This window comes from Salvelinus sp. IW2-2015, linkage group LG4p (genome assembly GCF_002910315.2).
Source record: "Salvelinus sp. IW2-2015 linkage group LG4p, ASM291031v2, whole genome shotgun sequence".
Taxonomy (NCBI): Eukaryota; Metazoa; Chordata; class Actinopteri; order Salmoniformes; family Salmonidae; genus Salvelinus; species Salvelinus sp. IW2-2015.
This window is the reverse complement of record NC_036841.1, coordinates 3,593,712-3,737,890: the sequence shown is the minus strand read 5'-3', so window position 1 is coordinate 3,737,890 and position 144,179 is coordinate 3,593,712. Positions and strand designations below refer to the sequence as shown.

The 144,179-nt window shown below is 42.5% G+C and overlaps 9 protein-coding genes, 1 long non-coding RNA gene and 3 other non-coding genes across 17 annotated transcripts in view; 7 read left to right on the top strand and 6 right to left on the bottom strand.

The window, feature by feature from the left end:
• Positions 1-5,869, bottom strand: part of LOC139023748 (uncharacterized) — a 10,964-nt gene extending 5,095 nt beyond the window's left edge. Inside the window, exon 1 of the long non-coding RNA XR_011474904.1 lies at positions 5,663-5,869. This is a non-coding gene — a long non-coding RNA (uncharacterized lncRNA). The remainder of the gene's footprint in view (positions 1-5,662) is intronic.
• Positions 5,870-37,256: 31,387 nt separating this feature from the next.
• Positions 37,257-45,488, top strand: LOC111959074 (protein NipSnap homolog 2). 2 transcript variants are annotated; one of them, XM_023980506.2, is made up of 10 exons: positions 37,257-37,393; positions 39,216-39,355; positions 39,578-39,623; positions 40,657-40,751; positions 42,115-42,185; positions 42,470-42,610; positions 42,916-42,947; positions 43,949-44,043; positions 44,225-44,308; positions 44,418-45,488. In XM_023980506.2, exons 1-10 carry the CDS (start codon positions 37,272-37,274, stop codon positions 44,480-44,482), a joined length of 891 nt encoding a protein of 296 aa, XP_023836274.1. In that variant the 5' UTR covers positions 37,257-37,271; the 3' UTR covers positions 44,483-45,488. The 2 variants fall into 2 exon arrangements, with proteins under 2 accessions (XP_023836274.1, XP_070293623.1); XM_070437522.1 differs by having other exon boundaries at positions 40,615-40,751.
• Positions 45,489-46,455: 967 nt separating this feature from the next.
• On the bottom strand, positions 46,456-58,417 carry LOC111959061 (phosphoserine phosphatase). Of its 2 annotated transcripts, none has more exons than XM_023980495.2 (6): positions 58,215-58,417; positions 51,723-51,866; positions 51,405-51,539; positions 51,034-51,179; positions 47,236-47,384; positions 46,456-46,736 (listed from the first exon to the last, which is right to left on the bottom strand). In XM_023980495.2, the coding sequence occupies exons 2-6, from the start codon at positions 51,860-51,862 to the stop codon at positions 46,626-46,628; spliced, it is 681 nt and encodes a 226-aa protein (XP_023836263.1). In that variant the 5' UTR covers positions 51,863-51,866; positions 58,215-58,417; the 3' UTR covers positions 46,456-46,625. The 2 variants fall into 2 exon arrangements, with proteins under 2 accessions (XP_023836263.1, XP_023836253.1); XM_023980485.2 differs by lacking the exon at positions 58,215-58,417 and adding an exon at positions 55,782-55,914.
• A 493-nt stretch (positions 58,418-58,910) lies between these two features.
• LOC111959057 (T-complex protein 1 subunit zeta) lies at positions 58,911-74,749 on the top strand. The gene is made up of 14 exons (XM_023980474.2): positions 58,911-59,155; positions 63,899-63,962; positions 64,209-64,343; positions 64,598-64,771; positions 70,142-70,245; positions 70,344-70,454; positions 70,868-71,027; positions 71,347-71,429; positions 71,719-71,815; positions 72,122-72,269; positions 73,045-73,178; positions 73,605-73,707; positions 74,170-74,242; positions 74,354-74,749. The coding sequence occupies exons 1-14, from the start codon at positions 59,019-59,021 to the stop codon at positions 74,424-74,426; spliced, it is 1,596 nt and encodes a 531-aa protein (XP_023836242.1). The 5' UTR covers positions 58,911-59,018; the 3' UTR covers positions 74,427-74,749.
• LOC111960805 (small nucleolar RNA SNORA22) lies at positions 63,989-64,127 on the top strand. The gene has a single exon (XR_002876911.1). It is a non-coding gene; the product is annotated as a small nucleolar RNA SNORA22 (small nucleolar RNA).
• LOC111960804 (small nucleolar RNA SNORA15) lies at positions 70,513-70,641 on the top strand. Its single transcript, XR_002876910.1, has one exon. It is a non-coding gene; the product is annotated as a small nucleolar RNA SNORA15 (small nucleolar RNA).
• LOC111960803 (small nucleolar RNA SNORA15) lies at positions 72,454-72,587 on the top strand. Its single transcript, XR_002876909.1, has one exon. It is a non-coding gene; the product is annotated as a small nucleolar RNA SNORA15 (small nucleolar RNA).
• Positions 74,750-74,796: 47 nt separating the features above from the next.
• Positions 74,797-83,333, bottom strand: LOC111956767 (phosphorylase b kinase gamma catalytic chain, skeletal muscle/heart isoform-like). 2 transcript variants are annotated; one of them, XR_011474900.1, is made up of 9 exons: positions 82,964-83,333; positions 80,684-80,738; positions 80,394-80,459; positions 79,965-80,128; positions 79,107-79,197; positions 78,110-78,263; positions 77,497-77,622; positions 76,146-77,254; positions 74,797-76,101 (listed from the first exon to the last, which is right to left on the bottom strand). XR_011474900.1 is itself a non-coding variant. In XM_023977354.2 (8 exons), the coding sequence occupies exons 1-8, from the start codon at positions 82,974-82,976 to the stop codon at positions 76,988-76,990; spliced, it is 936 nt and encodes a 311-aa protein (XP_023833122.2). In that variant the 5' UTR covers positions 82,977-83,333; the 3' UTR covers positions 74,797-76,987. The 2 variants fall into 2 exon arrangements, 1 of the variants encoding a protein (XP_023833122.2); XM_023977354.2 differs by having other exon boundaries at positions 74,797-77,254.
• A 9,125-nt stretch (positions 83,334-92,458) lies between these two features.
• On the bottom strand, positions 92,459-98,596 carry LOC111959047 (coiled-coil-helix-coiled-coil-helix domain-containing protein 2-like). Its single transcript, XM_023980463.1, is given in 4 exon segments — positions 92,459-93,246; positions 97,163-97,388; positions 97,597-97,861; positions 98,395-98,596. Coding segments are annotated over 4 exon segments (612 nt in total). The 5' UTR covers positions 98,445-98,596; the 3' UTR covers positions 92,459-93,175.
• A 39-nt stretch (positions 98,597-98,635) lies between these two features.
• LOC111959031 (BICD family-like cargo adapter 1) lies at positions 98,636-119,461 on the top strand. 2 transcript variants are annotated; one of them, XM_023980445.2, is made up of 9 exons: positions 98,636-98,710; positions 100,976-101,232; positions 104,521-104,736; positions 109,335-109,454; positions 109,724-109,870; positions 110,687-110,869; positions 115,961-116,064; positions 116,345-116,465; positions 117,661-119,461. In XM_023980445.2, exons 2-9 carry the CDS (start codon positions 100,981-100,983, stop codon positions 117,901-117,903), a joined length of 1,386 nt encoding a protein of 461 aa, XP_023836213.1. In that variant the 5' UTR covers positions 98,636-98,710; positions 100,976-100,980; the 3' UTR covers positions 117,904-119,461. The 2 variants fall into 2 exon arrangements, with proteins under 2 accessions (XP_023836213.1, XP_023836222.1); XM_023980454.2 differs by lacking the exons at positions 98,636-98,710; positions 100,976-101,232; positions 104,521-104,736 and adding an exon at positions 106,410-106,834.
• A 9,976-nt stretch (positions 119,462-129,437) lies between these two features.
• LOC111959026 (claudin-4-like) lies at positions 129,438-134,722 on the bottom strand. The gene is made up of 2 exons (XM_023980435.2): positions 133,723-134,722; positions 129,438-131,328 (listed from the first exon to the last, which is right to left on the bottom strand). The coding sequence occupies exons 1-2, from the start codon at positions 134,201-134,203 to the stop codon at positions 130,706-130,708; spliced, it is 1,104 nt and encodes a 367-aa protein (XP_023836203.2). The 5' UTR covers positions 134,204-134,722; the 3' UTR covers positions 129,438-130,705.
• Positions 134,723-135,989: 1,267 nt separating this feature from the next.
• Positions 135,990-137,120, bottom strand: LOC111957535 (claudin-4-like). The gene has a single exon (XM_023978391.2). It carries the CDS (start codon positions 136,924-136,926, stop codon positions 136,252-136,254), a length of 675 nt encoding a protein of 224 aa, XP_023834159.1. The 5' UTR covers positions 136,927-137,120; the 3' UTR covers positions 135,990-136,251.
• A 5,605-nt stretch (positions 137,121-142,725) lies between these two features.
• LOC111957527 (claudin-4-like) overlaps positions 142,726-144,179 on the top strand; it is a 34,708-nt gene continuing 33,254 nt past the window's right edge. Inside the window, exon 1 of the mRNA XM_023978381.2 lies at positions 142,726-142,865. The gene's annotated coding sequence lies outside the window, so the exon portion shown is untranslated. The remainder of the gene's footprint in view (positions 142,866-144,179) is intronic.

Below are 144,179 nucleotides of genomic sequence, written 5' to 3'. Positions count from 1 at the left end.
AGTCGGGTGTGGGGGTTGTGTTTGAAAACTAATTTTAGCTCACAACAAGCTTGTACCATGGATAATACTAGACAGAAAAATGCTGCGAAGCTCAATGCGGAAGCGGAATACGTATCAAGCACTACACTCCATGAACTACTGGATCAATCAAAATTGTTCATAAAGATCTAATAGATCTGCAGGAAATAACTTAAGTCCTTCCTGCAACTCTTTACGGATTCTACCAACAGAATGGTTGATGATCTGTTTATTTAATTTTATTTTAATTTCACCTTTATTTAAACCAGCCATTTACAACTGCGACCTGGCCAAGATAAGCCCAGCAGTTCGATGCAATACAACAACACAGAGTTACACATGGAATAAACAAACATACAGTCAATAATACAGTAGAAAAAAAGAAAAATCTATTTACAGTGAGTGCAAATGAGGTAAGATAAGGGAGGTAAGGCAATAAATAGGCCATGGTGGCGAAGTAATTACAATATAGCAATTAGACACTGGAATGGTAGATGTGCAGAAGATTAATGTGCAAGTAGAGATACTGGGTGCAAAAGAGCAAGATAAAAAATAAATACAGTATGGGGATGAGGTAGTTGGATGGGCTGTTTACAGATGGGCTAGTACAGGTGCAGTGATATGTGAGCTGCTCTGACAGCTGGTGCTTAAAGCTAGTGAGGGAGATGTGGGTCTCCAGCTCATTGATTTTTGCAGTTTCGTTCCAGTCATTGGCAGCAGAGAACTGGAAGGAAAGGCGGCCAAAGGAGGAATTGACTTTGGGGGTGACCAGTGAGATATACCTGCTGGAGCGCGTGCTACGGGTGGGTGCTGCTATGGTGACCAGTGAGCTGAGATAGTAGGGGGGCTTTACCTAGCAGAGACTTGTAGATGACCTGGAGCCAGTGGTTTGGCGACGAGTATGAAGCGATGGCCAGCCAACGAGAGCGTACAGGTCGCAGTGGTGGGTAAAATATGGGGCTTTGGTGACAAAACGGATGGCACTGTGATAAACTGCATCCAATTTGTTGAGTAGAGTTTTGGAGGCTATTTTTATAGATGACATGGTCGAAGTCGAGGACGGTAGGATGGTCAGTTTTACGAGGGTATGTTTGGCAGGATGAGTGAAGGATGCTTTGTTGCGAAATAGGAAGCCGATTTTAGATTTAATTTTGGATTGGAGATGCTTAATGTGAGTCTGGAAGGAGAGTTTACAGTCTAGCCAGACACCTAGGTATTTGTAGTTGTCCACATATTCTAAGTCAGAACCGCCAGAGTAGTGATGCTGGACGGGTGGGCAGGTGCGGGCAGTGATCGGTTGAAGAGCATGCACTTAGTTTTACTTGCATTTAAGAGCAGTTGGAGGCCACGGAAGGAGAGTTGTTTGGCATTGAAGCTTGTCTGGAGGTTAGTCAACACAGTGTCCAAAGAAGGGCCAGAAGTATAACAGAATGGTGTCGTCTGCGTAGAGGTGGATCAGAGAATCACCAGCAGTGAGAGCGACATCATTGATGTATACAGAGAAGATAGTCGGCCCGAGAATTGAACCTGTGGCACCCCATAGAGACTGCAAGAGGTCCGGACAATAGGCCTCCAATTTGACACACTGACTCTATCAGAGAAGTAGTTGGTTAACCAGGAGCAGTATTTGATAAACAGGCTGTTGATCTCCGATAAGAATGTGGTGATTGACGAGTCGAAAGCCTGGCCAGTCGAGAATACGGCTGCACAGTAATGTGCTTATCGATGGCGGTTATGATATCGTTAGATCTTAGCATGGCTGAGGTGACCCATGACAAGCTCTGAAGCAGATTGCATAGCGGAGAGACTTGGATCGACGATGGTGACGTTCATTAACAAGAGTATCTGAGTTGCAGGGTGGGGTCTGTTTGGTAAGACCGATGAGTTGAGAAATGTAATGTCTCTTCGATGGCGGTTATGATATCGTTAGATCTAGCATGCTAGTGCACCCATGACAACTTGAACAGATTGCATAGCGGAGAAGTACTGGGATCAAAGTGGTATCTGTTGTTGACTGCTTTCGAAGACTTAGAAGCAGTAGAATAGATAGGTCTGTAGCAATTTGGGTCAGAGTGTCTCCTCCTTTGAAGAGGGGATGACTGTGTCAGCTTTCCAATCTTTGGGAATCTCAGACGTTATGAAAGAGAGGTTGAACAGGCTAGTAATAGGGGGCAACAATTTCGGCAGATCATTTATAAAAGAGAGGGTCCAGATTGTTTAGCCCGGCTGATTTGTAGGGGTCCAGGTTTTTCAGTTCTTTAAGAACATCAGCTATCTGGATTTGGGTGAAGGAGAAATGGGGGAGGCTTGGGCGAGTGTGCTGTGGAGTGCACGGCTGTTGACTGGGTAGGGGTAGCCTGGTGGAAAGCATGGCAGCCGTAGAAAAATGCTTATTGAAAATCTCAATTATAGTGGATTTATCGGTGGTAACAGTGTTTCCTAGCCTCAGTGCAGTGGGCAGCTGGGAGGAGGTGCTCTATTCTCCATGGACTTTACAGTGTCCCAGAACCTTTTTGAGTTTGGCTGAAAAGTTGCATATCACAGGGGCTATTCGATGCTAATGCAGAATGCCACAGGATGTTTTTGTGCTGGTCAAGGGCAGTCAGGTCTGGAGAGAACCAAGGGCTATATCTGTTCCTGGTTCACTTTTTTTGAAAGGGGCATGCTTATTTAAGATGGTGAGAAAGGCACTTTAAAGAATGACCAGGCATCCTCTACTGACGGGATGAGGTCAATATCCTTCCAGGATACCGGGCCAGGTCGATTAGGAAGGCCTGCTCGCTGAAGTGTTTTAGGGAGCGTTTGATAGTGATGAGGGGTGTTCGTTTGACCGCAGACCCGTTACCGATGCAGGCAATGATGCAGTGATCGCTGAGATCTTTGTTGAAAACAGCAGAGGTGTATTTGGAGGGCAAGTTGGTTAGGATGATAGTCTATGAGGGTGCCCTGGTTTACGGATTTGGGTTGTACCTGGTGGGTTCGTTGAAATTTGTGAGAGATTGAGGGCATCAAGCTTAGATTGTAGGATGGCCTGGGTGTTAAGCATGTCCTCGTTTAGGTCACCTAGCAGCACTAGCTCTGAAGATAGATGGGGGGCAATCAGTTCACATATGGTGTCCAGGCACAGCTGGGGGCAGAGGGTGGTCTATAGCAGGCGGCAACGGTGAGAGACTTGTTTCTGAAAAGTGGATTTTTAAAAGTAGAAGCTCTAATTGTTTTTTTCAATAAGCATTTTTCTACGGCTGGCCATGCTTTCCACCAGGCTACCCCTACCCCAGTCAACAGCCGTGCACTCCCCACAGCAACTCGCCCAAGCCTCCCCCATTTCTCCTTCACCCAAATCCAGATAGCTGATGTTCTTAAAGAACTGCAAAACCTGGACCCCTACAAATCAGCCGGGCTAAACAATCTGGACCCTCTCTTTTATAAATGATCTGCCGAAATTGTTGCTACCCCTATTACTAGCCTGTTCAACCTCTCTTTCATAACGTCTGAGATTCCCAAAGATTGGAAAGCTGACACAGTCATCCCCCTCTTCAAAGGAGGAGACACTCTTGACCCAAATTGCTACAGACCTATATCTATTCTACCCTGCCTTTCTAAAGTCTTCGAAAGCCAAGTCAACAAACAGATTACCGACCATTTCGAATCCCACCGTACCTTCTCCGCTATGCAATCTGCTTTCAGAGCTTGTCATGGGTGCACCTCAGCCATGCTCAAGATCCTAAACGATATCATAACCGCCATCGATAAGAGACATTACTGTGCAGCCGTATTCATCGACCTGGCCAAGGCTTTCGACTCTGTCAATCACCACATTCTTATCGGCAGACTCAACAGCCTTGGTTTATCAAATGACTGCCTCACCTGGTTAACCAACTACTTCTCTGATAGAGTTCAGTGTGTCAAATTGGAGGGCCTATTGTCCGGACCTCTTGCAGTCTCTATGGGGGTGCCACAGGGTTCAATTCTCGGGCCGACTATCTTCTCTGTATACATCAATGATGTCGCTCTCACTGCTGGTGATTCTCTGATCCACCTCTACGCAGACGACACCATTCTGTATACTTCTGGCCCTTCTTTGGACACTGTGTTGACTAACCTCCAGACAAGCTTCAATGCCAAACAACTCTCCTTCCGTGGCCTCCAACTGCTCTTAAATGCAAGTAAAACTAAGTGCATGCTCTTCAACCGATCACTGCCCGCACCTGCCCACCCGTCCAGCATCACTACTCTGGACGGTTCTGACTTAGAATATGTGGACAACTACAAATACCTAGGTGTCTGGCTAGACTGTAAACTCTCCTTCCAGACTCACATTAAGCATCTCCAATCCAAAATTAAATCTAAAAATCGGCTTCCTATTTCACAACAAAGCATCCTTCACTCATCCTGCCAAACATACCCTCGTAAAACTGACCATCCTACCGATCCTCGACTTCGGCCATGTCATCTATAAAATAGCCTCCAACACTCTACTCAACAAATTGGATGCAGTTTATCACAGTGCCATCCGTTTTGTCACCAAAGCCCCATATTTTACCCACCACTGCGACCTGTACGCTCTCGGTGGCTGGCCATCGCTTCATACTCGTCGCCAAACCCACTGGCTCCAGGTCATCTACAAGTCCTGCTAGGTCGCCCACCTTATCTCAGCTCATTGGTCACCATAGCAGCACCCACCCGTAGCACGCGCTCCAGCAGGTATATCTCACTGGTCACCCCCAAAGTCAATTCCTCCTTTGGCCGCCCTTTCCTTCCAGTTCTCTGCTGCCAATGACTGGAACAAACTGCAAAAATCAATGAAGCTGGAGACCCATATCTCCCTCACTAGCTTTAAGCACCAGCTGTCAGAGCAGCTCACATATCACTGCACCTGTACATAGCCCATCTGTAAACAGCCCATCCAACTACTCATCCCCATACTGTATTTATTTATTTATCTTGCTCCTTTGCACCCCAGTATCTCTACTTGCACATTATCTTCTGCACATCTACCATTCCAGTGTCAATTGCTATATTGTAATTACTTCGCCACCATGGCCTATTTATTGCCTTACCTCCCTTATCTTACCTCATTTGCACCACTGTAAATAGATTTTTTATTTTTTCTACTGTATTATTGACTGTATGTTTGTTTATTCCATGTGTAACTCTGTGTTGTTGTATGCATCGAACTGCTGGGCTTTATCTTGGCCAGGTCGCAGTTGTAAATGAGAACTTGTTCTCAATTAGCCTAGCTGGTTAAATAAAGGTGAAATTAAAATAAAATAAAAATAAAATAAACAGATCATCAACCATTCTGTTGGTAGAATCCGTAAAGAGTTGCAGGAAGGACTTAAAGTTATTTTCCTGCAGATCTATTAGATCTTTATAGAACAATTTTGATTGATCCAGTAGTTCATGGAGTGTAGTGCTTGATACGTATTCCGCTTCCGCATTGAGCTTCGCAGCATTTTTCTGTCTAGTATTATCCATGGTACAAGCTTGTTGTGAGCTAAAAATTAGTTTTCAAACACAACCCACACACCCCGACTCACCGAATACAAGCTCCGCCAGTGAAATGGCAAACACACGCAAGCAACACAGACTTGATCACACATGCACCAGTACAATAAACAGAGAGAAGGCAGGCAATACTCACTGTATTGATCCTGGCTGCACTTTAATAAACGAGCGGGAGATCACCAACTTGCAAGATAGCGCTGTGGATACTGTCGTGGAAATATTGAATCAAATATTTCTCAGATACCGGAGCTTGCAATTCCATGGAAGAAMTGATCTCTCCATTTTCAGTACTCTGCTTTTATACAGTTTTACTCTTACTCATTGTCACTCCACTTTTATGTAAATGATTAATACCTTCTAGCCTTGGCCACCCTAATCTTGCTGCCTTTCTTATTGGCTCAGACATTAGGGCATAGATTATATTGGTGACGTGACACACAGACATGCACACTCCTACTGCAAGTCTAATGGTGCCTATAACTGATTAGCTAATGTTCCTCTCCAAAGGTCTTCACAAGTTCAGGCCGATGTTGTCTATGTATGATTAACCCATGTGCATGTCCAGTAGCCTTCACAAGATCAGATATAACCCAGACCAGTCACGTCTGTGTTGATCTACCTTGCCTCATCCACACGGATTCTGCTTACGTTCTGTTATTTACACGTCTAATGTTTAAGTCGATGTTGATCCAGCTTTGTACATTCACATGGGCTCCGCCTTCATTCTGCTTACACATKTCTAATATTTAACCTTATATCGATTCTACTTTCTACTTCAAAGAAAACAGTACGCGTACTGAAAATCACCAGATGACTGGAAATTCTCTAACAATACAAGCAACAYGTGGGGCAGTAATCCAAAACACTGGTCGAMGATGCTTGGGAGAGACAGTGGTAGGAGCATTCGCTTATCCACAGAATGAGCAGCGTGAACGATTTATCACTCTTATATGTGACCTGCTCAATTGTGATTGCATAATGATGGCATTTGTTATCAGAAATAATAAGGATCGTCTTATTATGGTTGTGTAGGTATGGTTGTGCTTTCACTCCYACAAGTGTACACGCAAAAGTAATGCAACAGTCATGCAAACCAGGCCCAAATTGTGTGTTGTAATGACATGGTTARTAATTTAGGTGGGGACTGGTGATGCTGATGTCAGCCTGTGGTATTAGTGCATGAACTCTGCAGTTAAAGTTCCTTTCACATAATCAGGGGACCACATTAGATTATTGGAGTACATGTTTATGTAGTTTAAATAGTTTACATGCCGAAGCTTAATGTTAAGGAGTGGTAGAGCTTTGGACCTGAAGTTAGTATRCTCCCAAGTGAGTGGATGTTATTTGACCTTGAATGTGGTAATCAAGAATTAGGGCTTATACATTTCTCAACAAACCATTTGTGTATGGACCTCATTTTCTGCACTGGGGGTTTTGTCATGCTGATACAGGAAAGGGCCTTCCACGAACTGTTGCCACTAGGTTAGAAGCACAGAATAGTCTAGAACTAAGGGGAACTAAGGGGCCTAGCTCGAAAACATGAAAAACAGCCCCAGACCATTAGTCCCCCTCCACCAAACTTTACAGTTGGCACAATGCATCAACAATGCAGGTTTGTGTGTGGCAGGTAGTGTTCTCCTGGCATCCGCCAAACCCAGATTTGTCCGTCGGACTGCCAGACGGTGAAAGATGATTCATCACTCCAGAGAATGCGTTTCCACTGCTCCAGAGTCCAATGGCGGCGAGCTTTACACCACTCCAGCCAACATTTGGCATTGCGGATGGCGATCTYAGGTTTGTGTGTGGCTGCTCGGCCATGGAAACCCATTTCATGAAGCTCCAGACGAATAGTTATTGAGCTGACGTTGCTTCCAGAGGCAGTTTGGAACTCGGTAGTGAGTGTTGCAACTGAGGATAGATTATTTTTTTCAGCACTCGGTTGTCCCGTTCTGTGAGCTTCTGTGGCCATAACACTTCGCAGCTGAGCTGTTGTTGCTCCTAGACGTTTCCACTTCCCAATAACAGCACTTAGAGTTGACTGGGGCAGCTCTAGCAGGGCAGAAATTTGACAAACTGACTTGTTGGAAAGGTAGCATCCTATGCCACATTGAAAGTCACTGAGCTCTTCAGCAAGGCCATTCTACTGCCAATGTGTGTCTATGGAGATTGCATGGCTGTGTGCTTGATTTTATACACCTGTCAGCAACGGGTTTGGCTGAAATAGCCGAATCCACTAATTTCAATGGGCGTCAACATACTTTTGTATATGTAGTGTATTAAAGTTACATATTTTGATCCGCCTGCTCGAGACAAATTCAGTAATTGCTTTGCAATGTCAGTGCCGTGAAGCAGTCAAGCTCAGTAAATGTTTTTTCTAATGACCGCCCCTTTGACGCAATGTTGCAGTGAAGTGATATAAATGCATGTAATGATGCAGCTGATCACCAGAGGGAGGCAAATGCATGTATATTTGACAGAGGACGTTGACAYGGTCCTCGGAAAGTCTGGATGTTTGTCTTCTGACTTAAATAAATATGGGGAATCAACAAAATAAGTCACGTAAACATATATTTTTTWAAGTAATTCTACTGTCAGTTTAATTGTACACTCCCCTGTTTGATGCTACAGAGCCCTGTAAGGCTTATATAAATATCTTCTGTGAATCCATAAATGCAGACACATTTTGAAAATGTATCTAAAATATCCATATTTATTTTTGGGTCCTTTATGCAGCATAGGTACACTGGCAATGGTGGGCTGTGGAAGCAGAGTGCTTGTGGCGAATGGTCTTGTCCCGTTTGTGGTTTATGGCCAGCTCTGGTGTAGGGCTCGTAGACCTTAACCACCAACTGTTTGGACCTCTTGCAGAAGATTTACTGGTACTACACGTCTCCTGGAAAGACAAAGTTGTTGTGTTACCATTTTAAAAATGTTTGTGGAAGGGACGTAGCGCAACAGGCCTTTGTTGGTAAAGGTGTCAACCGATTGGGACTTGTGTGTTAAGAGACAGACTAATGTATTGTTTAGGGACAATGAGGGACATTGGGAGCTGCTTTTGAAGGAAAGATCATTCAACATCTGGGGGGCGGCAGAAGGTGTGAAAAGTCTTAGGAGGGCAGTTCTTACACAGTATGTATTGCTGTGTATGGGAGATTGAGGGAAAATTGGCACCTTTCAATCGTTCTCATACACAATACATTTACTGTCTCTAAGCACAACCCCCTTCCTCATCTCAAATATCTATCTGTAAACCTCCCGCAGCCCAATGACTTTGACAGATCATTCTTGTCAATAGTAGCAGGGGATTTTTGKAGATGTGTCTTTGTCTTGTGTTTTGGGAATCTGCAGAGAGAAGAATGAGGTGATCATGTCATTACTGTTGTCTTGATTTTATACCTTTCATACCTTATTCCACAACATTTTATACCTTGTCCCACAATCTTGTTGTGCTCCATAATCGAGAGATATGTCCCCTTCCTCGTGCCACCGCTTTGGGATATTTTTTAGCAGGGCCTGTGGAATGACTCCAGATACCTTTCTYTTTGTAAAACTCAGGTTAAGAAGGGGCATACTAAATTGATAACATGGTCTGGAAGGTACTCTGTCATCCTCACGCTACATCTAACCACCTGTAACCCCATAACACAAACACTACCCAATTGATGTTTATGCCATGCATACTGTAAATTGAACTATTTTAGCTTGTAAATATGTTTGCCAACTTACCTTCACCTTGTGCAGAGCTTGGGGATGGAAACACATGCTGGTGGAATCAGATTGTGTATCACCTACAACAAAAGTTGAAAAACATACGCACATCCAGGTATTATTATTATTATTATTTTTTTTTACAAGTGCTGGAGTTGTAGGTAAATTCATGAAAAATGTAAATTAAAATGCTGCACACTGCTGCTCATTCTCCCAGGTGATTGTATTACAACAACATTTCGACCCTTCAGTCATCAGGCATCCATATCCCAGATGGAAGGTCCTATATATATGGAGTACTCAGTGACATCACTCCCTGAAACAGGAGGTAAAAATAACATARSTTCACAATATCAACATTCAATGTATCAAAATATATGACTATACAGAAGGAATGTGATCAATATTTACAGTTATATAYAGTACCAGTCAAAAGTTTGGACACACCTACTCATTCAAGGGTTTTTCAATATTTTTTTATATTTTCTACATTGTAGAATAATAGTGAATACATCAAAACTATGAAATAACACATGTGGAATCATGTAGTAACCCAAAAAGTGTTAAACAAATCAAAATATATTTGAAATCTGAGATTCTTCAAAGTAGCCACCCTTTGCCTTGATGACAGCTTTGCACACACTTGGTGTTCTAAAACTTTTGACCGGTAGTGTACTGTACAGGTGAAGTCGGAAGTTTACATATACTTAGGTTGGAGTCATTAAAACTCGTTTTTCAACCAGTCCACAAATGTCTTGTTAACAAACTATAGTTTTGGCAAGTCGGTTAGGACATCTACTTTCTGCMTGAMACAAGTMATTTTTCCAACAATTGTTAACAGACAGATTATTTCACTTATAATTCACTGTATCACAATTCCAGTGGGTCAGAAGGTTACATACACCAAGTCGACTGTGCCTTTAAAACAGCTTGGAAAATTCCAGAAAATTATGTGACGGCTTAAGAAGCTTCTGATAGGCTAATTGAGTCAATTGGAGGTGTACCTGTGGATGTATTTCAAGTCCTACCTTCAAACTCAGTGCCTCTTTTCTTGACATCATGGGAAAATCAAAAGAAATCAGCCAAGACCTCAGAAAACAATTGTAGACCTCCACAAGTATGGTTCATCCTTGGGAGCAATTTCCAAACGCCTGAAGGTACCACGTTCATCTGTACAAACAATAGTATGCAAGTATAAACACCATGGGACCACGCAGCCATCATACCGCTCAGGAAGGAGACGCGTTCTGTCTCCTAGAGATGAATGTACTGTGGTGCGAAAAGTGCAAAGCAATCACAGAACAACAGCAGGACCCTTGTGAAGATGCTGGATGCTGGTCACAAAGTATCTATATCCACAGAAAAACGAGTCCTATATCGACATAACCTGAAAGGCCGCTCAGCAAGGAAGCAGCCACTGCTCCAAAACCGCCATAAAGCCAGACAACGGTTTGTAACTGCACATGAAAGATCGTACTTTTTGGAGAAATGTCCTCTGGTCTGTTGAAACAGAAATAGAACTGTTTGGCCATAATGACCATCGTTATGTTTGGAGGAAAAGGGGGAGTCTTGCAGCCGAAGAACACCATCCAATCCGTGAAGCACGGGGGTGGCAGCATTATGCTGTGGGGTGCTTTGTTGCAGGAGGGACTGGTGCACTTCACAAAATAGATGGCATCATGAGGCAGGAAAATTACGTGGATATATTGAAGCAACATCTCAAGACATCAGTCAGGAAGTTAAAGCTTGGTCGCAAATGGATCTTCCAAACGACAATGACCCAAAGCATACTTCCAAAGTTGTGGCAAATGGCTTAGGACAATAAAGTCAAGGTATTTGGAGTGGCCATCAAAAGCCCTGACCTCATGCCCATAGAAAATGTGTGGGCAGAACGTGAAAGCGTGTGCGAGCAAGGAGGCCTACAAACCTGACTCAGTTACACCAGCTCTGTCAGAAGGAATGGGCCAAAATTCACCCAACGTATTGTGGGTAGCTTGTGGAAGGCTACCTGAAACATTTGACCCAAGTTAAACAATTTAAAGGAAATGCTACCAAATACTAATTGAGTGTATGTAAACTTCTGACCCACTGGGAATGTGATGAAGGAAATAAAAGCTGAAATAAATAATTCTCTGTACTATTATTCTGACATTTCACATTCTTAAAATATAGTGGTGATCCTAACTGACCAAAACAGAGAATTTTTACTTGGATTAAATGTCAGAAATTGTGAAAAACTGAGTTTAAATGTATTTGGCTAAGGTGTATGTAAACTTCCAACTTCAACTGTATTATGTGACACATATCAATGCTAAAATAACATGGGGCTAATAAGGTGGGGCTCTGCTGGGCTAAAGCAGGGAATTAGACATGAGACAAGATCAAGAAGATGTACTACACTAAGATCTATCAAACTAACACAACAAGCATGATAAAGCTTCAGTTTGTTATACTGAGGCCTTGTAAATACAAAGGAGGGAGGTATATTCTGAGATAAGAGAAGGAAGCTGAAAACATCTGATGAAATGTAAGATCGTATCAGCGAGTGACAATATCATGTGCATTTCTCAGTGATTTTTGTAAGAAAATACCAATTTACAATTTGTTTTGCGTTATAAAAGTATAATTTACTACAGTAGAAGTGCAGATTGTCACACCACAGTCTTTCCAGTGCTGGAACAATGATTTATAACCCTGATATGTTGGTTTTCAATAATAAAACTATGGCAGCGAACGTAAAAATTCTCCACATCTTTTTCCCATGAAACCGTGTTGGAATTTATGGGTCTTGGTGTTTTAAAGGTGTCCAAGCAAAATCCTTGTGGGCACAGGTCCCAGCTCTTACTGCAACTTGTCTTTAAGCGAAACTTGACTTTTCAACCCTGTTAACCTTGCTGCTATTAACTCTCAAGACAGCAGCTATACCACCATGCATCTTTCTGTTAACTTTATTCTGAAGCAAAGCTGGTTTTGACCTGATCAATCCCTGGATGGATTGCCTAGGCTAGCCTAAAAAGTTAGTTAATAATTAGTTAGTTCTCATCAGCCTCTTTTCCACAGAATACAGTAAGATCTTCTTATGCTCATCCTATGTCTTCTACTTCCAGGCTTTGTAGAGTTAACCCAAGCAGCTCTTCATGTGATAGTAATCCACTCTCTACTGGAAACCCCCAGTCCGTATCAAAGACCTCCTGGATACATCTTACTTCCCATGATGAATGAGTCGTTGATAATGCAAGATTCAATACAAAATATGGGATTTGTGTTTCTGCTCAATGGGAGCCACGCCACATAAGGTGAGGGATGGGGCCAGGCTGGAGATAATGAATCCCTCTTAAAATTCATAGACATAGCTATAGATGCAGGGACTGAGAAGCAGCCAAGACCTAGGTATTCTCACAACTCAACATTAGATTCTTCAGAAGAGCCTTGACACAAAGTTGGTGCCAGACTGACACAAGTGTCAACGTTTGACATGCTCCTCAGAGAGACAGTTGTGGACATTGTCCTGTGTTACAAAGATCTGTAAGATTATATAGGTATTGATCTGCCTCCGGAAACTGAGCTCCAGAGTGACCATTTCCCACAATTCAGAGTCCCAAGGTTACTGAAAGAGGAAATCCCACTCCAGCTGCTGTTTCCAAGTGTCAGTTGATTCATTTTGCAGACCCAACATGGTACTGCTATCACTGCATGCACTTTCTGCAGGTCACTACAGTCTCCTCAGATCAGTTCGTACTGAGCTGTTTGCCTTTCACTGAGCTGATTATTCAATGAACCAGATCAATCAGTTTGGTTTAAAATTATTATTTGGGTTCCTGAATGTTATTTCATTAATTGCAGATTAAATATAAGGGTTAAATGGTTTACAATATGATATCACCCTTTACTATTGTTCCAGTTAAGATTATATTATATTTGTTGGGAGCGAATGTAGGAAACATCTGCTGCCGACATAGCTTTAAGTTATTTAATCGCTGTAATTCTTATGAAATAGCATCCTCATGGAAGTACTGTACTCTGTTAGACAAGTTTGTCTTTAGAAAATTCACAATTAAATGTCAATACAATTTACAAAAGGAAATATATTAAGTGGAATTTTATTTAGGTGGGGTTTGAGCTACATTCTAAAATTGTATTTGTTATATATCACAAAAATAACAGTTTGTGAATGAAATGAATGACAATTAATTATGTAATGATTACCTAGACTCCTGTTGATTTTGTCAATGTGTAATAAAAAAAAGTATCCTATGAGTATTCCCAGCTGTCACGCCCTGACCTTAGAGAGCTTTTTATGTCTCTATTTTGGGTTTGGTCAGGGTGTGATTTGGGTGGGCATTCAATGTTCTATTTTCTATGTTTTTGTATTTCTTTGTTTTGGCCGGGTATGGTTCTCAATCAGGGACAGCTGTCTATCGTTGTCTCTGATTGCGAACCATACTTAGGTAGCCCTTTTCCCTCCTTTCTGTGTGGGAAGTTGTCTTTGTTTGTGGCACTATAGCCCTTAAGCTTCACGGTCGTTTTTTGTATTTATTGTTTTATTGGCGTCATTCTGCGCTTTGGTCTACTTCCTCCAGCATCGGSCGTGACAACAGCAAGGATCATACTGGTGTGTTCTAATCCATTTCCCTTGATTGTAAAACAAATGATGCCGAGCAATTTAAAWAATCTGGAACTGAAAAAAATACCTAACATTTTTGGGCCATATTTCTACTACAGGCTACGATTACCGTAACCTTGGGCCTTTGCTGATGCACATCTAATTTCTTCCCAGACTATATATAGAATAAACAATTCTACAAATCAGACAGACTGTTGGACATGTCAACATATCACACTTTGTTGATTAGTCAGTGGTTAATAAAATAAGCATGACAAAGTATGCAATAAAATAAAACATCAGATTCCTCAAGATTTKATGAGYTATTCCCAAGAGTCTGATCCACTGCTCCGGTTTCGACACTTCAATCAATGTATTTATCTAAAATCATTAATGTCTGTCATMATTATTTGCAGTGGTGTTTAACAATAAAGTGCTTTCTAATGACCTTCAATAAATGGCTTGGAGCACTGTCTTAGAATCACATTTTAACATCACTGTTAGTTATTCCACTAATTAACTAATTAACTAACTTTCCCGGTGTTGTGCGAAAAACACTTAAATGGAGACATAATTGGATATTTCTCTGTCAGTGTTGACTATACAAAACAAATCAAATAATTTGATTCAATAATTATTTGAGGGTAAAACATATGTGACTGTTTTATATGTGACTGTTGACTTKGCACATGAGCAGCAAATTACTTTCATATGGACGCAATGTTTTGCCACATGCCGTCAGAGCGGAATTCCATGACAACGTCATAGTCATTCATCTGGGAAAGACTTCCCATAAACTCCACGGAAGACACTATCAGCCTGGAATGACCTGCATCTGCAAACAAACACTAACAACCATAAGAATGTTATCAAACATTTCAATCAAGTATAGAATTAGATAAGAGATTCTTAGAAGAAAGAGGATACTCTTTCAATCTCAAACCAACTATAAAATGTTCCTTTCTCCTTTTAATGAATGGATTCTCTAATAATCTCTGAAGTTGTAATGTTTCATTAACATTGGCTTTGCTCTCTTCCTCATTCAGGCTAATTCCCAATCACATCTAAATATGCTTCCCATGATAATGTGAGTCAGAAACCCTCTGTATATTTTAAAAACAGTCCGTGACATCCACAAACAAATAAATATAACGCAACATTGAAAAGATTTTTGGACAAGTGCAGGTAACATGATATCTCATAGTGTCTGCCCATATATCACATAAAGCGGACTTCAGGGAAGCAGGTCCACCTGAGTTCTTCAGTGATGCATGAATCACTAAGTGCCTGTTTAAATACCAGACAAGGGTTCAATAACTTACAATGATGAAGCTAGTAAAGTTAAAGTCATAGCTCATGAAGAGGACAGAGGGCAAGTCTCGGGAGGACTGAGCTACTGTTCCTATCCCCTTAAGTGTTGTGACCCATAGGCTTAAATCCTGTCAGCATATGAATAAGGTGGCTGTAGCCAAGGAGGGTGAAGTAAGGGGAAGTTACTAAAGTTGCCTCCCGTTCTTGTTTATTAGGCTCAAGTTCAGGAAAATGTGTTTCCAAGTGCACCAGGTCGGCCATTACACAAGACTAACAAATAGGAGTGCCGATATACGTTTCCCGTTAGAACTATGAGCTTGCAGAGGAAGGCTGTTCAGGGCTCAGGGAGCCAGGCCTAGGGGATCTCAGTCAGACACAATGTACTTCCAAACAATAACTTACAATAAAACTCAAAACAACAACTGTCTCAATACTAAATCAGAGTGTTGCTCTGGGGACCAATAATACTAAAGCATTGTGCTAGCATGGCTGGAGTCTGAGGCAGACAAGCGTGTGAGAAATGATTCCCGACAAAGGATGATTGGCTAAGTCCAGGTCAAAGACACACTTCAGTCTTTTCAACAGCAGGATACAGTGTACTATGGTCCTGTAGATAAATGCATTTTTTTAAATGAATGCTGTCTTTTCACTGCAATACATCATTTTGAAATCAACAACACTATCTCCCTCCAGTCACATACAACCACATTTGATATATAAGCACCAGGTGTAAAAGGTGTAGAACACTCTGGATTCTTCTGCATAATAGGCTGCCACTGTGATGCTCTCTAGACAGATATTCATTTATTTKTATCAACCTAATTCAGGGCAGATTGCTGAAAATGGTTTGCAGATAGAACATGACTCAAAMATTGACTTCATCATTTTTGAAGCTTTTTGTCTCTTCTGAAACACCAAATCAATAAAAGCCAGGAAGAGATGCTGGCACAACTGCTACCTAACTTTGTAACTGTTTGATGACACAGTATCAGGCAGCTAATATGTTTCTGTGATTATCTACAACATTTATTAAGTGATTAAAAGCAGAAAACTCTGAAAAATGTTATACCCAGATGAATCGCTGAAATGCCATGCTCTCATCCTTTTGAACTCAAATACACTTACACAAAAAGCTGAATATGTAGTCATCTGAGCCCTCAGCTAAAGTATAAATTCTTCATATTCCCACTCACAGYACACAGATTCAAAGTGTAAGCTTTGTCCATGTCAACTGTTATTCAGGACAAAAAGGCTATTCAAATGAAAATAATTCAATTTGTGRCTCAACCCCTTTGCTTGTTAGATCCAAGTTGCTTTGTTGATCAATTGCTTGTCCAGAAAACATGCACTTATTGAAATCTTGTTATTAACAAAACGGAATAACAATGTCTCCAACCACATAAGATATTATTCTCCGTAGACATTGAGACATTCTGCATTCACAAGCAAAATAACATTTTCGCAAGATGTTTCCCTCATGGCTAAGAGAACTGGGATGGCCTGATTTGGTTCATAACCTGCAACAACAAGTGACATCAGTGTCTGTCTTTTTGCTTAGAGAATGTTGGAGCTAGGGACACGTATGCAGTCATGGCTGAAACCAGACAGGGACAAATCGGAGAGGAAGGCAGAGGGGAACGGGGAGGAGGACAATTCCCCCCCATAGAGGCCTTTTAATGTACCAACACATTACCTCGTCCAAACCACATTAAGTCTCTGGGTGGTGCACATTCCTGGGACATGCTTTTCTGGTGACAACACCRGCATCATGACAGCACATCCTGGGACACCCAAGTAGATCAGTAGACCAAGGTTCGCCAGTCTTGTGTCAACTGGCTTGATTCAATTAGGCAGTCTATATAACTTTTTGKGCCAGAAAATTATACTAACCTAACCTGATTCAATTGCTCTAGTCTGCAACCCTTACAACCCTCATATTATAACCCAGGCAGTGACACGACATGCAGATGAGGCAATGTGTTTGACCAATGTGTCACAGAGGAACCGTAAAAACTTATCTGGAGAGGAAAACAGCCTTTTATACGCATCGTTGCAGCCTTCCCCTGGCAAGAATGACTGAARCGATTCCCTAGAATTCCAGAACTCTGACCTCCTTTCTGGAGGCAGATTTATGAGACTTGAGAGGGCATGTTAGGGGATACTGTACCCCAACAGAACATGGAAAAATGAGGTCAAACAAGAATTTTCTCCACCCAAAAGTCAACACTAAGTACAACCTCAGAGTTCTAGGCTGACCGCCAACTGAATGAAAAGTATCAAACCAGAACCTTTATTAAATGCAAAAACAGATCTAAAAAGAATGAGTACCATATAAGAAGTGCAGGCCCTCTAATGCACACCCTTTATTGATCAATGTCATGTCCCACACTGTTGTCCTGGAAATGTCATGCACAAGACAGGTGAAATAGATCAGGGCTTGTCTCCACCCCCTACCAGGTGTCTCCCATTTGTCTCCTATCCCCTGTGTATTTATACCAGTGTTTTCTATTTGTCTGTTGCCAGTTCATCTTGTCCCGTCAAGTCTTACCAGTGCGATTTCCGTTTTTGAGTCTGTCTAGTTGTCACGGCTGTTGAAGGAAGTGGACCAAGGTGCAGCGTCGTGWGCGTACATTTTMTTTTATTAGTAGATGATGACGCCGACAAAACAATAAACAATACAAACCGTGAAGCTTAAGGCTATGTGCCACAAACAAAGTCAACTTCCCACACTGAAAGAGGGAAAAAGGGCTACCTAAGTATGGTTCCCAATCAGAGACAACGATAGACAGCTGTCCCTGATTGAGAATCATACCCGGCCAAAACATAGAAATACAAAATCATAGAAAACAAAAACATAGAATGCMCACCCCAAATCACACCCTGACCAAACCAAATAGAGACATAAAAAGGCTCTCTAAGGTCAGGGCGTGACACTAGTTGCTGTTTTCTAGTCTTCTGACCATTCTGCCTTCCCTGAGCCTTCCTTCCGTTCTGTACCTCATTGATTCTGCCCTGGATTACTGACCTCTGCCTGCCCTCCCCTTGTATAATAAATATTATGAGAACTGTACTATCTGCCTCCTGTGTCTGCATCTGGGTCATATCCTGAGTCGTGATAGGAAATGCAATCTGCTGATAATCAGAGCTTGTTTAAGACAAATTGAGCACTCAATACAAAGAGTCTGTATCCAATCCACTACTGAGATGTGCATCCATGGGAAAACATCTGCCCTGAAATGACAGCAAAGAAGTGAGACTAAGAAAAATGAAAGAGATAAACTATGCACCATTCATCTGTCAAACCTCAGCATGTTCCCTGTCAAACCCACCAAGTGGAAGACAAGAGCCAGGTCGGGCTACACAACGTGTCTGCCATTTCCTTGAGGAGTCAAAACACCATAGCCATTTCCTCATCAGCCAGGCCGCCTGTGATGCTTTGCTCACAGGCATTTCACTACACCCACAATAACATCTGCTAAATATGTGTATGTAACCAATAAAATTAGATTTGATTTTGATTTAAAAGAAAAACACTCCCCTGTCGATCTGTTGGATACCTGTCGGTATGCCACGAGACATGATCTACAGGAGAGATTGCTCCCAGGCAAAACAGACCCTGAGCAGGAGCTGGGCGTGAGGCCCTTTTTCATTCCTCCACATAATCTTATTTTTGGCCTTGGGACATCGACCGGTTAATTCTTCATTCACACATCTGACCTGTTGTCTGAGCGTTATGGAAAATGTGTGGAGCGTTTAATAAGCTCAGACAGAGACGGTAGACAGATTTGGACGCCATGAAAATCCTCAGCAGTTACAAAAGACCTTTAAATCTTTGTATGACTGTCACGCCCTGGCCTTAGTTATCTTTGTTTTCTTTATTATTTTAGTTRGGTCAGGGTGTGACATGGGGAATGTATGTGTTTTYGGTTTGTCTAGGGGTTTTGTACGTTTAATGGGTCAGTGTCTTGTCTAGGTGTTTGTATGTCTATGGCTGCCTAGATTGGTTCTCAATTAGAGGCAGCTGTGGTTCATTGTCTCTGATTAAGAGCCATATTTAAGGCAGCCATAGGCATTTGGGTTTTGTGGGTAATTGTCTATGTAGAACGTTTGTAGTTTGTATTGCACTTACGTTTGTAGCTTCACGGTCGTTTGTTGTTTTGTTTTGTTTCGTTTTGTTATAGTGTTCGTTTCGTGTTTCTCTTGTCTCTAATAAAAAGAGCATGTACTTTTCACACGCTGCGCCTTGGTCCACTCAATATCCTCAAGACGATCGTGACAATGACTTGTGTCATTCTGCATTCTCTCAAAGGAGAGAGAGATAATGTTCATGAAAAGAAATCAACACTGTTTAATAAACTAGTTTTATGGAAGCTTTTCATTGAACCTCTTGGTACAATTGCAAACTATGCTGCCTTTGTTTGAGGMTAGGCCCGGATTGATTTATAACTGGTATTATGGCTGATATATTTACTTTTAGGGAGTGGTGCTGAAGATGTAGCCTATTCATTACATTAATAGATCACTACAGACTGTTGCTGATCCCCCATGACCAGACGTCATCTATGGTGATTACCAAGTTATTTATGCTCCTGTGCTTCTGGAAGGCTTGCCAAGTTGCAATGATGATGATGTCATTAGCTATAGCGCTAAAGAGTTGCAGACGTATCCCTGGGTAAATTTTCCTGCGAACGGACATAAAAGAACCCAGGAAAATGYTATAAATCTCTCCCTTTAGAAAAAAGTTAAAAGCAACTTGTATACACAATGTTTGGAAATGTGTGAAACAAATAAGAGCTATAGTTACAACTGAAATGACATTATTTGGTACGTTATCAAAACTGTCCATGACTAAATTAAATAGGAGCATGGAATCATTACGGCACAATGTAACACAGAGTGATATATCACGGATATACAGTACAGTATATCAAAGAGACATATTTATGGAGTCTAATTAATTTTGGGGGTTGTGTAATAACACTAATAGGTCACAGGCCTATGTTCTGAGATTGATGTGATCAAATACTTGAACGTGTAGGCTAGGTCTCACAAAATCTGTTTCTTTGCCAGTTTCACTGACAAAGATAAAGCCTACTCCTGGACTCKGGTTGCTCCTGGACACTATGCTACTTTAAGTATCAGAAAGGGTCCTATGATGGATGTGTATGACCATGTAAACACCACAGGACTGCTTATGTGTTCATAAGTGAAAACATAGTGTGTAATAAAAAGTTTTGTTATAACTATGCAAATAATATTTTTTATAATATATGATTATTATCATGTAGATCTGATATGTATTGTTAAACTACAGTGAGCAGGCCAGATCAAGCCACCAGAGATACCTTTGAACTCCCTCTGCTAGTTCCACAGCCTTCAATGAGCGGATAGATTTGCCATTAGGTAATGATGTCTGCTTCCAGAGCTCTTTGTTAAAAAGTCATTAAAACTAAAACAGGAAATTCTGAATGTTACTTACTGCCACCAGAGGAAAGAGAAAGAGAAAGAGAGAGAGAGAGAGAGAGAGAGAGAGAGCTTCCCACCTCCAATCCCAATAGCTTGAGCACTTCCAAAGCAAATCTCCTTCTGAAAACTTGAGGGTTTTGGAAATACTGAGACTTACACAAACACTCTTTGTGGTAAAAAAAATAAAAAAAATAAATACAAATATAAAACTGAACAGGCCAGAAGAGGAGGCGACTCTAGGAGGTTAGAGCATTGTTCTGACCTCACATTCAAAGAAATGCATCAGAAAAGTCAAAGCAGTCGTTTTGGAACAAAGCTCATCGTCATCTATCTCACTTTGTGGTTACTTTCATAATCGTAGTTATTATTTCTTCCACACACTTGTGCTGTGCATTCTGGAGTTGAAGAAATCTGAATTTGAYTGTGCCTATATGAGTATCTGATCTAAAAGGGGGAAGACACTAAAGCATAATGTAATTCAAAGTAAATTCTCACTATAAATATATTACTACATAACATGAACCAATTTTTACACTTCAAAACTTGTCCCATGAGGTAAAGCATAGGACTTGTCTTATGCATCTCACTTGACTGGACCCAAACAGCTCAATGTTTMTTTTTCATAACAGGTAATATCAATTTTCCAGGTGACATTCATTGGACAAACGTGAAGTCCAGTCAGTAATGAGGCGTAGAATACTTATTTTTCTGGAAAATTGGGAATTACATGGGGTTTAGCCAATACATACACGAGGGCAGCTGCACGGCACTCCAGCTGCAATGCATCASCAGACGACCACAGGCTATTGAGCAATTACCTCTCAATAGATGATCCTCACCTGTAGTTATGCTCTTAAAACTCCACAGCAGAGATGGGCATTGCCAAGCAGGTTGTGGAGGGATACATGGTCTGTTGGGCGTTCCTTGTAACTGGGAAATCCATGTGWGAATAAGTTGCTGCTGAAGGAACTGATTCATTGTTGGAACATGGGAGGTGAGAGGACTTTCATAGAAAATAATAATTTAAAGCATGTAAGGACTGAACTAAAATAAAAACCAGCAGACCAGGTAGCTAAGGAAGAGCAAGTTTGAAGCTGGTTAGGTTATTAGTAACAGAACTGTATCAATAAATATCAACACATTTTCTTAGCCTTATAATACATTTTGGAACTGGGAAAAAAACTTGTTTTGAGATCTTGATGCCAATCTCAACTCCTTTCAGTCATGTAATAAAATCTCCAAAAGCACTGTGTGGCMATGTCTGCAGTTAGTCGCCCTATCTGATGAAGACAAAAATACAGTCGTGAAATATTTTGTCACCAGCACTCTCGCAACTCTGACAGCCATTTCTTGGGGAGGCGATAACAGTCATCTTGCGAACCATGGCGCAAAGAAAACAGAAAGAAAGGATTGGGAAAGTGCAAAGACAGCCAAGAGACATTTGGACTCAGGACATGTGTGGGGGGGMAAGGGACTTCAGCAATGACCATTTTTTCACACCTCTTGATAGATAGTAGTCCAGATTTTCCTGTGCTCTTGTTGAGTACTTATTGTATCAGCAGTTTTCACAGCTGTCACTGTTTGTAGGCAAGATCTGGAGACATCCGTTGAGTGCAGAAACTTAAGATTGGAATGAAACTAATTATATCATTTCATGTAAATCCTGGTGCAGTATATATTTCTTWTTTGAATTAATTCACTCTATTTATACCTCGTCCCCTCAATATATTGCTGCCAAATCCATAGAAATCGGTTTAGAAAATAAGCCAGAGAAAGGCTATTCAGAGGAATGATAGCATCTCTGCAAACGTCTATAAAATCAAGACAACATCCCTCAGGGAGTAGTCATTAGGCTTCATAATTTTTTTTTTTTTTACAAATAAATACTTGCAATGACTCACCCAATGTTACACTAATATATTTTTTCAACAATGGATTGTTTTCTCCATAGCGGCCTGGCCCATAAGCTTACCTCTGCTCCTTGCCTGCTTMGTCATTTCAACCACAAACCACAATCCCCACAAAAGGGAGAGAATGATGCATCTCTTCAGCTGCTTAGCAAACAACAAGAGTGATGGAGAAAACCAAGTTCAGCAAAGGACAGATCCGACTAGCCACCTGAAGTTTGGACACATGTTATCAGTAGACTACTTAGATTAAACTTAGAAATACACTCAGTGGTTTGTTTATTAGGTAGACCCATCTAGTACCCCCTTTGTTTCCAGAACAGCCAGAATTATTTCGGGGKATGGATTCTATAAGGTGTTGGAAATGTTCATTGCTCAATTGGTATCAAGGGACCTAACGTGCACTGGGAAAATATTCACCACACCGGTACACCACCGCCACCAGCATGTAGCGTTAACACCAGGCAGGATGGGTCCATGGACTCAAACCACTTAAGCCAAATCCTGACTGSCATCAGCATGACGCAACAGGAACAGGGATTTGTTGGACCAGGCAATGTTTTTCCACTCCCCAATTGTCCAGTGTTGGTGATCGCGTGTCCGCTTCCTCTTGTTTTTAGCTGATAGAAGTGGAACCCGGTGTGGTCCGAGATGTCGTTCTGCACACCACTGTTGTACTGCACAATTACATGTCTGTTTGTGGCCCGCCTGTTAGCTTGCAAGATTCTTGCCGTTCTCCTTCGACCTCTCTCGTTAACRAGCTGTTTTCACCCGCAGGACTGCCGCTGTTTTGTTTTTCACATCATTCTCGGTAAACACTGTCATGTGTGAAAAGCCCAGGAGGGTGGACGTTTCTGAGATACTGGATCCAGCGCCCCTCTTACCAATGATCATACCATGCTGAAAGTCACTTAGGTCACTAGTATTTGTTGAATGGCGCCGACAGAGAGGGTTGCCGTGCATCTAGCTCTTAGGAAACTTTGCAGTATTTCATTTTTTAAGTGTTATTTCCTACATTATTAGCCCAGAAAATGTTTTKTGTTATTACATACAGCCGGGAAGAACTATTGGATATCAGAGCGGAGGTAACTCACCAGCATTACCAGCATTACGACCAGGAATATGACTTCCCCGAATCGGATCCTTAGTTCGTACCACCCAGGGCAATTGAACTGATTTCAGAGGCCRACCCAAAACACCACCGGCAGAGTAGAGGTACTCGGAGTGGTCTTTTAGTCCGACTCAGGAGGCGCGCACACCACCCACCCCTTCCAAATATTACTCACTAATGTTCAGTCTCTGGATAATAAAGTTGACGAGCTCAGGTCAAGGATTTCCTTCCAGGAGAGACATCAGGGATTGTAACATACTCTGTTTCATGAAAACATGGCTCTCTCGGGATTTATTGTCTGAGTCCGACAGCCAGTTGGGTTCTCATGTCATCCGCAGACAGGAATAAATATCTCTCTGGGAAGAAGAAGGGCGGGGGTGTATGTTTCATGGTAACTACTCATGGTGTGATTGTGATAACATACAGAAACTCAAGTCCTTTTGTTCAACCTGACTAAATTACATCACAATAAAATGCCAACCGTATTACCTCCTAAGAGAATTCTCTTCGGTCATAGTCACAGCCGTGTATATTCCCCCTCAAGCCGATACCACGACGGCTCTCAAAGAATTTCATTGGACTTTATGCAAACTGAAAACACATATCCTGAGACCGCATTTATTGTTCTGGGGATTTTAACAAAGCAAATTTGAGGAAAATGCTGCCGAAGTTCTATCAACACATTGACTGTAGTCCTCAYGCTGCTAAAACACTCGACCACTGTTACTCCAACTTCCGGGATGCCTACAAGGCCATCCCCCGCCCTCCCTTTGGCAAATCTGATCATGAATCCGTTTTGCTCCTCCCTTCCTATAGGCAGAAACTCTAAYAGGAAGTACCCGTGCCAAGGACTATTCTATGCTGGTCTGACCGATCCAAATCCACGCTTGAAGATTGTTTTGATCACGCGGACTGGGATATGTTCCGCGTAGCYTWCGAGAATAATATCGACGAATACACTGATACGGTGACTGAGTTCATCAGGAAGTGTATAGGAGATGTTGTACCCACAGTGACTATTAAAACCTACCCAAACCAGAAACCGTGGATAGATGGCAGCATTTGTGCAAAACTGAAAGCGTGAAATATCGCATTTAACCATGCCAAGGTGACTGGGAATATGGCCGAACACAAACAGTGTAGTTATTCCCTCCGTAAGGCAATCAAACAGGCAAAACGTCAGTATAGAGACAAAGTGGAGTCACAATTCAACGGCTCAGACACGAGACATATGTGGCAGGGTCTACAGACAATCACATGGCAGGGTCTACAGACAAAGGGAAAACCAGCCACGTCGCGGACATGTCATGTCATGTCATGTCATGTCCACAGCCCCCGCTGGTCATCAGGTGCTGCCTGCTATAGAGATTGAGACCACACTAGGGCTTTGGCGGTCACAAAATGTTGTCAGATGGTGATTGTCTAGCAAATAACTGTCGGTCTCACGGTAATTGACCGTTAATTAACATAAACAAATGTAGCATCTCCTGGCAACCACACATAGACTACAAGCCACTGATGCAGACCTTTGGAACATCTTCATTTTAAAAAGTCTAATAAATCCATGTAATATAGCCTACACCTTCACAATAAATCCAATATTTATTTTAGACAGGTCTAAAGAAGCATGATATGAAGAAAATGTAGTCTATTTCAGAAGAACAGAATAACATACTCTTTATGTTAGGTTTGGCTATGCCAAATGGCTATGCCAAATGGCTGTGGGCTACACTAGTTAATTTAGCAGACAAGATTTGTTTAGAATTCCGTGCCATTATTTTATATTATTTCATAGTTTGAAGAATACAGTTGAACAAAGCTGAATAAAATAGAAAGGATATTTTCTCCAAACGATTTGAGGGAGTGCGCACATGCGGYTATTCTGTGTTGAGCGGTTCACAAAGAAATAGGTCCTCCTATATGCTTAATTTAGAGTTATTAATGTAACTCTAGTTGTTCTATAAACGTTGGGCTATATGTTTAGATTTTTAATACATTGTAAGGCTGCATGATCAAAAATCTAATCAAATCAAACTTATTTGCCACATACGCCAAATACAACAAGTGTAGACTTTACAGTGAAATGCTTACTTACAAGCCCTTAACCAACAGTGCAGTTCAAGAAGAAGAAAATATTTGYCAAGTAGGCTAAAATAAAAGTAATAATAAAAAGTAACACAATAAGAATGACAAAAACCACGCTATATACAGGGGGCACCGGTACCAAGTCAGTGTGCAGAGGTACAGGCGAGGTGAGGTAATCTGCACGTAGGTGTGGGTGAAGTGACTATGCATAGGTAACAAACAAACAGTGAGTAGCAGCAGTGTAGAAGGGGGGGTCAATGTAAATTGTCCGGTGGCGATTTTTATGAATTGTTCAGCAGTCTTATGGCTTGGGGGTAGAAGCTGTTGAGGAGCCTTTTGGTCCTAGACTTGCTGCTCCGGTACCGCTTGCCGTGCAGTAGCAGAGAAAACAGTCTATAACTTGGGTGACTGGAGTCTCTGACAATTTTATGGCCTTTCCTCTGACACCGCCTATTATATAGGTCCTGGATGGCAGGAAGCTTGGCCCCAGTGATGTACAGGGTCGTTCACACTACCCTCTGCAGTTTCCATACCAGGCGGTGATGCATCCGGTCAGGATGCTCTCGATGGTGCTCTGTAGATCCTTTTGAGGATCTGGTGACCCATGCCAAATCTTTTCAGTCTCCTGAGGGGGAAAAGGTTTTGCTGTGCCCTCTTCACGACTGTCTTGGTATGTTTGGACCATAATAGTTTGTTGTGGACACCRAGGAACTTGAAACTCTCAACCCGCTCCACTACAGCCCTGTCGATGTTAATGGGGGCATGTTCGGCCCTCCTTTTCCTGTAGTCCACGATCAGCTCCTTTGTCTTGTTCACATTGAGGGAGAGGTTGTTGTCCTGGCACCACACTGCTTGTTCTCTGACCTCCTCCCTATAGGCCGTCACATCGTTGTAGGTGATCAGGCCTACCACTGTTGTGTCATCAGCAAACTTAATGATGGTGTTGGAGTCGTGTTTGGCCACGCAGTCGTGGGTGAACAGGGAATACAGGAGGGGGCTAAGTACACACCCTTGTGGGGCAGTGTTAAGGACCAGCATGTTGTTGGCAGATGTGTTGTTGCCTACTCTTACCACTTGGGGTCGGCCCGTCAGGAAGTGCAGGATCCAGTTGCAGAGGGAGGTGTTTAGTCCCAGGATCCTTAGCTTAGTGATGAGCTTCGTGGGCATTATGGTGTTGAACACTGAGCTGTAGTCAATGAACAGCATTCTCACAAAGGTGTTCCTTTTGTCCAGGTAAGATAGGTCAGTGTGGAGTGYGATTGAGATTGYGTCATCTGTGGATCTGTTGGGGCGGTATKCAAATTGGAGTGGGTCTAGGGTGTCCGGGAGGATGCTGTTGATGTGAGCCATGACCAGCCTTTCAAAACACTTCATGGCTACCGACGTGAGTGCCACGGGGCGRAAATCATTCAGGCAGGTTACCTTYGCTTCCTTGGGCACAGGGACAATGGTGGTCTGCTTGAAACATGTAGGTATTACAGACKTAGTCAGGGAGAGGTTGAAAATATCAGTGAAGACACTTGACAGTTGGTCCACGCATGCTTTGACTACACGTCCTGGTGATCCGTCTGGCCCAGCGGCTTTGTGAATGTTGACCTGTTTAAAGGTTTTGTTCACATYGGCTACCTAGAGCGTTATCACACAGTCATCCAGAACAGCTGGTGCTCTCGTGCATACTTCAGTGTTGCTTGCCTCGAAGTGAGCATAAAAGGCATTTAGCTCAAATGGTAGGCTCGAGTCACTGGGCAGCTCGTGTCTGGGTTTCCCTTTGTAGTCCGTAATAGTTTTCAAGCCCTGCCACAYCYGACTAGCGTCAGAGCCGGTGTCRTTTTTCAGCCTTGGGTGAATTTTGACTTGTTCTATTGTCCAGCCTATAGATAGCAGAGCGAATTTACGAAAGCAYCCGAATGTCCATTGAGAAAGCACAACGACTATACCATTTAGCTAAGCTTAGAATGACGAGAATAATCAAGTCAATAAACGTTGGGTAGTTAGATAGACTTTAGTTAAAATACTGGCAAGTTTGATGTATAACTACTAACGTTAGGTAGCTAGCTAACATACCAGTACATACTGCTGTAATGATATGCTATGTGGTTCGTAAGGACAGCGTAGCTAACAAATTGTCAGCCAACATAACGTGTAAGGTAACTTATTTGAAAAGTCATTACTTTGAGTAGCAAGCTACTCCTTGGTCRTTAGGGAAAATCTGGTCTGTGATAGGAGTTTTTTTTTTTAACACCTAGCTCGGCTATTAGACAATTCTTCAGTAAAGGTTGAATAGTCTATTGTTCAGCTATTAGCCCTCCCCCCCAACTTGCAACAAATTGCTGTTCCAATCTCATTCCTTTCCCTCTTCCACACGTCATCATTCTGCTCCTGAGTGGTTCGCTTGTGGGCGTGCTGGCAGGATATGGCAGCATCTTCGGTTGTGCGTCAAGAATTCTGCGGACACCTACGAAGATGGCATCTCAAGTAAGCAGCACTGGGCTGTATTGACATGTCCTAAAAATGACATCTGCTGCTTTAGTTTGAACGGTCATATCTCAGTTATTGTTTTCATATCTATAAAAAATAAGCTGTTTTCTTWACTTTCAGAGAGTGAGCTGACCAAGGGGTCGAAAATGTAGATATTGCCAGATGTTCACTGTCCGAGGAACAGGCAGTGGAAGATTTATTGCTGGCAAAAGTGTCCATAACCAGAGGTAATTAAACTGTTCTGTGTTCTTTTTCTCCATCTCTGCCTGTCTTGTTGTACATGCAACCTGTCTCACATGCATTCATTAAAAAACCCTTAAGATGTCAGCTGCTAGTTTTCAGATTTACACCACATAAACACAGCCATTTTCACTGGACTATCTGTTGCTGCCAAGTCATGATTTCCCTGGGGGTTATCTTGCAATAACCAAGTGGTGAGACACATAGCCCTCTATATTTAAATGTTTCAGGTACACTCCGATAGGTGTCTGCGTCACATACAGTATCTTCTATTGACAGTATCTTCTATTGTTTGTCCTCGTGTGTCTGTTTTTCAGCATAAAGTACTCTGTAGATGTCACGCCCTGACCTTAGAGAGCTTTTTAWGTCTCTATTTTGGTTTGGTCAGGGTGTGATTTGGGTGGGCATTMTATGTTCATTTTTCTATGTGCTGTATTTCTTTGCTTTGGCCGGGTATGGTTCTCAATCAGGGACAGCTGTCTATCGTTGTCTCTGATTGGGAACCATACTTAGGTAGCATTTTCCCACCTGTGTTTTGTAGGTAGTTATTTTCTGTTTAGTGTTTTCTGCACCTGACAGGACTGTTTCGGTTTCGTTTTGCACTTTGTTATTTTGTTCTAGTGTTCAGTTTAAATAAAAGTCATGAACACTTAGCACGCTGCGCTTTGGTCCGATCCTTCTTCATGCAACGATGACCGTGACAGAACTACCCACCACCAAAGGACCAAGCAGCGTGGTAAGAAGGAGGACTGGACATGGGAGGACATTTTAAATGGCAAGGGATCCTGGACGTGGGAGGAGATCCTGGCCGGGAAGGATCGCCTGCCCTGGGAGCTGGTAGAAGCAGAGAGGAAAGCGAAGGCAGCAGCTAAAGCGGAGCGGCAATGTTATGAGGGAACACRGCTGGCAAGGAAGCCCGAGAGGCAGCCCCCCCAAAAAAATGGGGGGGGCACACGGGGAGTGTGGCTGAGTCAGGTTGGAGACCTGAGCCAACTCCCCGTGTTTACCGTGGCGAGCATGTGACTGGTCAGGCCCCGTGCTATGGGGGGATGCACACTGTGTCTCGGCCGAGCATTCACAGGCCGGTGTGCTCGGTGCCAGCGTCCCGCATTTGCCAGGTGGAAGTGGGCATCCAGCCAGAACGGGTGGTGCCAGCTCTGCGCTCGAGACCGCCAGTGCGCCTCCACGGCCCAGTGTATCCGGTGCCACGGCCAAGGATGAGGCCTCCTGTATGTCTCCCCAGCCTAGTGAGTCCTGTGCCTGCTCCCAGAGCCAGGTCTCCTGTGTGTCTCCCCAGCCTGGTGAGTCCTGTACCTGCGCCCAGCCTCCAGAAACGGCCTCCAGCCCGGCGCCTCCAGAGACGACCTCCAGCCCGGCGCCTCCAGAGTTGCCCTTCAGCTCGGAGCCTCCAGAGTCGCCCTCCAGTCCGGAGCCTCCAGAGTCGCCCTCCAGTCCGGAGCCTCCAGAGTCGCCCTCCATTCCGGAGCCTCCAGCGACGCCCTCCAGTCCGGAGACTCCAGCGACGCCCTCCAGTCCGGAGCCTCCAGCGACGCCCTCCAGTCCGGAGCCTCCAACGAGGGTGCCCAGTCCGGGGCCCGCAACGAGGATGCCCAGTACGGGGCCCGCAACGAGGGTCCCCAGTCCGGGGCCCGCTACGAAGGTCCCCGCACTAGAGGCGCCACCGAAGTGGGCCAGGCCAGAGGTGGAGTGGGGTCTACGTCCCGCACCGGAGCCTCCACCGAGAGTAGATGCCCACCCGGCCCCCCCCCAATAGGTTCAGGTTTTCGGCCGGAGTCCGCACCTTTGGGGGGGGGGTACTGTCACGCCCTGACTTTAGAGATCCTTATTATTCTCTATGTTTGGTTAGGTCGGGGTGTGACTCGGGGGGGAAATTCTATGTTTTCTGTTTCTTTGTTTTTGGCCGAGTGTGGTTCCCAATCAGAGGCAGCTGTCTATCGTTGTCTCTGATTGGGGATCATACTTAGGCAGCCCTTTTTCCCACCATTAGGTTGTGGGATCTTGTTTTCTGTTTATTTACTGTTGCCTGACAGAACTGTGCGTTTTCGTTTTYTATTTTTTTATTTTGTTTGAGTGTTTTTTGGAATTAAAATCATGAACACTTTCCACACTGCGCCTTGGTCTACTCTTTATACCACCAACGAGAGCCGTTACAGTACCTGGCTAAAGGTTGAGCCACTTTCGTGTCACCGGTTATCCTGAGTTGAACTCTGAGTAGACCTATATATAGATTTGTAGTACACCACTCTGGTGCCCTTGTAACACGAAAGCTGCTGCAAGGTTACATATTTCTGTCTGGGTAGTGTCTTCAAATACACAACCAGATAACTGCAGTGACATTGTAAATGATTGATCCAACAGACATTTACTGTTTGCGAATGTTTGACAACAAAATGAACAACCACAAGGGATTAAAAGAACGCCTAAATTTAGGTCCCAGGCAAATGTTAGCAATATGTTAGCCAAGCGGCCAAATCTTCTGTTTATGTCCAGACATTTACATATTTTGCCTCAACTGAGRCAGCTCTGGACAAAAAGTCTACCTTTGATGCATTCACTTATAATGCATATCTCTGGATTAAAAACAAATCCCTCTAAAGAGTCATGCTGAATTCCARGAATGGTAAGCATTCTTCTAATTCAGAGAACACAAAATCTTCTCCTTCTCCTCCTGGCCCTCCTTTTTCTGTCTTTCTTCATATGATGAATTAATCTGGGTCATCCGTCCATACTTTTCCACCACCCATGCCATACCCACTCCAATCTTTCTCCCWTAATTTACTCTTATCTACACAAATTGGAACAAGGCTTTTCAACCATCACCTCCAGAAAAGGATGTACTGTAGAAGCAGCTGATACCAAACAAACAAAAATATGGTTTCCCAGAATGCAGCATGTCTGACTGAATATACATCATCTCAGTGTAAGGTTCTCTCTGCATCTCCTCACAGAGGAAAGGAAACTCAACTGGATTGTGTATCTACTGCCAGGCCTGGGCTTTTCGTTCTGTTATAATCCAATAATGCAGTGGAATGGCCAGCTTTGGACTTAGTTTTGTGTGCTGCTGAATGCTGATGCCTAACCAAGATATAAGTCTATGTAATTTGTGAAAGCAATTTTGAAAAAAGGAGAAAGTGGGTTGACTTTCATTAACGCTTTTATAAAGATCATCTTCCAAACCAGTATTATTGGCTATGTTGCTGTCAGGGGCACTGTCAGATGAATTTTCCATAATGTTCTGTCACAGTTTTTCAAATGCAGACTCGATTTGGAGATAAGGGCTGCTTTGAGCAATTACAGTAGTTATTTACTCTGTTTACATTAAGATGAAGCAGTGTTTGGCTGTTCAGAGAGCATAATGCTTTCAGCGTTTCAGCTTAAGCCCATAAGCTTGAGATGCTAACATTGGGATTCTCTATAGGGATAGGCCTAATGTACATATAGCAATAGGTTCTGGGAACATTTTAATTCACCTCCCTAGTCTAAATTTTGCAATGGACTCCTGTGGTGATATCCATATGACGTATTACTACAAGACCCCATCAACAAGAGAACATGGATTTAGGTCAGTTTATTTCAAGGCACATCCAGAAAGACGATGGCAGCAGTTTACAGAAACCAGTATTTTTTTTATGTACAGTACTGATTATTGTAATTCACCACATACACTATGTCTATACATCATGAGATTAATACAAAAAAACTGCCCTAAAACAAAACAATGGCATAATGATAAAATTGCTGCAGAAATTAGTTTTTTTAAACTAGCATAGGCCTACATGTAAAATAAAACTAAAGGAGTGAACTACTTTCACTCACACATTTTGAAAAATAACCAATGCCCTATAAATGCATCATGCATCATCATCAAATCAATTTGGCCAGTGTCTCAGCACCTTCCCCTTTTGATTTGTGCAGTGTACAGTTATTACTCCATTCTTTACAAGTCAACATTTGAACACAAGACATGCGACAAAGGGGAAAAACTGTTTCCCAACCAGGAAGTGAAGGCCAATATCCCTGATCTTACTCACAAGACACTCCAAAAACCATCAAAGAACAGAATAACAGACATGCATTCTAGAATCCAGATCAAATCTCTGAGAGAGAAAGAAAACCATAAGCTGAAATGCTTCTAACACCCTCTACAGCTCCATTTTAAAGCTGTTTAGTGTTTTGGGAAGGTAAAATACTCTGAAACATTTTTTTAAATGTGTGCTGAATGTTTACATGACCATGACACCATCTCACTTTTCCGTTTTCTGTAAACAGTCTTAACAATTCATTACTAATTTCCTCTTGGCATTGTAAAGCTGAATCATACTGATAGAGTTCTCCATCATTTGCGGCGTACAGTCATGAGATTTGAAAACACAACCATCAGCTAAGATTTACTGCCAGTACCAAGGCTAGAGCGAACTTGAAAGTCCGTCACTGCAGTTCTTCAAAGTAACCACAACGTAGGAGAAGAAGTCATCTTCTGATCCAGTTTCCTAATAGAGTTCACAGTCAGACTACAGGGTCTGTTCTGCATTTCTCCCACAGCTGCCCAAAACAATAGATATTTAAAAAGGTGATATTAGATCATTACTATCCACCATAAAATGAATGGAAGAAGAAATACAAACTGGAATAATTTTTATTCAAATTAAATATTTTGTATTTTTGTGTTATTTTTTGTGTTACTTTTACTGCATTGAGAGCATGTCACTCTGGATACTGAAAACATATTCCACTCGGAGAAAGAGGTAGCCTAGGCCTAGCTGTTCCCAGGCTTGTTGAGAAACCATGATTGGTACTATGTGCCAAGAATTACAACCGCCAGAAAGCCTGGACTTGAACACCTCCCATTCCTTCAGTTAATTCCACACACCAACTGACCATAAAAARGTGGAGACTCGTTCGAAAGAACCAAAATAAAGAATTATTACATATATTTTTTTAATGCTCAGGAGTCAAAACTGTTCACTACACAGTTGAAGAAGTGAAGGCATATTTCCTAAAAACTCAAATGGGACAAACTTAGTATCCCTAGGCAGACAGGTTGCCTCCCACATTAACAGTGTTCCAGCACACACGTCTGCACAGGTAAAAGTGTTGGTTGGGCTAGGCGGAAATGGACGCACAGAAAATACAACCAAAGCCTTATCCAGTGGCGGATTTAGCTATAGGCGACATCAATCAACAATCTACACACAATACCCCGCAATAACAAAACATATTTGCAAATGTATTACAAATAAAAAACTGAAATATCACATTTACATAAGTATTCAGACCCTTTACTCAGTGTTTAGTTGAAGCACYTTTGGCAGCGATTACAGCCTCAAGTCTTCTTGGGTATGACGCTACAAGCCTGGCACACCTGTATTTGCGGAGTTTTTCCCATTCTTCTCTGGATGGGGAGCGTTGCTGCACAGCTATTTTCAGGTCTCTCCAGAGATGTTAGATCGGGTTAAATTCCGGCTCTGGCTGGGCCACTCAAGGACATTCAGAGACTTGTCCCGAGGCTACTCCTGCATTATCTTGGCTGTGTGCTTAAGGTCGTTGTCCTGTTGGAAGGTGAACCTTCGCCCCAGACTGAGGTCCTGAGCACTCTGGAGCAGGTTTTCATCAAGGATCTCTCTGTACTTCGCTCCGTTCATCTTTCCCTCAATCCTGACTAGTTTCTAAGTCCCTGCCTCTGAAACACATTCTCACAGCATGATGCTGTGACCACCATGCTTCACCGTAGGGATGGTGCCAAGTTTCCTCCAGACGTGACGCTTGGCATTTTTTGGGGGGGGGGTAGGGTAGCCTAGTGGTTAGAGCGTTGGACTAGTAACCAAAAGGTTGCAAGTTCAAATCCCCGAGCTGACAAGGTAGAAATCTGTCGTTCTGCCCCTGAATAGRCAGTTAACCCACTATTCCTAGGCCGTCATTGAAAATAAGAATTTGTTCTTAACTGACTTGCCTAGTTAAATAAAGGTAAAATAAAAAAAAATTCAGGCCAAAGAGTTCAATCTTGGTTTCATCAGACCAGAGAATCTTATTTATCATGGTCTGAGAGTCTTTAGGTGCCATTTGTCAAAGTCCAAGTGGCCTGTCATGAGCCTTTTACTGAGGAGTGTCACGCCCTGACCTTAGAGAGCCTTTTATTCCCAAATTGGGTTAGGTCGGGGTGTGACTAGGGTGGGTACTCTAGTTTTGTTATTTCTATGTTGGCCTGGTATGGTTCCCAATCAGAGGCAGCTGTCTATCGTTGTCTCTGATTGGGGATCATATTTAGGCAGCATTTTTCCACTGGGTTTTTGTGGGATCTTGTTTTTGTGTTGTTGCCTGTRWKMRCTGCATTAGCTTCACGTATCGTTTGTTTGTTTATTGTTTTGCTGTGAGTTTCACATAGTAATAAAAAGATGTGGAACCCAGATCACGCTGCGCTTTGGTCCAGTTATTATGACAATTGTGACACCAACAGTGCAAAAAAGGTATTAGGTGAACAATAGGTAAGTAAAGAAATAAAAACAACAGTAAAAAGACAGTGAAAAATGATAGTAGCGAGGCTATATACAGTTGCGAGGCTATATACCGGTTAGTCGGGCTGATTGAGGTAGTATGTTCATGTAGATATGATTAAAGTGACTATGCATATATGATGAACAGAGAGTAGCAGTAGTGTAAAAGAGGTGTAAAAAATAGTCCGGGTAGCCATTTGATTACCTGCTCAGGAGTCTTATCGCTTGGGGGTAAAAACTGTTGAGAAACCTTTTTGTCCTAGACTTGGCACTCCGGTACCGCTTACCATGCGGTAGCAGAGAGAACAGTCTATKACTGGTGTGGCTGGGGTCTTTGAGAATTTTTAGGGCCTTCCTCTGACAYCGCCTGGTGTAGAGGTCCTGGATGGCAGGCAGCTTAGACCCAGTGATATACTGGGCAATACGCACTACCCTCTGTAGTGCCTTGCGGTCAGAGGCCGAGCAATTCCCGTTCCAGTCAGGATGCTTTCGATGTTGCAGCTGTAGAACCTTTTGAGGATCTGAGGACCCATGCCAAATCGTTTCCTGGGGGGGAATAGGCTTTGTCGTGCCATCTTCACGACTGTCTTGGTGTGTTTGGACCATTCTAGTTTGTTGGTGATGTGGACACCAAGGAACTTGAAGCTCTCAACCTGCTCCACTATTGATGAGGAAAAGGCTGTAACATAACAACATGTGGAAAAATTAAGGGGTCTGAATACTTTCCGAAGGCACTGTACACACTACATGTCCAGAAGTRTGTGGACACCACTAAAAATGAGTGGATTTGGCTATTTCAGCCACACCCGTTGCTGACAGGTGTATAAAATAGAGCACACAGCCATGCAATCTCCATAGACAAACATTGGCAGTAGAATTACCCTTACTGAAGAGCTCAGTGATCCTATGACGTGGCACTGTCATAGAATGCCACCTTTCCAACAAGTCAGTTCGTCAAATTTCTGCCCTGCTATAGCTGCACCGATCAACTGTAAGTGCTCTCATTGTTAAGTGGAAACGTCTAGGAGCAACAACGGCTCAGCCGCCAAGTGGTAGGCCACACAATCTCACAGAACGGGACAGTGCGTAGTGCGTAAARATCGTCTGTCCTCGGTTGCAGCACTCACTACCGAGTTTCAAACTACCTCTGCAGCACAAGAACTGGAGGTTCATGAAATGGGTTTCCATGGTCGAGCAGCCGCACACAAGCCTGAGATCCCTATGCGCAATGCCAAGCGTCGGCTGGAATGGTGTGAAGCTTGCCGCCATTGGACTCTGGATATTAATGCCCATGATTTTGGAATTAGATGTTTGATGAGCAGGTAATTTGGTCATGTAGTGTGTATATACAGTACCAGTCAAAAGTTTGGACACACCTACTCATTCAAGGGTTTTTCTTTATTTTTGCTATTTTCTACATTGTAGAATAATAGTGAAGACATCAAAACTATGAAATTACACATATGGAATCGTGTAGTAACCAAAAAAGTATTTGAGATTCTTCAAAGTAGCCACCCTTTGCCTTGATGACAGTTTTGCACACTCTTGGCATTCTCTCAACCAGCTTCATGAGGTAGTCACTTGGAATGAATTTCAATTAACAGGTGGGCCTTGTTAAAAGTACATTTGTGGAATTTCTTTCCTTCTTAATGCGTTTGAGTCGATCAGTTGTGTTGTGACAAGGTAGGGGTGGTATACAGAAGACAGCCCTATTTGGTAAAGACCAAGTCCATATTATGGCAAGAACAGCTCAAATAAAAGAGAAACGGCAGTCCATCATTACTTTAAGACACGAAGGTCTGTCAAGCGTCGGTTGGAAGAGTACATAAAAAAAGAGTATATCATTCCAGTCACCTGATGTAGACTGTCCTGGAGGCAGGGGAATTTCGAACAGGCACGTCATCAAAGATTTTTAGAATGCATTAATAAAGTCTTCCATTTATCCCCAATCATAGAAAATACAGTAGATATATTCAGTCAAGCAAAAAAAAAAGAAGTGAAGTCTACAAAGAAGAGGAACACACACCAGTCTCCTTTTTAAGTTTGTATGTAAAAACTGTAACATAGTACCGAGGACAGGTGGTTCTCCCCTGGTCACACCATTCATTTGTTGGTGTTTTACTACCATCTGGTGGCTTCATTGTAGACAAAGTAATAATAGTGTTTTTGCATAAGACGGAGGTGTATTCATTACGGAAACCGTTTATCGTTTAAGAACCAAACGGAAGCAAACAGAACAAAACGAGAGCTTCTATTGGACAAGTCCCGCCCCGTTTGTTCCGTTTGCTTCCGTTTAAGAAACGTTTTGCAACCGATTGGGCGTAATGAACACGCTCCAGCGTGATCAATGGAAGATGGCGACGCGAGTCCTTCAGAGATTTGGCAATGGCCTGAATCAGGCAAAAAACACGGCCCAGTCAACAGGACAGACCGTCGTTTTATCCAGGTGTGACTATTATTACTTTGCACGTTTAGGATTTAAAGCGTTTGGGTTCTGACTTTTGTTCCATTGACGAGTTTGGAGAATAGAGGCTCCCACTGACTCGTCTATGCTATGCTGCAAGTGTTCAGGAGTGAACCTGAACAAATGACTGCTAGCAAGCTAGCATAAATAGCTAGCCAGTGAACTATTGGCCTGTAGTCTATTTGATAAGCTACAAATTAGTGCACCTTCTAATTTGAGCTATTCTAAAATGGTTACATTCTTGAAGTTAATGCACGGCATACCCAGTTACTAGTGTACGTGTCTGTCTAACAGTGAATTATTATTACACTTACTCAAGGTCATTATTATAAAGGTAGGGCTACTGTTGTGGATATACATTACATGCCCAAAAGTATGTGGACACCTGCTCATCGAAGATCTCATTCCAAAATCATAGGCATTAATATGGAGTTGGTCCCCCCTTTGCAGCTATAACAGCCTCCACTCGTCTGGGAAGGCTTTCCACTAGATGTTGGAACTTTGCTGCTGGKACTTGCTTTCATTCAGCCACAAGAGCATTAGTGAGGTCGAGCACTGATGTTTTAGTGAGGTCGAGCACTGATGTTTTAGGCCTGGCTCGCAGTCGGCGTTCCAATTCATCCCATAGGGGTTCGATGGGGTTGATATCAGGGCTCTGTGCAGGCCAGTCAAGTTCTTCCACACCGATCTTGACAAACAGTTTCTGTATGGACCTCGCTTTCTGCACAGGGGCATTGTCATGCTGAAACAGGAAAGGACCTTCCTCAAACTGTTGCCACAAAGTTGGAAGCACAGAATTGTCTAGAATGTCAGTGTATGCTGTAGCATTAAGATTTCCCTTCACTGGAACTAAGGGGCCTAGCCGGAATCATGAAAAACAGCCCCAGACCATTATTCCTCCTCCACCAAACTTTACAGTTGGCACTATGCATTGGGGCAGATAGCGTTCTCCTGGCATCTGCCAAACCCAGATTTGTCCGTTGGACTACCAGATGGTGAAGCGTGATTCATCACTCCATAGAACGCGTTTCCACTGCTCCAGAGTCCAGTGGCGGCGAAAACTTTACACGCTTGGCATTGTGCATGGTGATCTTAGGCTTGTGTGTGGCTGCTCGGCCATGGAAGCCCATTTCATGAATCTCCCGACGAACAGTTCTTGTACTGAAGTTGCTTCCAGAGGCAATTTGCAACTGAGCGCAGATGATTTTTACATGCTACACGCTTCAGCACTCAGCAGTCCCGTTCTGTGAGCTTATGTGGCGGCGTTGCTCATAGAAGTTTCCACTTCACAATAACAGCACTTAAAGTTGACCGGRGCAGGACATACATTTGACAAACTGACTTGTTGGAAAGGTGGCATCCTATGATGGTGCCAGGTTGAAAGTCACTGAGCTCTTCAGTAAGGCCATTCTACTGCCAATGTTTGTGTATGGAGATTGCATGGCTGTGTGCTAGATTTTATACACCTGTCAGCAACTGGTGTGGCTGAAATAGCCGAATCCACTAATTTGAAGGGTTATCCACATTTGTGTATGTATATATATATATAGTGTAGCTTACTGTATTTTGCATGACATTAATTTACTATGTTACTACATCAGCATTTCTTTACCTTATGTCAACTAGTCAATGATGCATCGTTTTTATTTGAATCATTTTTAGTTCATAAGCACCATGATTGCGCGTGTGTACTGTATGTGCAGCAGTGGTAGTCTGTGGCAAGCTGTAACTATCAATGCTTGTTGTTTACTTATGTCTCCGTTCACATGTGTATTAACACTACCATCTGTGTTTTTTTCTCCAGGGGGTTGTCAGCGTCAAACCATAGGAGTCGTGAAGACAGTTGGTTCAAGTCGCTATTTGTGCGTAAAGTTGATCCCAGAAAGGATGCCCACTCCCACTTGCTTACCAAGAATGAGGAAAGCAACCTCTACAAAATCCAGTGTAAGTTGTGCTTTACTGTAACTTGTTCACTTTAATCCAAATTACTTTTTATATTTCTGAGTTTTGAGTGCAGTGTAATAACCATAAGCATAGTGTAGAAATATGTMATTACAATACTTGTTTCACTGTACTTACGGACCTTGACTGTAATGTAAAGTGTGACCAATTTAACCCCTTCCAACACAGAGGGCACTATGTCTAATAGAGCTTGTTCTGTTACAGTCCATAATGTGAAACCAGAGTGCCTGGATGCCTACAACCAGCTTTGGTAAGTAAAATGGACCTTGTTCAGTCTAGACCTTTATACCTGAAGCCGCTCAAGTAGTAGCCATACTGAGGGTAGTACTGTCCCAAATGGTTGTTTAATTTGGTTGTTGAGTATGTGTGATATGTAAGGTAAACAGTAGTAGTAGCTGGGATATTATGACTGCACATCTGGTGTCACCAGTGGGTTGTGCACCCTTACAGAAAAAACACATGCTTTCATGTGTGGAAAATCACATGATGTGAAAACATGTGTTCCAAAGACACGTTATCACATGTTGCCACATGTTATCAAATTAACGTCACATAAGGAGCACGTGAAATTCATGTGGTTTTTCCGTAAGGGCAGAGTTTAGCCAAAATGTCTTCAGTTTTATTCCTGTGATGCAATTGACACACTGGCATGGCAACAGTGTGTCGAATAATTTATCTATGCTTATACTTAAGATGACTCAATCATAATAACCTTTTACTTATCGTAAAATCTGCACAACTGGTTTAGACACAGAAGACACAGCCAAAATGCATATTTTAAACATTTGGGATGGGGATTGTTATAGAGCATTCTATTTAGCTGGGAAGTGTATGTTGAAGTCCTAAGAGAAACCTGACAAGAAAGCTGCAGTRGTGTCTGTGCTAACATCAAATTATTGCATCCAGGCATCAATAATAACAGTTCATCTGTTATAGTCATAAGTCACATTTTTATATTATATATCAAACAATTATTATAAGGGGAATGGGGGTACCTAGTCAGTTGCACAACTGAAGGCATTCAACCAAAATCTGTCTTCGGCATTTTACCCAACCCCTCTGAATCAGAGGTGCGGGGGGCTGCCTTAATCGACWTACACGTCATCAGCACCCGGGGGGCAGTGGTTGTTGGGGGTTAACTGCCTTGGTCAAAGGCTGAACGRCAGATTTTTCCAGCTTGCTGACTCAGGGAWTMGAACCACCGACCTTTCGGTTACTGGCCCAACGCTCTTAACCGCTAGGCTCCCTGGTAGAATGTGTTTGTTATTGTTTTCCCTTGACAGTGAGGAGACCCTGCCATCTATCCATAATGATAAGTACTATCCCTGTGAGCTGGTGGGTACCTGGAACACCTGGTATGGAGAGCAAGACCAGGCTGGTAAGAATGCTGGCAGCAGAGTACACACTCCTCCACTTTCTAGTCTAGTTGAACTGCACATTCTCTGGAATTGGCACACCTGTAGGGATATGCAACCTTAGTTCAGGAGAAATGGCCTTCATTGAACCAGTCTCGCACATTTTCGTAGTGATATGATGATTCAATTAAGTCGGCGTTACACCCACCTGGCAATAATAACAAAGCCTGCAAACAGTGCTGCGCGATTAACCAAAATGTTGGTTATTTTTTTACTTTTTAAAAACTAATCACAGGAGGTTGGTGGCACCTTAATTGGGGAGAACGGGCTCGTGTTAATGWCTGGAGCGGAGTATGTGGAATGGTATCAAACACATGATGTACAGGTGTTTAATKCCATTCCATTTGCTCCTTTCCAGCCATTATTATGAGCAATTCTCCCCTCAGCAGCCTCCTGTGCAACTAATTGACGAATGTTGGTTCAATTATTTGAATACCATTTCATTAGCTTTTTTCTGTGAGCTCAATGCGCACATTGCACAGGTTCTCTAGAGTTAAATCAAATCCAGCCTGATCGGTGCAAWGTAGTAGGGAGTTGTAGTTTCCAACAGGCCAATATTCTACATAGTTTAGCACATAAAACGTGGTAATTAGCTACAATGACCATAATCCATTGTGCATATACTTGGCCGGTCTGTGTTTCTTTTACGCCTGCTACAGAAGAGAGAAGAATGAGCAATCGTGAGGTGATATAKAGAGCAGCTGTTACCTCAAAATACATGATATAAGTGATTAATAGTTGGTATTCAGCAGTCATAAAAGTATGCCTTATTTACTTTGAAGAACTACAAAATAATGATTTTGTCAGAAAGCATAGGCAGCAGCTCTATAGAGATGAGATGTTGACTTGGAATTAAATAATAAAGTAATCAAATTAAACAAATGTAATATACACAACAACTGAAATAATGTATTCAAGGAAAATAATKGGCAGTCACTACCTGCTTATCACTTAATGGTTATTAAGTAATAAGAAGTCTTTGGGCAGTCACAACCATCATGGGACTTGTATTAATTGTTTTATTCTGTGTTACAGCAATCAACCTAAATAATCTAAAACTGTGATTTATAGTCGAACCGAAACCAAAGCGACCTYWAAAAGCACTAATTGCTYAGCACCTGCAGACATCTACCTTTCCAGGACCAGTGTTGCCTAACCCCAGCCTACCCATGTCATGTCTACACATGTTGTCCATAGTTACCTGGCTGTTGGTTTTGCATTGCTGAAATAATGCCCTTACACTTATCAGAAAGATTATGGATATGTCTCTGAATATGCTTATTATTTATTGCTTTGCAAAATAATTGCTGTTGTGTGTTTTTCCAGTACATATGTGGCGGTATAGAGGAGGATACCCAGCTCTGACTGAGGTTATGAGCAAACTTCGGCAGAACAAGGTAACAAACTGTTCCATGGCTGTCAATTCCTCCCCGGCACCATCTAGAAGCCTTCACTTTGAATATAGTATTCTAGAATATAGCTTCATATGCTAGTATTGTCTGAGGTTGCCTGTCACATTAACTCATATACTGAGCTACTGGGTGTGCTGGYTTTTGCTCCAGCCCTACTATAACCCCTGGCTTATAATCTACAGCTAAAGAACCCTTCTCTAGATAGACAGTGCGGTATCATATGTGCTTATTGATGTGAGGTTGACACCCAGATTGACGTTCATCCACAGGAGTTCATGAAGTACCGGGAGGAGAGAGGAAAGATGCTGTTGTCTCGTAGGAACCAACTGCTCCTGGAGTTCAGCTTCTGGAAYGAGCCCATCCCCAGGAAGGGACCCAACATCTACGAGCTCAGGTCCTACCAGCTCAGAGTGAGTACTGAGTGACTAAACCTCATTAACCATAGTACTACTAGGGGTTTAGTTTAGGATGGTGCTATATTGCTGAACAAATATGAATCACCATGAGATAATGCAAAAGGTGGGCAATTGTTGACATAAACATTGGAGAGTTTGTGTATGCTCTATGGAAACATTATGTTCATAAATGTAGGCTTATATTGCAATCCATGTGAAAGGGACATTATGATTAATTTTGAATCTTGGAGGAAATTGTGTCACACTTTGATATTCCTGTAAAATACAAAACATTTTTTTCTCATGTTTCCTTTTTCCAGCCTGGCACCATGATTGAGTGGGGTAATTACTGGTAAGGCAATCTGATGACATTTGAATTACTCATCTTTACTTTCAGCATATAGTTTATTTTTCGGTTAACACTTTMTTCCCCACTTTCTCCTTAATAAAAGCTATTCCAGAGAGACGCTATTTTGATACTCTGTTAGATCCCAGAGTGCACAGGACTTAAAGGGAGATTATACTATTGTCCTTGCTATTTTCAGATTGAATTTAGTTGTTTACTTTCAACAGGAGCCTATGAGCCTGGATGACTCCATTCTCTCAGGTTTATGTTGAAAACATTTGTTTGTTTATGACAAATATTCTATATTTCAATGTTAATTAATTGTTCTGAATTCTTCAAACTTGTCTGCCAAAATATGTTTAATTTGTGACTGTGCGTACTCTCTCTGATTTKATTTAATTCAGTAATTGTTCAGAATTATCAATTCTAATTGGGGAAAATGTCATTTAAAAGAAAAAAGTCATGCCACATTGTTAAAACAACATGAGCAACATGAATTAAGTCAGTATGATTTGGCTAATCAAAATTACTGTACATGATTGGAATTGATATGATTGTATATACGATGACTAATGGGACTGGTTCAGAGCCAATMATGAAATATCTCCAACCCCACACCATACAATTAGCAGTCTCAATGCATGAGTACATCCAATCCAACTGTCTGTATRGCCAACCGGTTCTGCCAAACTGGAATGATAGTTTTCAAGCAAGTTCAATCAAACCGTATGAGTAGTCAAATGAGTGTCCAAACAGTCAACATTGGTTGAGACACCATGTGCACAGTAGCCCATTATAATTGTATATGGCTGCTGTGCTCGCCTCTTTGACAGGTCATCATGACAAATAAGAATATGTTCTTAATTGAATACCTGTATAAAGTAAGGTTAAATAGATAKAAAAATTATAATCTGCATGGGGTGGCATTGAGAAAATGTGAAGATGAAGCATTGGTTGTGGGGAATTGTTGTGACTGATGCTGTGATTGGCCTTGTTGTTTTCCCAAGGGCCAGAGCTATTGGCTACCGCCAGCACAATAGTGAGGCTGTCGGAGGGTTCTTCTCCCAGATCGGAAACCTCTACATGGTGCACCACCTCTGGGGTGAGGCCAGGCAGACCAGCTGTATCGCTCCTCTCCTTTCCTCTCGTTCATTCACACAGATCTAAAATTCTTGTAGCCTCTCGTACTAGGCTTTTAGGCTATCTTATATACAAAGCTGTTATTCTTTTTCTAAAAGAAGACTAACATTAATTTTATAATAGTGTTTGATTGTTAATTTCAGCTTACAAAGACCTTGAGGCCAGAGAAGCCACAAGGAACGCAGCTTGGCAACATGAGGGTTGGGATGAGGTTGTGTATTATACAGGTCAGCAAAATCAGTTATGCAGTGTACTTTCACATAGTTTTTTCATTTAAAAAGTGTGCACACTATGAATTACTTTGGACTCTCATCTGATCATGTATCTCTGTTTCAGTTCCTCTCATTCAGCATATGGACTCCAGAATCATGATCCCAATGAAGGCTTCCCCACTGCAGTAACCTAAGAGAGAACACAGAAGGYCGAATGCCAAACCTCACCTGTTTTAAATGTAACAAAAAGTAAAGAATCTCATTGCCGTGGTCTCAACCTCTAGTTAATGTTGCCAACCAACCCCCCYCTSWKWTKKKKTTTGTCTTTTACTTTACCCATTTCTGACTTTGCACCAGCAAGCAATATTTGGTACTCAAAAAACATCACTGAGACACAGGAGGTTAAAATATCGTATCCCATCTTGAAACTGTTGGCTAAAATACTCTTTCCATAATTGGAAGAACTGTAAGGCGCTGGCACGAGAGCKTAACACTGCTTTTTTGTCCTTGGGAGACAGGATGGGCAAAATCAGCATATTGAAACCTCCTGATAGTGGTTGGGTGGAGAACTGATGTCCAACATACTGGGTCATATTAACACTGGTCACTTGGCCACAGCTGATCTAGTATATATTTTTTTAGAACCAACCAAAGTGCTGCTTTGGAAAGAAGGCTAGCCTAGCAGTGTGTTCTGTTTGCAGTGAATAAGAATTGGGCAACTGGGGCACGACTTGACAAAAAAAAAATCACTATAGATGCACAATGTGTGATTTAGCGGTTATTTTGTTTATTTAATGTAAATATATGAATCACATTGTTGCATTGCAAAATTACACTTTTGGATGAAATCTGATCTAAGAAATGCTGTTACTGATTAAAACAGAGTGCTAGAAAGACAGTCCGAATGGCAAAAAGTGCATTGTTACTGTATTTTGTCAACAGAGAATATCTACTTAATGGTCAATTATGTAACTTTTAAGTGAAGGCACTGAGCGGGATTATTTCTTCTTGGGATAATTTGTGTATTAGTATTGTACTGTTAGACATTTACTGCACTGCTGGAGCTAGAAACAAGCATTTCGCTGCACCTACATTAACATCTGCTGTTCTGTACGCGAAAAAATAAACTTGGGATTTATTTGAGAACTGGTATGATGAATACAGAGCTAAAGCCCATGCCTATTTTAACCCTAAATGTCTTCTGTGAATTTTTTSAAGTACATGTATTGATTGCAATCGTGGGCATCCTCCCTATTTCTTTCTCATCTGCAATTATCTTGACGTGTTATTGTACTGGTTTAGTGAACATGGCTTGTTTTAACCTTGTGGAGAAGATATTGCCTGGATTGTCCAGTTTTATCAGATCTAACATGTTTTCGGTTAGSCATAATGAATAATCTGTTCTGTAAAGTGGTAAACCACAAGTCTAATATTATCATGKAATATTTCTGTGCCCAGGTACAACTACCAATGTACTGAAATGAAAGTCTAATTGTGGAGTCATGCTGCTACTCATTATGATTTTAAAAGATGTTTAAGGGTTGATAGTAGCATGCCTCATACTAGTTTTTATTCCCTGATTTACAGGGTATTTATGAAAGGTGGCAAGAATTGTCAGCACAAAGTTATTCAAAGAGAAACTCTGGTAACTGGAAACTGCTGCCCTTTGTTGCCGGACTATGTGCTAGCCAGTACAATATGGATGTGTTTGTCATTGTTTAGTGGATGGTACCATGAGTCTGACACAAGAAAACAAACAATTAAATGACCACGCACACTCAGAACTGCATATTACACTTTTACTATTATTAGTGTCAATAGCAAAATTAAAACATCTATACATGCACATTTGATGGCACATATTGTACAATGCAGTAGTTGTATTATCCTGACCACTAAAGTGTTGAAATGAGGACAAAACCACAAAAGTGCAGTTTAAAACATCCAGGATTGGGGTCAATTCAATTATTCCGGAATTWAATTTATACTGAATTGAAATGGAATTGACTCCAACCCTGCTCAAATCCCTCCAAAAAGAATAACATTTGGTTAACCTGAATTTTTTAAAATTATATTCTCTAGTAGAAAAATCAACAAGGGTCATACCCAAGAAGACACTATTGTTGTGGAAACATTTTAATTAAAACATTTTTTTTAATAAAAAATTTAAAAATCTATTGACTGGAGGAAGAAAAAGTGTGCACTGGATAAAACCAAAAAAGGCACACCATTAGGTGAAAATAAAACACTGATGTTAGCAAAAATAAAACACTGATGTTAGCATTAGTAACAATAGTTGTAAGAGGTTTCAGGTTTGTGTGTTATGTCTTTGTTAAATCTTCTCCAGTTCTTTTAGCAGCTCTCCAAAACTTGTGACGTACCACAAACTTTTCTGCTTCACTTGCTGCCTGACCACATTTCCACCAAATCCAATGAATGCATTCTGAAAAACAAAACAATGTGCTGAGGAAAATTGCTTAAAAGGCAACCAGTGTCCATTATTCCAGTGTTACTTTACATTATAGCTGCCTTTAACACCTGACAATCTGGTACTGGGGTGTATTCAGTATTCATTAGTCGCAGACCGTAGCAAAAYGTTTTGCAATGCAAACTTGAGTTGGACAAATTCAGGTAGGTTCCTCCCCGGTTCGTTCCATTTGCTTCTGTTTGGTTCCTAATGAAAAACCCCTGTAATTGTGTCTTTGAAAAAGGCACTTAATAATTAACTCCTCCACAGGCACTGCTCTGCTGTTAACACTGCTCTACCTAAAATGTGTTGTGTGTGTTTCTGTGGTGTCTGAGTGTTGGGAGCAGAGAAAAAATACAAATTTCCTTCACAAGATCGATAAAGTATTCTATGACAGAAAGCTGGAGATTACATAAATAACAGCTTTAAATACTAGCTTGTCACCTGTCTTAAAATGTATTGACAAAACACTTACTGCAGGGGGACAGGCCTCCAGATCTGTGGCTCCATCGCCAATCATCACCACGTTCTTGAAGCCGTGCTTCTCCTTGAGCATGCTGATCACCTTCCCCTTCCCATTACTCTCAGATGTGGGCTGGGTCTCGTCAAAGCCAGCATACTCACCTAGGAGGAAAATATTACGGTTTGAAATAGTAAAGAATTCCTCCCTGTAGAGGCCAATCTACTGCTTGCTTGGCTGAAACCAGCCCTCTGAAGTTAAGTTCAAGTTTTATTAAGTACAGTAAAATGCTTCACTTGCAAGCGCTACCCAACAGTGCAGTAATCAATATAAAAATAGTACACTGCTCAAAAAAATAAATGGAATACTAAAATAACACATCCTAGATCTGAATGAATGAAATATTCTTATTAAATACTTTTTTCTTTACATAGTTGAATGTGCTGACAACAAAATCACACAAAAATTATCAATGGAAATCAAATTTATCAACCCATGGAGGTCTGGATTTGGAGTCACACTCAAAATTAAAGTGGAAAACCACACTACAGGCTGATCCAACTTTGATGTAATGTCCTTAAAACAAGTCAAAATGAGGCTCAGTAGTGTGTGTGGCCTCCACGTGCCTGTATGACCTGCCTACAACGCCTGGGCATGCTCCTGATGGGGTAGCGGATGGTCTCCTGAGGGATCTCCTCCCAGACCTGGACTAAAGCATCCGCCAACTCCTGGACAGTCTGTGGTGCAACGTGGCGTTGGTGGATGGAGCGAGACATGATGTCCCAGATGTGCTCAATTGGATTCAGGTCTGGGGAACGGGCGGGCCAGTCCATAGCATCAATGCCTTCCTCTTGCAGGAACTGCTGACACACTCCAGCCACATGAGGTCTAGCATTGTCTTGCATTAGGAGGAACCCAGGGCCAACCGCACCAGCATATGGTCTCACAAGGGGTCTGAGGATCTCATCTCGGTACCTAATGGCAGTCAGGCTACCTCTGGCGAGCACATGGAGGGCTGTGCGGCCCAATAAGAAATGCCACCCCACACCATGACTGACCCACCGCCAAACCGGTCATGCTGGAGGATGTTGCAGGCAGCAGAACGTTCTCCACGGCGTCTCCAGACTCTGTCACGTCTGTCACGTGCTCAGTGTGAACCTGCTTTCATCTGTGAAGAGCACAGGGCGCCAGTGGCGAATTTGCCAATCTTGGTGTTCTCTGGCAAATGCCAAATGCCCTGCACGGTGTTGGGCTGTAAGCACAACCCCCACCTGTGGACGTCGGGCCCTCATACCACCCTCATGGAGTCTGTTTCTGACCGTTTGAGCACACACATGCACATTTGTGGCCTGCTGGAGGTCATTTTGCAGGGCTCTGGCAGTGCTCCTCCTTGCACAAAGGCGGAGGTAGCGGTCCTGCTGCTGGGTTGTTGCCCTCCTACGGCCTCCTCCACGTCTCCTGATGTACTGGCCTGTCTCCTGGTAGCGCCTCCATGCTCTGGACACTACGCTGACAGACACAGCAAACCTTCTTGCCACAGCTCGCATTGATGTGCCATCCTGGATGAGCTGCACTACCTGAGCCACTTGTGTGGGTTGTAGACTCCGTCTCATGCTACCACTAGAGTGAAAGCACCGCCAGCATTCAAAAGTGACCAAAACATCAGCCAGGAAGCATAGGAACTGAGAAGTGGTCTGTGGTCACCACCTGCAGAACCACTCCTTTATTGGGGGTGTCTTGCTAATTGCCTATAATTTCCACCTGTTGTCCTGTCTCTTATACACATCTAGATGTGTATAAGAGACAGCTGCAGAACCACTCCTTTATTGGGGGTGTCTTGCTAATTGCCTATAATTTCCACCTGTTGTCTATTCCATTTGCACAACAGCATGTGACATTTATTGTCAATCCGTGTTGCTTCCTAAGTGGACAGTTTGATTTCACAGAAGTGTGATTAACTTGGAGTTACATTGTGTTGTTTAAGTGTTCCCTTTATTTTTTGAGCAGTGTATAACTAATGCAAATAAAAAATATACAGTACCAGTTAAAATTTTGGACACATACTTATTCAAGGGTTTTTCTATATTTCTCCTATTTTCTACATTGTAGAATAATATTGAAGACATCAACACTGAAATAACACAACACATAACCCAAAAGGTGTTAAACATGAAAATATATTTTATAATTTTAGATTATTCAAAGTAGCTACCCTTTGCCTTGATGACAGTTTTGCACACTCTTGGCATTCTCTCAAACAGTTTCATGATGTAGTCACTTGGAATGAATTTCAATTAACAGGTGTGCCTTGCTAAAAGTTAATTTGTGGGATTTATTTCCTTCTTAATGCGTTTGAGCCAATCAGTTGTGTTGTGACAAGGTAGGGGTGGTATACAGAAGATAGCTCTATTTGGTAAAAGACAATTTTATGGCAAGAACAAATAAGCAAAGAGAAACAACAGTCCATAATTACTTTAAGACATGAAGGTCAGTCAATATGGAAAATGTCAAGAACTTTGAAAGTTTCTACAAGTGCAGTCACAAAAACCATCAAGCAACTGGCTCTCACGAGGACCGCCACAGGAAAGGAAGACCCAGAGTTACATCTGCTGCAGAGAATAAGTTCATTAGAGTTACCTGCCTCAGAAATTGCAGCCCAAATAAATGCTTCACAGAGTTCAAGTAAYAGACATCTCAACATCAACTGTTCAGAGGAGACTGTGTGAATCAGGCCTTCATGGTCAAATTGTAAAGAAACCACTACTAAAGGACACCAAAAAAAKAAGAGACTTGCTTGGGCCAAAAACCACAAGCAATGGACATTAGACCGGTGGAAATCTGTCCTTTGGTCTGATGAGTCCAAATTTGAGATTTTTGGTTCCAACYGCGTGTCTTTGTGAGACGYAGAGTAGGTGAACGGATGATTTCTGCATGTGTGGTTCYCWCCGTAAAGCATGGAGGAGGAGGTGTGACGGTGCGACGGTGTGGGGGTGCTTTGCTGGTGACACTGACTGTGATTTATTTCGAATTCAAGGCACACTTAACCAGCATGGCTACCACAGCATTCTGCAGCGATACACCATCCCATCTGGTTTGCGCTTAGAGGAACTATCATTTGTTTTTCAACAGGACAATGACACAACACACCTCCAGGCTGTGTAAGGGCTATTTGACCAAGAAGGAGAGTGATGGAGTGCTGTATCAGATGACCTGGCCTCCACAATCACCCAACCTCAACCCAATTGAGATGGTTTGGGATTAGTTGGACTGCAGAGTGAAGGAAAAGCAGCCAACAAGTGCTCAGCATATGTGGGAACTCCTTTAAGACTGTTGGAAAAACATTCCAGGTGAAGCTGGTTGAGAGAACGCCAAGATTGTGCAAAGCTGTCATCAAGGCAAAGGGTRKCTACTTTGWAKAATCTCAAATATATTTTGATTTGTTTAACACTTTTTTGGTTACTACATAATTCCATATGTGTTATTTCATAGTTTTGATGTCTTCACTATTATTCTACAATGTAGAAAATATAAAAATAAAGAAAAACCCTTGAATGAGTAGGTGTGTCCAAACCTTTGACTGGTACTGTATATAATAAAGAAAACACAAKAATTATATATGCARGGTCAGTGCCAATACCAAATGTACAATGTGCAGCGATACTGGAGTGAGAAGATAGCCAYCCGTTTTTGCTTCCAGTCGTCAAACCAAAATAACCCATAATATTCAAACATTAATGATCATACAGTAATCAACTACAGTTCATCCCTGCAACAGTGTGAGGTGATTCTGATGCTGCTCTGATCTGCTCTTACCATTGAAGTAGAACTTGAGGCGGTTGGCATACACGTGATGGAGGGGAATGCTGAGTTGAGTGGCAACATGCTCCACGATACAGCGGAAACCGCCAGAGACCAAGAACACCTTCACGTTGCGCTGGTGCAGAGAATCAACAAGYTCCCTGGACAATGGATGGAATTGTGTCCATTTATTCTACAACATGCAGAAATTAGTACAGGTTTCATAAGCAATTGTGCAACTTGAGGTTAGACACCCAGCTTGAAGAGACTACTGGAAGTTCAACAATTTTTATGTGCGAATGATGATAAAATTACAATAGCCTCTGCTAATAATGAAAGTGTTGAGTAGGAAAAAAATAGACCAATTGAAATCAGCAACCACTTACTTAATACCTGTCGTCAACTGGGGAGGGTGGTCAGTTATCAGTTTGTTCACTTGTTCCCTCGAGCATCGGATGATTGACAGGCGCTCTGTCAGAGCGGTTTTAAAAGTCACTGASCCCCCCATGGCCTTGCGAGTCCTGAAATGAGAGAAACTTCAATGTACTCAACAAATATGTTGAGAATGAAACATTTAGAACATAACATGTAGAAAATTATGGCACAGAGAAATTTACAGGGGAATGTAGATGGRCCTAGATAAACGAGAGAAGAAAGCACATGCTTTTCATCTTAAAATCATTATGAATTGCTACACAACATACATTTCTGTGACAGCATCTCCAACCCCGCAAAATTTGGCTAGCTCATCAATGCCTTCTTCTCTGATAATAGTGCTGTCAACATCAAAGCACACAGCGTCTGCTCTCCGGAAGATTTCCTTTGTCTGTGATAAAGTTGTCATTATGCTGAAACAAAAGCATGCAGGAGAGACAAAAACATAATTGATTGTTTAACTGACAGTGGTAAGTTCTATTTGAACAGGACAGTACATTGAAAGTGCATCAGATAACAAGTAATTCAATTTGTCACTAGTATACAGTTACAGAGGTCATGAGAAGGGAAAAGCAAAGCCTTAACTACTTGAGCATGCATGAAGCATGCATGAGAGCATCAGCTGTTCCGGGACGACTGTGTAATCACACTCTCCATAGCCGATGTGAGTAAGACCTTTAAACAGGTCAACATTCACAAGGCCACAGGGCCAGACGGATTACCAGGACGTGTACTCAGAGCATGCACTGACCAACCTGTCCCTGACCGAGTCTGTAATACCAACATGTTTCAAGCAGACCACCATAGTCCCTGTGCCCAAGAACACCAAGGTAACCTGCCTAAATGACTACCGACCCGTAGCACTCACGTCTGTAGCCATGAAGTGCTTTGAAAGGCYGGTCATGGCTCACATCAACACCATTATCCCAGAAACCCTAGACCCACTCCAATTTGCATACCACCCCAACAGAACCACAGATTATGCAATCTCTACTGCACTCCACACTGCCCTTTCCCACCTGGACAAAAGGAACACCTACGTGAGAATGCTATTCATTGACTACAGCTCAGCATTCAACACCATAGTGCCCTCAAAGCTCATCACTAAGCTAAGGACCCTGAGACTAAACACCTCCCTCTGCAACTGGATCCTSGACTTCCTGACAGGCCGCCCCCCAGGTGGTAAGGGTAGGTAACAACACATCTGCCACGCTGATCCTCAACACGGAGGCCCCTCAGGGGTGCGTGCTCAGTCCCTTCCTGTAYTCCCTGTTGACCCATGACTGCATGGCAAAGCACGACTCCAACACCATCATTAAGTTTGCAGACGACACAACACCGTCAACGATGAGACAGCCTGTAGGGAGGAGGTCAGAGACCTGGCAGTGTGGTGCCAGGATAACAACCTCTCCCTCAACGTGATCAAGACAAAGGAGATGATTGTGGACTACAGGAAAAGGAGGACCAGGTTTAGTGGAGCAGGTTTAGAGCTTCAAGTTCCTTGGTGTCCATATCACCAACGAACTATCATGGTCCAAACATACCAAGACCGCTGTGAAGAGGGCACGACAATGCCTAGTCCCCTTCAAGAGACTGAAAAGATTTGKCATGGGTCCTCAGATCCTCAAAAAGTTATACAGTTGCACCATCGAGAGCATCCTGAATGGTTGCATCACCGCCTGGTATGGCAATTGCTCGGCCTCCGACCGCAGGGCACTCCAGAGAGTAGTGCRTACGGCCCAGTGCATCACTGGGGCCAAGCTTCCTGCCATCCAAGACCTCTATACCAGGYGGTGTCAGAGGAAGGCTCTAAAAATTGTCAAAGACTCCAGCCCACCTAGCCATAGACTGTTCTCTCTGTTACCACACGGCAAGCAGTACCAGAGCACYAAGTCTAGGTCCAAAAGGCTTCTTAACAGCTTCTACCCCCAAGCCATAAGATTCCTGAACAGCTAATCAAATGGCTACCCGGACTGTTTGCAYTGTCCCCCCCAGCCCCTTTTTTTACACTGCTGCTACTCTCTATTTATTCTCTACCTACATGTACATATTACCTCAATTACCCCGACTAACCTCTGCCCCCGCACATTCACTCTGTACCRGTACCCCCTGTATATAGCCTCTCTGTTATTTTATTGTTGCTCTTTGTTAATTAGTTATTTTTCTATTTTCTTAATTTTCGCTTTTTTTTTTACTTCAGTTTATTTTAGTAAATACTTTCTTACCACTTATTTTTCTTAAAACTGCATTGTTGGCTAAGGGCTTGTAAGTAAGCATTTCACTGTAAGGTCTACTACACCTGTAGTATTCGGCCCATGTGACAAATAAAATTTGATATCTTCTGAGAATCATTCCCCCGAAAACCAGATAACGGTTTTGATTGAATATGGTAATATCTGCAACTGCTATATGCATTGAGCGTTAATACTAATATGCATGCAATAACATTGGTTGATACTGAAAATATATAYATTTTTGAATGCCTAAATCACTTACACTTTCTTTGACATTTAGCTAACATTTCAACCTGGACATAGTAAACGTAAATCTGTCTCCCTCCGTATGATATGTTGTTTTGTATGGTATGTATTAATTTGTGGATGTCCATCATCTATTTCGTATATGTTACGAATTACAATTCGTATGATGTGTTATGAATTGTAATTCATGCAATATGTTAAGAATTTGCAATAGGTATGATATGTTAAAAAACACCCAATTTGTTGTGGCTGACGTTAGCTAGGTGGCTAATGCTTAACGTTAGCTAGGTAGCTAATGTTAGCTAGGCTAGTGGTTAGGGTTAGGAGTTCGGTTAAAGTTAGCATGTTAGCTAACCCTTCCCCTATGTACACTGAACAAAAATATAAACACAACATACAACAATTCCAAATATTTTACTGAGTTACAGTTCATAAGGAAATCAGTCAATTATAATAAATTCATTAGGCCCTAATCTATGGATTTCACATGACTGGGAATACACATTTGCATTAGTTGGTCACAAATACCCATTAAAAAGAGGTAGGAGCGTGGATCAGAAAACCAGTCAGTATCTGGTGTGACCATCATTTGCCTCATGCAGCACGACACATCTCCTTCACATAGAGTTGATCAGACTGTTGATTGTGGCGTTTGTAATGTTGTCCGACTCCTCTTCAATGGCAGTGCAAAGTTTCTGGATATTGGCTGGAAGTGGAGCACACTGTCATACACATCGTTCCAGAGCATCCCAAACATGCTCAAAGGGTGATGTGTCTGGAGAATATGCAGGCAATGGAAGAACTGGGACATTTTCAGCTTCCAGGAATTGTGCAAAGATCCTTGCTACATGGGACAGTGAATTATCATAATGAAACATGAGGTGATGGTGGTGGATGAATGGCACGACAATGGTCCTCAGGATCTCGTCACGGTATCTCTGTGCATTCAAATTGCCATTGATTAAATTGAATTGTGTTTGTTGTCCGTAGCTTATGCCTGCCCATACCATAACTCCACCATGGGGCACTCTGTTCACAATGTTGACATCAGCAAACAACTTGCCCATGTAACAGTATAACTTTAGTCCGTCCCCTCGCCCCGACCCGGGCGTGAACCAGGGACCTTCTGCACACATCAACAACAGTCACCCACGAAGCATCGTTACCCATCGCTCCACAAAAGCCGCGGCCCTTGCAGAGCAAGGGGAACCACTACTTCAAGGTTTCAGAGCAAGTGACGTCACCGACTGAAAGGCTGCTAGCGCGCACCACCGCTACCTAGCTAGCCATTTCACATTGGTTACATTCACCCCCCTTTCGACCTCCTCCTTTTCCGCAGAGTACTAACCAGTGATCCGGGTCAACAGCATCAATGTAACAGTATAACTTTATGGCGTCCCCTCGCCCTGACCCGGGCCAGGGACTCTCTGCACACATCAACAACAGTTACCCACGAAGCGTCGTTACCCATCGCTCCACAAAGGCTGCGGCCCTTGCAGAGCAAGGGGAACCACTACTTCAAGGTTTCAGAGCAAGTGACATCACCGACTGAAAGGCTGCTAGCGCGCACCACCGCTACCTAGCTAGCCATTTCACATCGGTTACACCCACATGACACCATAAGATGCTTCTGCCATCTGCCAAGTAGTTGAAACCATGATTAATCCGTTAAGAGCACACTTCTCCAGCGTTTCAGTGGCCATCGAAGGTGAGCATTTTCCCACTGAAGTCAGTTACAACGCCAAACTGCAGTCAGGTCAAGACCCTGGTGAGGACGATGAGCATGCAGATGAGCTTCCCTGAGGCGGTTTCTGACAGTTTGTGCAGAAATACTTCAGTTGTACAAACCCCAGTTTCATCTGTTGAGCTGTCCGGGTGGCTGGTCTCAGATGATCCCTCCCGCAGGTGAAGAAGCCAGATGTGGAGGTCCTGGGCTGGCGTGGTTACACGTAGTCTGCGGTTGTGAGGCCGGTTGGACGTAGTGCCAAATTCTCTAAAACAACGTTGGAGGCGACTTATGGTAGAGAAATTAACATTCAATTCTCTGGCAACAGCGCTGGTGGACATTCCTGCAGTCAGCATGCCAATTACACACTCCCTCAAAACTTGAGTCCTCTGTAGCATTGTGTTGTGTGACAAAACACCACATTTGTGAATTATTTCAGGAAACTAGGCATATGTTGCACATCACTACTTCACAGGAGAGGCATTTTTTAAATCAAAATGCGTTTTTTTGGCAAAAATGCCTTCTGGAACTTTCATGTGCCTTAATAACAAATGTGTATGCCATTTGTAAATACGAATACAAATTGTTAAATTATGAGCTTACTTGTTTTAGCCACTGAAAACAGCAGGAACCTTCCCACTAGCCATGATTGGATGAGATAATGGTAGGGCTGGACATGCCAAGAGATGAGTTTGGATTGGTCTGCCATGTATCACGCTTCTGTCTATAATGAGCTGCTCAGTGAGTAATCTTTACTAACACATATTTTTTTAAAGATAGCTCTCCACTTTCTGGAGGACTCAATACCCTATGGAAGCAGAGTGTTATAGCTAAGGAGATGGAGAAAATTCAGACGTTTGATTGCAAATGCGGAGGGAGTCGAAAAGAGAACACAGAAAGTTGTTGTACAATTAATTACATCTTCAAACTAAGGGCAACCATGGCATCCGTGACAAATGGAGAAGCGTTCATCCATGTATTCAGGTAAGAGAGTCTAGCTAGCTACATTTTCAGATATTCTACGTTTCTAATTTTGTCAGRAAAAAAATGCAATTGCAAGTTAAGGCGTACTGTTAGCTAGCTAGCTAACGTTACGTGTATGATCTGTGTAGTAATAGTATTCGTATCTCAGAGCCATTTGTGTTGCTAGTTATAGCCTAATGTTAGCTAACTTTGAACCTAGTTGGTTAATATTTAGCTACCTGTAGATTCATTTAAGCTAATGAAACATGGGACCAACACTTGGCGTTCATATTTTTGTTCAGTATAGTTGCAAAGTTGCTAATATTGTCTGTGATGAGATTCAAACACACAACTGTTGAGTTGCTAGACATTTGCATTAAAATGCCCACCCATCCCGACCAATCACCCTCCTTTCGTTTTTGCCTTAAGTAACCTTCTGTCTTTTGTAACCATACCAAACGTAACATACTGTATCGTACTGATTTCAGTGTCCAGAGTTTACATTTACCATGTTATGTCTAACTATGAGACCAGGCTGAACATTTGGCGACAACATGAAAAATTAGATAATGTGATCAGCTCAAGCATGCGATAGTATCTGTACCATACATGATTCATTGACAGATACAGTGCAACAATCTGATGATTTAACCWGTGGTGTAAAGTACTTATGTAAAAATACTTGAAAGTACTACTTAAGTCGTTTTTTGGGGGAGTATCTGTACATTACWTTACAATTTTTACTTCACTACATTCTGAAGAACAGTATGTACTTTTTACTACCTACATTTTTCCTGACACCCAAAAGTACTCGTTACATTTTGAATGYTTAGCAGKACAGGAAAATGGTCTAATTCACACATTTATCAAGAGAACATCCCTGGTCATCCCTACTGCTTCTAATCTGGCGGATTTACACATGCTTCGTTTGTAAACTATGAGCGTTGAAGCGTGCCCTTGGGCGTGCCCTTGGCTATCCGTAAATAAAAAATAATTTAAAAAATGGTGCCGTCTGGTTTGCTTAATATAAGGAATTTGAAATTATTTAAACTTTAAATTTTGATACTTAAGTATCAAAAGTAAATGTAATTGCTAAAATATACTTAAGTATATTTAAAACCAAATACGTTTAGACTTTTACTCAACTAGGATTTTACTGTGGGACATTTACTTGAGTCCTTTTCTATTAGGGTATCTTTACTTTTACTCAAGTATGACAATTGGGTACTTTTTCCACCACTGAATTTAACAACTTTACCTTTCATCATCTATTGTTAAAAATTACATCGAAATAACCAAGTCTGTTGGTGCAACGTTTAGTTCTAGGAGCTGGCAGTAGAAACAAAGAACACAACAGCACCCTGGCCTTGGAGAAAATCATCCCGCAATTGAACTGTTGCGTAACACTCTCCTCGAGAAAAAATGAATTGCATGCGCGCAAACGGTAATGAATGCCATTGCCAGATTGCGTTTTCACTGCAATACATTTGTGCTCGGTTGGCATCACATAGCAAAACAATAGAGTTCATTTGAAATCATGCAATGCGTTACATAATGTATCAATTTAAGGACAATTTATAAATCTGCATTACCTGTACAACGTGTCCTTGATGGTGTTAAACGGTACTCTTCATGTATTTTTTGGCATGTGCTGGACCTGCAAGCTAAGTCTAATTTATTCAATAAGAAAACAATTTTGTGCAAAATGTTCTTGGTTGCTAAAGTGTTGATATGGCACTGTCCCCGGTTTCAGCATTGTCCGACTTCCCAGATGCATTCAATAGGTTCACTGGTGAGGAAGAGAAAGCTGAGCGAATCAAATGAAAGCCGGTACGTGAGACCGCCCACTACTGTTTCCTTTTACGTAACGTTAGTTTACCCACTACGCAGTGGTGGCCTAATGCCACGATCAGTATAGCGACCCCAATTGCATTGTCTTTTTGACAGTGTGACCAATGACATCTCTTTTTACATCTACATTTGCTTTTTATGTTCATACTCATAACATTTCATTTTACACATGTGCAATACAAAGTTGTTGCTCATGACGGTAGAGCTTAGAAAGGCGCAGTGCACTTYTAAATTGATTTATACATCACATACATTTATAAACAGCTCAGTTTGAACAGATTAGCACTATGTCCGGTTCAGCGCCAAATTGAATATCGTGAACTAACAGGTTGACTCCTTCTTTCGATATTTGAGTGAACTGTTGTTCCACCAATCAGGGTAATTTGGACTTCCGTCTAACAGCTGGCCAATGAAATACAGTAAGGCGGGACCACTGTCAATTTCCGCACGTGAAGCCCAGAGAGTTCCAGAAACCGGCCTCTGTTAGTTTAGCCGTTACTGTAAATTATACAGCGTGGATTAACTGAATAGCTCATGTTTACACCATGACTGCAATAAAGGCATTAAACCCGAAAGCTGAGGTGGCCCGTGCTCAAGCCGCTCTTGCAGTAAATATCAGCGCTGCGCGTGGTCTTCAGGATGTGCTCAAAAGTAATTTGGGACCAAAAGGAACAATGAAAATGTGAGTGCGACTTGTCATGCTAGCTAGCATGCTACTACTACTGCTGCTAGCTTTAGCTAGCATCGTGGTAGCCTGGCAGCCAGTAGGCCATTTATGGTATTAAACATTTTTCTTTTGTCAGATCCATTGTAGACAGTCATTTCTAAGAAACTCATAACTTGCTAGATAGTGGATTTCCTAGCCAGCTCCAAAATACTTGTTTTAACTAACGTTACTGTTAGTTAGCTTTGATTTAGCTAGCCGAATATGTACATCATAGGAACCTACCGTTACTAGTACAGTAGTAACGTTACTCCTTAAAGGGATACTTCAGGATTTTGGTAATGAAGGCCTTTATCTAACGTTACTTCTCCAGAGTCGGGTAAGTCGTGGATACCATGTTTATGTCTCTGCGTGCAGTTTGAAGGAAGTTGCTAACTTACGTTAGCGCTAGCACAATTGRACAATGAACTAGCATTAGAACAATCACTAAAAGTCTGAGCATAGCCGCGGATAAGTATTTAAAAAAATATATATATATATTTATATGTGTATATATATATATTTATATCTCACACACACAGTACCAGTCAAAAGTTTGGGCACCTACTCATGCCAGTTTTTTTATATATTTTTTTTTATTTTTTTATTACTGTCTACATTGTAGAATAAGAGTGAAGACATCAAAACTATGAAATGACACATGGAATCATGTAATAACCAAAAAAGTGTTAAACAAATCAAAATATATTTTGAGGTTCTTAAAAGTAGCCACCCTTTGCCTTTATGACAGCTTTGCAAACTCTATCACAGTGCTAAATCATACTGGCTGGATTTCTGCATGCTTGAACTCCAATAACTCAGATACACATGAAAACATGAAATKACCCTGGGAATCGATTGAACATCACTCAGATGCACAAAAACAATATAACATAAAAAATGGGTGAAGCTTATCTTTAACCATAATCTAACCCCTAKTAGGMTGGACACATGACATTTTTAACAATGCTTTTTTCTAATAAAAACTAGTTCATTGCATCCGTGCTGGAGCCCAGTTTCATAATATTACCATATGTCCCAGTTGCCTGCCATAKTTTTAAAGTAATCATGAAAAAACAGGCCTYAATTTAGGGCGTTTTTCACCCTGCCAGCTCCTATTAGTTCTGTTGAGYACTATGGCACCAAYTTGCCTTCCGAACGTTCTAATCYCAGTTTATTGTTCAACGTCACAATGCCTGCTTTGCTATTATTGGCAATGGAGACCTGCTCACATTGTTTATAGTTCTAATCTAAACAACAAAAAATTACTCATGGAACTCTGAGGTCGTCCCATTGTTTACTATAGGGAAATATACAGTTGAAGTCGGAAGTTTACATACACCTTAGCCAAATACATTTAAACTCAGTTTTTCACAATTTCTGACATTTAATCCAAGTAAAAATGCCCTGTTTTAGGTCAGTTAGGATCACCACTTTATTTTAAGAATGTGAAATGTCAGAATAATAGAGAGAATTATTTATTTCAGCTTTTATTTCTTTCATCACATTCCCAGTGGGTCAGAAGTTTACATAACCTCAATTATTATTTGGTAGCATTCGGGTAGCATTCCACAAGTTTCCCACAATAAGTTGGGTGAATTTTGGCCCATTATTCCTGACAGAGATGGTGTTAACTGAGTCAGGTTTGTAGGCTTCCTTGCTCACACACACCTTTTCAGTTCTGCCCACACATTTTCTATGCGATTGAAGTCAGGGCTTTGTGATGGCCACTCCAATACCTTGACTTTGTTGTCCTTAAGCCATTTTGCCACAACTTTGGAAGTATGCTTTGGGTCATTGTCCATTTGGAAGACCCATTTGCGACCAAGCTTTAACTTCCTGACTGATGTCTTGAGATGTTGCTTCAATATATCCACATAATTTTCCTACCTCATGATGCCATCTATTTTGTGAAGTGCACCAGTCCGTCATGCAGCAAAGCACCCCATAACATGCTGTCACCCCGTGCTTCACGGTTGGGATGGTGTTCTTCGCTTGCAAGCGTCCCCCTTTTTCCTCCAAACATAACGATGGTCATTATGGCCAAACAGTTATATATTTGTTCCACCAGACCAGAGACATTTCTCCAAAAAGTATGATCTTTATCCCATGTGCAGTTGCAAGCGTAGTCTGGCTTTTTTATGGCAGTTTTGGCGCAGCGGCTTCCTTGCTGAGCGGCCTTTCAGGTTATGTCGATATAGGACTTGTTTTACTGTGGATACTTTTGGACCTGTTTCACCAGCATCTTCACAAGGTCTTTGCTGTTCTAGGATTGATTTGCACTTTTCGCACCACAGTACGTTTATCTCTAGGAGACAGAACGCTTCCTTCCTGAGGGGTATGATGGCTGATTGTCCATGGTGTTTAACTTGCATAAAACGTTCGTACAGATGAACGTTGTACCATCATCTTCCCAAGATAAACCAGACTTGTGGAGGTCTACATTTTTTTTTTTTTTTTAATCTGAGGTCTTGGCTGATTTCTTTTGATTTTCCCATGATGTCAAGCAAAGAGGCACTGAGTTTGAAGTTAGGCCTTGAAATACATCCACAGGTACACCTCCAATTGACTCAAATGATGTCAATTAGCCAATCAGAAGCTTCTAAAGCCATGACATTTTCTGCAATTTTCCAAGCTGTTTAAATGCACAGTCGACTTAGTGTATGTGAACTTCTGACCCACTGGAATTGTGATACAGTGAATAATAATATAAGTGAAATAATCTGTCTGTAAACAATTGTTGGAAAAGTCACTTGTGTCATGCACAAAGTAGATGTCCTAACCGACTTGCGAAAACTATAGTTTGTTAACAAGAAATTTGTAGAGTGGTTGAAAAACGAGTTTTAATGACTCCAACCTAAGTGTATGTAAACTTCCGACTTCAACTGTAGGTATGTCTGTCTATTTTTCCAAATTTCTTGCAGTGTGTATGAATATATATATATTTTTTAAATTGGACACCATTTTAATCATGAGAATCTCTTTCTTATTATGTAAGGCTCGGCAGTGTATCTCATTGTCATCAAATGCTAGCCCTGAAATACCTTTCGCCCTTGGAACGCTGAGCTCCCCCCATTGTTTTCCTTTGGAGAAGCATGCTGGTATATTTCACCAAATATCTCGCAATGTGTATATTTAGATTTTTTCCAATTCGGACACCATTTTAATCATGAGAATCTCCTCTTGAATTATGTAAGGCTGGGCAGTGTATCTCGTTGTCATTAAATGCTAGACCAGAAATAGTCAGAAGTTGCCATTTTTTTCCTACTTCCTCGTTATGCAGACATAAAGCACACTTGGCACCATCGAGGTTTCTACAAAAGTTGTTATTTTTCAGTTTTGTCCTAAGGACAGATTGTAGTGGTCAAATCATCGAGGTTTCTACAAAAGTTGTTATTTTTCAGTTTTGTCCTAAGGACAGATTGTAGTGGTCAAATAAAAAGGGATACATTTTCTTGGTGCCATTTAGGCGAAATGGAATTCTAAGCATCACTCCAGTCAAAACAGCCTCTGCGAACCTTCCAATCCCTTCATTTGCTATGGGCTCGCACAAGAGTTCCAGCTTAGCCAATGTTCTTTTGCTATTTTCAGCCTTGGGTGAATTTTGACTCGTTCTATTGTCCAGCCTACCCCTAGCCTAGGTAACGTTATCCAGCAAGCTAACGTTTGCCACAACTAATTGGAATTTGTAACATATCCTAACAATTTGCTAAACATATGGTATGTTTCGAATTCGTAACATATACAAAATGAATACCATACGAATCGTAACATACTAAATGTTGTGTCTCGGCTTTATGTAAAGAATCATACAAAATTCTCTGAGACCAGGTTGGGGAAGTAGATAAAGGACCTAATTGACAAAATCCCAAAGTATCCCTTTAAGGTCTAAGGACATCGCATGTTCTTTTTAGAGGTAGACTGGCTCTGACAGCCAAATGCTCCATCTAAATGTGAATTGACTCTCAATTGCTCTATGGTTCTAGAAACATGAAGCCCTTTACTTTCATATTACATCAAAAATAATTTCACAAATGCTAAATATACACTATTTTAACCGGCTTTATCACAGTTGCAGCCAGCAGCATTTTTCAGTGACAACACGTTTCTGGAGGCCTTCCGTTACACACAGGTGTTTGGTAGATGGCTAACGCTAGATGGCTAATTAGCACAGGTGGTCCCTCTGTCTTCCATAAACACACGCTGTAACATGGATATATGACCATATGGGAACACTAACCCAATAAAGGTGTTTACCAATGTAACCTTTTTTGTATTTTGAAAATGATTTCTCGCTGATATGAAAGATACGGTTTCCAAAACCGTATTGCAAGCAATTCGTGTTAACGTTCAGAACGAACGCTGGGCTCCTAACAAAACTCACCCATACAGAAGATGCCTTTGTCCAATGACTCTTATGTGTAATGGAACTGAGTTATGATCAAGGGCTATGATTTAGCTAGCTGGAATATCAGGGAGTGGTTTTACAATAGGCACTGGATTATCTGACCAATGGTATTAGTTAGAAAGGATAATCAGCAGACACCTAGGCCCTTTAGACACTAACTTAAAAGCTGACTTTATCATAGTTTATATACAACTAGTCTTATTGCCTTCTAGCTATACTCACATGATTAGAGACATAAGCCTACAATGCATCTAGTAATGTATTAAATATGCAAACATGACTCTAACAAATTATTTTTGTGTGCTTGCTTGCAGGCTTGTATCAGGGGCTGGTGACATAAAGCTGACMAAAGATGGTAATGTCTTGTTGCACGAAATGGTAAGAAAAATGTTCTCATGAGTTTGATGCACAGTGAACACCCATGTCTGCTTCTTTTGTATCTCCCCTGGATTTTACTCTGTGCTTGAGTAAAGTTTGGTCTGTGACCTCTGTATTGGAGGAGTTGCATTCTCCTCCACATGTATTCAACAAACCAGTACATTTCATCTAACAGCTGTAACCTTACTAAGTGTGAGATGGATTGCTTCATATTCTTGCTTTGACAGTTGTCTTTTCTTCAATCAGCAAATCCAGCATCCGACAGCATCCTTGATTGCCAAAGTGGCTACGGCACAGGATGACATCACAGGTGACGGTACAACATCCAATGTGCTCATCATTGGGGAGCTCCTGAAACAAGCAGACCTGTATGTGTCAGAGGTGAGATTTGGCTTGGGGGAAGCCTCCAACATGTCATTGAAATACCCTTTTCAACACTGGTAGTTTCCTTGTTGAAAGAAGGGATKTTGATAAAGAATTTCATTTTTAGCAAGGTTGTGTGATAGTTAATTGATAAATGTAGAATCAGTGCCACTAAAGCAGGTTGCAGAATCTGCATCCCAGTACCATTAGTTAACCCCCTATTCCTGTGGTTTTYCCCCCAACCGGTTTTGTGATTTTCCTCCACCAAAAAGGGTCTCCACCCACGGATAATAGCAGAAGGTTTTGAGGCAGCCAAGGAAAAGGCTCTGGAGGTGCTGGAGGAGATGAAGGTGACCAGAGAGATGGACAGAGAGACCCTCATCCACGTGGCCCGCACCTCCCTCAGAACCAAGGTCCATGCTGAGCTGGCTGATCTCCTCACAGAGGTAGGAGTGTGTGTTTGACTGTTTGTTGTGAGTGGTGGGTTGGAGAGTTCATGAATCTGGCTTACATTACTTTATTGCTCTTCAAGCAAGCACTTGTCCAAATCTGTGTTCAAACGATTTGACATCTTTCAAATACTTAGAGCAGGGATGGGTAACTCCAGTCCGTGGGGGACAGAGTGATGTCACACTTTTCACACTTCTCAAGCAAACAGCTGATTTTAAACTTATTGCATTCTAATCATGATATTCATTTTAGCTGATTTACTTGAGTCAGGTGCTGTTGCACTGTATACCAGTACCAAAACGTCATGATACTTATGATACCAACATTTTAGAATACCGTAGTAACGTTTCATATGATACTACTGACTTTTTTAGCCCTACCGTTCTAAAGAACCTGAGGGCACCTGTTGATAAAATGTTTTATAAAGTCAGTTTTGTTAAAAAATAGGTGAATCTAAGCAACAGTCACTAGTCTTGAATGTGCACGTCCAAAAATAGCCACTTCACTTTTATGCGCATATCACATGTGGCAGTTGTAATCTGCCAGCCGCATCCCCTACCAGCCACCCTTCTCACCTGCTTCTCTCCGTTCGCTCTTCACGCGTCTCTATTCCTCCGCCAGTTTAAAAAATTTATATAATTTAGCCGTGATGACGAGCGGGGATACAGACCCCGATGAGTCTTCTGTTAGATTTGTACATTTGAGCTCATCCAGTTTATTCTCCAATGATTGCACATTGGCCAATAGGAAGTATGGTTGAGGCGGGTTACCCACTCGCCCACAAAATCTCACAAGGCACCCTGACCTGTGTCCCCTGTACCTGCGTCTTCTCTTCATGCGAATGATGGAGATTTGGGCGTGGTTGGGTATAGAGTAAATCCTTCGCGTCCGACTCGTTAAAGAAAAAAATCTTGGTCGAGGTGAGTAATCGCTGTTCTGATATCCAGAAGATCCTTTCGGTCATAAGAGACAGTGGCAGAAACATTATGTACAAAATAAGTTAAAAACAACGTGAAAAAAAATAAATAAGCTAGCTAAATATACATGAACGTTTCATGTGTTTCGGCCTGTCCCCAATTAATATAGTTGGTTCAGAGTTCGTTTTGATATTTCAACCTGCATGTCTGGTCGCATCTGCTGTGGATGTACAAAATCAACATCCGCACGATGGTGATACGCGCGTGCCCGGTCTAGACGGCATGTAGTGTTTTAAAAGTTGGGAGTATGTGTGTTTGTGGGAGAGTGGTGTGTGTTTAAGAGTGCATGTTAACTGAATAGTGAAGGTTTCATGCAGTGTTTTCCCCTTACTGACACAATGACATGCAGATCATTATGCATGTGTATCACAGGCGGTTGGTGGCAGCTTTATTAGGGGAGGATGGGCTCGTGGTAATGGCTGGAGCGCATTTGGTGGATTGGTGTCAAACACATGGTTTCTATTAGTGATGCGCTGATTTTGCGGCCTTTTAAGCATTCTAGTACAGTTAAATAGTTATCACACACATGGACGCAGCGGTTTAAGGCACTGCAACTCAGTGCAAGAGGCGTCACTACAGTCCTTGGTTCGAATCCAGGCTGTATCACATCCGGCCTTGATTGGGAGTCCCATAGGGMGGCGCACAATTGGCCCAGCGTTGGCCGGGGTAGGCCGTCATTGTAAATACGATTTTGTTCTTAACTAACTTGCCTAGTTAAATAAAGGTTACACACACCACACTCACCAAAAAKTAATTTTGTTGGCATTTACATATGTCCCCATTACCAGTAAAACATAATCAAAACCGATTTCTTTCACTTACTTGCTGTGCTGTTTCGTTGTTAATTTGTCGTTTCATTCTCAACCAGGATTTCTGTAAAATGCAGTTTGGGTCTTTGCGTGTCAAATAACACTATTTTGCGTGTCAAATAACAATATTTGACCAATCAGGACCCGAAATATGACTGCACGTCACATAATAAATTACCACGTTCATACATTTTTTACGTAGTTATTACACATTGATTACGCTATCACTCGTATTTCATGTCACACCGATTCATTCATCGATACGTATGCTATGATGCTGGTTGTCTCACTCACCTACAGTGCTGGTCATAAAATTTTTATAAAAAAGCTAGCTAGCTCATGGATGCAAACCATGTTCTTCCCCAAAAACATAGCAAAACATCTGTTTCAGTAGCTATAGTTAGCTAGCTATAAAGCTAGGTATCATCTAAAATAACCCTAATTTAGAAGACTGTTCTCATCTGATTAATGGTGGTCGGTAAGGTTGCACATTTTGGGGATTATTCAGACGTGGAAACTTTCCATGGGAATTAACAGAAATGTATGCAAAYTAATATTAATTCCATTTAAATATAGATGTTTTTTGCATTGGATATTTATCATATGGAGACAGAAACATAAACCTTTTTACCTTATCATAAGTAGACATAMTTGCAAATGATTAAATCCTTCCAATAGAAATAAAAACAATTTAGTTAAGAATTGAACTTTAATTAAATGAGTTCACTCTTCACATGGGATGATTTCACGGAACAACAAAAAGGGTATATTGAATGATCCCCAATGATCCATCGCATCTCCCAAAAATGTTTCGAACATCTGTAAAATGATAGTCCAGAAACTAAAGCTTTGGTTGTCTTCCTCACAGGCTCCCATGTCTTCTCACTGGACCTCTTCAATGTCCACCTCTTGAACCTCAGATGCTGAGGCCTCATCTCCACTGTCACTTTCCAACCTTGTTGAGGATGGCTCGTTGTCAAGCTCAAAAAGCCTCAAATTTGCCCAGGTGGCCACCAACTTTTCAACCCTTGTATTGGTCAGCCTGTTGTGTGCTTTGGTGTGTGTGTTCCCAAACAAGGACCAGTTGCGCTCTGAGGCGGCTGATGTTGGTGGGATTTGGAGGATRATGGGGGCAACAGGGGAAAGAGCCTCAGATCCACAAAGTCCCTTCCACCAGGTGGATGTTGAGATATGTTGGCACGACTGCCATATTGCATCTCCATCCCAAAGCCCTTGATTTGAAGTGTACTTCACCAGACTGCTAAGAACCTTGCCCTCATCCAGGCCAARGTGGTGAGACACAGCAGGGATGACACCATATAGACCATGTTGATCTCTGCACCATACAGGCTTCTCTTGCCAGCATACTTGGGGTCCAACATGTACACTGCGSCATGTATGGGCTTCAGGCAGAAGTCTTCATGCKTTTTGATGTATTTCAGAACTGCAGTTTACTCTGCTTGGAGCAACAGTTAGTGGGCAGGGCAGTAYGGATTTCTTCTCTTACATCTGCAAGCAGAGTCTGAACATCAGACAGGATGGCATTGTCTCCCTCAATCCATGCAATRTCTTCTGCTATAGGTTTCTGGCTGCTTACCACTCTCTCCCAAAATATATAATCCAGGAGGATCCTCTTGATGGGGCTGTMCATATCGGCAAACTGTGATATGGCCATTTCTTGGAGAGACTCCTTCCYCTCCAGGAGACTSTCAAACATGACAACACCACCCTAAYGGGTGTTGMTGGGCAGCTTCAATGTGGTGTTCTTATTCTTCTCACTTTGCTTGGTGAGGTAGRTTGCTGCTATAACTTGATGACCATTCACATACCTAACCATTTCCTTGGCTCTCTTGTAGAGTGTATTCATTGTTTTCAGTGCCATGATGTCCTTGAGGAGCAGATTCAATGCATGAGCAGCACAGCCAATGGGTGTGATGTGAGGGTAGGACTCCTCCACTTTAGACCAAGCAGCCTTCATGTATGCAGCATTGTCTGTCACTAGTGCAAATGCCTTCTGTGGTCCAAGGTCATTGACTGCCTTCAACTCATCTGCAATGTAGAGACCGGTGTGTCTGTGCTGTTGTAGAATACTGGTTGAGGGSTGGAGATGATGTAGTTAATTATTCTTTGCACACAAACRTTCGACCACCCATCAGAGATGATTGCAATAGTTTGCTTTCTCTGATTTGCTTGACCTTCACTTGAACTCTGTTGAACTCTGCATCCAGCAAATGAGTAGAGAAAGCAAAAACTATCTAGCAGAAATTGTTAACAAGTTAGAAATGATTTAAACACACTTTGCTGTAGGCTACTATTTACTAGTTAACAAAAAATCATGTATGTCATAAAATATATTCACCCCACCCAGTATTGTAATCAAAACTTACCAGAAAGCATGTAGTGTGGGCTCAATAGCATCTCATTAGTGTGCAAGATCTTGAGAATCAGCTGTACATGTGATGGAAGAGTGCACTGCACATGTGATGGAAGAATGCATTGTGCATGCAGAGGGTTGCAATTCCATAGTTTAACCAAAATATGCCACAAGACCTTGTGTATCCCACAAAAACGCGGTATTGTAAACACATCGTTTGTGGCCGGTGTTTGCTTGTTTGCAGACTTTTTTGTACAGCTYTGGCAGTGCTACTGATAGTAGTGGTGGCGCTTGGCTTGCACGTGCAAATTCAGATCACACAACATTCTATAATAGAACTGTCATTTGACGTGTCAAATTAACAGCTTATTTAACGTGTCAAATAGTGTTTGACGTGTATAATTTTTGACACGCAGACCCAAACGGCGTTCCATAGTATGTTGTGAAGCTAATAGCAGTGACGCTATTWCTGTGGTACTCCGATAGGGCAACATCTTAAAAATAGCGCACTTGATAATGTTAGTGTGTACCGGTGCTCGACCAGTCGCGAAAGCCAACATCACCCACGACAGAAAACGTTTGCTTGTTAAGGGCAATGAATTCCATTATCTTGCTGTTTTTATGGATTTCGCCATTTGAGTTGTCTCACAGAACTTTTCTTTCAAATGACTGCTCGATCCACACAGCAGACATTGTGGGTTAGGTTAGGAATGCTGTGTTGCACAACATTTTACATGGCGTCATTACGTCATTTACCTACATTATATAGGTATGCACATCAACTTTGACATCGGGCCGATACCGATGTTGGCATTTTTAGCTAATATCGTCCGATTTCGATATGTTCACCGATACATTGTGCATCTTTAGTTTCTATGTGTTTGATGCCTTTCCATTTGTGCCGTTCCAGCCATTATTATGAGTTGTCCTCCCTTCAGCAGCCTCCACTGATGTATATTCCTTCTTCCCATTCAATGTCTGTGTTGTATTGAGTAGAAGTGTGAATTTCAGTGACAGGTTTTTGGAGAACGTTTAGCAAACGTGAACAAGCGTCCGGGGCGAGCATGACGCTAGGCAACTTTTTTGTTGTTGTTGACTCTGTGGACAAGCTCAATCAAGCAATACTATAATTGCTGTACTTGTCATCTGATTGTATGATAAGTACATCTAATAACTTCACCCCCTCACTTTGAGGATATTTTACAGGCTGTGGTGGATGCTGTGCTGGCTATCCACAGACCCAACGAGCCTATTGACCTGTTCATGGTGGAGATCATGGAGATGAAGCATAAGACTGACAGCGACACACAGTGAGTGTACATCTCTCTCATACACTCACCTGACAGTCACTGACACGGAGTACATTCAAATTGTGTCCAASATTGTGACTTTTGTGTCCCCTCCCTAGGCTGATACGAGGCCTGGTGTTGGACCACGGTGCCCGTCATCCTGACATGAAGAAACGGGTGGAGGATGCCTTTGTGCTCACTTGCAACGCCTCTTTGGAATATGAGAAAACGTCAGTATAATGTTGGCGCAGCTAGCTTTGCCTTTTACGAGCTGGAATATATTTGTAAGCATGGACAAATTCTGTGTTAGTCAGTAGTAGATGCATTCAGACAACATGCAAAAGCATCCTTTCACTTCTTTACTAAGGTGAGTGCTGTCTTGTGCCTCACCTACTGCATGGAGAAGTTAATACAAGTACAGCAGTTGAGTTCATTTAAGAGATGAGGCAAAGCTCTTTTTAAGCAGCAATGAATTTTGGTCATTGGAAAGTCACTATTTTTAGGATGTAACTACTACAGTAAGGGGGCTTGTGGTGTGTTCGCCTATGTTGTATACTTTCCAAATGGAGTGTCCTCRGCAGTTTGTGAAAAGAGCATGGGTTTATAAACTGTCAGTTCGCATAAACCCCTGCTTTACTTTCAGCGAGGTGAACTCTGGCTTCTTCTACAAGAGTGCTGGCGAGAGGGAGAAGCTGGTGGCTGCTGAAAGGAAGTTCATTGAGGAGCGCGTGAAGAAGATCATCGAGCTCAAGAATGCAGTGTGTGCTGATAACAATAAAGGCTTTGTGGTCCTCAACCAGAAGGTATGACCAGGAAGTTGCTTTTTTCGCCAGTGAAGAAATTATTTTGGAAATGTGGACTGMTCTATCAATCTTTCAAAGGAAATTATTTGAATACTCATGCAATACTATGACGGTACAGTGAACACCCTTGTGTGCTTTCTTTGTAGCTCCACTGGAGCTAAAGTAGTGTGGTCTGTGACCTCTACATTGGCGGCGCTGCATTCTCCTCCACATGTATTCAGCAGACCAGTACATTCAGTGTTGCACCATATTAAAGTTGTATTGATTGGAATTATATTTTTGATATTTAATGAACCCAACTGTATTTTCCTCCTCACAGGGAATTGATCCATATTCCCTGGATGCTCTGGCCAAAGAGGGCATTGTAGCTCTGCGTAGGACCAAGAGGAGGAACATGGAAAGGTAAAATAAATATAGCCTGCCTCCATCTTTTGTTTGTTTACAAGCTTGAACAGTGCATTTTGCTGAGGTACACTTCTTAGGCTTGGACCAATTAYGTTACTCTTGTCAGTGGTAAAATCAGTCAGATACAATGCAAAAGCATATTTTCACTGCTACTTTACTAAATGTGAGTGCAGTCCTGTGCCTCACCTACTCAGTGGAGGAGTGAATACAATGTGTCTGTTACTACTTTCGAATGATTTACTTTGTCTTGTTGACCTGTGCCCCCGGTCTCTTCCCCTCACCCCAGACTCACCCTGGCTTGTGGAGGTATCGCCATGAACTCTTTTGAAGACCTCACTCCAGAATGCCTGGGCCAGGCTGGTCTTGTCTATGAACACACACTGGTGAGTTAACATGCTGGTTCTTTACTTCATGACCAGAACAAGCAATCATAAATGGTCTATATCAGTCTGCTTCCCAAACAGTTGGTACAGAATTCCTCCTGTTGTGTGTGGAATCACTGTCCAAATTCACCACACTGAGTAAGGATACTAAAGGGGCCTATCAGCTTGCCTTGTCCCTTCTTTCCAATACTATGAAAATCTATGATTTGGTAAAAATGTGTATAAGATATCATGATGGTGAAAGATGTAATGTTGTGGTTTATCATGAAGTTAAATATGTAATGTAGTGGTTTCTCCCCCATACAGGGTGAGGAGAAGTACACATTCATAGAGAAGTGTGGGAACCCCCGGTCAGTGACCCTGCTGGTGAAGGGACCCAACAAACACACCCTGACCCAGATCAAAGACGCAGTCAGGGACGGGCTCAGGGCCGTCAAGAACGCCATCGAGGACGGTACGTAACGCTGCAATGGAAGTTCAAACCCTGTTCATCTGGCACTCCAGGCAGGATAAATCAAACTATTTGAATCCTGCTCTGTTAGGCTTTACCATAAGATGATCGATTGAGTGGGGGAGTCTTTGTTTTTAACAAGATGTGGCTGAATCTGTAAATGCTGATTGCTGAAATAAMTTTGTAGGCATGGATGAATTCTGTGTCACTCTGTCAGTAGTGGATGCAGTCAGACACCATGCAAAARCATCCTTTCACTTCTTTACTAAGAGTGGGTGCTGTCCTGTGCCTCACCTACTCAATAGAGGAGTGAATACAAGTCAAGCTTGGGACTATAAGGTTCTATCTGCTTTTTTGTCTTATTTTATTGCCATATCCTTGTTCTGTTCAATGTTCTCTACTTATGTATATACTTTAAATACCTCAAATCATGTGGTTAAGTTCAAAAGAATACAATATAGGAATTGCTGACACCATTCAAACTAATGAGGGTTCAGAACTTTAAAGCCAATTATCTCAATCATATTTTTGCAGATAGAACCTTATAGTCCTAAGCTCTCGAAGTAGCTAGTTTTAGTGCATACACAAATTTCAGGTTACGTCTCACTGTCAAGTCCCTATAGAATGTTGATTAGCCTGGTCAGATAGCATTCATTCACATCTTCAAACTCCACTTTGCCTCAAATCACTTAATTTTGTTTGTCAATGTGTGCCTGACTGAGCTCTTCAGTACTGCTTATCAGCTGTTCAGAGACTGACCCCAGTGTTGACTTTGCAGGCTGCGTGGTGTCAGGGGCCGGGGCCTTTGAGGTGGCTGTGCATGATGCTCTAATAAAGCACAAACCGTTAGTGAAGGGCCGGGCTCAGCTGGGTGTGCAGGCTTTCGCTGATGCCCTCCTCATCATCCCTAAGGTATGTAATGAGTCTTAAAACAAYGGTTTTAAGTGTTCTTATTTTTGTCAATGCCTTCCATGCTTTGACGTTCTATTGATATAACTCTGACAATGAAGGATATCTAGCTTTTAGATTAAGGGATGCTTTGGGATTTTGACAATTAGACCCTTTATCTACTTCCCAAGAGTCGGATGAACTTATGTCTCTGCGTGCAGTTTGAAGAAAGTTGCTAGCTAGTGCAATTGTTAAGTAGTGTTAGCAAGCATTCGATTGTGAAACTACCCCTTAACTTCCTTCATACTAGACACCGAGACACAAATAGTATCCACGAGTTCATCTGGCTCTGGGGAAGTACATAAGTGCCTCATTGACAAAATCCTGAAGGAACCCTTTAAGAAAAGTCTTCCTGTCTACTGTTAATTGACTTTGTTTCTTTCTCTCCAGGTACTAGCCCAGAACTCTGGGTATGATCCAATGGAGACCTTGGTCAAACTCCAGACTGAGTACAAAGAGAGTGGCCAGCTGGTTGGCGTGGACCTGAGCTCTGGTATGGAATGTTTTTTTCCCTAAAAGCTCAAACTGGGTGTATATATGGCTTTATTTCACATCCAAATGCATCATACCCATATCCCTGTCTCTTATACACATCTAGATGTGTATAAGAGACAGGTACATAAGTGCCTCATTGACAAAATCCTGAAGGAACCCTTTAAGAAAAGTCTTCCTGTCTACTGTTAATTGACTTTGTTTCTTTCTCTCCAGGTACTAGCCCAGAACTCTGGGTATGATCCAATGGAGACCTTGGTCAAACTCCAGACTGAGTACAAAGAGAGTGGCCAGCTGGTTGGCGTGGACCTGAGCTCTGGTATGGAATGTTTTTTTCCCTAAAAGCTCAAACTGGGTGTATATATGGCTTTATTTCACATCCAAATGCATCATACCCATATCCTATGTCAAATAAAAAAATCTATTAAAATTAACTTTAAATTGACGCATTTCCTTTCTTTAGGTGAACCAATGGTCGCTTCGGAAGCTGGGGTTTGGGATAACTACAGTGTTAAGAAACAACTCCTTCACTCATGGTAAGAAGAACACACCCTTTTAAAATCTCAAATCAGTATTACCCTGTAGATTTAAGAATCAATGACCCTTTGGATTAAACTGTTGTTGATTCGTTTTTTTTCTGTACACAGCACGGTAATAGCCAGCAACATCCTGTTGGTGGATGAGATCATGAGAGCAGGCATGTCATCCCTGAAGGGCTAAGGTCAGAACAGATGACCTCTTGTGGATGACTACCGCTTAAGATTCTAGTTGTTCGAGCAGCCTCATAGAATAACTAGGGGAATAAATGGACCAGTATTAGAAGGTTCTCATCATAGGTGATGAATGGAGAATGCTCTTGTTCCCCTGCTTGTTGATATGTCCCTTCTGTCATATTATACATGGACACTCCATTTCATCCCACACGTGTTCTTGTTTTTTGCTATGGATCATACCAAGAATGTATAAACCTCACTCTTATCTTAGTATGTAATAAACCTGTAGCTTGGCTCTGATGTTGAGTTTGCAGCTCATTATAATCAGTCTATTGAGTCTTGTGAGTTAAACATTTGCACAATTTAGGATACACCAATCCAGGTTCAGATTTGTAATAAATAAAATTCATCGAAACATTAACATACATTTTAAGTGTTCTCACACTCTCCCTTAAACAGTTTGCAGTATAACCTACAGTCAAAAGTTTGGACACCTACCTATTCAAAGGTTTCTTTCTATTTTCTACATTATAGAATAGTGAAGACATCAAAACTATGAAATAACTTAAACAAATCAAAATATATTTTCCATTTGAGATTCTTCAAAGTAGCCACGGTTTGCACACTCTCAACCAGCTTCATGAGGTAGTTACCTGGAATGTCTTTATGCATTGGCGCCAATCAGTTGTGTTCTGACAAGGTAGGGGGGTAAACAGAAGTTGGTCTTTTRCCAAATAGGGCAAAGTCCATATGTCAAGAACAGCTCAAATAAGCAAAGAGAAACAACATTCCATCATTGACTGACCATGTCTTAAAGTAATCTGAGAATTTTCTTCAAGTGCAGTTGCAAAAACCATTAGGCGCTATGATGAAACTGGCTCTCATGAGGACCACCACAGGAAAGGAAGATCCAGAGTTACCTCTGCTACAGAGGATAAGTTTATTAGTTAACTGCACCAGAGTTCAAGTAACAGACAACTGTATGAATCAGGCCTTCATGGTTGAATTGCTGGGGGCAAAAACCCACCAATAAGAAGAKACTTGCTTGGGCCAAGAAACACGACCAGTGGAAATCTGTCGAGTCCAAATGTGAGATTTTTGGTWCCAACCGCTAGGTCTTTGTGAGAGACAGTAGGTGAACGGATGGTGTTCCCACCATGAAGCATGGAGGTGTTGTGATGGTGCTTTTTTTGGTTACACAGATTTATTTAGAATTCAAGGTACACTTAACCAGCATTTTGCAGCGATACCCCATCTGGTTTGCGCTTAGTGGGACTATCATTTGTTTTTCAACAGGACAATGACCCAACACCTCCAGGCTGTGTTAGGTGCTATTTGAGCAAGGAGAGTGATGAAGTGCTGCATCAGATCACCTGACCTCAACCCAATTGAGATGGTTTGGACCGCAATGTGAAGGAAAAGCAGCCAACAAGTGCTCAGCATTTGTGGGAACTTCAAGACTGTTGGAAAAGCATTCCTCATGAAGCTGGTTGAGAGAATGCAACGCTGTCAAATGGGAACCTACTTMAAATATTTGTTTAACACTTTTTGGTTACTACATGATTCCATAGTTTTGATGTCTTCACTATTGTTCTACAATGTAGAACATAAAAACCCTTGAATGAGTAGGTGTCCAAACTTTTGACTGGTTCTGTATGTCAAAATAAAAAGAATGCACATGTCTTAGTGCATGCCAGTTCACGCATGCAGGGTTCATTGCACATACTGAGCAAAGGGAAGAAAACCACTAGCTACATAGTACTAAGAAGCTTTGCAGGCAGAGCATAGTCTTTTACATAACACTGTATGCATATGGAATTTATGTGCTGTGTTGAAGCTCATACAGTTGAAATGACCTTTTTAACCATAATGTAACACTTCATATCTAGGAATAATTCAGTAGGGTGCAATATTTCAGAACACAGAAATCTATATAATAGAATGGACACCATTCTTTATCAATGTTGAGTTAAGGGTATAAGCTCTAGATAAGTGATTGTTATAAACAGATATTTCACCGTGGATGTCGTCTAGCTATTTGTTCCGTACTAAACACAGCGGACCAATATTCCTCAGTGCAGGTCATAGTTCTAGGACATTTCCCACGTCTTCGTTATAATTAATCTATTGTTTAAAACGGTGGTTCTCAAACCTCTCCTCTGGTACACCCAGATGTTTAACAATTTTGTTGTAGCTCTAAACTAGCTCACCTGATTCACCCATATAAGGCATTGATGATTAGTGACGAATTGAATCAGGTGTGCAAGCCCCTCCAATACAAAGAACAATATATATCTCATCTCTAAAGTGTCCCACCCAAAGTTTKTTTTGTTATTGTGTCACTCCCGTGCTTCAATCAGCCCAATTAAATCCTGAGCTGAGCCCAACGACATACCAGCCCAATTCTGTTCTTTCTCCTGACGTGTGCAGCTGTACACTCCTCCCACATTCAAAACCATTGATTTAAAAATGATAGAGAATTGGGACAGATGGAATGCTTATGTAAAGTCCCACCTCCCTCCTCTCAGGACCTGGACTGAGAAACMAACAGCAGCAGCATCATCGTCATTACCAGGAGTGCATGGAGGAGTCCTCGGGCTCTGCTGCTATGGACAGCAGGATGGCCTTGGGAGTGTTCTCGAACAGGGCGGCTCTGTTCTGGGTCTGGCCCTTCTTGACCCAGTGGCCGTAGATCTTGAAGGCACAGGCGTCGATCAGCTTGCGGAKGGGCTTGATGGCGTACGGGTCGTTCTTGATCACCTCCTTGGTGATCGGCTTGGCGCGGCGGTAATTACAGTAGATGCGCATCACGGCCAGCACTGTCATGCAGACGACCTGGTGAAGAGAATGTGTTGGTTCAATGTACATCAGTAGACTGTTATGACTTATTTTACCTTATGACTCAGCTATTACGGTGTCATATATTGCTCAGTCATCGATCCCAGTCAGTTCCGATATTGAGATTCAGAAAACTAATTTTCTATGAGGATTTCTGAAATCATGAACATAAATCCCCAACCGTGGTGACATCACATGGCCCTCAAATGAGAATATTTGTATAGTGCTGCTGCTCTTACCTTGAACCTCCTCTTGGGGGTGAAGTGTCGTACTTCAGCCACCACATACTGCTGGAAGAAGGGGTGGCTCAGGCAGTCTTGGGCTGTGTAACGCTGATCTGGGTTTACCACCAACATCCTGGAGATCTGGAAACATGAGGCAACATTAAATGGTCAATCAAGGACCCCCCCCCCCCAAAAAAAGAGGTAATTCCAACACTTGTTTTGGTAAACAGCTTAAGGATGGGGCTGGAGAAATGTAGGCACTCTCAAATTAGGGGGAGTAGGTAGCCTCGAGGTTAGAGAGGCGGGCCGGTAATGGAGGATTGGAACCCCCGAGCTGCCAGCGAGGAAATCTGCAGGGAGTGAGCCGGCAGCCGAAGGTTACTGGCTTCAATATCCCGTATACAACCTCCTGCCGTTCTTCCCTTGAGCAAGGCAATACCCCTTGTGCTCCAGCCTGTGATGTGTGTGTCAGATTTAGTACTGTGACAGCAAAAAAGAAAGAGTATCCATGCAAATGGACCAATAAAGTGTATTCATTGACAGAGCTATGGATGCATCTGACTATCCATGAGGTCAGAAGTATAGTTTTAACTATGTTTTGAAGCGACAGTGTTCATTTCAAACCCACTAGGTCTTTGATAGTGTCGGAGCGGTCGTCCCATTCAGGAGAGGTGAAGTCGTAGTTCCCAGCTAGGATCATACGAAGCATCATCATCTGTTTTCTGTGCCAGAAGGGAGGGGATCCAGCTAGCAGGGTGTACAAGATCACCCCTGAACTCCATCTGGAATCACAATAAATCATCAGGATTATAGTAATTAAAAAAAAAACTATGACTTTCTTTCACCATATAATATACAGGTGACTGCCAAAATAATGGAAACACGAGTACATTGAAAGCAGGTGTTTCCACACAGGTGTGGTTTCTGAGTTAATTAAGCAATTAACATCCCATCATGCCTAGGGTCATGCATAATAATGCTGGGCAAGACATTTTGGCTACCCATCAGATGACAAAGCCCCCATTCACAGGGCATGAATGATCACTGGATGGTTTGATTTGCATAAAACAATGTAAACCATATGTCATGGCTGTCTCGGTCACCAGATCTCAACCCAATCCAACACTTATGGGAGATTCTGGAGTAGTGCCTAAGACAATGTTTTCGACCACCATCAACAAAACATCAAATTATGAAATTTCTTGTGGAAGAATGGTGTCGCATCCCTCCAATAGAGTTCCAGACACTTGTAGAATCTATGCCAAGGTGCATTGAAGCTGTTCTGGCTCGTAGTGGCCCAACTCCCTAATAAGACACTTTATGTTGGTGTTTCCTTTATTTTGGCAGTCACCTATAGGTACCATTTAAAAACTAGGTACCATGTATTATTCAACTAAATGTATATGGAACAAGCTTAACTAAATGGATACTTTTAGAAATAAATGTTGCACTTCAAAGCTGATTAGCGATAATTTTCCAATTATATATAATTTGTATTAAAATAAATGAAGGGCTGGAGCAGTAGGAGGACAGATAAGCTTTATGTACAGTATTTAACCAAGATCTGGTATCCAGTGTGTAGATGGAAAAGTGAATGGGTAGTTGTGTGTAATCTGAGTACTCACATGTCGACTGCAGTCCCATATCCCCTGTGGTTGGGGTCCATGGAGCACTCAATGATCTCAGGAGCCAGGTATCCAGGGGTCCCACACACTTCTGGTGTAGAAAACAGGAGGGCATTGCTAGGTGAATATTAGTAATCATGTATATTCTTATAATTCTGAGTACAATAAATGTATGTAAAAACACATTCAATGTAGCATCAGTCTCAAGCTGATACAGGAAACACATCCTAGTCTGTTACAGTAATTGACTGTTCTTTGCATGTATATTATTCAACCTGAACCTATATAGTATTTGTTGACAAACGTATAAGTGCGGGATTGTATTTTTACACAAAATAATGACTGCAGTTCCTAGTTCTGTGCATGCAGATAAGTCACAGCATTGCCCTTTGAAAGGTCAACACACGCTCCTAATGATTGGGGAGCAGCAAATAGCTCAGCAAGTGTCCTGTTGCATCTTAACCTTTGCTTGAGCCAACAACAGGGACAGGAAGGGGAGGGGGTTGTGGAAGAGGACTTAGGGGCATTGACTAGCTAGAAAGAGTTCCTCTGCATAGCACTGACAGCTAGTGTTCAGACTTAGTGCCACAATGTTCAAAACATGAGGCTTCCTTCCACTGACTGAGCCTCCAGTATGTAGATCTCATTCCCTTCTGCTATAATGCTTCATTCTATGTGGTATGCCAGTATGGACATTGGAACAGAGCCAGCCATATTGGAGATCGGAGATTCCGACAAGTTTCTACAATGATTTCACAGCTCACTCAGTCAGAATCAGATTGTGTGGTTACAGTAACTAACTAGATTTGCTTTGCTAGTCGTAGACCCCACATCTGTCAATAAAAACGACTAACTAACCGTTGAGTGTCTGTCCGGGCTCAATCTGTAGGGAGAAGCCAAAGTCAGTGAGCTTAATATCCATGTTGTCGTCCAGCAGGATATTTTCAGGCTTCAGGTCTCTGTGGATGATGTTCTCGTCGTGGAGGAACTTAACCACCTCCAGCAGGGCACGCATGATCTTCCTACAGGGAAATATGGAAATGTTGTCCCTTCTGATCTAAATCTCTCACACTCCCTAAACATGCAAGACTCTTTTTTTGTAACTAGCCCCAAATCACTCCAAATCTAAAGCACACACAGCAAATCTCTCAATGTCCCTCAAATGTCTTAATGAACACCTCAACCCCAAACTGTCTTGTCCTGATATACATTTTTGAGGGGAGAGGATTTGGATCAAACCCAAATGTACGCCAATGAATGAATGTGTGGGAGTTAAGAGTTTCTGACCTGGTTTCCTTCTCACTCAGAGTTACTTTTTCTGTGAGGTAGTCAAACAGCTCTCCTCTCTTCATCCTGGGAGAGACACAGATTATAGTGTTATGCATACATCCTGAGGGCCAGTAAATGTACTCTGTATAATCACTGTAAAAAATAATCAGTGCATTAAAAATGTCACTCCTCCTTGTATCTTAATTGGAAAGTGTTTTTAAAATGTTAAATAAAGATTTATATGATTCATTTTTAGGAAATTGAAAGATTACGTGATTGTATGCTGGAGAGTCTGTCTGGATACTTACAGGTCAAACACCAGGAAGAAGAAGGCTTTAGACTCATAGCAGTCCTTCAGCTGTACTGCGGAGAGATAATAGACCTGTTATGAGGCACGTCTACAACCAGAAGAACAGGTAACCCAATTCTGATCTTTTTTTCCACTAATTGGTCTTTTGACCAGTCAGATCAGCTCTAAAAAAAGATATGTGAAAAGATCTGATGTGATTGGTCAAAAGACCAACTAGTGGGTAAAATGATCAGAATTGGGCTGCCTGTGTAAACAGCCATAGAGTTACACAAATGTTCTATTATACATTTGACCTTTTCTAACAAAACAAGTGATGTGCAGTCAATATGGTTATGGAGCAGTAGAGAGCAAAGGCTAAAGTTGTCCAACCCTCTAGGATGCATAGACATAATCGGGTAGCCTTTGAACAAAGTTATTGTTAAACAACTTTAGAAATCGAGAGATCCATGTCAATGTGCTCCACACTCCACATTAGACAAGATGTGTGAATGTTTTTATAGAGCCCATTTTCCAAACCCAGGTTAAGCCTACTCCAGGAATAAACTAGATGGATGTGTTTCTTCCTCAAGCGTTTTCAAGTAGTTTTGTTGTTATATACAGTTGAAGTCGGAAGTTTACATACACCTTAACCATTACATTTAAACTCCGTTTTTAATTACATTTAATATTAGTAAAAAATTCCGTCTTAGTTAGGATCACTACTTTATTTTAAGAATGTGAAATGTCAGAATAATAGAGAGAATTATTTATTTCAGCTTTTATTTCTTTCATCACATTCCCAGTGGGTCAGAAGTTTACATACACTCAATTAGTATTTGGTAGAATTGCCTTTCAATTGTTTAACTTGGGTCAAATGTTTCAGGTAGCCTTCCACAAGCTTCCCACAATAAGTTGGGTGAATTTTGGCCCATTCTTCCTGACAGAGATGGTGTAACTGAGTCAGTGTTTGTAGGTCTCCTTGCTCACACACACACCTTTTCAGTTCTGCCCACAAATATTCTATAGGATTGAGGTCAGGGCTTTGTGATGGCCACTCCAATAACTTAACTTTCTTGTCCTTAAGCCATTTTGCCACAACTTTGGAGTATGCTTGGGGTCATTGTCCATTTGGAAGACCCATTTGCAACCAAGCTTTAACTTCCTGACTGATGTCTTGAGATGTTGCTTCAATATATCCACATAATTGTCATCCCTCATGATGTCATCTATTTTTGTGAAGGGCACCAGTCCCTCTTGCAGCAAAGCACCCCCACAACATGATGCTGCCACCCCCGTTCTTCACGGTTGGGCAGGATGTCCTTCTGCTTGCAAGCCTCCCCCTTTTTCCTCCAAACATAACCGACTGGTCATTATGGCCAAACAGTTCTATTTTTGTTTCATCAGACCAGTGGACATTTCTCCAAAAAGTACGATCTTTGTCCCCATGTGCAGTTGCAAACCGTAGTCTGGCTTTTTTATGACAGTTTTGGAGCAGTGTCTTCTTCCTTGCTGAGCGGACTTTCAGGTTATGTCAATATAGGATTCGTTTTACTGTGGATATAGATACTTTTGTACCGGTTTCCTCCAGCATCTTCACAAGGTTCTTTGCTGTTCTGGGATTGATTTGCACTTTCGTACCAAAGTACGTTCATCTCTAGGAGACAGAATGCGTATCATTCCTGAGCGGTATGACGGCTGTGTGGTCCCATGGTGTTTGTACTTGCGTACTATTGTTTGTACAGATKAACGTGGTACCTTCAGGCGTTTGGAAATTGCTCCCAAGGATGAACCAACCTTGTGRAGGTCTACAATTTTTTTTCTGAGGTCTTGGCTGATTTCTTTTGATTTTCCCATGATGCCAAGCAAAGAGGCACTGAGTTTGAAGTTAGGCCTTGAAATACATCCACGGGTACACCAACAATTGACTCAAATGATGTCAATTAGCCTATCAGAAGCTTCTAATGCCATGACATCATTTTCTGGAATTTTCTAAGCTGTTTAAAGGCACAGTCAATTTAGTGTATGTAAACTTCTGACCCACTGGAATTGTGATACAGTGAATTATAAGTGAAATAATCTGTCTGTAAACAATTGTTGGGGAAATTATTTGTGTCATGCACAAAGAAGATGTCCTAACCAACTTGCCAAAACTATAGTTTGTGAACAAGAAATTTGTGGAGTGGTTTAAAAGCGAGTTTTAATAACTCCAACCTAAGTGTATGTAAACTTCCGACTTCAACTGTATCTTAAGTCCATTAAAGGGACAATAATGTATGTAYTATGGTGTTATTTTGCTTACTGATGTTGTCCATTCCATAGACTTTTTTGAGAATATCAATCTCCTTCACTGTGGCCTCTTTGATCTCCTCGATCTCTGCAGCTGAGATCTTGTCAGAAGGAGTGACGTCGATGATTTTGACTGCGTAGTCCTGTTGGGTTTGTTTATGAATACAACGTCGCACCACGCTACTCACCCCCCTGAGGCACAAGGACAGAAAAACAAACGTCAACAAACAGCATCTTATTTAAAGGTAGTAAGTTACATCACACACATTTCACGTTTTGATTTGATTTGTACAGATGAATACTTAAGTGGAACTGCTCTTATTAGATGTGTTCCAGAACAAAGAAACAATGGCAATGTGCCCCACCAGGGATTTGAACCGACAACCCTCTGATCACCACTCTATTCACTTTATAGGATGTAATCTCAGACACCCAGAACTAAAATATTGTGTAATTGCGTCAGATAGTCACGATTAAATTCTGGGGGGAGCATGGAGGTACTATAATTAGAGGRTAAATGTGTTAGAAAATGTACTAACGAAACTAGCGAAGTCTCCATCTCTCTAAATGGAAACTCTCAGCCAGTTTCGGGCCAGTCTATGGGCAAAATTTCCCCTCCCCTTCCCAAATTTCAAAAATGCGAAATCATGATTTGTCCAAATGATAAGCGACAAATAATCTGCGTACCGGAACCAAGTTTCTCATTAGTCGTCGAATTCCAGTCTGTCGACAKATGCTACTACCATTTGTGTTATGTGCATGTGACCACAAGAGATTATATAGGACGTAATACAAACCTAAGTAAACCAATACAGGACACAATGTGTATCTAATGCAGAACATTTACTAGAGCTAAAATCTCACAGGGCTGAGACTGATTGTCTATCCCTATCAGATAAAGATATTGAAATATTTGAAGCACAGCTTTATATATTAAGGCAGCCTCAAATTCAGATTCCAAGAACACAGGATGAGATGTTACTATCCTTTGTGCAAGCACTTCCAAGAGTTTATGAACAGTGAGACTGGTGAAATTTGGGGAGCGCATCGTCAGTAGTGTCCCTTTGGTTCCTAGGGTGTTTCACACTATACACCTCCCCAAAGGCTGCCAGCGACAGGGTGATCAATCCTACGCTTGCGTCCCATTCCAATTAGTGAAGGAGTTGCCTTGTTGTTGATAGCCAACATCCCATGGGACTATGCATGGCAGGGGCGTCTTCCTCCTGGTCAAGCATTGTTGACCGCATACCTCCTGGCTCTCACTTCGGGGCCCGCTGGGGTCTTTCCTCTTCATCCAGAGCCATTGACTGCTGCCTTCTGCCACCTCTGATACAGCTTTGATTGCCGAACGCTGGCTCTGGCCCTTAATTCCCAGGTCTCTAAGCAGTCTGGTTGTAGATGTTGCCACAAAACCTCTGCAGCCCACCTCCACTGGTCGGACTTCTGTGTTCCAGCCATGATGCCGTGCTTCGGCAGCTAGATCGACATAGCGCAGATGTTTTCGCTCATAAGCCTCATCTACTGAGTCCTCCCAGGGTACTGTGAGCTCAATGATGAAGACCTCTTGAGCGACGGGACCAGAGCACTATGTCAGGTCTTAGGGTGGTGGTTGCGATCTCCGGAGGAAACACAAGTTGCCGGCCAATGTCAGCTAGCATTTTCCAGTCGCGGGCAAGCGCAGCTGGTCTCGCTCTAATGGTGTAGAGCCGCTCTTTCGGTGGTTTAGCCCCTTCGCGGACAAAGGTCGTCCGTAAGGGGTGTGATGCTGCTGGGGGTGTAGGGAGTTGGTGGCAGCTCGCTTGTCCTCCAGGGCGGAAGGGTTTTAAGGACTTTGTTGTGACGCCAAGTGTAGCGTCCTTGGGTGAGGCTTGTTTTACCCCTGTGAGAATGTGCCTGAGGTTGGCTGGCATGGAACAGAGGGCACAGTCCGGATCTTCACCATACCATTGGTGAAGATTAACTGGTGTTGGAAGGACGTCATATGTTGCTCTGATGGAAAGCTCAACCGCCTCGCTTCCATGGCCCACAGATCCTTCCAGCTGATCTTCTCTTCTCCACACTGTCCCATCGAGTCCACTGTCCTTGTTTGAAAGAGAGACTGCCTTCGCCCACCTTGCAGCCTCCTCCTGATGGCGTACTTCCTGCACTACCATCTTCCGCGCGCTCTGGTGCAGTGGCCTTACTCCAAGCAGCACGGCTAGTTAGCCCAAGGCCTCCTCTCCCTTGCTGAACATGACCCACAATGTCAGCATGTCTGAGGGCTGCTTTTCCTGGCCTCCATTTGCGCCCAGTTGCCAAGGTCGGCGCGTTGTTGCTCACCACTGGGTCTCGAGATTCATTCAGTGTCATCTGGAGCCTGGTTTTTGCACACTTGAATTCCTCTGTTAGACTGGTGAGGGGCAGCTTGAGGACACCATCTCCATAGAGGCCTATGGTGGTAAGCATCGTGGAACTCCGAGCCACTTCTTTAGTAGCCTGTGATCCTCTTTCATCTTCTCCACTGTTGAGATTGGAACCTCATACACTGCTAGGGGCACAACACCCGGGGTAGGAGACCAAACTGCAGACACCAGGCCTTTAACTTTCCAGGTAGCTGGGTGTTGTCGATGGACTGTAGGCTACTACTGATGTCTTTGCGCAGCTGTTGCACCTGGTCTTTGTCCTTCAGGCTTGCATCATACCACCATTCCAAGGCTTTTTACCGGCTGCTCCACTGTTGGGATTTGGTCATCTCCGATGAAGAATTTCAGGTCAGAGAGTACTCCCTTACAAATCGAGATGCTGCGTGACTTGGATGGTTTAATCTTCATACGGGCCCAGCTGATGTTCTCCTCGAGTTTTCTGAGCAGTCTCCTGGTGCATGGACAGTGGTGGTCAATGTTGTAATGTCGTCCATGTAGGCTCTGAGTGGAGGGAGGCGGAAACCAGAGTCGACTCGCTGTCCACCAGCAACCCATTTTGAGGATCTGATGATAACCTCCATTGCCATTATGAATGCCAACGGAGAAATGGTACATCCCGCCATTATTCCTACATTCAGGCACTGCCATGAGGTCGTGAACTCTGAGGTGGTGAAGCAGAACTGCAGATCCTGGAAGTACGACTTCACCAGGGTTGTGATGGTGTCCGGATATGTGGAAATCTGAAGGCAGACCACAGGAGTTCATGGGGCACAGAGCCAAATGCATTGGGAGGTCGAGGAAGACTACATGAAGGTCCCTTTTCTCCACCTTGGCATTTGGATCTGGTGCCAGATCATGCTGGAGTGTTCCAAGCAGCCAGAGAACCCTGATATTCCGCTTCTGTACAGATGTTCGACGTACGCATTCCTTTGCAGGTACTCGGACATCCTCTGGGCAATGACCCTAAAGAAGATTTTTACCTCGACATTCAGTAGGAGATTGGGCGGAATTGGCTGATGTTCTGCATCCTTCTCTTAGGGATCAGGACCCCGCCTGCCCTACGCACACTTTGGTATTATCTTATTTGCCAGCTGTTCTCATAAGGCTCCAGAGGACCTCAGGACGTCTGGTGCGTTCTTTATCACTTTGTACGGGACTCCATTTGGCCCGGGGCTGATGCTGTTCTTGCCCGTCGACTGTGTTTTCCACCTCTTTCCATGTCGGAGGGCTGGTCTCAATATGATGTTCCGGGGGTTCAATGGGTGGGATATCTGATGGGTGGCCAGATGTTCATGTCGCTTTGAGTCAAAGTTTGTTTGTTATCAGGTGCTCTCTAGGCTTTCTTTTGTTGTTTTTTAGAGCTCCACTTTTTTCCTTTGTGAAGAGACTTTTAAGGAACTTGAAGGGATTTTTATAGACTGAGTTCTAGTTTGTTCTTTCTTCTTCTGCGTTTCCGTAGGTTCTCTGCTCTACGGAGGGATGCCAACCGGGTTTTAATGTCAGCCTGAAGTGCTCTATGCCCCTTTTTCACGTCCGAGGCTTTCTTCCACTGTTTCTTAAGCTGTCTCCTTTCTTGAACGAGGCGCTTGATTTCTTGTTGCTCCTGGAAACTGGTGGGGTTGGAACTTTTCCGCCTTTTTGCCTCTTGCACTCCAAAGCTTTCTGCCCCGTACTCATAGATGATGTCTCCCATCCCTTCCAACTTTCTTCTCACTGTGCCTCGAAGTTTTCGAGGGTCAAGGGTAAGGTCAGTATTCACTGCTTCCACAACTTTTGTCATGGCGCCAGGCCACTTCACATACGGTCTCGTGCCCTGGTAGTCTCCCTCTCGACTGTGCAGGTCTGGGAGGCTGGTTGGTTCCATTCTTGTTGTTGGTTCCACCTCCGGTGTTCTCGGTGTCTGAGTTTACGTCCTCCATGAAGTGGGTATGATGCATCTGCAAACTATGGTTTTGCGTCAGTTGCTGTGCTTCATTCGATCTGATTTGATCGCTTTGCAGAAAGTCTCTCTTTACCACCACACCCTTCTTCCCCTGGTGGATCCTCAACCCCTGGTGTGATGTACTTTCCTCCAACCATAGACACATACCTGCATTGTTTGTGGCGCTGTTGCAGCGGAACTTGTGACAGTTGCTGTGGTGTTCTCTTGTGCTGTGCTCTCATTACTCGTAGTCGTTTCCGGTCCAGTCGTTACCATGTTGTCAGCCGATGAGTCATCTTCCGCCCCGCTCTCGCAGACTCTAGGGGTATTCTCGATGTTGACTTTCTGTAGCTAAAAGCGGGTGTTCTCAACATACTGCGAAGCATGGGAACTACAGAATGGAAGCTCCCCATGACTGTCCAGTGGGTCTATTCCTCCTGTCAGCCGTCTCTCCGTGCCGCACAAGGACTTTCCCCTGTTGTCAGCTGATCTTTCTCAGCAGTCACTGGACTAGTCCAGATATTCGATTCCAAGAACACAGGATGAGATGTTACTATCCTTTGTGCAAGCAATTCCAAGAGTTATGAACAGTGAGACTGGTGAAATTTGGGGAGCGCATCGTCAGTATGTATATTGGTTCTAGGGTTTTCGGCTTTCCACTATAAACCCTCCCCAAAGGCGGCCAGCGACAGGGTGATCAATCCTACGCTTGCGTCCCATTCCCAATTAGTCAAAGAGGGTTGCCTTGTTGTTGATAGCCAACATCCCATGGGACTATGCATGGCAGGGGCGTCTTCCTCCTGAGTCATGCATTGTTGACCGCATACCTCCTGGCCTCTCACTTCGGGCCCAGCAGAGGTTTTCCTCTTCATCCAGAGCCATTGACTGCTGCCTTCTGCAACTTCTGATACAGCTTTGATTGCCGAACGCTGGTCCTGGCCCTTAATCCCAGGTCTCTAAGCAGTCTGGTTGTAGATGTTGCCACAAAACCTCTGCAGCCCATCTCCACTGGTCGGACTTCTGTGTTCCAGCCATGACGCCGTGCTTCGGCAGCTAGATGACATAGCGCAGATGTTTTCACTCTCCTCATCTACTGAGTCCTCCAGGGTACTGTGAGCTCAATGATGAAGACTCTTGAGCGAACGTGTTATCCTTATCATTTTCTTTTTGAGAACCTCTTTGAATGTAGGCCTACACTCATAAAATGACATAAATCTGCATTAGGCACAAAGCAATACATGCTCCTCAGTAATATTGACTGCAGGTGTTCTCTCAAAAGCGTGTTGTCTCTCTCCACGTGTGCAGGAACTGACACGATAATACAGGGATGTGTATGTTATGCAATACTATACGGTGCGCTGTTTGTGTGACATGTCAAGCCCACTGGCCCAATCAGAACAGTGGTATAGTGCGTCAACAGGAGTAATGGCTAACTTATTCACACACACACCCCTGGTTAGGGGTGTGTCCACTTCAAAACAACACTCCAGGGACTAAAGTGCACATACAATAGCTAGTTGGAGTACTGTACATACTATATACATTCTCGTGGTGGGATCTTGATTTGAGGTTTATCATCAAGGTTTTCTTAAAGGCAATGGTAGCTTGTGCTGACATTGGTAGAATGTCTCGGTTGTTGGAGTATGAGTTGGGTTTTTTCCCATGTGGCCCACATACTGCATGTGTTTTTTTATGTACAAAACACTACGATGAATTGTCTCCTCTTTGATCTGTCCTGTCTTTGTTACATTTCTGTGAATTGTTGTGTGAATCCGAGTGGATGACATAATGACTCTTCTAGCTGACCAATGACTGGTAGTGTTCAGTGCCAAAACCTTGGTCCTAAAACACGTTCAAATGAACACTGCCGGCTCAACAATGCATAGTTTAGTTACGTAATGGCATACCGCTCGACTAACAAACTGCACACAGTGACACAACGATGTCCCTGATGACAGGGTTTCTTAGTGAGTTCAACAGAACCCAACTCCTTTCCATAACCAGTCTAGACTGAGGTGAGGTTGGTGTGTGTTTAGAGTTGGACATCTCATTGAATTGGTTCTTTTGTTTAGAGTTTCATTTCTGTGGAGAATTATGTTCTAGTCTGGTCCCAGATAATTGGTCATTGTGATGCATTGCCAACATTGTTGAGTTGGCATGCAAGCTTGTTACAGGTATGCAACACAAACAGATTGGGGCCAGGCTATTTCTATGCAGTGAATGAATAGAAAAGGGTTCATGCTCATTTTACCTCATGCGAGGTTCAATGTCACAATCCCATATGACATCAAATGATACATACTTTCCAGGTCTCCTTGGGGTCATATTTGCCATAGGAACTCCTGAGCTCCCACCCAATCCGGGATCTCGTCCTCTTTGGGTCATGTTGGCGTGACTGGTTATCTAAGGCTACTAGACTACTATATGGATGCTGCTACCCACAAGCTGAAGAAAAAAAAAAACAGCAGGTAATACACAGGGCAACTCACTTTCTCATTGAACTGAGCTGCATTTGTGAAGTTGATTGCCCTTTTAACAAAACATGTAATAAATTTATCAAATCTAACACAGTGAAATTTATAACATTTTAAGTAAAAATTCAATCCCCCAAATAATTACATTCTAAACTCCTCTAGACAGATATAAGTAAGCCATAGGAGACAATTGATGTAGGTTTTGGTGACAGTAGCCATATGCTTTGAAAAATGGTTGTATAAAATAAAACAATAGGCACAGGAGGCATGGTGCAAACGGCAAATGGGCCCTTTAATGGTAGGGGCTGGATATATACGTCTAATAAACATAGCAGGTTGAAGACCCGGATAGAAATGCAGATGCCATGTTGAACTGGTGTAAATGCTGTCTAGTAATGACATTTCGAAGCCCCCCCAGGTAGCCATGACCCAGAGGGAAAGAACATGTGACAGAATATAGACTATCTATGCTTATTTACACTAGGTAATTCATAAACCCATGACAATGTAAAACTAACATTTAGTTTACGCGTTATGCCGCGTTCACATGCTTGTCGGAACTAGGATACTGGTAATGTTCGACTAGCTAACTGGTTTGTAGTTATACACACCGAGGTAAAGACAGTTTAAATTGGAACTTTGACGGATATTCGCGCTTTCAAACCTCAATAGCTTTCAAACCACTTGAGCACAGACTCCAAATAAGTGTCACGATGATGGAAAAAATTGCGCACAACTTGCACAGGTCTTATTTTCATGATTTGGACATTAATTCACTTTCCAAAGCTAATAAACATGTGGAAATGTGAGAGCATTTGTATTCCAAGTGAATTAGTTAGGGAGCAAAGTACAAATTTTTACATTCAAATTCAATAGCTCCTTGGTCATGTGACCTACTGACCTAGGTTCAGTATGTCCACTGACTACCCTTCTATATTGCACACCTTTAGTTTGTCCATTTTCATCTCACATGATTTTAAATACATTTTCAAAATGTAGAATAATAGCTCCTTGGTCATGTGACCTGGTGACTTCAAACAAGGTTAGAATGTCACTGACTACCCTTCTATATTCACACCCTTTAGTTTGTGCATTTTCATCTCACATGATTTTAAATACATTTTTCAAAATGTAGAATTTCAATAGCTCTTTTGGTCATGTGACTGTGATTCAGACAAGGTTCAGAATGTCCACTCCGTGGGCCTACACATTGCACACCCTTTAGTTTGTCCATTTTCATCTCAAATGGTTTTACATGCATATTTCAAAATGCTAAATTTTAATAGCTCCTTGATGGACAAACTAAAGGRTGTGCAATGTGTAGGCCCACGGAGTGGACATTCTGAACCTTGTTTGAAGTCATTAGGTCACATGACMAARGAGCTATTGAAATTCTACATTTTGAAAAATTCATGTAAAACCATGTGAGATGAAAATGGACAAACTAAAGGGTGTGCAATGTGTGTCTATGCCATCGGGTTAGCTACAACTAGTTTTGAAAGTATTTGGAGTAATGGTTACAGAGCTATTGAAATTAAAAAAATGTTATTTGTCACTATGTTGACRGTCCCTAACTGCTGTTGGTGGACGTAAGGAAAACTACAGGCGAATATCCGTCGAATATGCAATCTGAAACTGTCTTTACCTCGGTGTTATACACGTGCCGCTTCAACCAGTTAGCAAGTCGGACATTTCTGAATTTCTTTGTTCCGACTAGCACGTGAATTAAATCGGCATTATATAATGATTACATTTTAGTTAAAAGTATTCCAAAACAGTGTCCAATATATTMCAGAAATTATATTTTTAATAGATTATATGGACTAATAATAAATGTAACCATTACAAGATAGAATTCRTCTGTCGTCATCATGATGCAAGCGAGCGTTGCATTTTGTGGGATACACAAGAGACACTATTGTTCCGTTCTTAGTGAGCATCGTCAGCCTTTGTCACACATTGATATAAATTAGGCTAACCGATTGAATATCAAGTAATTTTGGAGAAGAAACAAATCTATTAGCCATAATTGCTGTCGTACATTTCGCTCCTATCAATATTTGCCCTTTTAAATAGCAATCTTGTCAAGTTGAACAAACACGAAATTCTTACGATCAACACTTACCGTATCAATCAATGCGTGTATAGTCCTTACAAAGCCGTTAAATCCATCATCCAAACACTTAATGGGATATAATATAACGAACAAACGAGCAACTGGCTCACTAACGATATCAACACATCTGGTCAGTCTTCATGGTGGACAGTGCTAACATAGGAAAAGGGCAAATGCTAATGTCAGATGCCAAAAATAAATCCGTACTAGTTGAAGAGCACAGGGACTCTACGCGTGTACACATATCTTCTTCATATTCATGAAATAACACACGGGTTAACATTCTCACCTGTGACAGTAACCCCCCCCCAATTCAAAACGATTCCTCTCCGCTAGATCACTCCAGGGATACCCCCCTTCAGTTTGCATGCAACAGATAATCAGCCTCGTATACAACTGKGCATAACAGGTGGCACATAAATAGACGTACTGTAGTACTAAACCTTCAATAAAAGAAACGGCATAAAAATAGCTACATGTTCTTCTTGCTGTAGTCTAGCGTTACTTAGACAAATGTTCCACRAGGATGATCCAATTTATGTAATACTGCATCACATTATCACGGCATGCAAGAGAGACATCAGGGATAGGATAATGTGATTCAGAAGAGTCTTTAATGTGAAGAGCTTTATTAGATCYTATGCTTGTTACAAGCAAATTTCGACCGTACAACCCTAATCCAGATATGATGGAAATGGGTGGACCAAGGGAATATCTACCAACAATGAAGTTTACATTGTGATCTATGAGGGAGTTAGCCAGGCATCCGAACGGATTTCAACCACTACTTTCAGTCTGATTTAACCAGGCTATGAGGGAATATTACTGTTAAAATACATCAAGGTGGTTTACAACTAATCTTGTCCCCAGCCGGCTGAGACTAGGGACCAGGTTAATTTACAACAGGGGTGTATTCATTACGCCGATTCTGTAGCAAAACATTGTCGGTTAACAAACGTTTTGCAACCAAAARCGTTTACTCCCAACGGAAAACGTTTTGCAACGAAAACAAGTTTCTATTGGATAAATTCAGGTAGGTCCCTCCCCGTTACATTCCGTTTGCTCTGGTTGGTTCTTAAAAAGGTAAACCGTTTCCGTTGCAATACGCAATGAATACACCCCATGTTTAAGCATTAAAGACAAACGTGTAGTTTCTTTTTTTTGCATGTTTTCATTTGAAATATGACTATTACAAGTTTCACAGCATCAACCTGAGGAAAATGTTTTTAATTGTCCATATATGATGATTAACAGTTATTTGATCAAGTGCCAAAACAAAGCCAAGTCTATCCAGTGTTTGTAAATTACTTCTTTAATAGTATTGTGTGTATGTTGAGTGTGTACGTTCAGCGTTGCTGGGGTTGTTTGTCTCTYAGGACATCCCTGTGGAGGAAAAATACAAAATTACATTAGGGAAATTGTACATATTTTGTAGTTTATGTTGATAGATGGAGATAGAGGACTCCAGGGGCAATGCATGGCAGCAGCACTACCCCTAGATCAACATTAAAGAAAACATTTTGTGAACTTTTTTAAACCAGCAACTCCCTAACCGGGAATGGAGGACAGTCCTTACTCAGTGAAATCAAATGTGTGAGAGCCTGGCATGAGTTCCTACACATTTCATGATTTAATGTCCCATAGTTCTGCATCACCCTATGGCCACTCAGTGTATTGCATACATTTGTGGTTAAAGATCTTGGGGGCCAAGAATATTAAGTGGGACCTTGTAACTATGAGGACATACATTAAAGTGGGCCTAGGTACAGTTTGAGTGGCGTTCAACAAATGAGCTCAGTTGACTCAAGTCAGTCTTAATTGAATGAATACCTGACATCTACAGAACACTAGTCTGGTTCCGTGATAAAGAACATTCGCTGCCATAAAACCTTATAAACTCAGCAAAAAAAGAAACGTCCTCACTGTCAACTGCGTTTATTTTCAGCAAACTTAACGTGTAAATATTTGTACGAACATAAGATTCAACAACAGACAAACTGAACAAGTTCCACAGACATGCAACTAACAGAAATGGAACAATTTGTCCCTGAACAAAGGGGTGGTGGGTCAAAATCAAAAGTAACATTAAGTACTGCAGTGCATCTCCTCCTCATGGACAGCACCAGATTTGCCAGTTATTGCTGTGAGATGTTACCCCACTCTTCCACCAAGCCACCTGCAAGTTTCCGGACATTTCTGGGGGGAATGGCCCTAGCCCTCACCCTCCGATCCAACAGGTCCCAGATGTGCTCAATGGGATTGAGATCCGAGCTCTTCGCTGGCCATGGCAGAACCTGACATTCCTGTCTTGCAGGAAATCATGCACAGAACGAGCAGTATGGTGGTGGCATTGTCATGGCTGGAGGGTCATGTCAGTATGAGCCTGCAGGAGGGTACCACATGAGGAGGAGGATGTTTTTCCCTGTAACGCACAGCGTTGAGATTGCCTGCAATGACAACAAGCTCGTCCGATGATGCTGTGACACCACCCCAGACCATGACGGACCCTCCACCTCCAAATCGATCCCACCCCAGAGTACAGGCCTCGGTGTAACGCTCATTCCTTCACGATAAATGCAAATCCAACCCATCACCCCTGGTTGGTGTGTTTACGGACATATTCAATCAATCCTTATCCCAGTCTGCTGTTCCCACATGCTTCAAGAGGGCCACCATTGTTCCTGTTCCCAAGAAAGCTAAGGTAACTGAGCTAAACGACTACCGCCCCGTAGCACTACTTCCGTCATCATGAAGTGCTTTGAGAGACTAGTCAAGGACCATATCACCTCCACCCTACCTGACACCCTAGACCCACTCCAATTTGCTTACCGCCCAATAGGTCCACACACGTCACAATCGCAACCACACTGCACACTGCCCTAACCCATCTGGACAAGAGGATACCTATGTGAGAATGCTGTTCATCGACTACAGCTCAGCATTTAACACCATAGTACCCTCCAAACTCATCATCAAGCTCGAGACCCTGGGTCTCGACCCCGCCCGTGCAACTGGGTACTGGATTCCTGACGGGCCGCCCCCAGGTGGTGAGGGTAGGTAACAACATCTCCACCCGCTGATCCTCAACACTGGGCCCCACAAGGGTGCGTTCTGAGCCCTCTCCTGTACTCCCTGTTCACCCACGACTGCATGGCCATGCACGCCTCAACTCAATCATCAAGTTTGCAGACGACACTAAGTGGTAGGCTTGATTACCAACAACGACGAGACGGCCTACAGGGAGGAGGTGAGGGCCCTCGGACTGTGGTGTCAGGAAAATAACCTCACACTCAACGTCAACAAAAACAAAGGAGATGATCGTGGACTTCAGGAAACAGCAGAGGGAGCACCCCCTATCCACATCGACAGGACAGTAGTGGAGAGGGTAGTAAGTTTTAAGTTCCTCGGCGTACACATCACGGACAAACTGAATGGGTCCACCCACAAAGCAGTGGTGAAGAAGGCGCAGCAGCGCCTCTTCAACCTCAGGAGGCTGAAGAATTCAGCTTGTCACCAAAAGCACTCAAACTTCACAGATGCACAATCGAGAGCATCCTGTCGGGCTGTATCACAGCCTGGTACGCACCTGCTCCGCCCACAACCGTAAGGCTCTCCAGAGGGTAGTGAGGTCTGCACAACGCATCACCGGGGGCAAACTACCTGCCCTCCAGGACACCTACACCACCGATGACACAGGAAGGCCAAAAAGATTATCAAGGACAACAACCACCCGAGCCACTGCCTGTTACCCCGCTATCATCCAGAAGGCGGGTCAGTACAGGTGCATCAAAGCAGGGACAGAGAGACTGAAAAACAGCTTCTATCTCAAGGCCATCAGACTGTTAAACAGCCACCACTAACATTGAGTGGCTGCTGCAACATACTGACTCAACTCCAGCCACTTTAAAATGGAAAATTTATATAAAAATGTATCACTAGCCACTTTAAACAATGCCACTTAATATAATGTTTACATACCTACATTACTCATCTCATATGTATATACTGTACCCTATAACATCTACTGCATCTTGCCATCTTTTAGTAATACATGTATCACTAGCCACTTTAAACAATGCCACTTTTATGTTAACATACCCTACATTACTCATCTCATATGTATATACTGTACTCTATACCATCTACTGCATCTTGCCTATGCCGTACGATCACTCATTCATTTATTTTTATGTATATATTCTTCATCCCTTTACACTTGTGTGTATAAGGTAGTTGTTGTGGAATTGTTAGGTTAGATTACTCGTTGGTTATTACTGCATTGTAGGAACTAGAAGCACAAGCATTTCGCTACACTCGCWTTAACATCTGCTAACCATGTGTATGTGACAAATAAAATTTGGTGAGACAAGACCGCRACTGGTCAGTGAAGAGCACTTTTTGCCAGTCCTGTCTGGTCCAGCGACGGTGGGTTTGTGCCCATAGGTGACGTTGTTGCCGGTGATGTCTGCTGAGGACCTGGCTTACAACAGGCCTACAAACCGTCAGTCCAGCCTCTCTCAGCCTATTGCGGACAGTCTGAGCACTGATGGAGGGATTGTGCGTTCCTGGTGTAACTAGGGCAGTTGTTGTTGCCATCCTGTACCTGTCCCGCAGGTGTGATGTTCGGATGTACCCRTCATGTGCAGGTGTTGTTACACGTGGTCTGCCACTGCGAGGACGATCAGCTGTCCGTCCTGTCTCCCTGTAGCGCTGTCTTAGGCGTCTCACAGTACGGACATTTCAGTTTATTGCCCTGGCCACATCTGCAGTCCTCATGCCCCCTTGTAGCATGCCTAAGGCACGTTCACGCAGATGAGCAGGGACCCTGGGCATCTATATTTTGGTGTTTTTCAGAGTCCGTAGAAAGGCCTCTTTAGTGTCCTAAGTTTTCATAACTGTGACCTTAATTGCCTACCRTCTGTAAGCTGTTCCACAGGTGCATGTTCATTAATTGTTTATGGTTCATTGAACAAGCATGGGAAACATTGTTTAAACCCTTTACAATGAAGATCTGTGAAGTTATTTGGAATTTTACCAATTATCTTTAAAAGACAGGGTCCTGAAAAAGGGACGTTTCTTTTTTTGCTGAATTTATTAATCCTATTCCAAAAGGTGACAGTGACACCAGGTAAGGCAAGGGATAGGCAACAAGTCAATTGATAAAATCTAATGAATGCATAAAATAGTCATGATACAACATCACTATTTAAAACTTTCAGGGATACMTAAAAGCACCCTCTTTTTCACAAATATGTCCAGTAACAGCTAAGATTGTATTAACACACACTTTTAGACTCACCATTTGAAAACTTGCACTGCTTGAGCACCTCGCTGAAGCCCTCACAGAGTTTCAGGTCGCTCTGGGTCTGAGCACACTCAATAAACTGTTTGAGCTCGTATGAGCAGGATCCCTGCTGTGGTGCAGGCTCCTGCTGGAACATGGACTGGGGCTGCTGCTGATACTGGGCTGGCTGGTACATGGGAGGTGGCTGTTGGTACTGCTGCTGGTACTGCTGGGGCTGCTCCTGAGAAACATAAAGCATTTGAGGTTAGTGTTGATGTTATTCTCAACTATTTAGATGCTCTTTAAGGCCTGGCACAGGGTATAATCYTAAATGGCTTATCCTCTCTCTGACTCATTCATACTCATCACTACTAACTAGGCTACATGACACAAAGCCACTTCAATCCCATGGCCCTGTCACTCACTGTGACTAAGCAGTGATCACCTACCTGGTAGGTGACATCAGGCTTGGCAGCCTCTTGGCTTCCTCCGCCCCCACCCATTCCTCCAGTCATTGCGTGGCCAATCATGTGCCCTGCGGCTGAGCCAACGGCTACCCCAGCGGCTGTGGTGGCCATCTGCGCAAACATGCCTGGCTGCCGGGGGGCAACAGCGGCTGGGGCAGCCATGGCGGACGGAGGGGCATGGGCAGGCGCTGGGGCGTAGGATGGAGGGGGTGCAGCCCTGGCCATGGGGGGTGGCGGTGGAGCCATCCTGGTTTTTAAGAGAAAGTGCTGTCATTAGATGAGCAATCAAGTGACAACACTCAATCATGTGTCACTGAAGAACTTGAATTAGGTCCATGAACAGCATCAACCTCAGTAAGTTATTCTGGGCCAATTCAGTAACATATATCAACGTAAAATAGGGTAGTGTAAACATTAGCCTACCAGATATTTATTCAGTACATTTAGTTACTTGTCTTATTATTATCAGTTTCACCTAACGTCACCAGCAGTGTCTAGCAAGCTAGCTAGTAGTTGTGCTAGCTGCCTAGCTAGCTAGCCCAAAAACCATATTTATAACTAACTAGCTACTATATTTGTTATCTGGCTAACGTTAGCTGACTATTATAACACCTTTGAAATACAGACACCACGTGAAATATAGACTAGGGAAATTATGCAAGCCCAGCGAGCAAGTAAAATCAGGCAACTAGCGTTAGTTAATTTAGCAAGTTAGCTAGCTAAGTTAACTAGCTAGCTGGCAATGCATTGCTAATGTCATGACTTTGTCAATTTTCATACCGGGCTGGAGGGGCCATCCTTGACGTCCGGCTTCTGCTTCCTCTTGGCATTTTTKATGAAGATAGCTAGCTAGTCAAATATAACAAGAAAAGTCCTTCGTATTTGAAGAAAGCAACTCAGTACAGTAACTAAYGTGTCTGTGTCTAATCGACCTTCGTAGGAATAAAAAGGACTGCTGTTCCGGAAGTTTCTACGTGTCACGTCATATTTGGTGCTTGTAACTTCCGGTGAGAAGACGACTTGTTATGAATCTTTTGTAATCTGTTGTAATATGTAGCCTTTCATAATCATGACTCCGTGCCAAAAAAACGTTACGGTATGTAAAGCTAGCACATGACGCTAAGTATTCTCTGATATATATTTTGTGGTTTTAGCATATTACATTTTCGAGTGGTGAAAAAATCTAATCTCCAGTGCCCAGTGAAGTTCTGTAAATGCAGTTCTGTAAATGCAGCATCTTTCCACTAGATGTTGCCCTTGGACTTTGAACTTCAGTTTATGCAAGTGTGAAACTTTTTGGTGGGGAGTTAACAGTGCATTTGTATTTTCAATGTCAAAAACTTGAAATGGAAGAAGTATTATTATTATTAGTATTAGCATATTCATTTATTTATTCTAGACTACATAGGCCAATATTTGTTTTAAAGTCAATTAAATAAAGCGTTGAACCCTAATGGTGGTGGAAGAGTTGGTGGTGGAGCAACCTGGAATGTAAATCTGAGATACTCAAACTAGTATGATATGTTATGTTTCTTATGGTATATTAATTAGTGGATGTTCATCATCCATTTTGTATGATATGTTATGAATTCCAGTTCGTGTGATATGTTACGAATTGCAATTGGTACAATATATTACTAATTTGGGAAACGTATGATATGTTACGAATTTCAATTTGTTGTGGCTAGGTGGCTAACGACAACTTTTTAACTAGGCTAGGGGTTCATGTTAGGAGGTTAAAGTTGCTAATAAGCTAAAATACGAAAGTTGTCCATGATGAGATTAGAACATACAACCGTTTACTATGTTACGTCTAGTGTATTAGACCAGGCTGGGTGGAGTTGACTGTGTAATTAGTTTCACATTTGAAATGGGAATGTTTACAGATGTTTTTTATGCTTATGGTTAACTGAGGCTATCAGGTAGGCTATTGGTAGGAAGTGAGTAATTGGTTCCACAATTACATTTCTATAATGTATTGATCTCGACCAGGGCTCTCCAACCCTGTCCTGGAGAGCTACCTTCCTGATGGTTTTCACTCCAATCCTAATCTAGCTCCCCTGATTCTAATAATTAGCTGGTTGATCAGCTGCATCAGGTTAGTTACAACTGRGGTTGGAGCAAAAACCTACAGAGGGGTAGCTCTCCAGGAACAGGGTTGGCGATCCCTGATCTGGACTAAAAAGAAGTTGAATTACCATTGAATTTGATCAGTCCTTTTGTCATAATCTTTCATACAGAAGGCTAGTGTCGCCTACCTAGTTAGACTGATCAGCAATCAAGGAAGGCTGATTGGACCAATTTGATCAATTACAACCTTCTACATCAGAGACCCCACAGAGATGCATTAGCTTTTAAATTAACGTTAAAGTTATGGATAAAAAAAACTATGTGATTGTGCTGTTTATTATAGAGACCATTGACTCTGAGTAGGCAAGGATAAGTGTGTCCTCGCTGACCTCATATTGTGATACCTCTCTGTATAGCCTAGTCCTTGAGTCCCCGTATTTAGTGCTTAGGGCCCATGTGTGGCATCCTGTCATGCTTTCGGCACACTCCCTTTAGGAGCCCTGCCATATATACAGATGCCCTGGAACAATGGCAGTGCCATGCGTCAGGATGCTGTGTCTTTTATTATGGTGCTGCTGGCCCCTGCTCCCTGAAGCCTTGTGGTAGCTGAGCTGTGACCCCAGGGTAGCGCCTATACAAAGGAGTGGGACACATTCCACATGCAGACACAGGCAGGGCTGCAATCCAGCCGAGGCTGGGACTCTGGATCTGTYCACACAGGGTGCCATTTGTTCAAGGACTGTCTCACTGGCATGAAAGAGAACATGACTGAGACAGAGGCATTATGAAGAAGTGGGAGAGGGAAGGTCAACAAATATCTAATACTCTGTATCTAATAGGCTACTCTTCCACAGTTAGGCCAATTGAACAGCAATTTGATTTAGTCAGTCATTGAACAATAATAAACAATTTTCTAATTTGGAGGAAGATGTTAGGCTAGCGCACTTACTGCAAGGGGCAGTAACTGATTTGAATTGTCAAATGTATATGTTTAGGGTGGTACAAACAGACTTCGGGGAGGTAACTGTTGCACAGCGACGCATCAGACGCGCAGGTTTAAGTAGGTGTAATGGATTCTCTGSGGACCAGCCTACTTTCACTCGCATCATACTGGAGACCGCCTTGTCAAACMACAGGTTCATTCGCGCACAGGCTGCGCACGGGGGCATAGGCAACTGCTAAATAGTTATTGAAATGGACCTGAATGACTGAGTTGACAAATATGCCACCATTTGTGTTTTTTAGATTTGAAATGTAATATATTATTATGTGGCTATTTCCATTAAATCAGGAAATATGGATCGACTTGGTGAATGGAGTTTCAAACCGAAGAAGATGAAAGTGGAATTGGAGGATGGTTTTTATTTTGATTATGATGCGGAAGAAATATCTGATTATCAAGACCCCAATCAACTTTTAGCTGCTTTGAAACAAAAGGAGGAAGAAGTCCTTTTGGCGGCCCAGCTGGGAAATGCATTGCTTTTGGAAAATCGTCAGTTGAAAGAACAGAGCGACAAACTTAATGAACAGTATGCATACAAACTTGAGGTAAGAGAGAAGTGTTAAAAGCAGCCCCTTGTGTTGTACGAGATGATGAAGGTTGTTGTGGTCGTTCCAGTGAATGTGTAATATGCGCGCTTGTTCCTATCTTAAATTTAATGAAAACATGATTCACAAGCGCWTCTAATTTAGATCTTGAAAAGGAGGCCTATGCAATGAGTCAATTTATAAACTATTGTTAAATATTTATTTCGATAGGGTTTATTAAAAACAACATTTAGGGTAGGTTTTTTCCTAATTTTCTTTACATTTCTCATCGACTATGTGACAGCAAATGTAATTAATCACTGAGAGAAATATAACATAATAGTTAAGTAGGATACTGGTTTCTACTTACCTCACTACTCTGGCATGTTGATAATCATTCCAGACAGAGCAAGTCATAGTATCAACCAATGTTTTGACTATGTTAACAGCCATTGATAGAATGTGCATTTCGCTGAACCTGCTACAACATCTGCAAAATATGTGTACATTCTTTGAAAAAAAGGCGCTATCTAGAACCTAAAAGGGTTCTTCGGCTGTCCCCACAGGAGAACCATTTGAAGAGGGGGTTCAAAGAGTTCTCCTCTCTGCTGCCAATGACTGGAACGACGTTAGACAATCACTGAAGTTGMAGACTTATATCTCCCTCACTAACTTTAAGCGTCAACTGTCAACGCAGTTTACTGGTCGCTGCAGCTGTACACAGCCCATCTGTAAATAGCCCATCCAACCAACTACCTACCTCATCCCCATATTTGTTTTTGTTTTTCTGCTCTTTTGCACACCAGTATATCTACTTGCTCATCTTCATCTGCACATATATCATTCCAGTGTAAATTGTAATTACTTCGCCACTATTGGCCTATTTATTGCCTTACCCCCTTACATAATTTGCACACACTGTATACAGATTTTTCYATTGTGTTGTTGACTGTACATTTGTTTATCCCATGTGTAAATCTGTGTTGTTGTTTTTGTGCACTGCTTTGCTTTATCTTGGCCAGGTCGCCATTGTAAATGAGAACTTGTTCKCAACTGGCCTACCTGGTTAAATAAAGGTGAAATGAAAAAATAAAATAAAAAACCTATGAAGAATCCTTTTTGGTTCCAGGTAGAACCCCTTTCTCACAGATGGTTCTACATGGAACCCAAAAGGGTTCTACCTGGAACCAAAAAGGGTTCTCCTATGGGGACAGCCGGAGAACAGTTTTGAAACCGTTTCTAAGAGTGTACACGACCAATAAAATTGTATTTTATTTGCTATGTGTTGACATATCATTCAAGGTAAACAACATCAAACAAATAGTTGTGGAAATTACCAGCAGGGACACCTGAARTCAGTCTTAAATTAATAATTATTTATTATCAGCATTCTGGAGAGGTTCCAACAATCTTAATGCACCATAGTACACGTCGGTCAGGAGCTCTGCCGGGGAAGTCCAGTTAGTTCTCTTATATACTGCTTACACAGACAGACAAGTTATATTTGCGTAATTTACATTATTCATTATTCATCATTAATTCGTCATTAACGTTTGGTTCCTGTCTGTGACCGACCAATACCTCACRAGGCTTTTTCTCTCCAAGCTGAGACCTTGAAACTGAGATACCCCTTTYGTTTCTCAAAGCAATGTTCTGGGCGTACTGCCAAATTACTTTTACGATAGTGAGGATTCCTCCCAGGCACGATCAATCAGTCACTTGCATGAACCCAATCGAATTGGTTATTAGAAAAGCACAAACGTAACATTTTCCCTCACAGTCTTTACATCATGCAAGTCTTTATAATACAATGTATAAATAGGCAATTATAAAGCAGCGCAATTTCACCCAAATTATTAAACTTCAGGTTCACCTGTGGCTTGAGAAAGAATGAAAGGTTTTTAGGTAGGCCTTTGAAAATATTCACAAACATGTYATAGGTGGATGGATGGATCTAGTATTCTTAGGGGTCTACAGCCTATATGACCATCATCTAAGGAGGCTAGCACTTTCCTCTTCAAAGGAGATGTCATAAGAATGTACTGAGTCTGAGCTTCCCCGTAAAACAAAGACCAATGTTATAACACTGCACTTTTTCTCTGCTCTCTGAATAGCTCTTTTGTGTTTGTGTGATAAGCCTGAGTTCCACGCACCCTTTTCCCCTCACTGGGTTGCTAATTAATATGGACATCTCATTAAAACAGCACAGAGATGTATTCAATAAATTGCTCCCTCCATGTGAGGAAAAGCATATAACTTTAATCCAATATCAGGTAGGGAAGGGTGTTACACCTGCAGTCTGCATCTTCCTCAAATGTATGTCTTGCTTCTCAGGAACAAAACAAGCACATTCTGTTGTTTGTGCACCTTCTGTACTTGTTGAGTCCCTGACGGGTCTAGTTAGAGCCATCTGCAGTTTGTTGCACCCTCATTCCCATTAGGCCTGACCTTGTAGTAAACACCACCGGAAGCATATGATGCCCTGTCTGTATCTGGAGAGTATTAATTAATAAATAGCCGTGGGAAGTAGGGGTSCTGAGGGTGCTGCRGCACCCCCTGATAAATCAAAATAAAATAAGTAATAATAATCACAGAATGTGTGAACTAGGCCTTTATTGCTCCTGTATGAGTGGGGGGRAAAATGTATTGTCCCCCCCGCCCCATGAAGTAATGTAGTTACGGTTGTCACCCAGTCGCTCAGATTTACAATGTTTCTCTTACTGCTATGCTGTATGGAATTTTATAAGCTTCCCAGAGAGGGCTGTAGCTTTCCTAGATCCAATAAGTGTCTTTAACAGCTGGGGATGAATCCACATTAGGAGATGTTTCAGAGACAGTTTTACTGCTGTCTGTGTGGATGGAYAGATCTAATGTAGGGCTGTCTAGGCATCAGAGGTGCAAAAACATGGAATATTAAATAGACCAGTCACCAAACTGATTTATTGGTTTACTATTATGAAATAATTATAGTTTCTATTACAGAAAGTATATTACACACTTGTCATTATGTCATAGTCTAACCATGTCTGGTCTTCGATGCTGTGTGCTCTGTAGAGTTTATAGTTACAATAAAAAGATAACTGAGGTGTACCAGACTTTTTAAATACCAATTATGCATCACCTAGCTTCAATAAGTACACAGTAATAACACAGCAACAGCTACTGTACAAATACTCTTAATGTTCTCTTTCAGTAATATAATGGATTAGAATGAAATAGCAGTGGCATCAGTCTCCTAATCACAGACCAAAGAGACCCCCATTGGCACGCATTCACTGTGCCCATCTGTTTGTTATGTGTTGCCCACAGGAGTTGGAGCAGGGCAGGCATGATCTGCGGTTGAAGCTGGAGGGGTGCCAGTCTGGGTGGRTGAGCCAGGTTGGGGACCTGGAGAGAGACATGAGGGATTTGAGTGGCCAGGTGGCCAGGCTGACCCAGGCCCTGACCGACGCAGAGAGGGACAAGACCAGGGCCCAGGAGGAAGACACAGAACACACCCAGCGCCTCAGAGAACAGCTCAGCACCGTGAGTACATACCACCCCTTCACACCTGGGTCATGTTCATTAAGCACCAATGGAAGTAAACAGACTGAAACGACATTTATTTAATTCGCTAGCAATAAGCCCAGCAAGGAAGGCTAACATTTTATCTCAATCTCTTMATTCAAAGACTCAATCATGGACACTCTTACTGACAGTTGTGGCTGCTTTGTGTGATGTATTGCTGTCTCTACCTTCTTGCCCTATATGCTGTTGTCTGTGCCCAATAATGTTTGTACCATGTTTTGTGCTACTRCTATTTTGTGTTGCTACCATGTTGTTGTTGTGTTGCTGCCATGCTATGTTGTTGTCTTAKGTCCCTCTTTATGTAGTGTTGTCTCTCTTGTTGTGATGTGTGTTTTGTCCTAAATATATATMTTTTTTATCCCAGCCCCAGTCCCCGCAGGAGGCCTTTTGCCTTTTGGTAGGCCGTCATTGTAAATAAGAATTTGTTCTTAACTGACATGCCTAGTTAAATAAAGGTTAAATAAAATAAAAGAAAGAATGCTGTACATAAGACCCTTTGTTATTTTGGTCATATAAAGTGACGTGAAAATATTTCTCTATTAAGGCAGAAGTAAATAAAAGCCCGTCATTGTAGTAACACATTAACCTTAGTGAAACCTAACCACTCTATGCCTGGGGTTAGCGCCAACAGCGATGAGGTGGGGTGTTACCCAATCTACCTACTGAAAATAAATGTACTGTACTAAGACTACCGCTGTAAAAAGCAAGGCCACAGATATTAGGTAATACATAGTAATAGTAGCTAAGTAATACACAGACAGTACATATAAGCAATAAAATGTAGATAAAAAACGAACCTGTGATTAAGTGAACCCACTTCAGCAGTTCAGGATCAGGTGAAAGGTCAGGATCTTATTACATGAATGTCATTAAGGTACATTGCCTAAAGGCAACCCATCTAGCTGGGAGGCTATAGGAGTGGATGCCAACATTTTGTAAAGAGGAGTAGGGAGTGGGACTGAAAGAATATCAACTCAATTTGAATGTGGTCTAGGTCTTCAGAGCAGGGAGACATCAGTGGACCTTGGGAAAATACTAATATCTGAAATTGGTCTATGAATTGTATCTGTCATCACTGGAATGAATTGTATACTGAGCCATGTAGCTCTGAGCTGTAGAAGACCTAGACCACGTGATTGGAAAACCACAGCTGTCAGGCTGTGTACTCATGCTTCAATGTGACTCATGTTTACTTTATTATAACTATATCCACAATGATACCTAATACTAACCCTACAACACTTTTTTGTTGTTAAGGTGAGGTCCTGGGTTATCCCTATAAATGCTGTGTAGGTGAAAACCATAATACCTAAGACTGGAAGCTTTCCGTTGCAGTCAATTAGGTATTTTATAGTCTCTTATCAGTTTTGTAAGTACAGTAGAAGAACTGATTGGCTAAATAACAGGCCATTGTGTACTAGGCTAGCAACCTTGATTGGGCCGCTAGACTAGTTCTCTGCCAACTAACAACAAGGGTGTTGTTTTGCATTGTTGAATTTTATGATTGTGACGTAAACTTACAGTTAGTGAAACACATGACTAACCACCTGGACTCTGTGCTTGTCTTAAGTGTGGAAGTTGAATATCTAACTTCATTCCAGTGCATGGACATAAGTCAATGGAAAAAAGCACAACCTCCCTTTGACTGCTCAGTATTCTTCAGTTCAGATAGAGGAACCATGATCGTCACCACCCTGTGGTCAGAGGATGTAGAGGAAATATTTTCTATTTATCACTCACAGTCTCCCAGAATTCCAAAAGGGGCAGAAAACTTTATATTTACAGGAGCTCTCTATCTGAGTTCTGGAGGAGGAGGAAGTGGAGAGAAGTGGGTTCATTCTGCTGACTGGCTTCCACCATGGATGACTCTGAGKTCTCTGGAAATKTWAAMGTAAAAGAACAGCTAGAGAGTAGTACTTCAGAAGCTGTTGTTGTGGAGAGGAAAGGTTTGAAGAGTGTTTCTCTCGGTCCGGTCACTGACGTCTTCTTACCGGACGTGGTAGTGAACGGTGGTGGTGGTACCCCTCTCTCCAGGTGTGCAGCACTGCCTGGCACGGTGAGTGTGTGTGTAAGAGAGAGAGAGAGGGGGGGGGGCATCGATGTGTTTAATATCTGAATGGTGGTTTGTATAACTATACAATCAGTGTACCTAAAGAGAGATTTCAATAGGGTATGTGTACAACAGTGTCTGAATGGGATTGTATGTGTGGTTGAAGTGGTTGAAGTGGTTCTATATTACCAGGGTCTGATGGGCCTAACTGTAGTGTGAGAAATTAGACAGAGCATGACAGGAATCAGGGGGAGGGAGGTTACCAMTCAAAGAGCTTCGATATATCACCTTGACCACCAGGTATTAAACTAACATCCACAAAACAACCTATGGTCACACTACTAGGAAAACAGAAATCCCTTTCAGCTAATAAATATCTCTGGAGACCACTAGATATGCTTACTGTTGCTGTTCACCTCAGTTGTAAAGGAAGTGTGAAAAGTATGTTGATCTTTGCCAGTCAGAAACTGGTTCGTTATCAGGTTTTGCTGCATCTATGAAGGTTATTCAAACATTTGAGTGTGAGAGGAAATTAGTATTTAGACATCTGTGACTGACTGGCAGTGTCATTGTTTTTTTTACATTCTCTATCCTGTCAGCAGTTTTGAATGTGAACATGGAGATGATACAAAAGAATTGATGGATCTTGGCCTCACTATTCTACAGAATACCTAATCCGCATTCCTCTGTGAACAATGCTTCACTCAGAGTCTAGCATTCACTTCTGTTGGTTCTAGTGTACTTCATACAGATGTTCTGTGGAAGCTCAAGTCAAACACTTGCATTGAAATAACATGATGTACACATACTTTTGGCGAAGGAACATGTTACTCTGAAGGGAGTACGGTYGCAGTTTGATAAGCTGGAAATGAGAACAACTCTTGGTTGATTAAACATCTCTCTGTTTGTTAGTACCTTTTCAGAAATGACGTAATTGTCCAATCTACCTTACAGGAAAAGGCCTTCAAGGAAATCATTTATTTTTCCAACATAAGGAAAGAAACAAGTGCACATGTCTCAAACAAGGAAGTTAATAATATTGCTTTTGATCACTGGTGTGATGAATCATGCCATTCTACAGGTGAAAAAGACATTCAACCTAAAAGGGTTTAGCTAAGGTTTTCAACTTTAGATTTAGACACCAATAAAATTACTCTGTAACCTGAAACACCCGCACTTTTCTTTGGCATTTGGCCAACAGGATATACTTTGATTTCCATAGCGATGGCACCTGTTATATCCCTCACTCYCGATTTACGTTTATGTAGAATTAGACACGCAATTTGAGGCCTCCTTTTTTGACCTTTGACTCAGACAGCGTCACGCCGTTTAGAGAGGGAAGCGCCAGGAAGATCTATCATTGGAGAAGATATACATCTATCACTCTTTCCATTGAGGGTTTTACTCCCATGATGCGTGTGCTAATGTTATCTATGAGTCCTCCCATCCCAGGGGAATGCTTTGTCCCACCACTCTGAGAGGGCCCTTGGGGTCTACTACTGCGGTAGGAATCAGCTTCTATGTGCATCATAGTTTAGACAAGGGAAGGCCAAGTCTTGTAGCTCAGTAGGGGGGTATTGTATTTGATTTTGTGTCCCTAACAAATGGAGCGTCCCTCTGTGGATTCCTAGTGGGCCGCTTGCTCCATTGTCCGTATTCGTTCCAAGATAAGCCGTGGACGGGACTCTGGGGCTGACTGACACAAGCATGCATCCTTGCCACTCCCCCTACTGTGTGTGTCTACATGCCCCCTGTTTTTGTTTCTGTCCGTCAGTGCTCATTCAACTACACAAAATTAGTTCTACATTGGAACCTATGGCACATAACCTTTTAAGTAAGGGAGAAAACTTTTACTTTCCTCAACTCTCTTGGTACACTCTTAGAAAAAAAGGCTCTAAAAGGGTTTTTCGGCTGTCCCCAAAGGAGAACCCTTTTTGGTTCCAGGTAGAACTATTTTGGGTTCCATTTTGAACCATCTATGGTAAGGGTTCTGCATGGAACTCAAAAGGGTTCTACCTGAATCCAAAAATGGTTCTTCAAAGGGTTCCCCTATGTGGACAACCAAAGAACACTTTTAGGTTCTAGATATCACCTTTTGTGTAGACATATGTCAATAATAGCTTAGTAATCCATCTGGTAGTTAATGGAACAATGGTCCCACAGAGAGATGTTTCTCCTTATTTTGTTATGACGAAAACATAAGCACATGTGCTGGAGGCAAGAACCATTCCTTTGACTGTATTATGTGATCTTAGTTTTCCATTTGCAGCGTAGCTAACAGCAACCAATAATACAGATTCACTTATTTAATATTACACTTCCTCGTATTTTGTCTATATTTTAGATATTTATCTCTGGATCTAATATCTAGTGACTTAAATGTCTCTACTATTTTAGTCTCAGGTATCTCATGTCTCCTAAACCTGGTGCCTCTTTCTCTTTCCTCCCCTGTCTCTCTATGTATATCCAATACCTGTCTCTGGTGTCTGTCTGTGCTGCGGTCTAGGCGATGGAGGTGGAGAGGGCAATGGCCAGTCAACTGCAGACCCTGAAACTCGAGCTCCGTCAGAGAGGCCACCATAACAGACCACAGGATGAGGAGCTGCTCAGTGCCATGAGTGAGCAGGTAGGCTACGCACACGCACACACGTACACACACAGTTTTGCATTGCTATCCTTGTGGGGACCAAATAATTGATTCCCATCCAAAATCCTATTTTCTCTAACCCCTAACCCTATATCTAACCATAACCCTAACCTTAATTCTAATCCTAACTCTACTTGTAACCCTAAACCTAACCCCTAAGACCAGAAGACTTCTGGTCTCCACAAGGATTGTTAAACAAAAAAACACACACACACATACACTTTGTCTCGCTCCCTGTGTGTGCCCAGGTGGTGCGTCTGTCCCAGAGGGAGCAGGCTCTGGAGGAGCGGCTGGAGAGTGTGTGTCAGGAGAACGCAGACCTACGGGACAGACTGGCCTCCCTACACACACGCTCAGCTCTACAGGACCAACACAACCAGCAGCAGAGCCAACAGGTATACACACATAATTTAGTTTTGGTATCTTTCTCCTTGTTTACTCACTAATATCACGTCAATAGTGCACACTTGTCTAAGTGACTGTGACCCTCGGATACACTGTTGGTAATTGGGGTGATGTGCACTATTGGGGTGATTTTGGGGTGATTTTACACAGAGTGATGTGTAAAAGATGTGTAAAATTGCAAGAAAATTTGCTTTAAAACRGCAACATTTTCTTTGCACCCCATGACAAAATGTGTAGAATTGCAGGAAATATGCTTTAAACCTGCAAAATGTTATCTCTGCCAACAAGAGGGGTGTGAACAGTTTGTGTCATGAACAGTGCTTGTGCACATAGAAATAGACGTGGTGCGCGCAAGGGGGGCCGGGGATAAAATGTTTGGGAACCCCTGATCTTTGCTTTACAATAGACTCATCCCTCCCATTGTCACATGTCATTTCAACGTGCATTGCTGGATTCCACACTGGCCGTAGTGGAGTTTCTGCACCAGGCTGGACTCTGGCATGTCAGTTTACATTTTTGACCTAACTTTACAATAGCACTGTATGTTGATATTGTGCACATGTTGTCTAATATGTGATTTATGGATGACATTTGCATGTTATGTATACTTGTGTGTTTCTAGAGCTAKAGCTAGATTTGCAATACTCAGACTKATTGGGTCTGAATCGCATTGTGTTTGAATAATGTGGTTGATTTTAGATAACACTGACCAGACGTTATGTATCTCTCTTTGTGTGTGTTTCCCTCTGTATGTTTTTCTGTGTGTGTGTGTGTGTGTGTGTGTGCCCCTCTCTGTGTGTGGGTAGCTGACGGAGGCATGGCAGGAGGCTGCGGCTGCGAGGGGGCGTTCACAGCAGCTTCAGGTCCAGGTGGAGGAGCTGCAGGAGGAGGTCTCCCTGCAGTACAGGAGTAGCCATGGAAACACATCCCTACTGTCTGAGCTGGAGACCAGTCTGGACACCATGGGCTTGGGCCATGACAGAGAACAGGTAACACTATAGAAACTAAGAGACATGGGACAGAGGACCTAGGACATAAGAGACAGGGGGCATAGGACATAAGAGACATAAGACAAAGGCAATGGTTAGCACACTTATACTGGGTTAATACCCTTTGGTGCATGCATAGTCTTAGTACGTATCAGAGTTAGATGCCTAGATTATTGTGATATTTATCTTTACACTCTTAGAAAAAAAGGTGCAATCTAGAACCTAAAAGAGTTCTTCGGACATAAGAGACGGGGTGCCTAGGACAAAGGCAAGATTTAGCACACTTATCCTGGGTTAATACTCTTGGTACGTACATAGTCTTAGTACATATAGGAGAACCCTTTTTGGTTCCAGGTTAAACCCTTTTAGGTTCCATGTGGAACCCTTTCCACAGAGGGTTTACATGGAACCCAAAAAAATGGTTCTACATGGAACCAAAAAGGGTTCTACCTGGAGCCAAAAAGGGTTCTCCTATGGGGACAGCCAAAGAACCCCTTTGGAACCCTTTTTTCTAAAAAGTGAATACAGTATGAGGTATTAGAAAGATAAAGAGAGATATGCATTCAAAGTCCATTCCCGGTATGTAAAAGGAATTTCCAGGTGCACAAAAAGGATAGTAGTCTTTCTGGTTGATTACAAGTTGCAACAGAAGGACACCAACCAGCACAGAAGCAGAGAACATGTCTAACTGGCCTTGATATCCTAATCAGACATCACCAAATGTTCTTTAAAMACCAGCCTCTTGGACACAGGCCCTTTATATCCTAATTGTAGGAAGTCAAAACAAAAAGGCAGTAACTTTGCCAGCTTCTACAGAATCGCACAGTGTCCATAGAATGTCATCAATACAAGAGTGAATAATCAGTGTCCTCTGCCCTTGTACCTCCAGTCTGGCGTCAATCACTATCAACAGATATGAGAATAATCCATAACATTCAGCGTCAAGTCTAGTGACCGTCAGTCTGCACCTTGAGTGTCACAAATTGAACACTGGAAATTATGTGTATTACAGAAACTCCAAATATGCTAAACATTGTGTTGATCACTTAAGTATTCCCACTATACTGTAATGGAAGAATGATTCATAGCAACATAACATTCTGGATATGTTCTTGGTGACTCTGTGTGATGGTACAGTACCTACCTCTGTAAAGGAACATGTCTTACCTCGTGTGTCCTGTCTTCAAAGAGAAAGAAACAACAAGGGGAACATTATTTGCAAGAGCTTTGCCACTAGCTACTGAGGTGTGAACGTATTACAGCTCCTGAGTACAGGGTACAATTATTATTATACCACATTTTGACTGTCTGATTCTGTCATTATTTCAGTTTGTTTTGTTCCATACCAGGAAACTGATGTTTTAGTGCACCCATGAGTCATTCGCTAGCCTACATTTCCTGTTTGGTTGAACCACATAAGCTAGATGGATCTTTCCACCGCTCACTGTCAGAGAGCACACACATTCAGTCAGGTTTTGTGTTAAAGTGGTTATACCTATGGAAGGTTTTTTCCTATAGAACTCAGTAGTCTCAAAGAAAGAAACTGTGATCTTTGACTCATAAAAGCTCTAGGGAAAGACCGATTAGGTAGTGAGGTGAGGTACAGTGCCTTCGGAAAGTACTCAGACCCCTTTACCTTTTCCACATTTTGTTATGTTACAGCCTTTTTCTAAAATTGATTAAATAGTTTTTTCCCCCAACTCATCAATCTACACACAATAACCCATAATGACGAAGCAAAAAACGTTTTTTATTTATTTTTGCTAATTTATAAACAATAAAAACCGGAAATATTAAATTTACTAAAGTATTCATACCCTTTACTAAGTACTTTGTTGAAGCACCTTTGGCAGTGATTACAGCATCGATACTTGTTGTGTACAAGACTACAAGCTTGGCACACTTGTATTTGGGGAATTTCTCCCATTCTTCTCTGCACATCCTCTCAGGCGCTGTCAAGTTGGATGGGGAGCATCTCTGAACAGCTATTTTCAGGTCTCTCCAGAGATGTTCAGGTTCAAGTCCGATCAGGTTCAAGTCCGGGCTCTGGCTGGGCCACTCAAGGACATTCACAGACTTGTCCCGAAGCCACTCTAGCATTGACTTGGCTGTGTGCTTAGGGTTGTTGTCCTGTTGGAAGGTGAACCTTCGCCCCAGTCTGAGGACCTGAGCGCTCTGGAACAGGTTTTCATCAAGGATCTCTCTGTACTTTGCTCTGTTCATCTTTGCCTCGATCCTGACTAGTCTCCCAGTCCCTAMCGCTTAAGAACATCCCCACAGCATGATGCTGCCACCACCATGCTTCCCCATAGGGATGGTGCAAGGTTTCCTCCTGAGGTGATGCTTGACATTCAGGCCAAAGAGTTGGTTTCATTAGAACAGAGAATCTTATTTCTCATGTTCTGAAAGTCTTTAGGTGCCTTTTGGCAAAGTCCAAGCGGGCTGTCATGTGCCTTTTACTGAGGAGTGGTTGGTGGAGTGCTGTAGAGATTGTTGTCCTTCTGGAAGGTTTACTTTGACAGAGAGCTCTCTACAAAAAAAAAACGTAACATTTTTACAAATTAATACAAATTAAATTWAATTAATTAAAACTTAAATATAGTCATTGCATTCACCTCCTTTTGTTTAGGCATGCTTAAATTTGTTCAGGAGTAAAATTTGGTTAAACAAATCTCATAATAAGTTACATGCAAATAATAGGGGTTGACTTTATTTTTGAATAACTACTCCTTCCTCTGTCCCCCATACATACAACATCTGTCAGGTCCCCCAGTCAAGTAWAGAATTTTAAGCACAGATTCAACTGCAAAGGCCAGGTAGCTTTTCAAATGCCTCATAAAAAAGGCAGTAATTGGTAGATGGGTAACAATAACAAATCAGACATTGAATATCTCTTTAAGCATGGTCAAGTTAATAATTATGCTCTGGATGATGTATTAAACCACCCAGACACATCAACGTTAGTCATCTTTCTGAACTGAGCTGCAGGAAAAKAAGGAAACTGCTCAGTGATGTCAACATGATGTCATTGGTGATTTTAAAACARAGTCCAATGGCTGTGATGGGAGAACAATGTTGTTGATCCATCCTCAGTTTAGTGACTTTGCAATAATGACCTAAATAACAGAGTGAAAAGAAGAATACAAATAAACAGAATACAAATATTCCAAAACATGCATCCTGTATGCAACAAGGCACTGCAAAAAACACGGCAAAGAAATACACTTTCTGGCCTAAATGCAAAGCCTTTATTCAATTCCCCCATTTAATTAATATATGCTCTGTTGTTAGAGGTTGAAAGACAGAAACACCACAGTCTACCTTACCTGTAAAGGTGCTATTGTGTTTGTGTCATACAATACCATGGACCGGTATAAGGACAGATGACGTTGGAGTTATGTCAGTGCTGTGGTTTTTGGTTTGCGTCTCTGTTGAGACATTGTTGTTTGAAGCCTGTGGCTGCAATCTGGGAGAGGAGTGGTTGGGAATGTTGAATGCTTCACAGATCACAGCAGGTAAGGTTTATTATTCCCACTAGGAAACCCACTTTTCCAGGAAAGTGCCTGTCAAAACAATGCAAGTGTTGTTTCCCCTAGTTTTAGTGCCTACACTGGTCATAGAGAGGGAAAGGGAAACGAGACTGGTGAAATCATGATGTTATCAGACAAAAAATGAAAATAACCAAAGGATGAAACGAGAAGCACGAACAGAAGATGAAAATGAACATAGTCTACAGGAGAACCGACCTGAATATGAGATGGACAACAGGTACAGCAACAAGGTCAACACTGATACATAGATAATACTAAATCACCTCCACCTCTTACAGTCGGCTCAGCCCAGCACACGAGGGCTCATTGTTCAGAGTCCTCAGTACAGTGCCCGGGTTCTCACATGGATTGCCGGCCCTGACAACAAAGCCCTGATTCATCCCCTAGGAGACAGAGACATTAACACAGCGATCAGGTGTCAGTCAAGCCTGCGTTCCATGGAGATTTAGATTTAGAMACAATAAATGCAGTGGTGTAAAGTACTTAAGTAAAAATACTTGAAAGGACTACTTAAGTAGTTTTTTTGTGGTATCTGTACTGTACTTTATTTATATTTTTGACAACTTTTACTTTTACTTTACTACTTTCATAAAGAAAATAATGTACTTTTTACGCCATACGTTTTCCCTGACACCCAAAAGTGCTCGTTACATTTTGAATGCTTAGCAGGACAGRAAAATGRTCCAATTCACGCACTTATCAAGAGAACATCCCTGGTCTTCCCTACTGCCTCTGATCTGGCGGACTCACTAAACACAAATGCTTGTTTTTAACTGATGTCTGAGTGTTGGAGTGTCCTGCTGGCTATCGATAAATTTAAAAAACAAGAAATTGTGCCACCTGTTTTGCTTAATATAAGGAATTAATTAATTTATACTTTTACGTTTACTTTTGATACTTAAGTATATTTGAGCAATTACATTTACTTTTGATACTTAAGTATATTTTTAACCAAATACTTTTAGACTTTTACTCAAGTAGTATTTTACTGGGTGACTCAGAATCATTTTCTATTAAGGTATCTTTACTTAAGTATGACAATTAGGAACTTTTTCCACCACTGAATAAAATGAGTTTATGTGTTGCTGGCCTATTTGTGTGGGGCTCTAGGGGCTGGGGACTGGGCTGGAGAGAGAGCGAGAGGGTTTTTTCGGTACAATGACAGTCAGTTTACAGCTCTGAATGTCCAGTAAATACCATGAGCTACTGTTTTATAACACAACACCCACCTGTCCTGTGTGTTCACTCATAGAGTGGCAGGTCAATAGAACACCCCAGGCTAGAAACTATGCCATCTAATGTAATTTTAACCTAATTTGTACATAACTAAGTACCACAGACACTGAATAGTCTGCTTTAGTCGTGGTTACATTGGCTCATCTCAGTGTGTGTGGTTTGTGCACCACCTAGTGGTCATTTTGGTTAYGAGTTCTTGATACAACAGGAGTTGAATCCAAGACATTGGAGTTGCTTATATTGGACTCTGGTTTCAGTTCACTATATTCTCTCTTGTCCTCTCCCCTCCTTTAAAATCTCCCAGCTCCAGGAGGAGAATGCTGAGCTGAGGCTGAGGCTCGGAAATAGACAGGATGAAGAAGAGTTGGCCCAACAGGCCATCAGAGACAGAGATGAAGCCATAGCTAAGTAGGTGTGGTTTTGCCTTTATCGTTTAGTTATTTTCTGTCTTTATCGTTTAATTATTTTTACTCTTTGTAATTTCCGTCAATGTAATTTTCACACAGCATTTATCATTCTTAAAATGACATGTTGCATTTATACGTAGTTCATGCCATTTTATGTGTAAGTGTAAGATATGTCCGTGTGCTGGGTTGTTGTTGGAAAATTGCCACATTTGTTTGCTATGAATCTATGATGATGTCACTGTGACCTAACATGTGTTTGTCCCGCTGTTACATCATGGCAGGAAGAACCTGATGGAGGCGGAGCTGGTGAGGAGTAAGAATGACATGATGTGTCTGAACAATCAGCTGCTGGAGGCTATACAACGCAAGTTGGAGCTGTCTCAGGAGCTAGAGGCCTGGCAGGTGGGTTTCCACGGTCTCTCTGTCTGTCTCTGTTTCTGTCACCCCCCTCACTCTTTCTCTGTCTCTCTTTCGCTCTCTCTCCGTCTCTGRATCTCTCTTTATCTATCTCTGTCTCTCCCTTCCTCTGCTCCTCTCTTGCACTCTCGTAACATATTAGGGCACTTTCATAAGCTCTGTGAAAATATTATTAAGCCTATTATCTTTAGGGCACCTCCTATAGTCAAAATGTAATCGAATCGCTGGTCACAGAGTCAGAACTCTAGTGTTCCATAGAGACTGCTCTTTAACTGTAGTATCCTCACTGGTGTTAGGCACACAGCAACCTTTAAACAGCCCTCTAAGTTTGGAGTGAAGGGATCTGAACATAACGACAGGTGGCCAAGACTAGAAGAGTCTCTCTACTACTCTAGTCTACTGCTGAGTCACGGTGCTAGTGCCAGGCCATCTGCTTGGTGACTACTTCCCTCTAGTGGTCATATGAAGACATGGCAACATATTCACTGTAACTGACCAGTTCAATGGAGTTTTGCTTAATATAAGGAATTAATTAATTTATACTTTTACGTTTACTTTTGATACTTAAGTATATTTGAGCAATTACATTTACTTTTGATACTTAAGTATATTTTTAACCAAATACTTTTAGACTTTTACTCAAGTAGTATTTTACTGGGTGACTCAGAATCATTTTCTATTAAGGTATCTTTACTTAAGTATGACAATTAGGAACTTTTTCCACCACTGAATAAAATGAGTTTATGTGTTGCTGGCCTATTTGTGTGGGGCTAGGGGCTGGGGACTGGGCTGGAGAGAGAGCGAGAGGTTTTTTCGGTACAATGACAGTCAGTTTACAGCTCTGAATGTCAGTAAATACCATGAGCTACTGTTTTATAACACAACACCCAACTGTCCTGTGTGTTCACTCATAGAGTGGCAGGTCAATAGAACACCCCAGGCTAGAAACTATGCCATCTAATGTAATTTTAACCTAATTTGTACATAACTAAGTACCACAGACACTGAATAGTCTGCTTTAGTCGTGGTTACGATTGAAACTTTCCCACAATTTCAACCTCATGCTATTAGAAGCGTATTTAATCTCTCGTTATATCCAGCTTTTGCATTTAAAATGTATGTAAAGTGTAATCAGCCTCATTATCAACAGAGGTGTAATGTTCTTACTTATTTTCTACAGGATGATATCCAGATCATCATCAACCAGCAGCTGAGGACCCAGCAGCAGTTGGAGCAGGTCGAGAAGAAGCCTGCCTCTAACCCCATGTCCTTCTGGAGGAGACCCAGCACAGCTTCCTCCACCAGGCCCCGCCGGCCCTCCTCCTCCCCCGCTTCCTGGACCTCAGAAGCTGGGCAAGAGAAGCCCCAGTCCCCCTGGAGAGACTGGCTTCGACGGGGCAAGGTGACACAGCCAGGCAAATAGTAAGCTGGAATGTCTGTTGCTTCACCTTGGAGGACTGGCACATAGCACAGAAATGTCTTGACCAGCTGGCCATTGAAGAAGGCGAGTCGAGTCATCAAGGCAAGAACAAGCTGGTGGAAATAACACTACTGAGTGGAACTATCAGTCTTGGTAKATAGAGTACCAAGCAGAACAGGACAGGCCGAACACTCAGTAATGTTATATAGTAGACTTCAGTAGAGTATTAGAATTCAAGACCATGGTGTGACAAGAGCCCTAATGGACAAAGAGTTATCAATAAGTAGACAGTAGTTTCCCCACTGTCACTGAGAATAACCTAAGAACATAAAAAGCATGTTAGAGCAGGTTAAAAAGCCTCTAGCATGGTAAATACTAGAATGGCCAGGGAGTCACACACTAGGATAGTAACTACTAGCATGGCCAGGGAGTCACACACTAGGATGGTGAGTCACAACAACGAAAGATGCTTAGAAGTTGTGCCGTCTTCTGCCTTATAATGAAGTCATTGATGCCCGAGATTGTAAATGTATGAGTGAATGTCAATGTTTGAAAGAATACTGACAGTATTTGGTCAGACGAATTATTTCATCCAACCTTTATTTAGGGAATGTGCAGACAGACTGAAGGGACATGAAGTTGATAGAGTGACTGGACTCATAATAACACATAATGAATGTTGTAAATATTTCGGTTTTTAGAAACACAGAGGATCCAGATCTAAGTGGTATTCCACTCACTACAGTCTTTTCAAAATATGTAATAAGATTAAATGTTGCCTGCTGTCGATGCAAAATGTTTTCCATTATGTATTATATATTCAATATTCATAGAAAACAGGCCTTAGTAGAACATAACCAAATACAAGATTGGTGCTCATAAATAAACCAATCATCTACAGAATGTCATGAGTCCTCATGTGAAATGTTGTGGGAACTAGATACATTATGAAATATGTCCAAAATGCATTTCATGCATCGTATTCTTACATTATGTGCCTTAGTTTTTGCCACACTACTGAAGCGGACATTTTGGGGGAAGGGTGCAATATAGATCAACTCTAACTAGGATGGTCATATAAGGTATTTTGATCMAAGTACCAGAATAATCTAATGGACCGAATGCATGTAATATTTTGTCAATACATGATGTAAGTTTGTCCTGTTGTTCATCAACATTTGCTAATTGTTTATTTTCATTTAGGTTTTTATTGACAAAATYAGAATGTCCTCAGATTATTTGATTTAGTAAAAAACACAGAACAATGTTGATTGAATGACTGAAAACTTCTATTACTTGCACCTGTTATTACAAAAGAAATATAGCAAAAATCTAGATTCATATTACTTACTGTTGTAATATATGAATGTTATCAAAGTCCATGCATGTTGTTGTGTATCATGATGTATGTAGTTTATGTATTCTGTATGTAGATGGTGTTTATGTAAATAGTAAGTGACTTGCCTAGTTAAATAAACAAAAAATCTATACTTAAAAAAAATAATATTAGTGAACACAGAATGTCCTTTACACTGAAAATAAAGTCATTTTTCATACAGTACTTAATATGCTATTGCCTTTGATTGATAGTTTGCATGGACTGCATAAAATACTTTGTTGCATACATCACGTAGGCCTACAAGATACAGCTGGTTATCCACATTAACTCCATATAGAAGCATSTTCACCTTGAAAAAACATTAAATCATTTCAGGTCAAACTTGAAAGGTCAAGAATACATTTTAAAACATAATATTGTAACAAATTAGATTTTCTCAAAACTATATCTGCTATATTTAAGAAATGTACTGTAGATGTATTCATATTTGGAAGTATTTATTTCATCGGCACTGCATACCGGTAAGGCCCATCTGCTAAATATTCTGAAATAACTTAGTTGTCACGACTTCGACCGAGGCAGGCTCTCCTTCCCGTTCGGGTGGCGCTCGGCGGTCGTCGTCACCGGCCTATTAGCTGCCACTGATCCTTTTCTCCCCCTCCCTATGTGTTTATTGGGTTCACCTGTTTTGTATTAGGGTGTAATTAGTTGGGCTTATTAGTCAGCCGGCCCGCACGTTTCTTTGTGCGGGATTGTTTGTTAGTAAGAGTGGTNTTCACCTGTTTTGTATTAGGGTGTAATTAGTTGGGCTTATTAGTCAGCCGGCCCGCACGTTTCTTTGTGCGGGATTGTTTGTTAGTAAGAGTGGTGTTTGTTTCGTTCAACGTGTTTACTGGACTGTGTTCGTTTCCCCCGTGTCTGGGGTTGTTTGAGGAGTACACCCAGTGTGTTAGTAGGGTGGCCTAGTTTCTCCGTGTTCATTAAAGAACAGTTGTTATTGCACCTGCTGTTTCCCTGCGCTTGACTTCGCACTCCGACACCCAGGCCTTACAGAATCCCGCACCRRCCAAATGGAGTCAGCAGGAGCAGCGGCCAACCCTCTCCCATCGATGGAGGAACGGGTGCTCCATCATAMCACCGTTCTCCACCGTATTGGATCAGCGATGGATTCGATGATGGAGCGAATGGACCGATGGGAGAGGAGTGGTCTCCTCTCTCCACCTTCGGCTCCTCCAGCTCAGGACTCTCCATCCCTCGGCTCCAGCGCTCTCCGTCTGACACTCCCGAGGGATTATGAYGGATCGGYGGCGGGGTGCCASGGGTTCCTACTCCAACTGGAACTGTACCTTGCCACCGTAAGACCCACTCCCTCGGGAGCGGAGAGGGTGAGTGTCCTCGTCTCCTGCCTCACGGGTCGTGCTCTGGAGTGGGCGAACGCAGTCTGGAATGGCCCAGACTCCGCGAAGGGGCATTACCCAGAGTTCACCCGCCGTTTTCGTGCCGTATTTGACCATCCTCCAAAGGGCCGAGCGGCGGGAGAACGACTGTTCCACCTTAGGCAGGAGAAGAGGAGCGCCCAGGATTACGCGCTGGAGTTCCGGACCCTGGCTGCAGGATCTGGGTGGAACGACAGGGCCCTTATTGATCACTACCGGTGTAGTCTCCGGGAGGACGTCCGCAGGGAGCTAGCATGTCGGGACACCGCTCTTTCCCTGGATGAGCTGATTGACATGTCCATCCGTCTGGACAATCTGCTGGCTGCCCGCGGGCGTTCTGAGAGGGTCCTGTACGTTCCACCACCCAGCACCTCCGCTCCTATTCCGATGGAGTTGGGAGGGGCTGTGCCGAGGGGTACCGGAGGAGGAGGCTCTCCCTGCACCAGCTGTGGTCGGAGAGGACACACGGCCGATCGGTGCTGGGGGGGGTCCGTCTGGGAGTCGAGATGGCAGGCGGAACGCTTCTCGATCACCCCAGGTGAGTCAGCACCAAACTCACCCAGAACCCCCTGTTAGTCACATGTTTGTCTTGATTTTTTCTTGATTCATGTTTGTCTTGATTTAAATTTTTTCCCTCTTCCCAGCATAGGGCGCTAGTTGATTCAGGCGCAGCTGGGAACTTTATGGATCGCGGACTCGCTCTTAGGTTAAGGGTTCCGCTTGTGCCGATAGATTCTSCCTTTCCCGTGCACTCCCTAGATAGCCGGCCATTAGGGTCAGGGGTGGTCAGGGAGACCACGGTCCCCCTGGACATGGTGACGCAGGGGAAGCATAAGGAGCGTATCAGCTTTTATATTATTGATTCGCCTGCGTTTCCAGTGGTGCTAGGGATTCCCTGGCTGGCCCGGCACAATCCTAAAATTTMGTGGAGACAGGGGGTTCTCCAGGGGTGGTCAAAGGAGTGTTCTGGAAGGTGTTTGGGAGTTTCCATCGGTGCCACGTCGGTGGAAAGTCTAGACCAGGGTTCCACGGTGTGCATTCCCCCCGAGTATGCCGATTTGGCAATCGCTTTCAGTAAAAAGAAAGCGACTAAATTACCACCTCATCGACCGGGAAGGGATTGTGCGATAGATCTCCAGGTAGACGCTGCGCTTCCCAAGAGTCACGTGTACCCATGGTCCCAAGAGGAGACGGTGGCTATGGAGACATATGTCACTGAGTCTCTGGGACAGGGGTACATTCGGTCCTCCATCTCACCCGCCTCCTCGAGTTTCTTTTTTGTGAAGAAAAAGGAGGGAGGTTTGCGTCCGTGTATTGATTATAGAGGTCTAAATGCCATCACCGTGGGGTTTAGTTACCCACTACCTCTCATTGCTACGGCAATGGAATCATTTCACGGATCGCAGTTCTTCACAAAATTGGATCTCAGGAGCGCGTATAGTCTGGTGCGTATTCGGAAAGGAGACGAGTGGAAAACCGCATTTAGTACCACATCGGGCCATTATGAGTACTGCGTCATGCCKTATGGGTTAAAGAATGCTCCAGCCGTTTTCCAATCCTTTGTAGACGATATTCTCAGGGACCTGCACGGGCAGGGAGTGGTTGTTTATATCGATGACATTCTGATCTACTCAGCCACTCACGCCGCGCATGTGTCTCTGGTACGCAAGGTGCTTGGTAGACTGCTGGAGCATGACCTATATGTCAAGGCTGAGAAGTGTGTGTTCTCCAAACGAGCCGTCTCTTTTCTGGGTTATCGCATTTCCACTCGGGGGTGGTGGTAGGGAGTGACCGCATTAAGGCCGTGCGTAATTGGCCGACTCCGACCACGGTAAAAGAGGTGCAGCGGTTTGGGGTTTTGCCAACTACTACCGGAGGTTTATCCGGGGTTTTGGCCAGGTAGCAGCCCCATTACCTCACTGCTGAAGGGGGGTCCGGTGCGGTTGCAGTGGTCAGCAAAAGTGGACGGAGCTTTCAACAGGTTGAAGGCGCTGTTCACGGATGGCCCGTGTTGGCGCATCCGGATCCCTCTCTAGCATTCATAGTGGAGGTGGACGCGTCCGAGGCTGGGGTAGGTGCCGTGCTATCACAGCGCTCTGGTACGCCACCAAAACTCCACCCCTGTGCTTTCTTCTCGAAGAAACTCAGCCCAGCGGAGCGTAACTATGATGTGGGGACCGGGAGTTGTTAGCAGTGGTCAGTGCCCTGAAGGTGTGGAGACACTGGCTTGAGGGGGCTAAGCACCCTTTTCTCATCTGGACCGACCACCAGAATCTGGAGTATATTCGGGCAGCTAGGAGACTGAACCCACATCAGGCAAGGTGGGCCATGTTCTTTACCCGATTCCAGTTTACGGTTAACGTATAGACCGAGCTCCCAGAACGTAAGGCGGATGCACTGTCCCGTTTTTACGACTCGGACGATCGGCCCACCGAACCCACTCCCATCCTTCCGCCTCAAGGCTGATAGCACCAGTGGTGTGGGAAGTGGACTCGGACATCGAGCGGGCGTTACGGGCGGAACCCGCTCCTCCTCAGTGTCCGGTGGGTCGGAAGTACGTGCCGCTTGGTGTTCGGGACAAATTGATTCGGTGGGCTCACGTTCTACCCTCCTTGGGTCACCCTGGGTGAAGAGGACAGTGGGGAGCCTTCGGGGGAGGTATTGGTGGCCTACCTTGGCGAGAGACGTTAGGGTTTATGTTTCCTCCTGTTCGTATGCGCCCAGAGTAAGGCTCCTAGGCACCTTCCTAGAGGGAAGTTACAACCTCTCCCCGTTCCACAACGGCCTTGGTCGCATCTGTCCATAGATTTTCTGACCGATCTTCCCCCGTCTCAGGGGAACACTACTGTACTGGTGATTGTGGATCGGTTCTCGAAGTCCTGTCGTCTCCTCCCGTTGCCCGGTATTCCTACAGCCCTACAGACTGCGGAGGCATTATTCACCCACGTCTTCCGGCACTACGGGGTGCCGGAGGACATCGTTTCTGATCGGGGCCCCCAGTTCACGTCTCGAGTATGGAGGGCGGTCATGGAGCGTCGGGGGTCTCGGTCAGCCTGACCTCCGGTTATCACCTGAGAGTAATGGGCAGGTGGAGAGAATGAACCAGGAGGTGGGTAGGTTTCTGCGGTCGTATTGCCAGGACCGGCCAGGGGAGTGGGCGAGATACATTCCTGGGCCGAAATGGCCCAGAACTCACTACGCCACTCCTCTACTAACGTGTCCCCCTTTCAGTGTGTATTGGGGTACCAGCCGGTCCTGGCACCATGGCATCCGAGCCATACCGAGGCTCCTGCGGTGGAGGAATGGGTGCAGCTTCCAAGGAGACATGGAGGGCCGTCCAGGAATCTCTCCAAACAATAGTGGACGGCAGAAGAGGAGCGCTGACCGCCACCGCAGTGAGGCCCCCGTGTTTTGTACCGGGGGACAGGGTCTGGCTCTCGACCCGAAACCTGCCCCTCCGCTTGCCCTGCCGGAAGCTGGGTCCACAGTGTGTAGGGCCCTTCAAAGTCCTGAGGAGAATAAACGAGGTGTGTTATCGATTACAACTCCCTTCCTATATCGCATTAACCCCCTCGTTTCAGTGTCTCTCCTCAGGCCGGTGGTAGCTGGTCCCTGCAGGACGGTGAGGTGCCGGAGGTCCTCCTCCCCCTCTAGGACATCGAGGGGTCCCCGGCGTACACGATACGGGCCATTCTGGACTCGAGACGCCGGGTGAGGGGCCTGCAGTACCTCGTGGACTGGGAGGGGTACGGTCCGGAGGAGAGGTGCTGGGTACCGGTGGGGGACATTTTGGATCCGTCTATGCTGAGGGATTTCCATCGCCTCCATCCGGATCGCCCTGCRCCTCGTCCTCCGGGTCGACCTCGAGGCCGGTGTCGGCGCGCTGCGTGAGCCGCGCGTCAGAGGGGGGGTACTGTCACGACTTCGACCGAGGCAGGCTCTCCTTCCCGTTCGGGTGGCGCTCGGCGGTCGTCGTCACCGGCCTATTAGCTGCCACTGATCCTTTTCTCCCCCTCCCTATGTGTTTATTGGGTTCACCTGTTTTGTATTAGGGTGTAATTAGTTGGGCTTATTAGTCAGCCGGCCCGCACGTTTCTTTGTGCGGGATTGTTTGTTAGTAAGAGTGGTGTTTGTTTCGTTCTACGTGTTTACTGGACTGTGTTCGTTTCCCCCGTGTCTGGGGTTGTTTGAGGAGTACACCCAGTGTGTTAGTAGGGTGGCCTAGTTTCTCCGTGTTCATTAAAGAACAGTTGTTATTGCACCTGCTGTTTCCCTGCGCTTGACTTCGCACTCCGACACCCAGGCCTTACATTAGTACTTTTTTGGAAAGATRAACTTGAAATGAGCATGGTTTATTGACTCGACAACCAAAAACATATATCTAAGTTTAACTTTCTTAATGACCCAGAAAATCAATAGTTATTTCTGGTTGCTTATAAAAGTTGGCTGGCTAATTCTTCATCCTGCTTTGAAGTATACACTTCTGGCCTGGCCAGGCTCATAATAAGGGTGTGTATTACGCTTGGTTTACGTCCATCTGGCAGTGCCAAACAACCTGGATCTATACGTCTTGTTCTATTCTGTTCTGACACCATCACTGATCCTTAAAACAGATTTCATATTGTTCACAGTTTCACCTGAAATAGTCTGGGATCTGGGAATCTGTTCAATGGTAATTTCAATTCTTGATATTTAAAAATAACTTAGGAATGCCTTATGAGGTTAGCACACCTGTCTTTATCACAACCTAAAGAATTTGAGAGGCGTTAAACATTTCCCCAGCACCATCCCTCAGCTGAATACCAAAACATGTCGCAGGGATGTTGTTGGGTTGTTTTTCGAATCGCAGACTATACATTCAAAGAATGTGGGGTTCAACAAGTGTTCTGCTAAGATCCTCAARGTTCTTYGAAGAACCTTAAGGCTCTAGGCTCTGAAAATTGCCCTCAAAATGTTATTCGAGGAACCTCCTTAGTTGGTGGGGGTTCTTGCAGGAACCTAGCTAACCAACTGAAACATTTGGATTTGAATTTGAAAGGACAGCAGGTGCAGGCACTTAACTAAAAAATGTAAAGGTCTCAATTTAAGGTAAGGGTTGTCTTGTATGATCTAAATTGATAGTTTTTTTTTTAAGATGATACGATCTATCTTTTCATATTTGTGCAATTCTTTCTAAAACAGAAAATTAACTAAATTCAATGGGTATCAATCAACAAAGAGGTAAGAATATGTACGCTATAAGAATATGTTGAAGGCTATCTGTATTGGGTGAAGATGACTGAGCTGCTCACTTTTGTGTCTGTGTCTGCAGGTGTACAGACGAGTAGGCATACAAATGCAGTTCCCATTTATGCAGATCACATTCACCATCCTCCTCCCTTACCTCGTCAATGAATATCCCATAGGCCTCTACATTATGGACAAGGTATGTGTATGAAAACCATTGTCAAAAGAGTTTTTTTCATTCACATTCACCACAGAAAACAAGGCATGAATACTGTCATGTGCATGTTTTGTTAATCATCTGTATAAGTAACATTTTTTGGATTCACAGACTTCCCCCTCCCTACACCTCTGATGAATATAACAGGAAACCTGTTCGATCACCATGCTCTGCTAAATCATTCTGGCTATGGATACAGAGAACATCAACACATTAACATCAACACGCCAGAGGATATACCCAATGGACTTGGGGCTCTGCTGGGAGTTTACCTCATATTTGGATTTTTTATTCTGCTTTGTCACTAAAATCATAAACACTGACAACTAAAACATTTATAATAATAGTGGAGTGGGCGTAGTTCAAAAATGAACCCCAAARGGTTCTTCAAAAGGTTCTACAAGGATCCATTAAAAACCATTTGAATGGGTTCTTCAAAGAACTTATAGGGGTTCCCTCACAGTTTCAATTTGAAGAACCCTTAAAGAATACTCCAGGAACTTTTTATTTTTAGAGTGTAGCTTCAATGTTCTGGTATGCAGCTAATGGGGCATCTCTCTCACAATAACGAGGTGTTTAGACAGGAACATGATAGGCAGTAAACTTCTGGCTGTGTTTTGGAGTGGGATAAAAGAATGAAAGCATACATGGCCTGTGTGGTTGGGCTTCAATCTCAGGCCTTGTTTGCTATTCATAGATTAAGTCAGTTGGAAGACAGAACACAGGAATGTAGGGAGGTTAATAGCAACAAGAAAAACACTGATATGAGGCTACTGTTGTTTATTAAAGATGGGTGTCAGGTACAGGCCGTGCTCTCTGTCTCTGATCATCCTTAGGTGAGGCTATTGGCAGAGGGTCTGCTTGGATATCAACCCCCAGCAGTTTCTACATCTATTTTTGGACATATTATTTAATTATATRTACCCATTGATTCTTGAAGAATATAACTTATAAATGCCTCGTGAGCTTAGTTTAACTGTCGTACCCCATCAGAACCCCAAATTTAAGCTTGTTTCACTCCAATGTTTGTAAACAAAGTAAATATTAACAAACACTTTATGGCCTCAAAACATGGTTAAAACTATCATTTTCATATMATGGATGGTCAGTCCTTGCATCCATAGCTCTGTCTATGAATTTGAGAGYGGACCATCCCTCAGCTYTTTACCGAAACAATGGCAGGGAGTACTCTTTAGTATTGTTTCAACTGCTGATTGGACCTTTAAGACAGTTGTGAAACMGCCACAAGATAGATCTAGAATGATTGGCTGTGTGTGGACGGACCTAGATAAAGATGTTATGCTCACCTGCTTCATGATATCATTATCTGTTGGCTGTTAGCTGTTAGCTGTTTGTTTATCTTCCATTTATTGATGAAGATAGAGGAAGAAGATAGACCAACATATTGAGAAATGGCTGGAAGTAGCTTCCGCAGAATAGTCACTTTGTTAGCCACACTTGGTTTATTGCACCAAAAATATTGTGCCTCATCTGCAAAGCAACATGCCATTGGAACCATACTGTAGATCTTAGCATATTTTTTATTTTGGGAGCATGTGAGCCAACGGTAGTGTCGGTAGTATGGTAGTATGGTAGTATGTTTTTGTTCCGACAGAGTAGCCAGGACAGGACCCACAAAGGGGCTGTGTTGTTCCTTTCATGGTGGATGAATAAAGGAAGTCCTTTTCCCTGGCAACTCCAGCAGACTAGCAACTTCTCTCTCTGTTCCGTCCTTCACATAGCTCAGTATCGGTCATGTGATCAGCCAGGGTTTCGCTGTMCAGAGCCAGCAGAGAGAGAGAGACATCTAAACTGCATATGTAACACAGCAGGTACCACTAAACGTGATCAGTCTAATAATAGTCTCTCGCCACCTCTGAACTTCAATTTTATGAGACATGTCATAGAATGCTTTATTTACTATGTCAACATTACTTTCCTTAGTCCTTTCAATTGAACATGTTGCACTGACTGCTGTACCCCCAAACCAAATATACTTTATGAGGCATAGAGATCTCCATTCCTCCATGGCAATACTGCTGAAATAACCCTGAGGTGGGATCAACGATTAACACCCTTCAAACACACTATACTGCCCGTCTTATATAGGAAAAGCCATCTGAACTTCATATGTAGCAGGTACCACTGAACATGGTCAGTCTAATAATAGTCTCTCGCCGGCTCTATATATGTTGAAACTGAAGCTTTTGGACATCACACTTCCAAGATATCCAACCCTCTTAGAAATATAAATTATATCCCATTATCCTGACTTTCATTTAGTAGGACCATCAGTCAGCACAACCAAAACAACGCAAATTACAAATACAGTGGTTTTGTTTTTCAACTGTATGAAATGTTGAACACTTTCAAAAGGCTGCATTTGACTCAGTTGAAAAAGTAATTTGAATAATCAACTGAAAAATGTATGAACACCATGCATCAATAACCATAGAGACGCTTATTCTATTCATATGCATATCTTAGCTTTTTAATGTACATTTTATCCCCCTTTTTGGAGGAAATAATCTGAACAATGGACTGTGTACTAGCTGAAACTGTACAGTAGTTAATATCAATGGATCCATTCATGGTGGCTACATGTCAAATGATTTGATAGATCTTTTGTTAGAGTGACATTGATATGTGGAGGAAGAGACACCAGTTGGCTGGTAAGGTGCAGGTAAGGTGAGAYTCCAGTCTCCAGGGACTTTTCTCTCCCATATTTACTATGAGATCCCAATCAATATTTCAAATAGAGGCTTTTGTAAGGTGCTACAAGATGTGTTTTAAACATGAGACTGGAAGTCTTAAAGTCACAGCCAGCATGCAGGAAACAGACTTGAAATTACTTATAGAAACAATTGCAAATTTGATTCCTGTGTATTTCTATTTCCTTAATTGAAGATGACATATACTCTAGGCCTGCTGCTACTGACTATAATTCTACCTTTTCATTATTTCTTTCAGTCTTCTTTGTCCTTCTCTGCTGACATAACATTTGTCACCTGCACCTATGCGGTGATCTCTTGTTGTTAATTGTTTAGAGCTGTTGTGGTGAAGTTGCTGATTGGTGGCCGGTAACATGGCCTCTTGGATTGCATATCAGGCTACCTTTACACTGGCACATGTACTGATCCCTATCCCAGCATCCATTACCTTCTCATTAGGTAAAAAAAATACATTACAAAACAAAAGTCCAACAAATATATTGTTGATAGTGTGAACCTCTGTGTGCAGATGGTAATTCCATAAAACAAGAGGAAAATATACAAAATGGATTATTGCTTTCTGAATTAAATCAGTAGAGATGCAAACCTTTATAAAACAACAACTATCTTTATTAAAAAACAGGTGATGTGCAGTTAACACTGCAGGACTAACACAAACATTAKCACTGTTCTGGCTGGACACAGGTGCACAATGCCCCCATTTCTCCTCATTGGCCCAAAACACYGAGGCCTTCAGTTTGTCTGCTCCCAACCTGTTCCCCATTCCCTCTGTGCACTGCTATCCACCCTCTGTTTAATACATCTGTCATCTGCCTGGAGTTCAGGTGACAGCATTCAGTACAGATACAGTACTCTGTATGTTAGTAGTATTTAGTATTTTAGTTGGATTCCAATTAGCTGTTGCCAAGGCAGCCACTACTCTTGCTGGGGTCCAAACAGATGAGTACATCACACAATCACACCCTTAACACTGATGATAGAACATCACCATCAAACAAATGCATCTCTCTCACAAATGATCTGGGAAAAAATATACAACATTTCCCAACATAAAAAAAATCCTACATAAAAAGAAACATAGTTCCTTAAAAAACGATGTGTACATACTGGATTTGTACTCTACTGTATTCTTGCAGTAAAATAAAAACCTTTCCACCTCTATCTTTTTGTGAAAGCATCAGTCAAATGTTGTCTTTTTAACAGTGTTCCTTAGTTTGTGAAGCCTAAGCAACGCCTCAGAGCCAATAACATAGAGATGTCAATGAGAAGATAATGATTGAATATTCTACAAGATATCATTTGATGTAGCGTAGTTGCCTGAAGCTAGGAAAATAATTAAATGTTAGTGATTTAATATATTAATGGACTCAATGACTAACATCTTAGAGAGGAATATTCATAAAAGTACAAACATTATGTAAATAATTATATGAGGCTTGTGAATGTTTTTAAATGAGCTTGATATAGTTTCAATGAATATGCATAGCTCACCAATAATCCAAMCCTTAAAACTTTTTAATAATTCATACATTTAATAACTACTGATCTTATTMTTCATTTCCTTTGTTCTCACTAAACTCAAATGGAAAGTACATGATCCTTCTAAAATGTTTTTCTTACACAGCCAGAACTTCTATGCTTTCCTTTCAGAATAGATATTACAGAGACAAATAATGTACACACATAGACAAATCCAACAAAACAATGGTAAAAAAAAGCCTAAACAAACACATCCCTTCATCACGGAGTCTCCTTGGGATTCATGAAGCCCTTTCTTAGACACACCATTAGAAACAGGTGTAGAATAATGTTTTTGGCTGTTACATAAATAGTCCTTGTCCCATCCATCGTCCCATCACACATAGTCTTTTCTCTGGAACCCGTGCCCACCTGGGGCAGAGTATGCCATCTGTGAGGGGTTGTACTCCCGAGGGGGACAGGAGTAGCAGAGGAGGCTTCCYCCGAGGATCATGAGGGCTGAGGCCCCCCAGCCAATGTAGAGCGCTGCCCCTAGCTCTCTGCGCTGTGCATCAGTCAGCAGCGGGTTGTAAAAGTCCCTGATGATAGTGTTGGCCGACCAGGACACTGGGATCAGCTGCATGACTCCTGACACAATGAAGAACACCCCAGAGATTATCATGACTTTAGCTTTGGATGCCTCGTCCTCGATGCAGTTGGTGCACTTGGCACCGGCGATGGCGATGAGCACTGCCAGGATGGCCAGGAGGATGGAGATGACCGTGAGGGCCCTGGCGGCCTGGAGGTCCTGGGAGAGAGCCAGCATGGAGTCGTATACCTTACACTGCATCTGGCCTGTGCTCTGGACAACACAGGTCATCCACAGGCCCTCCCAGATGATCTGAGCCGTGACGATGTTGCTGCCGATGAAGGCCGTTACTCGCCACATGGGCAGGGTACAGGACACGATGGCAATGATCCATCCTAATACGCATAGAGCAATCCCCACTAACTCCAACCCTGCAGACATGGTGGTAATCCTGATGTTACTGGAGCTCCTTCTGTGTTCCGTTCAGTGCTCCGTGTTCCGTCACACCTGAGAGACCTGAGAGGATCTGACAGAGGATCTGTGAGAAAGAAAGAGACCAGACAGAGCCAGAGACAATGACACCAACTAATTTAATTTAGCCTGAGTACCTGTGAGTGTGTGATGTGTAATGTGTGATGTTCTGGTATCCTTTATATCCCAGATCAGCTGACGGGAGGAGCCCTGGAAGGTCCAAAAAAATGCTTATCTGTGACATCACAGTGTGGGATTAAAAGTAAAAAACAATAATAATTTTCAAAATCTGCAAGGAGTTACTAGCCAGAGGGAGGGTATTATCWTGCTCCCCATATACCACCCTGCATACCACTGCTGGCTTGCTTCTGAAGCTAAGCAGGGTTGGTCCTGGATGGGAGACCAGGTGCTGCTGGAAGTGGTGTTGGAGGGCCAGTAGGAGGCACTCTTTCCTCTGGTCTAAACAAAGATCCCAATGCCCCAGGGCAGTGATTGGGGACACTGCTCTGTGTAGGGTGCCGTCTTTCGGATGGGAYGTTAAACGGGTGTCCTGACTCTCTGAGGTCATTAAAGATCCCATGGCACTTATCGTAAGAGTAGGGGTGTTAACCCYGGTGTCCTGGCTAAATTCCCAATCTTGCCCTCAACCATCAYGGTCACCTAATAATCCCCAGTTTACAATTGGCTCATTCATCCCCCTCCTCTCCCCTGTAACTATTCCCCAGGTCGTTGCTGCAAATGAGAATGTGTTCTCAGTCAACTTACCTGGTAAAATAACGGTAAAATAAAATAAAAAAATAAAAATATCACTGCGAATCTCATAGTGTTTGAAAATCACTGTTTTTAAAATGTTAAAACTTTTGATGAKGTCATTGGGTAGAACCGTTTAACCTTTTGAATAAATGCGCAGTTTTTACATAATGTGCTGGACATAAGGAAAATGAGTGGTGGAATTGCCCTTTACTCATTAATAGATTAGCCCTAATCTTGTCTCCTCAGAGCAATCACTCTCTCACGAAATTATTTGAAGCAGCTTGTAAAAGAAGAATCCCTGACCTCAGTTCCTTTGCAATAAGCTATCTTGTTCATTCTATTTGATGTGGTCTAACGGCCATGTCTGTCTGTCACTGACTCCAGTGCCCTTGAATTCCTTACAACTGGAGTGTCTCCCCTAATTATGCCCCAGAAACTGGGATAATAGTCTTTCCCCCCAACATTTCATGACCCAGTGTTGATAACTCACTCTGACCTCCATCGTGCTATGAAACGGACCCATTGTTCTGGGGGCCATTTTGAAATGGCTGAATAGTGGGGGGCTGACAAAGCAAGGCTTCTTGTTATCTAAGGGTCAACCGATATGAGAGTCAGCCAGGTAGATAGCAGCTATGAAAGACAATCCAACTCAACACATCATTACCATAGATACCCAAGGATCAGTGAAGGAAAATGCCTGTTATATCCTGATCTGGGCAGAATGAATGACACAGAGGCAGTTAGCCTTAGCCTACGTCTTTTTTTGGCAGTAGATTCAAACATATTTTTCTTAGAAACTGCATAGCTAGTACCACAGGACTAAGTGGCACTTCTTATGTAGCAAAGCACTTACTAATGTTAATGAAATATACTGTATAAAGTAACATACAGCAACAATGTATTTTTCTGTTATCGTATTAAAATATTTGAAGAAAAAATGCAAGTATTATGAACCAGTTTTTATTGTGAAATTGACACACTTTAAACATCAAAATACTTTATATTTTCACACTTAACGAAAGATGCTAAACTGTCAGTATTTGGCATATTGTTATCCAACATATGCACAACATAAGCTGTTATTAATTCACTCTATAGAATATAAAATCTAACAATGCAGATGGTTTTAATTAAACTCCTTTCAAATGTTAAGATTCTAAAACAAAAACAAACCTATGTATGTTTTAAATAGGCATACAGTATGAAATACAAGTACATCAAGTCCAGTTTGGTGTTGCACCATCAAAAATGATCCACTAAAAAGCAGTATTTTCTTCATGTCAAAACATATAACAAAATAGTTTCAGTAGAAATCACCCCCATTTGATATGTTCTGGAATTCAAAGTTAGTATCAGATGTCCTTCATCCACTGTCGGAAAAACGTGAGCAGAAAGTAGCTGCTGCCAGATATCCAGGTCAGTTCAAACATAGTCTCTTTTGTCATAGCCGCTGGGGGCCACAGACCTGGTTGGGGAGTACACCATCCGCGAGGGCGGCCCTGCATACCTCTTCTCAGGCTGTGGGGGGCAACTACAGCACAGGATGCACCCCCCGATGAGGAGAAATGCGGCTGCTGCCCAGCCCAGGTAGAGAGCCCCACCAATCTCCCTTTTCTGAGCCTCAGGAGTGATGGGACTATAGAAATCCATGATGATGCTGTTGGCTGACCAGGACACAGGGATCAGCTGGGTCAGGGATGCTACGATGAAGGCCACCCCCGCTGCGATCATCACCTGGGCCTTGGCCGTCTCGTCCTCAACACAGTTGGTACACTTAGCCCCCACCACGGCCACCAGCACCCCCATGATGCCCACAACTATAGAGACGATTGTGAGGGCTCGGGCTGCCTGCAGGTCGGAGCTGAGGGCTAGCATGGAGTCGTAGACCTTACACTGCATCTGGCCCGTGCTCTGCACCACACAGGTCATCCAGATGCCCTCCCAGATGGTCTGAGCCGTGATGATGTTGACCCCGATGAAAGCGGACACCCTCCACATGGGCAGGGCGCAGGACACGATGCTCAATATCCAACCCAGGGCAGCCAGGATCACCCCCAAGATCTCTAGTCCCAACACAGCCATTTTGTTGTTTTACCTTCCTTTGTAAGCAAGTCTACATGTGTCTTCACTCTCTTAACTGTCTCAACTTCACACACAAAAGGGTTTCACTGTCTGCGTTCTGCTTTGGAATTCTCAGAGCTATCTTTATAGCACTCCACCAACAGAAGGTAGAGTCTCATGGGGATTGGCCAAGAAGGTTTTCAACTGTTTTTTCTTTTCTTTCTTCTCAACAACCCCCAGAAAACGCTTTGGCATGTGAACGGTTTGGCTGCACAGATTAATGATTGAACGGTTGGGCCATGGTTGTTCCCCCACTGTTTGGGCTGAGGGGGAAGGTCAATAAATGGCCAAAGTACCGATGCTAAATAGTTAAAGGATAACGAACAGGTTAAGAATAGACAAGTTAATAATTACAAGTGGAGGAATTGGGAATAACATTAACTCATGTGTTCGTTCAACAGGTGTCTACCAGTGTACAATTATTTTCAGGTCAACAGAAATATTTAGCTCTCTATGGAGCGTTAACCTCTGTGTCTTACTGCTAACCCTGAGAGAGAGCTGCCTAGGAACAATGTGGTAGCCTACTGTATACAAGCACTATTGGCTAGTTTCCAACCCAAATACCCTGATGAAGGCATAAGCAATATATTTTTAAACAAACTTCCATTGACCTATAGAAAAAGTCGCTTAATATTGTWTCATCTGGTTTCCAACACCAGCAGCAGGGCTCTGAAGTTCATAGTAAATTATATCTTGTTTCTGTCTGCCATTGAAGATTGATGACAAAAAGTGAGAATCCGTTATCTTTTGTCTTTGATTGGCTGACAGATTTAGGGATCAAAGTTAGACAAGTTTCTATCAGCACAGGAAGTTCCACACACAGGCACTTGACTTGGTTATAGACGAGTGCACAAGTGAACAGATTGACTATCACAATACAGCTATTGGAGGCTATGTTTGTTTGTACGACACTCAAACTTCCCTAGGAAGTACTTTAAGTCTATGCTATAAGACTGTCTTAAAAGTATTTTCCCTTATCTTGTTCTTAGACTAGAATGTAAATAAAGCCATTGTCTTATCTTTAATAAATGGGAGCATTGTGAAAGAAATTGGTTCACCCTATGATTACAGTGTGGGTTTACTTCCCCTCCTTATCAAAATGGCTGCTTTTTGTCGGGCTCAGTTTCACTCTCCCAAATGGAACAAAAGGGACAATKTTGCTGCTCACATTTGCATTGAAATCAAAAACCGTATTTGTGCGCGGTAGACGGGCTGAGTTGTCTAGATTTCAGGTGATATGGACCTGCAGGCATTCCTGCCCAATATTTTGGTCTATTTCTTTAGACCCTGTGTCTTCGATGGGATGTCCTGTCCTGTCCTGTCTCAGTGCTCTGTTGGTAGACTGACCTTATAAAGCCAGATTTGTGCTTAAACGTAGGCAAGACAACCTCTCCTCAATCACATAACATTCCTGTGGTGACATCCTCTGCGATAAGACCTTACTTTCAGATGGGAATGGCCCTGCTATAAGCCAATTAAGCAAAGAAAAAGAAGTTGCTTGCATACAAACATTAGTTAGCGCAATGCATGATTTCCTCACATTATGAAATCAAGAGTGAACTTATCTAAATTTTGTATCACCATTTGCAGTCATGTGCAAGAAAAGTCTGAGTGGGCAAAAATAACTTACGGTTAAATGGAAATGTTATTTCATTTTTTTATAAACTAAATTAACATTTTCATGATCTACATCGTCATCATTGAGTAACATTCATGTTAAATTTAGTACAAAAACTATTTCCGAACAGCAAAACATGAATAAGATATTTCTCTAATCCTACCATCTACATTTACTTGAATCGTCTATAAATGCATGTCTCAAACTCTACAGAAATCATATATATAAAACACAATCTAGCATTAATCGGCAATCGTTCATACTGTATTTATTCTTCGCTAACCCTATAGTGTGCAGTCAGGAAAGGGGGTTCGCTAACACTAGTTATCCCCTTAGTCCCATCAGTCTCAAGGTGCTGTCTCTCTACTAAAGCCATTGGACACACTCTCTCTCACACATAGTCCCTCCTCACATATCCATTGACAGACATGGGGTATTTGACCGCAGAGTAGTTCACCACCCTGTTGGGTCCATACCCAGCCTCGCTAACACCCTGGGGTGCTTTCAGGGGGCAGGAGCAGCAGAGCAAAGCTCCCCCTAGGAGAAGCAGACAGGAGGCAGCCCATCCAAAATACAGCGAGTTCCCAAACTCCCTCTTCCCCGTCTCCTCCATCATCGGGTCATAGAAATCCAAGACGATGGTGTTAGCCGTCCACGATACGGCCGTCAGCAGCAACAGCCCCGCCATGATGAAGGTCACCCCGGCCCCCAGCACCATGCGAGGCTTGCTGCCTGTGTCTGAGCTGCAGTTGGTGCACTTGGCCCCGGCTACAGACAGGCTGATGCCCATGATGCACAGCACCATAGAGACGATGACCAGGGCACGGGCTGCCTGTAGGTCCACAGGGAGTCCAAGCATGGAGTCGTGGACTTTGCAGTGCATCTGGCCCGTGCTCTGGACAGAACAGTTCATCCACAGGCCCTCCCAGATCACTTGAGAGATGACGATGTTCTGGCCAATGTAGGCGGCTACTCTCCACATTGGCAGGCCACAGGCCACCATGACCCCTAGCCAGCCTGACACACAAAGGATCATACCCAGGATCTCCAGGCCGGCGGAGGCCATCTCTGGAACTAGTCTCTCCCTGTCCCTAGGTGCTCTGGTCCTGGTCTGTGGCTGTCGTCTCTCTTTGTCCTTGGTGCTTTGATCTGGGGCAGTGGTCTGTCCCTGATTCTGGGCTGTCGTAGTCTCCCCTTGTCCCCTGGTGCTGGGCTGTTGTCTCTCTCGGTCCCTTGGTTCTCTGGGCTGGTGTTGGGCTGCAGCAGTCACTCCCTAACCCTAGGTCTCTCAGTTCTGGTCTGGATAGAAGGTGCTCTGTGTCTCAGAGCACAGCCCTCTAAAGACGATATCAGATCTCCTTGGCTCAGAACACCCTGGATAATACTTTAGTCAGTTATGGAGAGAGGGGGAAAGAGAAGAAGAGTGGGATAAACCGATTATTCCTTTCTTTATACTGCTAAGAAAACTGTAAGGTGGAGTCAGTTTACATTCAAATAACACCAAACGCTGAATCACCGTCTCTGCAAACGAGAGAAAACGACAGGCTTTGTTCAGTCAGTTAGACAGACACATTATACCTCTTGGGAAAAACTGCTCTGTTCAGAACAGGCCTGGCACTGAACATGGGTCTCTCTCTGCCTGTTTTGTTCAATAAAGTTTGTCTTAAACCATAAAAAAACATGTGACCCGAACAGGAAAAACTCTAGTATCCCTATCACCATTTGCCCTTGTTTGTTAGTGTGCTCACTCAAGTTGTAATGGATGTTCTCTGGATGTAAATAMAATTATAAAGGGTGGCTCTGTACACTACACTTATCAGACAAACAACTCTCCTGTCCTGGTAGGGTTGTTAGCATTGGCTGGGCAGCTCTATGTGATCTATAGCCCATTATAGGCCCTTGTCTCACTAACAAGGGTCATCATTGGGGTCATAGGTCAAAACAGGGGTCACTGCTTTCTCATACCTGATAGTGAAATCCACACCTAAGAACACATACCATCTCACTTGGATGATCTCCACTACAGGTTGTTGGAAGGCTAGAAAATGATCATCACTGAATCATCACCGAAAGTCCCTGGATTACCAAATACCTTATGAAATCTCTGTTTTTTGTGAGATGCAGAATGTCCTTTTCAGATCAGAACGGGGAGGTTGCAGCCAGAGTTGTTTATGGGTGTGTATAATGTTTTTGCAGCCAGAGGGAGCAATGTGAAGTACTGGTACAGTTAAACTGTACTGAACATTATCATCCTTTGAGTGTCTTACTGAATAGCTGTCTGTCTGTCTGTCGAAATGGTCCAGAGGATCTGGTTTACACCGGATCTCAGGTTGACCCTATTGCTGTTTTGCCTCCAGCACGTTGTATAAAGCTCATTAAATGTGGTGTTAAATGCAAACTACAAAAATAACTTAAAAAGTGTCAAATAAACATTCAAAGATCTCAGTGGTTACTTCCTAATACGAAGGGGAACTGAGGAGTAAAACGAGACAATTGATCTCTGTTTACTGAAGACTTCAGTGCTGTGTGAGGATAAGCATCAATAACACAAGCTTTGTCATGAAAACTGAAGCTACGATTAAGTTCAACATAATTATGTTGTATATATTAGCTCCGGTTACTGTAGTTACTATAATATTCGCAAACAAAATATGTGTGAGCAGCTTTGTAACTCAAAATGAATCAGAAATGCATAGTTTCGTTGTTGCAAAATGCCTATTTTCCTAACAATTGGCAGCAGCCTTGTACCAGTCTGTGGTAGTGTTAGGGAGACTGGCTATAATCCTAGACTCATATTACAATACAAAAAAACTTGTCCAGGAACACCTAGAGAAGGCTCCCCACAGACAGAACACCTCCTGGAAACTGGTCTAACCTGCTCCCGTTCCCATGGCAGGTGAACAGCTGGGAAGTGTTTGTGCTTGTTCCCTTTCCAGGGAGAACTCTTACCAAATACCTGCTTCAAATATGATGACTCCCTAAATTATACCAATAGTAAACATTTAATTTCCACATAAATAAATGTGTTGGTCAGTCGCACCTAAATGGTCAGAAAATAACTTGTATCCTAGAGTCCTTCATAGTCAACAGTTAACTTCCTCCACCACATGATGTCTCCTTCAGTTGCAGTCTGTTAGGGTGGGTTGCACCAACATGGATTAACTCCTAAACTGGGTTAAATCATGTTTGAAGCAGGTATTTGGTAAGAGTTCTCCCTGGAAAGGGAACAAGCACAAACACTTTCCCAGTTGTTCACTTGCCATGGGAACGGGAGCAGGTTAGACCAGTTTCCAGGGTTACAGGTGCCTGGTTAGCTCGTCACTACCTCCTGCTCATGTATAGATACACTACACTATACACACCAGGCAGCTGCCTGCCTTACATTAATAACTAACAATTATAAACTGGATGGTTCGAGCCCTGAATGCTGATTGGCTGACAGCCGTGGTATATCAGACTGTATACCATGTGTATGACAAAACATTTATTTTTACTGTTCTAATTACGTTGGTGACCAGTTTATAATAGCAATAAGGCACCTAGGGGGTTTGTGATATATGGCCAATATACCACAGCTAAGGGCTGTGTCCAGGCACTCTGCGTTGAGTCATGCTTAAGAACAGCTCTTAGCCGTGATATATAGGCCGTGTACCACACCTCCTCTGGCTTTATTGCTTAAGTAGAGACTCGCCTTCTGGAAACAGGTAACTACGAGGGGGAGGGAGGGAGAGTGGAAGGTACACTGAAGGACAAAAGGGTTCCAAAAGGGTTCTTTGGCTGTCCTTATAGGAGAATCATTTTTGGTTCCAGGTAGAACTCTTTTGAGTTCCAAGTAGAGCCCTCTGTGTAAAGGGTTCTTCAAAGGATTGTCCTATTGGGACAGCCGAAGAGTGTAGGGAGTGTAGGAAGGGAAAATCTTCAATTTTTTTGGTGACTCTTTTTCTTCTAGTATCTGAAATAATGAAACAACATAGATGAAAAACTATAAGTAACCAAAAGTAAACAGAGAGAGAACTTTGGGAGAAATGTTTTTCTCTGACATTCCTGTACTCTAGTACATTCACAGTTAAGGTAAGGTTCCAGAAAATAAATAACAGAAAATCCCTGGAGGCAGAATTCCTCTCTCTCCCTGTCACTCCCTACCTATTGCACAACCCAGGCTGTAACTGTTGGTGTCTCTGATGCCACAACACACTATGGCACATCTCTCAGCATTAAAAAAAATGAAAAAAGTGATCACTGCCTCTAAATTGATCCCTTATTAAAAAATATGAAATTACAGGGGGATACATTCAGCATGTGAGTTTAAAGGAACTTATTAGTTGACTGTGTCTGGAGGATAGTCACCTAAATCTTCTGAGAATGGTAAAGATTCTCTTGATAAGAAATAAAGTATTATATCAACTCTTATTACACCTGAATCCCCTTTGATTTAATTTACATGTCATGATGCATGTTATGCTCTGTCAATCTAGAACCACATGAGTCATTGAATGTCCCGTGCTTCTAATGGTTTCTAGGTAACGTGAGATCTTTGTTGCATGCTTGGATAACCCACTGAAACTGTGACTCTGTCCCCTTGAGCAAGACTCTTGGTCACAGAATAATACATCACAGATCACACACAACAACCTACCCCTAACTCCTGCCCAACCACCCACACAGATACACACACAGATATCCGTATTTGTAGGAGAAAATCACACATTCCAGTTTCATCAACCATTATACTGATACCAAATACAACTTCTCCCATAGTAGCATCAGGGGGGTGCAACATGCCTTCTAACCTTAAGTTCACACCCACAACAATGACAATATCTGAAAATAGTACTATTGAGCCTCTATATAAGCTAATTCACACTTTTAAGAATTATAAAATGTGTGGTTGGGTGATACCAGCTAGTATTATATAAAAGAAGCCTTGATCTCTGAATCACTCATTCAAAAAGGTACAGTAACGATGTTTGACTATCCAACCCCAGGAGTTATAGTTCTATGAGCACTACACATAGGTTGTGTTTACACAGGCAGCCGAAGTCTGATCTTTTTATAATTGGTCTTTTGACCAATCAGATCAGTTCTGAAAAATATCTGATGTGAAAAGATCTGATGTGATTGGTCAAAATAACAACTGGTGGAAAAAAATATCTGAATTGGGCTGCCTGTGTAAACACAGCCATAGTGACCCAGCCAGTTTACTCGGTTGTACTTTTATAATCCAAAGCCAGCATCCTTTAGAGTGTGTGAGGCCCAGGTATGAGGCCCCAGCCTGCCCTCTGTTCCTGTTGAAACTTGTAATGTATTAGCCCCCCCCCAAGACTTACTCACAGGTGGATTGAACTACATGTAATGTTAAATAACTTAGCATTAGTTCCAAACTGTTTCATTCACAGTGGCAATTTTCTACTTAATCTGCACCATCACTGTAGAATCAGCTGGAATTTAGCTCAAAAACTATTTTCACATGCCAAAATGAGTTTAATTTCGAGCACATTTTTGGCACTTTCTGTGGTCTGAAATGTACTAAAGGTACAGGTTAGACCAGGGCTGTTAAATTCTGGTTCTGGAGGGCCGAAATAGTTCTGTTTTGGTAGTTAATTGCTCTCACCTGGTGTCCCAGGTCTTAACTAGTCTCTTATTAGAAGGAGAGGATGAAAACCAGAAGTGTTTTGGCCATCCGGGACCGACATTGAACAACCCTGGTTTAGACAAGAGTAGTAGTTGTTTTTGTGTCTTTGTGACCAATTGTCACGTTCTGACCATAGTTCTTTTGTATTTTCTTTGTTTTAGTATGGTCAGGGCGTGAGTTGGGTGGGTTATCTATGTTTTGTGTTTCTATGTTGGGTTTGTCGTTTGGCCTGATATGGTTCTCAATCAGAGGCAGGTGTTAGTCATTGTCTCTGAGTGGGAACCATATTTAGGTAGCCTGTTTTTGTATTGTGGTTTGTGGGTGATTGTTCCTGTTTGTGTGTTCCTGTGTTCACATTTTCGGGACTGTAGCGTTTTTGGTTGTTTTTGTCAGTTCATTGTTTTTGTTCGTTCTTAAAAGTATTCAATTAAATATGAATACACACCACGCTGCATCTTGGTCTGACATTTCTTACTCCTCAGACGAGGAGAACGAAGACTATCGTTACACCAATGTCATGTGATCCTGGGAGTAGTGTGGGCCCTTTATTTTAACTGCATGTGTCTCAACAAGCCTTTTACTTGTCACACCCAGAACAACAATAACAATCTCTGGAAATACTACTATTCGGTTTCAGCTGCCTCTTTATTAGGAGTTCCACAAGAATGAGATCAACATTACACCATAGAACCAGATGTATGCACTCAGCTGATGTTTGAGTGTTTGACTACATGTTTACTACATGATCTGGTGTAGGACTCCTGATCCTAAAATAGTGGACCCTCTGAGGCCTATCTGATCCCCAGTGCTGGGAGTATGACAACACCAAGGTGATCACAGTTGTCGGACTGTAAAGAGAATGGGGGGAGAAAGAGAGAGAGAGATACAGATTGTTTCCATATATGAAAGAGGCCACTGTTAGCGAGCTAAAATTACCTTTAGGAACAATGCCTCTATTTTACCCAGGCAGGTAGCACGTTAAAGATACCCTGGCATGGAGCAACCCAAGGAGATTTAGTACCACACTCAGGTACTACGCATTGAGGAGGAGAGATTGTTTTTGAGCGTATCGCCTTCAAACTGAGATTATACTCCCAGCACTGGGGATCAGATAGGCCTCAGAGGGTCCACTATTTTAGGATCAGGAGTCCTAATCCAGATCATGTAGTAAACATGTCGTCAAACACTCAAACATCAGCTGAGTGCATACATCTGATCACCTTGGTGTTGTTTGTGGCAGGTTGAAGACAGACCCGCCCACAGAACTAACCAGTCAAACTCCTCGTCCGTCAAAGCAGACACGTCCTCCAGGCGAATGGAAGAACGACAGTCTATAGCCCTCCAACCCCCAAGGACTGACAWCACCTTGTAAGGTCAGCTTTCAAGTATTCTTTTTTTCTCTTGGCTCTTTACAAAATGGTGGATGAACTGAATGACTTGTCAGCTGTGAATCTATCGACTGCTCAGGTGACATAAAGAAAGATTTGATTGATTGGTTGGTTGATTGATACTTTAACAGACATGGCTGGAGGGGAGTTCACTTTTTCTTTCTTGAAAATGAGTAGAGTAACAGGACAATCGTTCACTGACTCAATACGTTAGTCTTTATCAGACTGTACATTTATGTGCAATTGTAAGGTTCAAATTTGTGAAATAGCTTTAATGTAATGCAGTGGTGTAGTGCTATTTTTTKGGGGCGGGATCGCCCCCAAAATGTTTAATTACGTCATAATTTCTAAATCAAAGTTTGTACCGACAGATGTAGCCTATTGAATATTATTATAGAATATGCTAAAATGCATCCTCAAAATGCAACGTTTGCCTATGCCCACACGCATATTGTCTCAAGAAAAGTTGTATTTTTTATACCCTCAAACACCAAGTTACCCTTACCTAATTTCAAAATAGGCCATCATCACTATCAATCATGAATGATCATTTTTCACATTTTACCGGTGAAATGTCCAAGCTGCATCTGCAAGGTCTCAATCAGTTTCATGGGAATATGCATTTAMATTTTCTTRAATTACTGTTTTGTGAGTGAATTAGAACAGAGGGTGTTAACAAACAATTAGCCTTTCTTGCATTTTGTTTCAATCAAAGCATACTTTAAATCCTGCCTAGTGGTATCCACTGTTGAGTTTTGGCTGCATGAGAAAAGAAATGCGATTATTCAGCTTCAGCTAACCATCCTAAAATCTCACTACAAATGAGGAGGTGTTATAGGCCTACAATGCTATGCTATTATATTTGGTTATGTTATTTAAAATACTAATTCATTATTATGTGATCTTGCTAGTAATTGATTCAACTTAATAATTTTCAATAAATACTTTTACCAGCTCCGTGTATTCTCAAATTGAAAAAAGTGAGGGAGCGCTGTTTCCTTGTGGTCCTGCAACCCTACACCCCTGATGAAATGAAACTTTAGTTTAAATAGTTGTACTGTTTCTGTAAGGGAAAATAGATTATCTCTTGGAAAGGGAACAGGTCTTTGTCAAAAGAATAATGTCACAAGCCTGGAAAACCAAAGACCACCTTACATATTTGCTGTTGTTGCAGTCTTCTAACATATTCTATGTGAGGGATTGTAAAGTCAAGCAGGAAAATAATAAGTTACAGTAGGCCTATGTATTCAAGGGGATCTGTAGGATGATACATTGGTTTTTCACATAACTAAATAAGTG

Bases quoted from the DNA above. Each gene is read 5' to 3' on its own strand.
- LOC111957535 (XM_023978391.2), bottom strand. From the start codon at position 136,926: ATGGCCTCCGCCGGCCTGGAGATCCTGGGTATGATCCTTTGTGTGTCA.